Below are 126859 nucleotides of genomic sequence, written 5' to 3'. Positions count from 1 at the left end.
CATAGCCTTTAACTTTGTTCCATCTGCCATAGAACCAAATACCACAGTGAATCGACTCTTTTCAAGGTCGGTAGTTTTAACTAAAACTGTTTTTGCTCCAATCTTGTCCACAGTTCTGTTCCCTGGCATATCAAAGTTCATTGGTTGTTCATCCATATCACCAATACATGAGGGTTTGTACCCGTTTTTCACCCAACTTCTGATTACAAAGCAATGGAGCTCAATAAACTTATCATTAAGTTCTGTTGGGCAATCTTGGTTTTCTGTCTAAGCAGTAAATCATACCTTTTCATACACCTACTGCACCATCCAACACTGGCTTTGAAATCACTGAATCCATCTTTTTTTGCTTTGATTTTGGTGCGTATTTCTATACATTGTCAAGTCACAATGTTTCTGTTCTGACAATACTGAATTAGCTGAAAATGTGTTGCCGGTTAAAGCACAGCAGGTTAGGCAGCATCCAAGGAACAGGAAATTCGACGTTTCGGGCCAGAGCCCTTCATCAGGAATGAGGAGAGTGTGCCAGGCAGGCTAAGATAAAAGGTAGGGAGGAGGGACTTGGGGGAGGGGCGATGGAGATGTGATAGGTGAAAGGAGGTCAAGGTGAGGGTGATAGGCCGGAGTGGGGTGGGGGCGGAGAGGTCAGGAAGAAGATTGCAGGTTAGGAGGGCGGTGCTGAGTTGAGGGAACCGACTGAGACAAGGTCGGGGGAGGGGAAATGAGGAAACTGGAGAAATCTGAGTTCATTCCTTGTGGTTGGAGGGTTCCCAGCGGAAGATGAGGCGCTGTTCCTCCGACCGTCGTGTTGTTATGTTCTGCCGATGGAGGAGTCCAAGGACCTGCATGTCCTCGGTGGAGTGGGAGGGAGAGTTAAAGTGTTGAGCCACAGGGTGGTTGGGTTGGTTGGTCCGGGCGTCCCAGAGGTGTTCCCTGAAGCGTTCCGCAAGTAGGCGGCCCGTCTCCCCAATATAGAGGAGGCCACATCGGGTGCAGCGGATGCAATAGATGATGTGTGTGGAGTTGCAGGTGAATTTGTGGCGGATATGGAAGGATCCCTTGGGGCCTTGGAGAGAAGTAAGGAAGGAGGTGTGGGCACAAGTTTTACATTTCCTGCGGTTGCAGGGGAAGGTGCCGGGAGTGGAGGTTGGGTTGGTGGGGGGTGTGGACCTGACGAGGGAGTCACGAAGGGAGTGGTCTTTGCGGAACGCTGATAAGGGAGGGGAGGGAAATATATCCCTGGTGGTGGGGTCCGTTTGGAGGTGGCGGAAATTACGGCAGATGATACGCTGTATACGGAGGTTGGTGGGGTGGTAGGTGAGAACCAGTGGGGTTCTGTCTGTTGGAGGAGCAGGGCTCAAGGGCAGAGGAGCGGGAAGTGGAGGAGATGCGGTGGAGGGCATCGTTGATCACGTCTGGGGGGAGTCTGCGGTCCTTGAAGAAGGAGGCCATCTGGGCTGTACGGTATTGGAACTGGTCCTCCTGGGAGCAGATGCGGCGGAGACGAAGGAATTGGGAATATGGAATGGCGTTTTTACAGGGGGCAGGGTGGGAGGAGGTGTAGTCCAGGTAGCTGTGGGAGTCAGTCGGTTTATAGTAGATGTCTGTGTTGAGTCGGTCGCCCGAGATAGAAATGGAAAGGTCTAGGAAGGGGAGGGAGGAGTCTGAAACAGTCCAGGTGAATTTGAGGTCGGGATGGAAGGTGTTGGTAAAGTGGATGAACTGTTCAACCTCCTCGTGGGAGCACGAGGCAGCGCCGATACAGTCATCGATGTAGCGGAGGAAAAGGTGGGGGGTGGTGCCAGTGTAGTTGTGGAAAATGGACTGTTCCACATATCCTACGAAGAGGCAGGCATAGCTAGGGCCCATGCGGGTGCCCATGGCAACACCTTTAGTTTGGAAGAAGTGGGAGGATTGGAAAGAGAAGTTATTCAGGATGAGGACCAGTTCAGTCAGTCGAAGGAGGGTGTCAGTGGAAGGGTACTGGTTGGTGCGGCGGGAAAGGAAGAAGTGGAGGGCTTTGAGTCCTTCGTGATGGGGGATGGAGGTGTACAGGGACTGGATGTCCATCGTGAAGATAAGGCGTTAGGGACCGGGGAAGCGAAAATCATGGAGGAGGTGGAGGGCGTGGGTGGTGTCCCGAACATAGGTGGGGAGTTCTTGGACTAAAGGGGACAGAACCATGTCGAGGTATGCGGAGATGAGTTCGGTGGGGCAGGAGCAGGCTGAGACAATGGGTCGGCCGGGGCAGTCAGGTTTGTGGATTTTGGGCAGGAGGTAGAAACGGGCGGTGCGGGGTTGTGGGACTATGAGGTTGGAGGCGGTGGATGGGAGAACCCCTGAGGTGATGAGGTTATGGATGGTCTGGGAGATGATGGTTTGGTGGTGGGAGGTGGGGTCATGGTCAAGGGGGCAGTAGGAGGAGGTGTCCGCGAGCTGGCGTTTGGCCTCAGCGGTATAAAGGTTGGTGAATTACCCAATCAGCAATCTTTTCTTCTAGTTGTGGGCACTTGTTCAATTTTCGTCGGTTGGCATACTTCTGTTTTGGCATAGCCTTTGCGGCTTTTTCCTTACCAATCTTGGACAAGTTTGTCAGAAACACAGAACTCCCTTGCAGCTACGTCATTGTTGTTCTTCTCTGCAACTTCAATAACTTTTAGTTTAAACTGTGCTGTATACTCGTTTCTTCGTGATGCCATTTTGTCAGAAATATTTGGGGCATTTTTCCAATAAGTTCAGAGAACAACTGTATACAACACCTACTTCTAAGAAACTGAGGCAACAGCAGGAAGACAAGGTCGAAGGCTGCCTTAAGATATCGTAGATATTTGCATGCACAGGTCAAATATACGTATGTAAATATTACATAAATAAATATATTGGGCAGCGTGGTGTCTCAGTGGTTAGCACTGCTGCCTCACAAGGTCAGGGACCTGGGTTCAATTCCAGCCTCAGGCTACCTGTCTGTGTGGAGTTTGCACATTCTCCCCATGTCTGCGTAGGTTTCCTCTGGGTGATCTGGTTTCCTCCCACATTCCAAAAGATGTGCAGGTCAGATGAATTAGCCAAAGGTAAACTGCCCATAGTGTTAGGTGCATTAGTCAGGGATAAAAATAGGAAAATGAGTCTGGGTGGGCTACTCTTCAGAAGGTCGGTGTGGACTTATTGGGCTGAAGAGCCTGTCTCCACAGTTTAGGGAATCTGATCTCTCGCTCTCTATCTCTATAGTATATATAGAGTCACCAACATTCAATTTAACGATTTGAAAACTGGACTGCTGATGTGCGTAACATTTAATGACTTAAGTATTGCATCAAAAATGTGTATTTAAATCAAAAATGTGCAAATCATGCCCTTTAAGGCTGCATATATAGTCAGGAAGAGACCCCTGAAAAACTAGAGCCAACTTATACACAAGGTATATGGAAAATACCAGATGTTTTGGCCAAAATAAGACCTATACACATGGTTGACCTATACACGTGTATATACGGTAGTTAATCGCCAAGCCATTGAGAAACCATTTGGATTCTCTTCAAAAACATGTTCCTATTGTGATGGCAAGCTGAATTTTGATATACTGATCACCTCCTGTCATTCAACACAAAGCAAACTGGTAGATTTATTTGAGCTACATTCAATTTCTCCTCCTCAGTGCTGCATCCAAAAGTAGTACCTTGGCTCATTAGCTACTGATGCTTCATTCAGAGATATTCTTCTTGGCAGGTTTTTGTCAGTAGTGGTTTTCGTACCTTCCACTCTCAGGGGTCAAGAAAGGAGGCAGGCCTCAAATCTATCCCAACCAGAACAGATGTCAAACTGGTGTTATTGGCATTATTCTAAACTATATAACTTCCATCTAGACAACTAGGCTAACCAACCTGATCCAGATTACTCAAGATGAAAAAGGAAAATGCTGGAAATACTCAGGTCTTGCAGCATTTTGGAGAGAATATCCTTCTGATTGAATGGTGTTTAGTCTGAACCAAATGGTCTTACTTAATTCTCTTTCCATAGATGCTACCAGATATGCTGAATATCCCCAGCAATTTCTCTTTCTATTTCCATTCTCTAGTAGTGTGCTTGCATTGTAACCAGCACGAGAGGCTCTGTGGCACGTAAATGTCATACCAGACCCACAATAAGGCAGCTGAGTGTTAAATTCCACTCTCAAGGAAACTGCTATGTTTTATTAAAATTGTTCCAAAACATAATTATATTCCACATGGATTACAGCCAAGTGAACAGACTCATGCCAATTTCTCAATTAAGATTATGCATTTCACACTGATCTTAAAAGTGATGCTCACATCAAATTAACAATTATGATTTTTTCAAAAATGCTGGATTTGATTATCAATTGCCAGAGTGGGATAACTTGCTAATCTGAGGGACACTGAGATGCTAATATGATTAGATTACTTACAGTGTGGAAACAGGCCCTTCGGCCCAACAAGTCCACGCTGACCCACCGAAGCGCAACCCACCCATTCCCCTACACCTAACACTAGGGGCAATTTAGCATGGCCAATTCAGCTGACCCGCACATCTTTGGACTGTGTGAGGAAACCAGAGCACCTGGAGGAAACCCACACAGACACAGGGAGAATGTGCAAACTCCACACAGTCAGTCGCCTGAGTCGGGAATTGAACCCGGTCTCTGGCGCTGTGAGGCAGCAGTGCTAACCACTGTGCCACCGTGCCACTTTCTTCTGTTGTAAAAGGCAGGGTACTTTTGGAGAAAAGTTCATTCCAGACTTTTTTTCTTGATTTAAATACTGAAAAGTATGCTACTTTAACTGGACATTAGGAACAACTTTTCAAGACATTTGATTTTTGACTCTAAGGAATGAGCATGCCAAACCACCACAGTAACCTCCATGTTTAATCTTAGTTCTGTGACTCATAAAATCATTCTTCTTATATCATCAAGTAGAATCCATTAAATATTGTAATGTTACCCAGAACTGCCTTTTGATGAGCTCCATTTATGCCATTCAAATAAAAGAAAAAAGGAATTTCTTGTACTGGAATAAAAGCAAAATACCGTGGATACTGGAAATCTGATACAAAACACAAAATGCTGGAGAAATGCAGCAGGTCTGGCAGCATCTTCTCTCTCCACAGTTGCTGCCAGAACTGCTGAGTTTCTCCAGCATTTTCTGTTTCTCGTACTGGTAGAAAGGTTAATAGCTTAAAAAGGGTCAAGACAAAGAATGTTGCTGAACCAGTTTCGGATATGGCATCTGCACTAGTGGCATTCCTAAAAATAGATCCACCCCCTGCTTGAAAAAGTAAGATGATGTTGTCTTCTTCAAGTTGACAAAGGTATAGAATTACAAGCAACTTATTCTTCTGACTTGGCTGAAGAAAGAGTTGAAGTCAATGAGCAACCCTAAGCATCTTAGCCATTTGATAGACCTGACAGCAACTGAACTCAGCATTTTTCAGGTACAACATTGTGTATTTTTGTGGCTCTATTCCCACACTCTACTTTCATGGTTGACTGAAAAACATCATTAAGCATCAAAACTGAAATTTGAGGACATTGTGTGTGTGTGTGTTTGTGTGTGCGTGTATATATTATATATATATATATGGAGGTCACACAATTATGTGTTACTCTACAGGACTCTGTTGTTTTGCTGATTTGCAGTGATGTAGGATGTACAAAGAGGAAGTAAAGCTGTGTTCCACAAATAAATAAACTGTACTTATTTTAGCTAAATCTTATTCCATCCATCATTTAATTTCAGAGCAAATAAATACTTCGCTGCAATTTATATGGACCAGACAGTCACTGCTTTACGTTACGGTGACTCCACAGACAGTCAAGGTATAGTCCTGATATTTATATGGTTTGTCAAAGGGGATTGTGTTTTTAATGTTACTTTAGCTATTGTTTAAGCAACTAACATAAAACTGTTCACTGTTGTTGTAATATCTATATATTATGCTAAAATCAATATAATGTAAATAATATTTCATGGGTAATTTTGAAACTTCAATATTTATATACGCATTTATGCTTTCTTCAATTATTTTGATACTTAGGGTATCCTTGCACAGATATTTGATACTGTAAATTAAGAATGTTACGTATTAATTATGTTTTGTATTAGGAGGGAAATAAATATGTCGTTAACCTGATATAGCATCTGTAAAATAAAAATCTGATTTTTGTAAGTTTTGAATTTTCAAAACATTTTATTTTCTGAAGGGGTTGATATACTTGCTAGGTTACAAATGTGAATGCATTATTAATTCCCAGTACTTCACCAGAACAAACTGAGTTCAGGCAAATTGACCGTCGAGCTGATCCTATTTTTTGCCTGGTAACCATGCTTATTGGATTACAATCAGGAGTGGGAACTTGCTGATTACCTTTATTCTCTTCCCCAATTTATTTTGAATCACTGCAAATGCTGTTCGTGCTAAGTTACTAAATGGAGAAGATGATAAGGATTCAAGTTTGGAGCATCTCAAATTAATGGTTTAATCCTACATTTGAAAATGCTCATGTGCAGATTAAGTCATTGAATTATGGCCCAATGAATACAGATCCCCAGACAAAAATGTAATCATACTTAATTTCAGCAGAAAATAGTATATTTCGTGTTATTATTAATGCAGTGTATAATTATTCCAACAGCCTACTCATGCATTACTGTATTTTAATGGATTATGGGAGAGCGCTGTACAGGGGCATGTGGAAGGAACCTGAATATTCTTGGTGCACAGGACTCCAAGGATTCTTAATTTGGCTCAAAAAATACTCTTAACAACTGATGAAAGGAGGAGCTTGGTTTATTCTGGCAATTCTTTCACACCCTGCTTAGGTGAAAATAGCCACATTGTTCCTTCAAAATATATAGACACATTATGGTATTGTAAAATTTATGGAATGAAATTTGGCAGAAAACAAAACATTTAACTGTAAATGTACACCACTTATTGTAGCACACCCTGAGAACTCACTGCGTAAAGCTAAACAGAACTGGGGAGAAAAATGGAGAGGCTAGGAATGAGCACAAAATGTATATCAAGCAGAGGGTTTTGCAAAGTTCTAGAAGGAAGTTCAAGAGGTGATAAGACAGATCAGGGCTGGATGTAAAATCGTAAATGGCATCAGCGTAATAGCTGAACAAAATTCAGTCCTGGAATTTTGATGCTTCACTTGTGATAACTTATGATTTAATATGATAAGTTATTAAATTATAAAATGTAGCACTGTAGTTTTGCATTTAAATATTTTAATATGCAGGGATTTTTTTCAAAAAGTATCCAACGGTTGAACATAAATGAGATTACTTCCATACTACATCCTATGATAATAGTTTGCCTTTATGTTTCTTTTCAAACCAACAAATCTTACTTGTGTCCCACCCAGCTCCCCCACTGTCAGTTGCTAAGAGTCAGCCTTTAAATTTCTCCCTTTTTTCTCCTTTCCAGCCAAAATAGCACGGGAAATAATTAGGGGAAGCAATATCTCCATACCTGAGAACTCTGTTAAAGCCATGATTAATATAATTTATACTTAATAAAACCTTTTCCAGTAAAACATCTTGACTGTTGACACTCTGCCAGTTAAGAACACTATTTTGTTTCTCTCACGAAAGAACAAAAGGGAACAGTGTAACACCCATTGGTTCCTTGTAACTGACAATGGCAGCTTTAATCTAGTCATTTATTTCAACTGCCCTAGTCAATTATGTTTGTATCTTTCCACAACAGATAAATCAATCCAGACACCAATACCTATAAGAATCAATGGTACCCCAACATATTAAAGCTTATAATAAGCCCAATGAATGAGCAACTGTGGTTATGTCTATCTCATAAGAGAATGATATTTGTCATTTTAATTTTCAGAGTAAATCATTTAACTTTGACATTTTCAAACTCTGAACTATTTATGATGTAATTCTTTTAATGTTCAGCATGAAATGGATAACAATAACTTGCATTAACATCGCAAATTGAGATAGAAAATTGCTCATCCCCAATCCGTAAAGGAAATACTAAACAGAAAGAACATCCATGATCTTGTACAGTTCCTTTCATATGCCAAAGTGTTTTACAACTAATGAATTGTACCTTAGGTGTAATCATCATAATTTTACAGGGCAACACAGCAACCAATTTGTGCAACGAAGTACCATTAGCAGCAAATAAGGTAAATTATTAGATAATTTGTTTTGGTGATATTGGACATCTCAGAAGAACAATTTCTTCCTCTTCTTTGAATAGTTTTATGAGATCTTTCATGTCCTTCGAAACAGACTGACAAGGATGTCATATAACATCCAAGAGGTGGTACCTTCAAGATCACAATATTTCTAGAATTAAGTTTTAGCCTTTTAGTTATTTGTTCAACATTCTTAAGCATATACTATGATCAAGTTGGTCAGGCAATTACTCAAAATGCTAAGTTGAGAGTGAAAAGATTGACTGCAATTAATGGTCCTTTTCCTCCCTTCAACCTGAGTATTAATATTAACTATGTTACATTGTGTTTTATACTCTACACTCTTTACTTCTTAAAGTTTCAATTTATTTAGCTTTTTTCATTTGTCTTTCCTGTTATCCTTTTCCGCAACAGATGTATCACTCTGTACTATAGGTCTTCACCTCTCAATAAAAGTAAACAAGCACAGTAATATGGATCAAAAAATTATTTTTAGTTGTAACTAATTGGATAGATCAGGTAGGGTTTTTTTAAGAAATAGGTTCAGAAGGGAGACAACTGAGTATCAAAATTGTGTCAAACATGTTTAACATATTTGCAAATTAGCCTTCACAAATGACTATATTAAGTTACCAGATACAGTCATATTTGCTCAAAAATCTGTTACAATTAAACTAATAAAAGATTTAAGAAGAAATTGATACATGAAATGTCCACAAATGACAAATATGTCTATTTCAGTATTCACAAGAAAATAGGGAGGAAACAAAGACTGCTGAAGCACTAAGAACAATAGAGCTGTGCTGAAAGTCTAGAATATAGTGAATGTCACCTTGGTATTCAAGAAGTAAGAAAGTCATAAAACTGCTTGATTTGTGTAGCATAATAATAAGACCATAAAGCAAAGCCTGATTGCATTTAAAAGGATATGTGAAGCCTCACAATATTTAAAAGTTCCTAACACAGAATCAATAGGCTGGATTACCTCCTTCTGTGGTGTAACACTTATGTTTCTATGACAGCTATCCAGGAAATGTAATTTATTTCAGGTTTTCTGAAGGTTTTCATAACAATTCCATAAAGTATTAGAAAGGGCATGATACTAAGATGCAAATTAGCTCATTAAATTGGAAACTCTATTGGTAATAGCAAATGGATAAAACTCAGTCTACTACTGTGTGAACTCAGCTATTTGGTTATGACAACTGCATCAGTGGTTGAAAAGAATACTTACAATAATGTGCCATTTATTAGTAATTCTAAACTATGGAAATAAAGGAAATAAGCAGCAACAAAATTATATTGTCCTTCAGAATTCATTTTCAATATACAAGTCTAATCTTGATTTAAGTATTATCAAAGGTTATTAATAATGGGAAAGTCTTTCAGTATCATGAAATCCTGCAGATTACATATCTAAAGTCTCTTCTCTTTGGAATACACTTGGTTCCTCCCATGAAACACCTAGAAACTATTTTTGTCACTTGAGATCATTCATTATAAAGTGACATGACACAAGCACACAGACAGGATCAGTTCCACATAAGAGCCACCTATGTTACAGTTGCGATGACACGGTTCACAATTGCTTCATGATGCCAAGTTTCTCCACATAGAATATCTCCTTAAAAAGGAGATAAAGGATTTAAGGATCTCCTTAAAAAAACTGCACTGGAAGGAAGTCTGCTCATAATATAAATTGATGTGGTGAAGAAAGGAAAATTGTTTGTCGCTTTTTACAGAACTGATCGACAAGGTAAACAATCTTAAAATAACATATTGTTTGATCACTTACTTTAAGAGCAAGTCCCATGACAAGGCACAGAAATTTTCAATACCTAGTGACATTTGCTGACAAGTCCCCTTTGAGATGTTCCTACTTTGCTTCTGCAGTATACTACCATTGTTCACAGATAATTCATATTTTTCAAAACTATAGTCAATTTTCTAAATTGAAGAAGTAGTAAGTCTGTATTTGTTGCTACAAATGAATTCTAAACAGTTTCCAAGAAATACAAATAGACTCTAAATTAATTTCACTGTCATCTGTTTAAAGAATTTCCTTGTCACCATATTTACATAAGTTTCTCACTTTGTTTCTAAAATAGCTGGTGCAGAAACGTAGCTTTGTGCAAGATGACAGTCAGTACAATCTCATCAAGAATTTAAAATAAGTAAATTTGACTTCTTGTGTTGGGCAACTGCAGGTGCGGCAAATTGCTTTTTGAGCAACTTTTTTGGAGGGAAATAACTTAAGAATAAAATCTTGGCCAGGGTTCATCATGGGAACAGTAATTCTTGAACAGAAGCATGAAAGTTAATTAACCATTGTTGATTGACTAGATGCTCTTGGAATTTAGGTCCACAAGGTTCACAAGCCCTGAGCTTCATATCATCAAGGCTACGCTCTGCATCCAAGGACAATAAATCCTTGTAACCACAAAGATTCACTGAAGATACTTCCTCCAATATCTAAATTAAATTGGGCAAAGACAGTTCCACGAATGAACATATTTAACTTCGACCAGCAATATTTCCAGTGCTAAATTAGAATGACAGTTGACTCAAGATATGGTGAAACAATTCAAGTGCAGATAATTTCACATTTTAGTTTTGAAAAGTATGAATTTTCTGTGAACGAGGGTAGTATATTATTGAAACACTGTAGGAATAGTTCAAAAGGGGCTTTTTCAGCAATTGTCACTAAGGTGTTGAAAATTTATGTGGCTTCTAATAAGAATTTGCTTTTAAGTCTTTGGATTGGATGTTAATGATTTTTTGTCTGTTAAATTGTTGGCTAGTATAAACAGGTAACTGTCTCTTTTGATTATACAACCCAATGCCATATCTAGAAAATTCAGTTGCCCTTTTAACTCTGTTATATCTACAAAATTTAAGAACTTAACTTGTTCCTTTCGAGCATACCTCTATCCATATGAGCATTTGTGATCCTATCAACTTGCGGATTATTAAGGGGAGGGCGGGGTGAGTCAGGGAGACTGCAATTGTTGAAATACTCCGTAAGGAGGCAAGGTAGGCTAAGGTTAATATCGTCAGAACCGACAGAAGGTCATCCACCTGACATATGAACTGTGCTTCTTTCGTCAAAGGCGCTGACTGGCCTGCTGAACATTTCCAGCAGTTTCTGTTTCTGTCTCAGCATTTTGCTTTTGATTTGGGTTAATATTTGGCTGGAAGCTTCAGAATTTTTAACAACGTGATTTCTATCCCTAAATGAATTTCCATTGTTGATATGTTTTACTTCAGTCAGTAGTTTGAGTAAACATCTGTCGATGGTGCGGTTACCCTGCGTATGGTTTGGCAATGAGCGATAGCTACAGACCTGAGACAATCTCCCCTGATCCAGAGCAGGCTGCTCTGTGTTTGCATTACAAATAAAACAGCAACTTATAGTAATTATATAAAAACCCGCAGAAAAGTCTACCCTTTTGATGAAATCGTCCAAGGAGGTTCAAGACCGCAGCGGTAAAGTGTTCGTTTATGTAAATATATCTGTGGCATTTGAACGGGTACTAAAAACACATTCAGACGTTTACCAAATACAGAAAGTTTCTAAGTGTATTAAGTCAAAGAATTAGAAAAAAAAAGTTATTTCCTGTTATGTTTCTGTAACTCAATGTCAGACATTTTTCACAGTTTTGTGCCTTTTTGTTTTAATCAGTAACTACCTTTTAGCTGTCCAGCCTCGGAGTGAATTGGGTCGATAATTTTTTGTCGAAATTGTGCTTGGGGGTTTTATGGGTCGGGGGGGGGGAAAGAAAAGAATTTTCTCCGGAAGAACAGTCCTCCAGAACCGACAAGACAAATTAATTTTAAAGCATTCGTCATGAGGTTGGAGACGTCCACGTGTTCGTTTTGTTTGGAAGGTACAGGGGATTTCCCCCACCCCCCAAACTCAATGTGTGACTTTTGTCAACGGGGATTTTACCCAAAAAAAGACCATGAGTAAAACAGTAAAGTAGAATTTTAAATTAAACTGAAATTGCGGCGTGCTGCACAAGTGTTTAACTGAGGGCACATTAATTCTAGGATTCACCGTGTCTTGGGGACTTCACAAGTATTGGCGGGTTTTGGAATTTTCCTCATATTAGGTGCTCTCTCGGGGATGTGGTAGACATTTCATATTCTTTTCTCTCTGGTGTTCATTGTATTAAAAGCAGTTTATCCGGAAGAGCTGCATTGTCTTTTTTTAAAAAAAACTCCTGGATAGAGGAGATGGCTGTTCAAATGATTCGACGTTTTAAACCAAAAATTACTGCCTGTCAACTGGAGAGGGAGAAGGGGCGATGCAGTTTAGTGAGTCAGCGCTTACTTGAGTAGGTTATGCAGTCCAGCAAAGTCTAAGTAACTTTTTTTAATGCAAGTCTAGACTGGAAGAGTCCGAGCTGCAAATCCTTTTGAGAGTGTGTGCAGTGAAGGGGATGCTCCGCGTTTATAACCAAAGATCATTGTGTTTCAGTGTCCAGTCACCTGTTCGCTGAACAGGAGAGTCTTGAAGCGACCGAAATGCCGACAGCAGAAAATGTCAACCACAACTACTTTGTGGCGCGTTCGGTTTACTCCGAGAATAGTTTCCTGGAGGAGACAGAAAAAAAGGAAAAGGTTCCCAAGACTATACGCGACCGACTGGCCAAGAGGTGCAGGTGAGTGGAGGTTTTCCGCCTCTCCACATGCCCAGCAAGTCATCCTAAAACCTCCATTGAAACCTCTCACGCTATTCTCGAATCTAACGCAACGTCGGTTTCTGTTCCCCTTCAGTTCAGGAGTAGCAGCATTTAGTAAAACGTCATCAACATTTGCCAGCCACTAAATTTAAACCTTTTTTCCCCGAACGGAAGGTATAACAATGTCATTTTTTAAAAAAGATCCGAAGAAATAATTGATTTGGCTGGGCAGTTTTCAAACAACCCAGCAGTGCAAAGTAGTGAATGTAAAGCCATCTAAGAGACAGATTTGAGCACTGGCATTTTATTGTGACATTATGAAGAGGAAAAGCTAATTGGGGTTGGCAGAATTGGGCTGAGTTTTAAGATTTTATTTTGTTTGGCTAAGTGAGATTTGGTTTTGGAGAGATACTTGCTGCAAGGACTAGTGAGATTTTTCATCGTTTCTTACCAAATGTGTGTTGTCAACCACCTATTCCTCCACCTATGGTATCTGAGACATTTGATTCTATTCCCATATTCCAATATACATTTCCAGAACGATTCATCACTCACAGATTGGTCACCAAAAGATTATCTCGCGCCATCTTTAAAAGCCCATTGTGCACCCAAATAAACACTGCCAGTCTGGAGCTGCCCTGCACAGTTCCTAACGTGTCCAGGCATGGCAGACAGGGGGAATTGGCACCTCACTTTGCAGGTAGAGGTGGCCCTGCTGGATGGGACGATGCAGACAGGGGACACCCTCTTCTCTCAGGACCAGCAGTGGAGGCCAGAACACCAAACCATGCCTGCTGTGTCTGAGATTACCACCAGGTCAGTGCAGTCTCAGCCACCTGGAAGAATGGGAAAAGGAAGCTAGTGACTGTCACACACACTCTCTCTGCTACTGCATCTACCTTCTGCCAAGCGTCATGTTCTACCACTCACTGTCCATGCCCTCTACTGCCTGCTCTTTCTCACGCGAGAGATCTCCCCACCTACATGAAAAGTAACAGCAATGCCACCTACTCTCCTCTCCTAAATACCTGCCACATTCCAGGAGGAAAATGCTACAGAATAGGGCAGAAAGACTCTGCGTGAGTGATGTGCTGCCTAATATTCAGCTTCCCACCTCTCTTATGGAGATCATCCTGATTTTGACTAACCTGAGCAACTGACTGGCATGTCCAAGCTTTGGTCTGGAATCAGTGCCTGCCCTTAACTTAGTTGCTGGGACCCCCAGTTGAAGGTTAGGCCATTTGTTTTGACTGGAGACAATAGACAACCATGAAAAGCTTTGTGGCTGAACTTAATGACAAGGCAAAACTGTAGTAATATGAGCTTAGTGTATCTGGCTGAAGGGTAAAAGTGCAAAATGGCAATGCATGACAGGGATGCTGTCAGCATCCAACTAGCGAGTGAGTGAACACTATGAAGCAAATGTAGAGTCTGGACATGCCCTGGCCCAATCCATGAGCTGGATACATGATGCTGAGCAGCAGCATTACAATGTTAGTTGCCAATGCAGCTCAAAGTTTGGAAGCATCCTGTACGTGGATTGGAGATGTGATGAGCATTGCTATGGGCTGGTACATGTTAGATGCCAATGTCCTTGGACATGAAGCACGTGTGGAAGGTATTCATGGAGCATGCTCTGAGATGTTGCCCAGTGTCTAACATTGAGGTCCTTTGGAGCAAGCAATGAGTTGAAGGTGTGTCAGGTACCTGCATTTATGTCCATGTCAAGCTTCATGATGGCTAGTTTGTTTGAGGCATTTGGTAAGATTGGAAGCTGAATAGTAATGAGGCATTTAAAAAGCAGCACTCTCCATTAATTGGCAACTTGTCACTGTCTAGCAAGAACTTTGCCTCATTGTTTGTCAAATGCATATCCAATATGTCGACTCGCCTCCTCTATGGATGTTGCCTGACCTACTGTGCTTTTCCAGTGCCACATTTTTTGACTCTGACTGCCCAGCATCTGCAGTCCTCACTTTCTCCTAAATGCACAAAAGATGCAGTGAGATGCTCTCATGTCAAGATAGGTCTTGATGGACTAATTGTTTGATTCTGCCACAAATTTTGCAGTAGTTTACGTTGCTCAGACCCTAATAAGATTCTATCAAATTGGCATCTCTGCTACTTCCTATCTGGTTAGAATGCAGGATAAGTACTGGAGAAGCAATGAGGAGTGAGAGTTGTTGGGATTGTACAGTAGGCCAGGCCTTGGTGTACATATCCAGAGTAAGGAAATTAATATTTCATTTAGGGTGGTGGTCAAGGTACAGGAGATTGAAAATATCACAGATGGACATGCAGGTTAGTATTCCATGTAAATAATTTCTTGTGATATTAGCAGCATTTCATTTTGTAGTTCAGCCATGTCCTCTGTTTCCACAAGATATCTTCTAGTCCTTCATTTACTTATCCATTGACTACTTTAATTCTATTTATATTGGTAAAGTTAGTACCTTACTAATCTATTTTTGTAATATTTGTGGGGCCTTTTTTGTTGTTTCCTTTTTTCAGTTCTCTCTCCTATGAACCTATCGGTTATAGTAAGCCTCTGATTTTTTGATTCATTTGAATCTAGGATTTCAGTTATCTAGAGAACTCTAGTTTTGCGTACAAGTTGACTCCTATGTGTCACATTGCTGATTTAAAGTTTTAGTAAGCAATCTTTGATTCCAGTTTACTGAACAATATAGCTGTTCTCCCTTTTTAGAGATTACTGACAGTAGTGGTTTAATGAGGGAAGGGATTGAGAAGGAGGGACTTGCATGACAACCCCAGCCAGTTGCGGGAATTAAATCTGAGCTGTTCACCTCGGTCTGCATTGCACATTAGGATGGTTTTGGTTAGCTTTCTTGGCTGGATGGCTGGTTTATGATGCAGAGTGATGCCAACAGTGTGGGTTCAGTTCTCAAACTGACTGAAGTTACTGTGGTCCATGGCAACTTTACCCTTAACTTGGATTTAAACAAATGGCAAATTAGGTTATCAAATGTAGCTTCCACCATACTGAAAATCAAAACCTGTTCAGGTAATGTTAAATTTACATGCCTGATGGTAGCTTATAAACAAGTTCATCCTCTGTGGCAGACTCAATAACTTGGTAGCTCTGGAGTTTAGTTACACCTGACTAGCTATTGTGACTCACTCATCAGAGAATGTGGATGGGTACAGCTGTCACTAACAACAAGAATTCTTCTTATTTAGCTCCAGATAATCCTGCATACCAAAATTTGAAAGGTAAGCAGTCCTAACCAAACAAAGAGCAGAAAATGGCTCTGGTAAATTGTGCAGCTCTATCTGTTAACTCCAGGTGTACTGGAAGGGGTGGGGGTAGTGTGGAGGAAGAGCTATCTTTAATTAATTCCCTTCTAACCTGCATCTGAACTTTCTGGCTTTGTGTAAGTGGGTTCTTACCCCAAGGGGAGAATCTGAGTGACTCATGGGATGTTGAATTTCATAGAGTGAAAAGGGATCTTTTAAATAGGTTGGCTGCTAAACAATCTACTTTTGAATACGGTTAAGAATAAATGGATGTTTTCAAGAAAGTATAAAGGAATAAGACTATAAGAAACATTTTGATATTTCTTTAAAGTTAATGATTGAGCATTGGAAAATAGTTAATCATTTATGCACTGTATGCATTGCAAAACAGAAAATATTGAGTTTTCAGATAAGGTTATTAGAAATAGAAGCAGGAATAGATCATTGAGCCCACTGAACATGTTCCACCAATCAGTAAGGCAATGATGGATTTTCTACCTCAATTCTACTTTCTCACCCAATCCTGATTTTCCTTTGCAGCCACAAATCTATCAGATTTTTAACATTTACTCAACAGTTTGAGCCTCTACAATCTTCTGGGATAGAAAATTTCAAAGATTCGTGGCCTTTTTAGTGATGAAACTTACCCCTGTCTCAGTCCTAAATGTCTGATCCTCCTATCCTGAGACTGTGGGCCACTTTATTCTGGACTCCCTAGCTCGAGAAATCATTACTTTATCTGTTGCCATGTGTTTTCCAATCTATTTTAACTGAATTGCCCTTCATACCTACATAATTTGTTGTGTTTGCATTTAAGACCCTAGTTTTGGACTAAATCACTCCAGTTGAATATAACATGTTTATATTAAACTAGGTGCGAAAACAGTACGAACAAAACACTAATGTAGGTGTGAGGGCACCTTATCTAATAAGTGACAAACAAAAATATGTTTGTCAAGTATTTTAAATCATTGCATAAGCAAAATACTAACTTACAAACATATAAATTAGAAGGATGCTATTGGCCCTTTCAGGCTTCTCTGCCATTCCTTAAGGTCATGGCAAGTTAGTGTCCTGAATTCCTGTTTATTCCTGATATCCACTGATTCTTCTTAAGCATGAAATCAATCTACCTTCACCAATTAAACATTTTCAACATTCTACCTTCTAAGACAGTGTTCATAAGTTGCACAGCCTCTGAAAGAAAAAAAGCCTCTCGTCTCAGTCTTAAACAGGTGACCCAAATTTTAAGTTGTACCGTTTATTTCTGATCTCACCCACAAGAGGATCGAGAAGCCCACATCTGGAGAAGACATCCAGGATCTCATAAACTTCAAGAAATACACTTCTCACTCTTCTAAGCTCTGGTGAAAACAAGCCGAATCACTCATTTTTCACCTACGACGACCTGTTTATTCCAGGTAGCAATCAAGAAAGCGTCCTCTGAACCACCTCCAATGCATTTATATCCATCCTTAAAGAGACCAAAGCTGCACACGGTATTTAAGGTGGGGTCTTGCCTGTGTAACTGTACTGCAGATGCTTGGAACCTGAGATAAATAAACAAGAAATGCTTTGAATAGAAGATCCACAACCTGAAACAGTATCACTCATCTATAAAGATGCTGCATGTCCTTATGAGTACTCCCAGCATTTTCTGTTTCTCATGTTCAACTATATATTGTTCAACTGAAGGTGCAAATATGGTATATGAACATAAATCTATATAAGAAGAAATTTAGTTTTGTATTGCCATGGAGGGATAAGAATGGATCCTCTGGGTCTCATCATGGTCATTTAACTTTCTGAAGGATATTGTTTATCTGTTAAACAATCCAATTAAAAGGTTAAAATTCTTTTTATTGGATGCAAGGTGATTTTTGAGAGCAAAGAACATCTTGTTTTTAAGTAATAAAGACACAAAGGAACCCATCATGCGGATATGCGAAGTATTTTGCACAAGTGAGGCTCATTAATTAATAACTAAATAATTATAGTTAATAACAAAACCTAAATTTGTGGTGTAGATTGCTTGCTGGTTCACTTGTGCCATTGAAAATTAAGGTTGATCAATTTCTGCTATAACAATGTGTGGAAATAAGTTTTTAAAGAAGGGTATTAAATGGAAAAATATTCATGTTGCACTGAAACTAGATTTTTCCATTACTTTTTAATATCGCTTTCAATTAAAACAAACCCGAGAGGTAAACTTATTACTTACATTGATTTTATTTCTTTGCAGTTGCTCAGCTAAGAGGGTTCTAGGCATAATTAAAGGCTTTCTGCCCATACTGAATTGGTTGCCTAAGTACAGATTGAAGGAATGGTTGCCTGGTGATCTAATTTCTGGAGTGAGCACTGGTTTGGTGGCAACATTACAAGGTAAATGTCTTTCCAGGGTACTACATATATTCATTTAACTTGTAAAAAATATTTATTTTTACCTTGGATTATTATTTCAAAAGATTCTAATCAATCTGCTCTATGCAGTTATAGTTCCAGCAATCATTGGGGTTTACCCTATTTGACTGAAGGAGGTGAAGAATTTTGGTTCTCACTGAATAAGACGCACTAATAATTTTTAAACTAGTGAAGTAAACCACATTTCTGTTGAGTATTTTCTATATTTGAACTTGGATTTTGTTCCATTCTGGACAGGGTTAAATGCACCAAATAGTGTTATTATTCTTGATCTATTATTGAAAATGGAATGAAATTCATTTTTCTCCCCTAATAATGACATTACCGGTCTATAATTTGCAACTAATCAAGAAATCTGACATAAGATGTCTTTAGTTATGATGAATGGAATGCTTGTTTTTGTTTTGGCCAACAGCTTGTCAGGGTACACTGAGCTAATAGAACTAAGATGGCCATCTTACTTTTAAGTTACTGTGGCCCCAAAAAAGTAGCATCAAGTCCATTCTCATCAACCTGCTAGTACATTGTGCTTTTTTTCTTTACTTAATGGCTTGAGGGTAATAGCCAGACCTTGGTTTTCAATTTAAAACTGTCCTGACAGTACATTGATTGTGGTCTCAATGATGGATTTGAATTAATTTATTGTAATCACATGTACCTCAGTACTGAATTGTTTTGCTAGCAATGCAAGCAGATCATAGTAAGCAAGGACAAACAGATCATAGGGTGCTTAAACAGAGTGAGGCATACACATTACACTACACAGGAGGTGAACAAAGCAAGATCAATATTATTTGAAGTTAAACGTACATTCATCCGTCTACTAAAGTCAGGGAAGAACCTGTTCTTGAGCCTGTTGGTGCATGTGTTCAAGCTGCTTTATCTTCTGCCTGATTTGAAGAGGTTGGAGGAGAGCACTACTGTGGTGGGAGAGGTCTTTGATGTTGATGGCCATTCTGTGCAGTGAGAATTGTAAATGGAGTCCGTGGATGGAAGGTCGTATCACACTGTTAAGCACCCAGATAGTATGCTTTCTATGGTGCATCTATAAAAGTTGGTGAGGGTCACATGCATTACATAGAATTATAGAAATCCTGCATGTGGAAACAGACCCTTCAACCCAACTGACCCTCCGAAGAGTATCCCACCCAAACTCATCTCCCATTACAGAGGAACCTCGATTATCCAAATATCAGATTATCCGAAGGAGATCTCGAGGTCCTGATAGAAACATTACACCAGAGGTGTTTCCAATACTGATCATGTCTTTTGTTTACAGTGATTTAAAAATTAACTCTGCTGACTGAAAGTCTACTGAGAACAGTCCTGGACATTGATGGGAGCCAAATGACTGATCGTGCGCTTGTGCGCGCTCGCTCTCACTCTCACTCTCTTTTTCCCCCCACCCCCCCCCCCCCCCCCCCCCCCCCCCAACACTTTCCCTGGAGTTCTACACTGGCATGTGCCATGACCCCCCCCCCCCCCCCCCCCCCCCCCTTCCAGAATTTCCTCATTGAATTCAAGACCAATAAATGACTGAAATGGGTTCACATTCAGGGACGTTATTTTGTGTCAGAATAGGTTATTGTACAATATTATGATTGAAATAGCCTTTACCTATGAAATGTCTGGTCCAATAAAGTTACACAATTTTAATGTAGGTTAGTTTTTACTCCGTAGAGGGTACTCCTGAGCAACCATCTGTTAAGCTAGCTAACTACATTTGCAAAACCTTGATCTGATCTGTTCTGTGAATTCTCTGAAAGTGAATGATATTTGTAGTCCTAAGAGAAGTCCAATGAAACCAGTAACATTTGAGAAATAGCCCAATGGTATCTTTCCCCTTCACTTTTTTTCTGATCCTGTCCTTCCTTTCAATCTCACCTTTTACGTTTCAATATATCTTCGAATGTTCTTTTTTTGACTTCTGACCCTCCCTAACCCCACCCTAATGATGATTCCCAGTAAAGGCCTCAACCTTGACCCCTTACACCCACCTCAGTAAAATTTTGAGCTTGACGCAGTGCAAAACTTCTTCCTTCCTCTAAGATTTAACTTCATTCGCTGGAAGTCTGTTCACCACCATTGCCATTCCTCCTCCCTGCAGAAATTGTGTCCCATTTGGACCCCATTCCCTGCCCTCATGTCTTCTCTCAATCACATCATTTGAAGTTGCTGTACTGGCATACCCACTGTGTCAGCTTGTTCTTGCCCAGGGAACTTGTCTTTCTAATTAAACACTTTTTGTCCCCTCTATCCATATCTCAACATCTGTGAATTGTACAATGCCCTTGTCACTTTTAACCTGTGGCTTTCTGTTTCCTGACCTAACTACCTTTTCAACATGGACATCCAGTACCTGTTCTCAATCTCCAATCAGGAAAATTTGCAGGCCTTCTGTTCTTTAACAGAAGTCTAACCACAATCTATCCACTTTGAACAGCTTCCCCTTTTGACTCTTTATCTCATTTTTTCTGAATAAATGTTGCTATGGAAAATTTTATGGGTCCTCGCTTTACTTTCAATTACATGGAGTATTCTTTATTCCATTTCTAGAATGATCTTTTTTTTGATTACTTTTCCAGTACATCAGTAAAGTTTCCTGCTTTTACCCTGAACTGGCCATTCTTCACAAATTTCTCTCCCACTTTCCAACCCTTCCTTACCTTCATGTTGTTCACTTCTCAATCTTCATCTCTGTTTCAATTCTCCTGTGTCACTTTCCTCATTCCTCCCCTTTCTCTGGTACTGGTTTAAAATCTATTGCATCTCTAACTGTTGCCAGTGTACCAAAGAAGGTCATCAATCTGTAATGTTCACTCTGTTCCTCTTTCCACAGCTGCTACATGACTGAGTCATCCAGCAGTTTTGCTTTCATTAAATAGTGGCAAATGGTAAAACTAGATGTGCATACTATAATATTACTACTTGTGCAGAAGGCTTTTGGTTCCAAGATATATTGGGTAAAGACAAAATACATAGTTTCAGGTGGATTCAGCTGGCATGGTAACTTTGCAAAAACTGGCCTATTAGCATGGGAATCAGATTGGCCATTTCTGTGATCCTTGGTCATAAACAATTCACTTCGGTTTTTTTTGTTGGTTGTACCAGCAACTATAATTTCTTGAGGGAATGAGTTATAAGACCAATGCTGAACCTCTGCTGTGAAATAGCCATAAAAACAAATGAGACATCTGTATTGGCTTAAATTTTGCCTGTTTTACCAATTTTGGGAGTGAGATTTTGTTGTAAGAAATCTTTATCGTTCTCATGACAAACTTGATAACTGATCCAGTCTGAAGTGTGGTGAAATTGGAGTGGACCTCAAATAACATATCAAAGAAATGAATCTTAGATCAAATTATTATGCTTTTTGCAATGAGATTATAATAGCTTTGCATATTTAAGATGATGAAAGCTAGAATTATACCAAGTATTTCTATTTTAGGTCTGGCATTTGCTCTGTTGGCCGAAGTCCCGGTGGGTTATGGTCTCTACTCAGCATTTTTCCCCATTCTGCCATATTTTTTCTTGGGAACTTCAAAACATTTAGCTGTTGGTGAGGACATTTTGTTTGAATCTTTGAATTGTGGTTTTATTTTTGATTGATGGGTTTAGAATTATTAAAGTGTAAATAAAAATGTGTTTCCTACATTTGCTGATTTGATGTTATTAATCAAAGCTCTGTTAATGAGTGTATGTGATGTAAAGCTGGTATTTTATAGGTGTTGTCGATGCCTTCAATTTTAACTGTACTTTGAGATAAAACTTCAACTAAACAACTGCTAAATTAGCAGAGGCTTTTTGATTTTATGGGATCAGATAAAACTCGGGTCAGTTTTAAACTCAAACATGGATAGGTCTACCTCTAGAATAAATCTTGGGGAGACAGTAGCCTATTAGGATTATTGCTAGGCTATTAATCAAGGGACCTGGTCATCTTCTGGGAAATGGGTTCAAATCATGCCATGAATTCAGTAGAAAAATCTGTAATTTAATGGAACGACCATGGTACCATAGCTGATTTTGGTTTGGGGGAGGGGGGTTGGGGAGGGAGTTGGGTGGGTTGGGGTGGGGGGGGGGGGGGGGGGGGGGGGGGTGGGAGGATGGGGAGGGAGGGAATACATCTGGTTCGTTAGTGCCTTTAGGGAAGGAAATTGCCGTCCTCACCTGGTCTGGCCTATAAATAATTCTAAACCACAACAATGTGGTTGACTCTTAACTGCCCTCTGGGCAATTAGATTAGGCAATAAATGTTGGTCTAGCCAGCCACATCACATCCTGTCAATGAATAAACAACACCTATATTTATATTACTTATATCAGTGGTAGTGAAAGCACATATGACAAATATTATTGATTAGATCAACACATTTCCTTTTACAAGGATTCAAAACTGTAATGTTAACATTATGATGGCACTCCATTAAGAAGGCCCAAATACTTAGTCTAGGTTCGTACATGACGAGCAATCATGTGGATATGCTATAAGTTGGGACCAGGCATGCATGAAATCTTGTTCCAAAATTAGTTTGCAGCTTCAGCAGGAAGAAGAGGAGATTTTTTTATATAGGGAAGAGAGTTGTAAATTATAGGTATATTACTGTTTGAAAGTTTCCATTGTATTATAATGTATAATGAATGAGTTCTATTGCTTTCTTAGATATATTTATTTGCTTGACTTTGCATAGGACCTTTTCCAATTACCAGTTTGATGATAGGGTCTTTGATTCTATCAATGACCCCTGATAAAAATTTCCTGATTTCAAGTAACATGACAGATGCCAATGCTACAGTTGTGGACACGGTTGCCAGAGATGACCAGAGAGTTATAATTGCATCTTCAGTCACTGTTCTTGCTGGCATTATTCAGGTAATATATATACATATATTTTAATTGTCCTAATGTTTCTCCTCCAGTCAAAATCCAAAGGGGTCTGGCCAGAGAAGATGGGAAAATTGATTCCTATTGGCAGAAGAATTGAGAACCAGAGAATACTGATTTTGAGGTGATGGACAAAATGTTTTCCACACAGTGTGTAGTTAGGAATGGGAACACCACCTGAGAGTGTAGGAAAGAGTAATTCAATCACCGCTTTCAAAAGGGTATTAGCCGATGAGAGTTTGTGTACCTGTATGTTAGTCTGACTAGCTGAGTTTCTTTTCAGAGAGCTGGCATTGACACCATGGGCTGAATGACCACCAGTTATGCTTTATTCATCTACCATTTTAAATAATGTTGTAACAGCTGTTTCCTTCACGTTTTAGCTTGTGCTTGGAATTCTGCAAGTTGGTTTCATTGTTCGATACCTGTCTGTTCCATTGGTGGGAGGATTTACGACAGCTGCTGCATTTCACGTTTTTGTATCTCAACTGAAAATATGTTTAAGCGTCCCAACAGACAGTTACATTGGCGTTCTTTCTGTCATATATGTAAGTGTTATCTTGTGCTTGTTCAAGAACAAATAATGTTTGAAACAACTTCACTTAAAGTAATTAAGAATAAATAACAATTGAAATTGTGGCTAAATTTAGTTCTAGTATGTAGGAATTGAAAGATAAAAATAGCACTTTTTATTTAAACTGCTCAAATTTAAATCATAATCCTTATCTGTAACAGGTTTTGAATAAAAACAAATCAATGTTAGATTTAGGTAATTGGATATAATTAGCTGTCAAATAATTGTCATTCCATAAAAAGACATACAAAGCTTTAATGAGACATTACTAAATGAGGGTGAAATCACTCCACAGAGGCTGTTATCCCATCGCCAAGTTAACCTTCATCTACACATGCATTGCTCTTGACACTGATCCAGCTCCTTCAAAGCCAGCTCGGAGTGAACAGTACCTCTGACATTCCTGTTTGCCTGTCAGCCAGGGCTCCCTGATTGATTGGACCAGGTTAACAGTCCCAATTAGGGAACCCCTGTTCTGTGTTTTGGTTGTGATGGCCCTATTTGTTTCCCCTATCATCAACATTTGTTTTAGTTTTGCCAGGACCGAATCGTTTTGCACCCACTGTCTGATATTGTCAGTGCTGACCAGAGGGTGTCCAGAAAATTTAAAACTAAAACTGACTCTTCCAGTGGCAGTACCATGGGTGGTGTATCTGCTCGTCGGAGGCAATTCGAGGCATTCACATTTGCTACTTGGCCTTCTGGATGGTGTGAGCTGGATTGGGTGTCCCGCATGGTGTACTGCATGCCTGGTGCCAGGGTGCAGGACCTCTCTGACTGACTTGAAAGGATATTGGACCTGGAGCAAGAGAATCCAGTTGTTGTGGTCCACATTGTTTCTGCCAATGTAGGTAAGGCTAGGAAAGAGGACCTATTTGGGGAGTATCAAGCGCTGGGAAGGAAATTGAAGAACAGGTCCTCCAGGGTCATAATCTCTGGATTACTGCCTGAGCCACGTGCTAATTGGTATGGGGTAAGAAAATTAGGGAAGTAAACATATGGCTAAGAGATTGGTGTGGGAAAGAGGGATTCCATTTCATGGGAAATTGGCATCAGTTTTGGAAGTGGGGCGATCTGTACTGCTGGGACAGTCTCCACCTGAACCAAGCTGGAGCGAGTGTTCTGGGAAAAAGGATAAATAGGGTGGTCAGGAAGACTTTAAACTTGAGTCAGGGAAAGGGAAAGCAACAGGGAGTATGGAATCAAGTAGAAAAATAAGCAGCAGGTTAGAATTTGTGCAGGGTTTAAGTTCAAGGCAGACTAGAAATGAAGCAAAAAGGAAGGATAACTTATGATTTCCATCACCTCTAGTAATAGATCCTGAGGATAAGAAAATTAGCATTTAAGGTGCTTTACCTGAATGCTCGTAGTATTCCTAACAAAGTAGATGAATTAATAGCACAAATCATCGTGAATGATGATATGGTAGGCATCACAGAGGCATGGTTGCAGAGGGTTCAGAACCGGCAGTGACACATCCAAGGATTTACAACTTACTGAAAAGACCGGGAGGTGGGCAGAGGGGGCGGGGTTGTCTTGTTAGTTAAGAATGAAATTTATTCTATGGCACTGAATGACATAGGGTCAGATGATGTGGAATCTGTGTGGATGGAGTTGAGGAACCACAAAGGCAAAAACAAAAAACCACAATGGGAGTTATGTACAGTCCTCCTAACAGTGGTCAGGACCAGGAAATAGGGCATGTCAGAAAGGTAAGGTCATGGTGGATTTGACTACGTGAATAATGTTGCTGGTGGATCCAAAGAAAGGGAATTTATGGAATGCTTACAGAATGGCTTTTTGGAACAGCATGTGATAGAGCCCATAAGGGAGCAGGCTATTCTGGATTTAGTGCTAGTTAACGAGCAGACTTTATAAAAGTCCTTAAAGTAAGGGAACACTAGGAGTCAGCGATCATAACATGGTTGAAAGAGAGAAGGCAAAATCGGATATAAAGATGTTACAGTTAAATAAGGGTAATTACAGATGCATGAGACAGGAACTGATGAAAATCTGCTGGAAGCAGAGCCTAGTGGGGAAGACAGTAGAGCCACAGTGGCAGGAGTTTCTGGGTGTAATTGAGGACACAATACAGCGGTTCATCCCAAAGAAAAGAAAGATTATCTGGGGGCTCGGTGGCAAAGAAGTCAGGAAATGTATAATAGAAAAAGAGAGAGTGTATAAAGTGGCCAAGAGCACTGGGAAATCAGAAGATTGGGAAGACTACAAAAATGAACAGAGGATAACAAAGAGAGAAATAAGGAAGGAGAAGATCAAATATGAAGGTTAGCCAGTCAGTAATATTAGAAATGACAGTAATAGTTTCTTTCAATACATAAGAAACAAACGAGAAGCAAAAGTAGAAATTGAGCCACTCCAAATTGATGCAGGAAGGCTAGTGATGGGAGATAAAGAAATAGCTGAAGAACTTAATAAATACCTTATTCTTTACAGTGGAAGACTTGTGGGCAGCATAGTGGCACAGTGGTTAGCACTGCTGCCTCACAGCGCCAGAGACCTGGTTTCAATTCCCACCACATTCTCCCCGTGTCTGCGTGGGTTTCCTCCGGGTGCTCCTGTTTCCTCCCACAGTCCAAAAACGTGCAGGCTAGGTGATTCGGCCATGCTAAATTCCACCTAGTGTTAGGTGAAGGGGTAAATGTAGGGGAATGGGTCTGGGTGGATTGCTCTTTGGAGGGTCGGTGTGGACTTGTTGGGCTGAAGGGCCTGTTTCCACACTGTAAGTAATCTAATCTAAGGAGTAATATCCCAACAATTAAGGAGAGTCAAGGGGCAGAGTTGAGTATGGTAGCCATTATAAAAGAGGAAGTGCTTGAAAAGTTAAAAGGTCTAAAAATTGATAAATCTAGGATGGGCTACATCCTAGAGTTCTGAGGGAGGTGGCTGAAGTAGAGGAGGTGTTGGTTGTAATCTTTCAAAAATCATCAGTCAGGGAAAGTCCCAGATGATTGGAAAATCACTGTTGTAACCCACTTGATCAAGACAAAAGATGGAAAATTAGAGGCTGATTAGCCTAATCTCAGTTGTAGGTACAATTCTAGAATCCATCGTTAAGGATGAAATTCCTAAATTCTTGGAAGTGCAGGGTCGGATTAGAACAAGTCAGCATGGATTTAATAAGGGGATTTACGTGTGGTAAACCTGTTAGAATTCTTTGAAGAGATAACAAGTAGGTTTGACCAGCAAAACCCAGTGGATGTTGTCTACCTTGACTTGCAGAAAGCCTTTGGTATGGCTGCTGAGTAAGGTAAGGGCCCATGGTGTTCGAGGTGAGCTACTGGCATGGATTGAGGATTGGCTGTCTGACAGAAGGCAGAGAGTTGGGGAAAAAAAGGTTCTTTTTCAGATTGGAAGCTGGTGATGAGTGGTGTCCCGCAGGGTTCACTTTATATGTTAATGAGCTGGATGAAGGAACGGGGGACATTCTGGTGAAGTTTGCCGATGATATGAAGTTAGGCAGACAGGCAGGTGGTTCTGAGGAGGTGGAGAGGCTTTGGAAAGATTTAAACAGTTTAGGAGAGTGGTCCAAGAAATGGCGGCTGAAATTCCATGTGAGCAAATGTGAGGTGTTGCACTTTAATAAAAAAGAACACAGGTATGGCCTATTTTCTAAACGGTGAGAAAATTGGTGAAGCCAAAGTACAAAGGGATTTGGGAGTGCTTGTCCAGGATTCTCTCAAGGTTGACTTGCAGGTTGAATCTGTGGTTAACAAAGTAAATGTAATGTTGTCCTTTACCTCAAGAGGGTTGGAATGTAAAAGCAGTGATGTGCTGTTGAGACTTAATAAAGCTCTGGTTAGACCCCATTTTAAAATACTGTGTCCTGCTTTGGGCCCCACACCTCAGGAAGAACATACTGGCACTGGAGCATGTCCAGTAGAGATTCTCACGGATGAATCCTATAATGGTAGGCCTAATATACGATGAATGGCTGAGGATCCTGGGATTGTATTCATTAGAGTTTAGAAACTTGAGGGGAGATCTAATAGAAACTTACAAAATAATGCATGAAAGTGTGGACACTGGGAAAATGTTCCTGTTAAGCAGGGATACTAGGACCCATGGGCACAGCCTTGGAATTAGAGGGGGTCAATTTAGAACGGAACTGAGACATTTCTTCAGCCAGAGAGTGGTGGGCTTGTGGAATCCATTGCCATGGAGTGCAATGGAGGCCAGGACATTAAATGTCTTCAAGGCAGAGATTGATAAGTTCTTAATCTCGCAAGGAATTAAGGGATACTGGGAGAGTGCAGGTAAATGCAATTGAAATGCCCATCAGCTATGATTGAATGGCGGAGTGGACTCAGTGGACCGAATGGCCCAACTTCTTCTCCTATTTCTTATGGTCTTATGCTGTTCCAACTTGTAATTGTATGCATTTAAAGTGAGAACCCACTGTTGAATTTGACCCAAATTTCATGGTTTTGTCCTCTTCAGGTAGCCCTAGCAGGAATTTGTTACTATTACAAGTTTACACCTGTAAATGTATTGGTCGAACTTCCTCACACCAAAGATGACTGCCAAGCCTTCCTTCTCTATCTGGGTGTTTTCGCACTCTGTATCAACCAAAGTGTGGGAAGCACACTCCATTGGGCCATCTGTGAGCCAACACTACCCTGCTATCATGTGGGGAGACATCAGTTGTCAGCACTAGATCTCGCTTGAGATCATAATGTGCCAACACCTTAGCTGCTCTTTCACTTCCCTAAAGGCTATGTCTAGGTTATGAGACCATTTCTAAATCTGACCCTTTCTCAATAGCAAATGTAAGTTTGACAGGATGGAGGCCAGGTTACATGTGAACCTCTAATAATTCATCAGCCCAGGAAAGTTCCAGTACAGACGTGAGAGATGGGCCATCTTTGACCCTCATTTTATCTTCCAATGGATATAACCTGTTCTTGTTGACTCTGTGTAGCTCAAGTAGATCATTGGGGTGCCTGGAACACACATGTTTCCCTTCTAAGGTGTATAACCACCTTGGAGAAACATCAAAGGTCTATGTCCAAGCTCTCTAAGTGCTCTTTATTGGTTTTCCCTATTATTAGCAAATCATCCAGTTAAGTGGCAATTGGGTAGACCTTGTAAAATATTTCCATCATCTGCTGAAAAATAGCACAGGCTGATGATACCCCAAATGGCAATCTTGTTTATTGGTACAAACCCACGTGAGTATTAATTATAGCATAACTTGGGGAATCCTCATCTATGCACTGAGTACCTGCACTTAGACACACACACACACACACACACACACACACACACACCTAACAAGGCTGCGGTAGTGCTGAAAATAAGCTTAACTGTTGTATAGTGGGGGAGGGGAGAAGAGTCCCCACAAAGGTGGGCTGACTCATCATGTGTCACATTTTGGTACGATTGGTGCTGCCCATTCCACAAAGCATTCAGGCAGGAGGATAGAGAACTGCACTGGCTTGATGATTCCTATGCTTTCCAGCCTTCTGACTTCTGCCTGGTCAGGCCTTGGAGAATCGTGGACTGCTTCCTGGTCAACATGCAAGGTGGTCTTGGCTCCTTCCTGAACCCCCCACCCACTGAGTGTTTAATTTGGGTTTCACTCAGGCAACCATTTTCGAACAAAAATGTTGAGCCAATCTAGGTGAATCTTTCTCAGCCAATTTTGCTCCATCAGGCCTGAGCAAGAACCTTCTTACGACAATCAGTGGTAATTGAACTAACTACTTCTCGTGAGACCAGAACCAAAATGTACCCTTAACCTGTATAGGTTCCCCAGTATAGGTTCTGAGTCCAGCCAAGCTCAAGTACAGAGCGAATTCTGCTAAAGATGGATTCTGCAATCACTGATGCAGCCTGGGCCAGTTTCAACCTCTATTAGAACCAGGTGACCATTTAATCAGAGGTTTTATTTAATTGGTTCTGTTTTGGATGTTGCTAAGCAATTTAACTTTTCAAGCCAGATATAGGTGGGCTTTCCAGACAGTATGCTCACCTGGATACCAGCCTATGAGTTCTCTTACTCAATTCTGGCCTAGTGGGACTCTCTTGCTGTCTCGAATTAGCATATTAGCAGCAATTACAATGGTTTGCCAGCCCAGATCCTGAAAATGATGTCAACTGTTTGGCCGAAGGTTGGCTTTGTTTTGGGGCTTAGCTATGAGCTGACTTAGAGTCCCTCTGTTCATATATCCTGAGTGAGACTCTGCAATTTGTTCACTCGAGTTGTGTTGCCCCCAAGCTCAGCTGGACTGGTGAAGGTGAACTCTTCCAATGGCATACATTAGAACTGATATGCTCCAATTGCTGAATTTTCTAATGACAAAGTCAGTTGTCATGCCTGTTGGAAATCTAGTCGGGCTTCAGCTAGTTAGCGAGTTTGCATGGTTATATCATTAATCCCACGTACCAAATGGTCTCTCAGCATCTCATTTAAGTGTTTGCTAAAGTCTCTTGTCTTTGCCAGTCATCTTAACATCAAAGATCCCAACATGGATTTCCTGGGTCCTTGAACAGCCAAGTGAAACTGATAGCATCTCAGAATTGGAGGAAGCTTGAGGTCGTAATTCTCCTTGACTAAATCTGTCAACTCTTGAAAGGTTTTAGTGTCCGGTGCCTCAGGAAATGTTAAGCTCCCAATAACCAAAGAAGTTGCAGGTCCACAAGCAGTCAGGAAAATTTACTTGTTGCCTTTCATTTGCCCCAGTGGGGAAAAAAATGGATTATTTCCATATACTGGGCCCAGTCTTCAATAGGATCAACTGACTCCAGCTTCCCAAATAACAGCAAGATGCCAGAAATGTTTACCAAACTCAAAGACAACTGTTGCAAGTGAATTTCTTCAGAAGTGTATTTTATCTCTCGCTAGCCCTGAAATAATTCCACAGAGGTCAGTATCCTGTCACCAAGTCACCCTTTATTTACACATTTGTAGTACTTTACACGAGTCCTGTTTCCTCAGAGCCAACTCTGAACAAACAGAACCTCTGACACTCCTGTTTATCTGTCAGCCAAGGCTCACTGGGGCTATTAACCTGGTACAATCAGAGAACTCCTATTCTATGAAGGCCACCTGGCTGACCTCATTGCAATCATTACAGAGGCAAAGGCAAATTTTTAAGGCACAACAACCATAAAACCAGCAGTTGTTTGGAGGGATATGGTTCGGGTGCTGGCAGGTGGGACTAGATTGGGTTGGGATATCTGGTCGGCATGGACGGGTTGGACCGAAGGGTCTGTTTCCATGCTGTACATCTCTATGACTTGTGCTATAAAGAAGCTTCCAATAAACCATTTTCTTCATATGAATGTCAAAAAGACTATAGCTTTTATGTATGGAAAACTGGTCCAGAGCAGCAAATTGAATTATTTTTCAGCACGGAGATAATACTGGTCATGGGTAGACAAGAATGCATTGCATTTATTTCGTACAATGAAAATTGATAGCATAATTTCACTGTTTAATTTTTGTGCATTGAAAAAGCATGGTTGGTAGGAGGTGATAGTACCAGAGCAATAATGTCACAGGACTTGTAATCTAAGATAATGTTCAAGGGACATCCGTAAAAATCCTGTTATGACAAATGGTAAAATCTAACTTTGCTTAGTAAATCTGAAATTCAAGTCTTGTTCTACAATTTAATTCAATTTTGTTCTGTCTAACCATTTCCAGGCATTAACTCCATCATGATAAAGTTCAATGGTTAGTAGTTACTCACTGATACCAACCTCGCATTAATAATGCATTATTATTAATGCTGACTACAAGCCAGGCTGTCTGACTGACTGGGGAGAACTTCATATCCAAACCTGATCTGTCATTACCTGGTCCCCATTTATCAAGCAAATTGCATATCTTCTCTAATTTATGACTCATTAACTATTTGGAAGTACAGACATTATAGACATATCTGGTGTCAATTTGGGCTCAAAAGATTTCCCAAATAGAAGATAAATAATCAGATTACTTGAAAGGCTCACATGACATTTGTTATGGGTGGAAACTGGTTCAGGGCAGGGATAGTGATTAATCATCTTGGTCCAAATATTGTGGTGTGAGCTTGATCGAGTAGCTGCACTTATTCTGCCTGATATACGAATGCGTGAGTATGTTTTTCGTCAAAATGTTTAGGAATATTCCTGTACTTCAGACTTTACCAAAGTGCAATGGAATCTTGTATGACTTGCTGAGCAAGTAATTAGGGTGTAGGTTGAACATCTAAAAGAGAACACTTCCAATATGCAGGGCATCCTCATTACTGCAGTAATTATACATATTCAAGTCTGTGACATGGTCAGAATCCATGACTTTCTGTTTGAGAAAGAGAGAACGTTGCCAGCTGAATTAGCAAGCATATTTATGAAAACCTAATTCATATCCCTTTCTCTAACTCTGCTAAAAGTATCAAACTGCTTTTCTGGCCAAGATTCTGCATATGTTATAATTTCTGCTTTTAAATTTATTTTGTAGACGCTTATTGACATATTCCGGAATATTCGACAAACCAATATTGCAGATTTCATTGCTGGCTTGATTACCTTTGTCGTGGTTGTAATTGTAAAAGAAATCAACACTCGTTACAAAGAGAAGATTAAAGTGCCTATTCCTATTGAAGTGATTGTGGTAAGTAAATTAAATCAATCGTGAAAGCAAAGAGGTAGTTTCAATCAACCCCTTAGGTAAAGGTGGGCTATCTGCATTTTTCTGGCTTTTGATCTTTTTATACACACTGATACCAGATTTCATAGCAACAGACAGCTGTTGGTACTCCACCAATGTGCCTGTTATTTGCAGAAGTGTCAACACTGCCCAATAATAGAAAGGTTAATCTGATCACCTAATACTGTTGTCACATGATGTTCACCCTGGGGCAGTTGGAATGAGTGTCCTATTTTTTTACTCCCTCTAATCCTAGGGACCGTCACATCTATTCTGTTCCCCACCTGCTGCTCTAATAAATTCATTAAGACCTTATGATTCAATTTGGCTTGTGAAATGTTTTTGGCTTGTTACCTCACAGTGCCAGGAGAAGTTAGTGTCTATTTTCTGAACAATTTTGAATTCAATTACTTATGACTACACAGTTCACTGGTGTTCTGACCAACCCTATTTTTTTTGTTCATAACCAGATTCCGCTGTACAGCTAAGTAGGAAACATTCATAAAGTTGCATTTTATTTTTTAAACTTTTTTTGGCAAAAACATCGTTCCCAGTGGTTATGCAAGGTTTACACAGCCAGAAATGATTTGCTTATCCAAGCTGGGGAAAAAATAAAGCAGTCATTTGCATGGATGCAGAACCTATCATAGAACCTATGATGGCTAGATAATTTGGTTATTTATTGGGAAAGTAATATTGAATAGGAGGGAGAGTATCCCTATTCTTCAAATAGGTACTAGAGCCTCTTTCATGAAGAGCCAAGATGACCAAACGGTATTCAACATCATCATCACAGTCTACAGAAAGAAAGGTCCCCTGGGAATATGCCACAATTCACTACATGGCAGAATGTAGTTCCAGTGCCAAAATAAATACTTGCAAGGTCACAAAATAATCCTCTGTAAGCTTACTAGTTAAATTACAATTAACTAACTGTCTATCTCTGGTCAGTAGCCAGCTGTACTGTTGTCGTTCCTGCCTGTGATAATATTCTAGGTCAGTGAGAATACATTGAGCTCTCCTCCCGATGCCGTCCACCATGTCACTTTATCATCCTCCTGATTCCCATCCTGTCTCAAGGTGACTGGTAAAGTACAACCCTAGGAATTGAGATCTTGATATAGAATAGGTTAAAGTTAGAACATGATTGGGGAACATACTGGGAGAAGTCACAACATATAAACCTGGTTGATTTTTGAACATGTATGTTTGCTTGTTCCAGACTATTATAGCTACAGGCATCTCCTATGGTGCTAACTTGAAACAGAAGTACAATGCTGGAATTATTAACAACATTCCAACAGGGTAAGAAGGTTACATTTCAACATTGGATCCTTTTTTAAAATGTTGTAATTTTTGGTTTGCAATTTAAATTTGCTGTTTGTATTCTATGTTGCTAATGAGAAAGCTTTTGTCAGATTGAGTGCAGAAATGTTTGAATATTTTTTTCATTTTGCTCTTGTGAACAGATTTTTACCGCCAGTGACCCCAGATGTGAGCATCTTTGGTGAAGTGGGTGCATCAGCTTTTTCCATTGCTATAGTAGGATATGCTGTGGCTGTTTCAGTTGCTAAAGTATTTGGCACCAAACATGACTATCCCATTGATGGGAACCAGGTAAGAGAAAATTGGATGTAGTGTCACTTTGCTTTTGGTGCCTCAGTTATTATTAGGGAGACTCTGTGGTGCAGTGGGTAATATCCCTGCCTCTGAGCCAGCAGCTGTGGGTTTGATAATACTCCATATCTAACCATGGAATGTGCATTCACAGTATGGCCATAAAACATGATTATTCACCTGTGAATCCTCCCAATATACCTATTGAAGGTAGTGAGAGTGGGACGCAATCCTGCCTCGTCATCCATGGTGTGGCATGGTGCTGCTAACACTATGGCCTCTGCTGACCTGTTCCAGGAAGGATTAGTCATGGAAACAGCAAACAAAGTGTGGTGTCACAAGATACAAGGAAAGCTCTGAGTTATATTTGAGGTTAAAATAGCTGTAGCTTGCATTGCTAACATGTGATCTGTCGTTAGTAAGCAAGATTCTGCTGTTTTTTGTATTTGGATGCTTGTTCTTAAAGCTTGAGCTTCACCGACTTATCCATCTTTCTCTTTTTATTTTTGAGTAAAGTTTAGTAATCAAAATTTGATTTCTATTGTAATTGTTGTTAATTCTTACATTACTGGAGTTGGATGGAATATGAAACAATGTCCTGCCTGACAAAGTTTGGAAGTCAACATTGTTCCATTCAGTAGTTTGAGAGCTACCAATCACATGTCACTCCTGCTATATTGAGAGATTCAGTGAAATTTAGCAAGAACTTGAAACAAGGCCAACTGTTAGGGATGTTGTTTATTCTGTCTGTTTACATTTAGGTTGTGGAACAGGTAACATATCGACGTGTTCAGTTTCCTCATGATGTTCTAGCCATTTATATTTTCAAAATGTCACTCAAGCCTATGTTTTCACTCATAAATTCCATTTAGAGGACAGTGTTAGTTTTGAGATGAAATTATACATTTTGGTTTTGCAATAACCCAGCAGAAACTTAGTGAAAATTTCACAGGTATATTAATTGTTTTAGCTGAGAAATATTGATCTGTTAACATAAATTACAGTCATATTTTAAGGAGTTATTTTGGGATTGTTCAAGTTAACATAATTTTTGGAGCCAGTTGTGCGTTTGAGACTAGGATGGAGGTGGCCCAAGAGCACTCCCAGTTCGCACTGTCTTTTGCTGAGACAATGATATTCAATTTTCCGGGCTCGGATCATGAGCAATACCTGGTTGTCACCTGGCAAGATCTTGTCATTTCACTTGTTATTCCAGGACAAGAGAAGCCTGGATCCACCCTCCTTGGTGCCAGCGTTATTGTCTTGCAATTGCTTGCTGCAGCAACCACCTGGGGGGAGGTACAAGTTAAACTACTTGTGTTCATTTGTTTTGGGTCCCTTGCAGATTTTGCAAACCATAAGATGTCGGAGTGGAAGTTAGGCCACTCGGGCTGTCGGGTCTGCTCTGCCATTCAGTGTTTCGTGACTAATCTGATAATCCTCAGTTCCACTTTATCCTCACAATCCTTTATTCTCTGACAGATTTCCAACCTGCCATCTCGGCTTGAATTTAGTCAATGATCTAGCCTCAATAGCTATGTCTTTTTTTTTTATTTTTAAAGAAAAGAATTTGGATTGACTACCTTTCGGGAGGTGGAAAAAGATCCTCCCCTATCTTAAATGGATGACTCATTTTAATCTGAGATTAATCCCTCTGGTTCTAGACATTTTCACAAAGAGAAGCAACCTCTCTGCATTTACTTATCAAGCCCCTAAGAATCTTGTATTTCAATAAGGTATCCTTTCATTATTCTAAACTCCAGTGAGTACAAGTCGAACCTACTCGGCCTCTCCACAAAAGAAAATCCCTCCATACCCAGAATTAACCTTGTAAGCCTTGTTTGGATTGTCTCCAGTGCCAGTATATCTCCCCTTTAGATAAGGGGACCAAAACAGATCACAGTATTCAGTCATCTGACTAGGATTTTATATCGATTTAACAAGATCTTGTATTTCTGTCCTCCATTCCTTTGGAAATAAAGGCCAAGAGTCATGGTGTCAAAGATCATGGAAACAGATCCTTCGGTCCAACTCATTCGCACTAATCAGATGTCCTAAACTGATATAGTCCCATTTGACCCATATCCCTCTAAATGCCTTCCTATTTGTGTACCCATCCAGATCCTTCTGAATGTCATAATTGTACCTGCCTCCTCCATCACTCCTGGCAGCTCATTCTATACACGCACCACCCTCTGTGTGAAAAGGTTGCCCCTCCTGGTCCCTTTTTAAATCTTTCCCCTCTCACTTCAAAGCTGTGCTGTGTAGTTTTAGACTCCCCTACCCGAGGACAAGGAATATAGCCATTCTCTCTATCCAAGCCCCCCTCATGATTTTATAAATCTCTATAAGGTCACCCCTCAGCCTTCAGGGGGATGCTTCAGGGGGAAACAGCCCCGGCCTATTCAGCCATAGCTCAGCATTTATTGCCCAGCTTTAGCTGGTCTTCAGAAGGTGGTGGTGAGGTGCTTTCTTAAACTGCTGCTATCATTTTGGTGTAGATACAGCCACAATACCATTAGGAAAGGAATTCCAGTTCATTGGCCTTCTCTATTACCTACTGAATTTGGACATTTTAGTTTTTTGTGATTCATGAACAAGGATTCTCAATCCCTTTATGCTGCAGTTTTTTGCTGAATTATTATTTTAAATAATATTCAGCTCTTCTATTCTTACTGCCAAAGCGCATATCTTCATGTTTTCCCATGTTATGTTCCGTTGCTGAATTTTTACCCATTTATTTAACTTGGCTGTAATCCTCTGCAGACTGTGTCATCATCATTACTTGCTTTCCCTTGTCGCGTGCTAATTTGGCAATAATACATTTACTTCTGTCATACAAGTCATTAATATATGTTATAAATAGTTTTCACCCACCACTAGGCACTTCCTAGTTACAGGCAGATATCCTGCCTCCTTTTATGCCAATTCTGTTTTCTAATAGTTATCTAGTTAAGGGAGGCAATGGCCCAGTGGTATTATCACTATACTGTTGACCTAGGTAATATTCTGGGGACCCAGGTTCGAATCCTGCCACAGCAGATGGTGTACCTTGACCTCAGTAAAATCTGGAAGTGAGAGTCTAATGATGACTGTGAATCTATTTCCAATTATCAGAAAAACCCACCTGGTTCACTAATGTCCTTTTAGGGAAGGAATCTGCCATCCTTGCCCAGCCTGGCATGCGTGTGACTCTGGACCCACAGTAATGTGGTTGATTCTTAACTGCCCTCTAGGCATTAAATGCTGGTGTGGCCCTTATCCTGTGGATAATTTTTTTTAAAAAATCTAATCCTCTCTCCATACCCAAGACCATGGGCTATTATCTTGTGAAGTAGCATTACAGATGGCACTTTTTTTTTATTATACTCGTTTTGGAAATCCAAATTTATTACTTACGAACCTCGATTATCCGGAAGATCACAACGTCCCAATGCTTGGCTGGACTGTGTTACCCAGCATTTGATTGCGACAAAATACTCCCCACCCATCTCATTCGATAATCAAGACTCCTCTGTATATCTGCTATTTCTTCTTTGTCCATTCTGCTTATTACCTCCTCAACTCTCCAGTCTCTGGAGCATCTTGGCAGAGATTTGACCTGCAGTATTGTTGAGTACACCTCCAATTTTGGAAACTTTTTTTATTGACAGTATCTTCCAAGTAAAGCAGTTCATCTTATTTATGCAGTTATCTTTTTCTTTCTTCCTGTTGGTCCAAAACGTATATGTTTTCTCATGGATCTCATGTAATGGAAAGGATATACCAGGTATAACAACAGAGATTAGAATCTGTCCATAGCTCCTTGAGTGCTACAGATGTGAAGGTGACTGAGTTAAAGAATTATTTTTAAATATACCAAATTGAATATAACTGAACAATTGTTTACAGTGTAAATTGACAATCTACATTCATAGGAGAAAAGTCTGCTTAATCGTATTCAAAATGTCACTGAGTTGTATCAAAGTATCAAGTTATATGATAGTTCACTTGCTGTGAACAATCATTTGCATGGGTATTTATACAATTGTGCCATCTTCCAGGAATTCATTGCTCTCGGAATTTCGAATATTTTTGGTGGCTGTTTCTCAAGCTTTTTGGCAGGAACTGCTCTGTCCCGTACAGCAGTACAGGAAAGCACTGGCGGCAAAACTCAGGTAAAGAATGAACAAAGATTACATGTGTGTTTAAGCTCAGTCACCAAATCTCATGGCCATGTTGTGTCGCTCTTGCAACTCCGTGACTTGTTAGGCCAGTTCACCACATAATGGAATAAATAAAGAACAAACGTAGTAAGCACAAGAAGTTTTACAGAAGCCGTTTGATAATAACCCACATTCTACACCTGTTATTTCTACACCTTCGTCATTTCCGCCACCTCCAAACGGACCCCACCACCAGGGATATATTTCCCTCCCCCCCCCTATCAGCATTCTGAAAAGACCACTCCCTCCGTGACTCCCTTGTCAGGTCCACACCCCCCACCAACTCAACCTCCACTCCCGGCACCTTCCCCTGCAACTGCAAGAAATGCAAAACTTACACCCACGCCTCCCCTCTTGCTTCCCTCCAAGGCTCCAAGGGATCCTTCCATATCCACCACAAATTCACCTGCACCTCTACACACATCATTTACTGCATCCACTGCACCGGTTGTGGCCACCTTTATATTGGGGAGACAGGCCGCCTACTTGCGGAAAGTTTCAGAGAATACCTCTGGGATACCCGGACCAACCAAACCAACCACCCCGTGGCTCAACACTTCAACTCCCCCTCCCACTCCACAAAGGACATGCAGGTCCTTGGACTCCTCCATCGCCAGACCATAGGAACACGACGGCTGGAGGAAGAGCGCCTCATCTTCTGCCTAGGAACCCTCCAACCACAAGGGAGGAACTCGGATTTCTCCAGTTTCCTCATTTTCCCCTCCCCCCACCTTGTCTCAGTCCCAACCCTCGAACTCAGCACCACCTTCCTAGCCTGCAATCTTCTTTCTGACCTCTCCGCCCCTATCCTGACTCCGGCCTATCAGCCTCACCTTAACCTCCTTCCACCTATCGCATTTCCAACACCCCTCCCACTCCTTCCTCCTCCCTACCTTTTATCTTAGCCTCCTTGGCGCACACTCCTTATTCCTGAAGAAGGGCTCTTGCCCAAAACATTGATTCTCCTGTTCCTTGGATGCTGCCTGACCTGCTGCGCTTTTCCAGCAACACATTTTCAGCTCTACACCTGTTAGCAAAATTGAATGGCATGAAATTAAAGGAGTATTGGGAGCATGGGTATGAAATTGGTTGAGGAAGTTGTGTAAAGAGGAGTGGCAGTTGCTTGGATGTAAACGATATACATAGTGATGTAATAAATAAAATACTGTATTCAAAGCCTATAGACTCCCACAGCTACCTTGACTACATTTCTTCAGACACTGCCTACTGAAAAAGACTCCATTCCCTTCTTCCAGGTTCTCGATCTGTTCTGGCGATGCCTTCCAAATTAGCACTTTGTTTCCTTGATCCTGGATTCCCAACCACTACGGATGACATAGCCTCCATTGTGCCTGATCTGATTTTTGCACACGTCTGCTCTGATCCTTCCCCTTTCTCCCTGGATAGCTTTCCCTTTGTCCAAACTTCTACCCCCAACAGCTGTTCAAATTGATGAAACAGCATCCACTGTTTTGCCAGCTCCAGCATGAAACCTCTTCCTCCAGCCCTTCCTTTCAGCATTCCTATAGGCTGTTCCTTCTATGATACCCTGAGTCACTCTTAATGGTCCATGCCTTCCCTGTGACATTTTTCTGTGCAAATGCTGGAAGCTTAGCACTTACCTTTTTGCCTCTTCTTTTCCCACCATCCAAGGCCCCAAAAACTACATCCAGGTGATTTATTTGTACTGCTTCAATTGTGTGTGTGCATGACGTGGTGGCCTCTGCATTGAAGAGGCCAAATGTAGTTTCAGTGACTGCTTTGTGGCACTCAGTCTGTGCACAGGCAAGAGGAAGTGGGAGACATCATTTTAATTCTGCACCTTTCACCCACTCTGACCTTTCTATCTATGTCTACAACAGTGTTCCACAAGCTCAAAGCACACCACCTCATCTTTGGTCTTGGCAATAGACCCAATTCAACAACCCCTACCTGCATCTTGTTCTTTTTTTTTCTTTATCCCATCATTTTGATTCAGATGATTGCTTTTCAGCCTTGCAGAACCCATCTTTGTTTATTTGCTATATCTGTTGCTACACTTTTTTTAGCTTTTGTGTCATGAAATATTTAGCTGATCTCTCCCATCTTTTATCGTATCAAAGACCTATTTTATTACTTCTTGACTTTCCTCCCCGCCTTTCTACTGGCCTAGAACTCTGGCATGCCCATCTTCCTCCTTCAGTCTTGATGAAAGGTCAACTATGCAATGTTAACTATGTTTCTGTCCAGCTTAGCCTGCTGAGTGCTTCCAGCATCTGTTGTTTTCCAGCATTTACAGTATCTTTCTTTTTGCGTTAGATATTGTGCTAAGTTTTTTTTAAATAAAACACTGGTTAGAACCCAGCTGGAATATTGTTCCAATTCTAGACACTGTGTACTTGGAGAAGGATAACATGGCCTTGGAGCAGGAAAGGAAACTTATCAGTAAGGTATCTGAAATGTGGGCTTTCATTTACATGAAAGGAGAAGAGAGGTACAATGGCTCAGGGTCCTGGGTTTGATTCCACTCTCGCCAACTGTCTATGTGGAGTTTGCATTTTCTCCCCAAGTCTAAGTTTCCTCTGGGTACTCTGGTTTCCTCCCACAGTCCAAAGATGTTCAAGTTAAGTGGATTGTCCATGCTAAATTGCCCATACTGTTCAGGGATGTGCTGGCTAGGTGGGTTTGCAATGGGAAATGTGGGGTTTACAGGGATAGGGTAAGTGGGGTGGGTCTGGGTGGGATGATCAGTGCAGACTTGATGGGCTGAATGGTTTCATTCCATACTGTAGGGATTCTGTGATTCTAAGAAGCTGAGGTAGCTCTCCATTGGGGCATTGATAGATACATTCAAAAACATGAAAGATATCGATAGAGAAGGTAAGAGAAAACTATTTCCACTGGAAGAACACTTCGTAACCAGAGGTCAACAGTAGTTCGTAGAAGAGCCAGAGGAAAAGAGAGAAGAAATTATTTTCTGCAGTGAGTATAATGCATTGGCTGAAAAGATGCTGGAAGCAAATAACTTAACATTCAAAAGAGAAGTGGCTAAGGTGCTTGAAGCAGAAAGTCTTTGCAGGATTATGGGGAACAGCAGGAGAATGGGATTGCCTGTCAAAGTCATCTTTGACTGCTGTCTGCTGAACAGTTGTGTGTGTGTTATATCATGCAGATTCAGTGAAAGGGCTCAATAACTTTCCTGACTGTTCCCGTCAAATCCCTTGTGATTTTTAATTGACTACGCAATGAACCTTGGAAAAATTCTTAAATGTAGCATTACATCACAAACCTTTTTTTAATAACTATTGCACTGTAATAGAAATTTTTTGTTAGCATTGATAACTTTGCTTATATTTTCGCAGATTGCTGGACTTTTGACGGCAGTAATTGTGATGATTGCCATCCTGATTGTTGGAAAACTACTTGAACCTCTGCAGAAGGTAATGTTATTATTTCAAAGCATGCCATGTATCGAACCATCAGGCTAATTCAGCAAAGGGGATATTACTATATTTTGGGTGTGTATCTCTGAATTGGACAGATGGCCTAATTTCAGAAGCTATAAATTCAGCATTGTTCAGGTTTAGTCTGATTTCCAAATACACCTTGTGAGAGACCGAAAGCATATTTAGTGACATTTCTTAATTCAATCCTCATATTCCCACCCCACCCATTTTCTCAAATCCCTCCTGATTCCGATTCCTGTTGTTCCTACAGTGTAGCCTATAGTGGTTCACTATTGGTATTGCATTCATTTGAATGACTTCGAATCGTAGAATCCCTACAGTGCCGAAGCAGGCCATTTGGCGTAGAGTCCACACAGATCCTCCAAAGAGCATCCCACTGAGACCTAGCCCCCTACTCTATCCTTGTAGCCTTGCATTTTCCATGGCTGATCCACCTAGCCTCGACATCTCGTGACCAAAATTGGCCATGCTAAATTGTCCCATCTACCTAACCTGCACACCTTTGGACCATGGGAAGAAACTAATGCAACCAGAGGAAACCAACAGTGGAAATCAAATCCGGGTCCCTGGTGCTACAAGGCAGCAGTGGTAACCACTGAGCCACTTTGTCGCCCTCTGGTCACTAATATTTGCTTTTCTTTTGGCTTTTTGCCCAAGCTGCAGACAAAGTCCACCACAAGCACTGCTCTGTTGCAATTATGAAGATGACCACAGCATTGAATGTCTGTGTGATCCTTTCATAACACCGTTGGAATGTTTTGCCAAAGTGCTCTGCTGCATTGCACATTTGGCAGAAGCTTTGTTTACCTGGGAGCAGGTCTTATTATTCATTCTTTTAAACTTTAAAACACAGCTTCTGAGACCACAGCGTTAACTGATAGTTAGCACTAAATAAATTCCTGGCATTTGGCCTTTACCTCAAGAGAGTGAGAATACAAAGAGGTTGAAGTTATGTTCCAGTTGTCCCGAGCTCTGCTTGGACTACATTCTGGATATTGCACTTCAAGGATACGTTAGCCATGGAAAGGGTGTAGCAAATATACCCAAGAATGATACTGGTTTTACAAGGACTGAATTATGAGGAACAGGTTACATAGACTAGATGTGCATTTTGTTGCTGAATGGTGAAAAACAGTTAAGGACTGAATGGTTTACTCTTGTTCCTGTATTATCGGAAAGCAATGGCCCTGACATGATAAGCTCATCATTGCGCACACACAACTTTATTCCATATGTGGAGAGGAAAGTGTTCAGTTCTGTTACTGCCAGATGAGCTTTGACCACAAGATCTGAATCATGACAGTGAATATCTAACAACCAGGACTTGTCTACAGTTTGATGTGATGGACTAGAGCACCATTTGAGCAGGCAGATTCAACAAGTGGTCTCTGGGGGACAAGAAGACAGCCCACATTAAATACTCTCTTGACAAACTGGAACAGACCAAAGGTTTGTGTCTTGAACAGCATGCTGAAGGAGTATACCACTAGTATGCTTAAGCAACTATTCCACTACTTGGACAGATTGGACATCCATGAGCTGTAACTAGCCAACATGCCCAAAATCATTACACAGCTACTGCTTGTTTCAGAAATGTCATCAGCGAGATATCATCAAGAGGGATAGAATTGAGCAGAAGAAAGGAATGGTTGAATGCGTTTTGTAATCGGGAAAGCTTGACAATTAACCTAAAATTTCTCCTGCATCCCTGCATGTATGCTCCTAACATGGAGTATCATTTTATTGCCTAGCAACATGCTTTGTATTACAAACTACCCTACATGATCTGACACTGAATATGTCCTTCTCAACTATTTGATATTAGTGAAAGAAAGTACAAAAATGTTTGTTCCCTGCTTTGTGTTTTCTTAGTATTTTGCATTAGTAATTATTATGTAAGAGCATCTTTTTCTTAGTGATGTCTTAGTGGGATGAGTAAATGAGGTGGCGATTCTCTATGACTCAGGCCCTATATTTCTCATCCAGTTCTCTGCCTTTATGAAATGGGGTGGGCAGGGTTTGGCATTGCACTCACTCAATGTTTTTCAGTCCATATATCTTTCGCTATGATCTGGCTAGCATGAATCCTTCAGAATGAGTAGGGAAAAAAAACCATTCACATTGAAAGATGTGAAGCTGCTATGGCATTTCTCACAACCTGATGATTTAGACTCCAGTGTGGAATGGAAAACTCTCCATTGAAGTCTCGCCCCTTAACATTTGCAATCACAGCTTTAGATCTCTGACTTCTGATAAAATCTGAGGCTGGGAAACTTGCTCTCTTTTCTGTAGAAGAATGTAACTTTCTACATTCTTTATCGAATTGTACACCCGCAGATTCTACAACACACCATCGAGAATATTCTGAAAGGACATAGGATTGAACAAAATGCTTTTGGTCTTGCACAGACTCTCTTCCATAGATCAAGCAGCAACCGAGGAGCAGGAGAATTGATGTTTCGGGATCCTGATGATCCAGGTTTATGCCTGAAACGACAATTCTCCTGTTCCTCAGATGTTGCCTGACCTGCTGTGCTTTTCCAGCACCATACTTTTTGACTCTGACTCTCCAGTATCTGCAGTCCTCACTTTCTCATCTCTTCCATTGATGGTTCATGTCAAATATAAAATCCTGACCCTCCATGGATTTGTGTGGTGGTGAGAGAGAGAGGAAAGATGGGGCAGGATTCCAGTCAGTAGGGAACTGCTCCTTTGCTGTGAGTTCCATTTGCTGCTCTTCCCTCTTCCCCTGTGCTGTATCCTTCATGAGGTAATTCCCTCAACCACCTCACACCAGTGAGCTGCATGGTTTATTTCCAGATGTTTCATTACCCTACTAGGTAACATCTTCAGTGGGCCTCAGGCAAAGCGATGGTAAACATTCCTGCATTCTATTTATATGTTTGGGTTTCTTTGGGTTGGTGATGTAATTTCCTGCAGTGATGTTATTTCCTGTGGTGAAATCACTTCCTGTTTCTTTTCTCAGGGGGTGGTAGATGTGGTCTAACACGATGTGTTTGTTGATAGAGTTCCTGGTGGAATGCCATGCTTCTAGGAATTCTCGTGCATGTCTTTGTTTGGTGTGTCCTAGGATGGATGTGTTTTCCCAGTCAAAGTGGTGTCCTTCCTCATCCGTATGTGATGATACTAGTGAGAAAGGGTCATGTCTTTTTGTGGCTAGTTGATGTTCATGTATCCTGGTAGCTAGCTTTCTGCCTGTTTGTCCAATGTAGTGTTTGTCACAGTTCTTGTACGGTATTTTGTAAATGACATTAGTTTTGCTCATCTGTATAGGGTCTTTCAAGTTCATTAGCTGCTGTTTTAGTGTGTTGGTGGGTTTGTGGGCTACCATGATGCCAAGGGGCCTGAGTAGTCTGGCAGTCCTTTCTGAGATGTCTTTGATATAGGGGAGAGTGGCTAAGGTTTCTGGACGTGTTTTGTCTGCTTGTCTGGGTTAGTTGCTGAGAAATTGACAGACTGTGTTCATTGGGTACACAATTCTTTTTGAATACGCGGTATAGGTGATTTTTCTCTGCTCTGCATAGTTCGTGCTGCAGTGTGTATTGGCTAGTTGGAATAATGTTCTGATGCAGCTTCATTTGGGATGATTGCTTCTGTAGTTCAATATTTGGTCTGTATGTGTTGGTTTCCTCAGCGAGCAAACCTACATCCAAAACCTCAACCTGAGCTACAAATCTTCTTTTAAAAAAAAAATCCCTAACCTCATACCAATCTCCACAAGTGAAATGATCAGTACTTATCTGGTGATATGTAATGGCTGCTGCTAAGAACCAACTTTGCAATTGTGGTTTTTTTTTTGCGTTGAAAATGGATTCTTAAAAATGAACTGCAGGAATGGGTAGATTGCCTAATGAGGAAAGGTGAGACCAACTAGGCCTGTCTCTTTTGGAGTTTAGTAGAATCAGAGACATAAGGTCCTGAGGGATTTGACCAGGGGGCTGTGGAAAGGATGTTCCTTTTTGTGGGCGAATCTAGAGTGAGGGGTCAAAAGGTAGCAGATGCTTTTCTTTTCAAGGCAACAGTTGATATATTGTTTATTACCATGGGGATGAAAGATTATCAGGGGTATGTAGGAATATAGAGTTGAGGTTAAAATCTAATCAGCCAGGATCTTATTGAATGGTGGAGCAGGACCCAAGTGTAGAGTGGCTTGTTTATCCTTGTTTGTATGAACTTTCTCCTGAGAAAACCTGCCCCCTGCAAATCACAGTGCCTTTTGACTTTATTAGTGATTACACGTGGGATTTAGTCAAATTTAAATGGCAAACATAAGAGTGGACTCAAAGAGCCTGCTTTTGCATTCAGTAGGTTCATGGCTGATCCAATTGTGGTCTCTAATCCACTTTGCTGTCCATCCCACTTGAACTAAATTCTTGAACTCACCTTGCAGAATCTGAAGTCAGCCAGCCCCTTGTGCTGGTCTCTCAATTCTACCACCAGTTTAGGCAGGATTACTGAAATCAGCATTATATTTGTAACTGGATTGGTGAAAATTAATTAACACAAAAGAATGGATTGGATTTTCATATTGATAATTATTTATTTCCATTGTTATGGTACAGTACATCACCATACAGGAAGGGTGCTTCTAAATAAACAATTATCTTGGTTCAGCTGGATAGGTTAGTGTTGTGAAATGCTCAAGCAGAATACCTTTTTAATGCATTCTTTTCAACTAATTCCTCAGGCTGTTTTGGGAGCAATTGTCATTGCCAATCTGAAAGGAATGTTCTGGCAAACCTTTGATGTTCCAGTGTTGTGGAGACAAAACAAAGTTGATTGTGTAAGTGTTTAATGAATGATACTTTTCTTGTAAAATATACAACTTATTTAAAAAAAACACACAAGCATCATATTCATTTTAAAAATGTAATGGTTCTGATATGTCGGATGTATTTTACTTATCTTTTGACTGGAGCAGACCTTTGTAGAGATTCTCCTTGCCAGGATATCATGAATAAGGAATATTCTATTTTCCTTGATTTGTCCCATTTATTTCAATGAAGTTTCATGTGAATAGTGATTTTGTATGTGGTATTTTACTTGTGCAGATTGCATCCAAGCAATAAAAACTAGTAAATTTGCAATAATATTTTGAAATGCTATTCAGTGCAATATATTTCTTGGAAGTGTTGTGCAGTAGAATGGATCTTGTATATTATTTATGTTGAGCGTTATTGTAATTATAAAACGACTGCAAGATTTATGGTGTACTGTTGTCAAATAAAGTTTCAAAAACCAAGCCTGTACTTCAAGAAAAGGATGTTCTTCAACTCATTCTCTTGCTTTTCTGTAGCTGATCTGGGTTGTGACATGGATTGCATCCATCCTTCTCGGACTAGATTTGGGGCTTTTAGTTGGTGTGTGCTTTGAGCTTCTAACTGTTGTACTTCGAACTCAGTTGTAAGTATTTGTGTAGCATTTTATTAGAATGATGCACTACTTAGTTTATAATTTTTCTGTGTGTAATCTTCATCTATTTAATTTGATGTTCATTTTCTAGCCCTGTTAGTACTGCTTTGGGAAATGTACCAAGCACTGACATTTACAAGAACTTAAAGAAATATAAAAATGTAAGAACACTTTTTTTGAAAATTTGTTTTTAAGAAGATGTTCCAAAATCTACTGCATACTTTACAAAAACTAATGAAATATACATATTTTCTGCATATTCCATAGCTAGTTGAACCACCAGGAGTGAAGATCTTCAAATTTTCATCTCCTTTATATTTTGGAAGTGTTGATTTTTTTAAGGAGAAAGTGATTGGTGCTGTGAGTAAATCTACAATTCTGCATGTACAATAGTTACTAGATTGAAGGATCAATGTTTATTTAAAAAAATGGAGATTCAACGAATGCAATTGTTTCAGGTTGGATTTAATCCAGTTCGAGTGTTTAATAAACGCACCAAAGCATTGAAGAAGATTCAGAAACTTATAAAGAAGGGTCAGTTAAAAACGACAAAGGTAAATCACACTCTGTGCTGTAACTATGTAGCTATGAAACTGTTCCGTTAGCTAAAGCTCGTGTTCAGTGTAACTTTAAATATTGCTTTCCATCTCCCGCTTTCAGTGACATTGTTGGCCATGCCATCTCTCTTTATTGCCTCTGTTCTGTAAACGATTCCTGTGAGATTACTATCACTTTGATTTTATATTTCATTGCAATAATGTAGGCACTACCTTGCCACCAATAGCTTCTCATCTTTCCGATCACTATTTCAATATATGTTACTGTCACCTAGTATTAAATTTTTAATTGACAGTATATGCTGGACTTTCTGAGTCAGTCAAAGTTTTGTCGTGCTCAATATTACTAGAGCCAAAGCCATTCTGATTTGCTTGTCAATGGCAACAATGTATGTCTAGCTTGACTTCATTAACATGTAATTACACATGTCCGGCTATTTACAAAGTTCTCTTTCAATTCTACTCCCATTTCTTCCTACATCAAGTCTACCTCACCAAGCCCTCCCCTTTTTCCACCTCCATTTGTCCATGTCACCAAAATCTGATTTCCTCCAGGACGCTCCTTGCTAACCTGTCAAATTGAATAATCTAGATTTGTCAACATATTCAAAATGTTGCAAAATCTTCTCCACTGCATGATGTTTTACACTGCCTGTTTTCACTGACTCCCCAGAGTTATCATAAAGCCATAGACATGTACAGCATGGAAATAGACCCTTTGGTTCAACTCGTCCATGCCAACCAGATATCCTAACCAATCTAATCCCACCTGCCAGAACCTGGTCCCTATCCCTCCAAACCCTTCCTATTCATGTACCCATCCAGTTGCCTTTTTAAATGTTGCTATTGTACCAGCTTCCACCACATTCTGTGGCAGCTCATTCCACACACATACCACCCTCTGCATGAAAAGGTTGCCCCTTAAGTCTCTTTTATATCTTTCCCCTCTCACCCTAAACCTATGCCCTCTAATTCTGGATTCCCCCCACCCCAGGGAGAAGCCCTTGTCTATTTATCCTATCTATGCCCCTCATGATTCTATAAACCCCCTCAGCCTCTGATGCTCCAGGGAAAACCGCCCTAGCCTATTCAAACTCCTCCCTATAGCTGAAATCCTCCAACCCTGGCAACATCCTTGATAAACTTAGCTGAACCCTTTCAAGTTTCACAACATCCTTCTGAGACTAGAATTGCTTGCAATATTCCAAAAGTGGCCTAACCAATGGCCTGTACAGCCGCAACATGACCTCTCCACTCCTGTCCTCAAAACTCTAACCAATAAAGGAAAGCATATCAAATGCCACCTTCACTATCCTGTCTGTCTGCGACTCCATTTTCGAGGAGCTATAAACCTGCACTCCAATGCCTCTTTGTTCAGTAACACTCGCCAGGACTTTACCATTAAGTGTATAAAATATGCTAAGATTTGCTTTCCCAAAATGCAGCACCTCACATTTATCTAAATTTAAACTCCATCTTCCGCTCCTCAGCCCATTTGGACCATCTGGTCAAAATCCTGTTGTAATCTGAGGTAACCTTCCTCGCTGTCTGCAACTCCTCCAATTTTGGTGTTATCTACAAACTTACTAACTGCAGAGGAACCTCGATTATCTGAATATCAATTATCTGAATATTGGACTATCTGAAGGAAATCTGGAGGTCCCAATAGAAACTTTACATCAAAGAGCTGTTTCAACCCTGATAGTGTCTTTTGTTTACCATGATTAAAAATGATCTCAGCTCACTGAAATGCTGCCGAGAAAAGTCCTAGACATCGATGGGGGCCTAGGCACTGTCTCCAAATGACTGACCTCCAGTCCACTCTCCCACATACTTTCCCTGGACTTCTACATAGGTTGAACCCTAAACCCTCCCTTCTCCATATAATCTCTCCAACATTGTCCTGTACTGGGCAAAATGTGGAACCTGTCAAAAAAATTGCAGTAAGAAGTTGTGTGTGTGGCTGTGCTATTTTGGAGATTTACCCCACAAAGGCAGCAGCAGTCTTACCATTGGTGCCCACTCTGGCAGCCCCAGGGGAGAGGGGACATGGGAGCAGGGGTCGGACGGTAGGTGGGGGTGGATAAGGGTGGTGAGGGGTGGTGCTGGCTGGGGTTGGGGGAGTGAGCAGAGGGCAGTGTTGGTCGCGGTTTGAGGGGTGGGTGGGGTTGGATGGGGTTGAGAGGCAGGTAGGGGGACCAGTTGGATGGTTGAGGGTTGGGTGGAGCTGGACTGGGTTGAGGCATGGGTGGAAGGGCGGGGCTCGTGCACAGTGTGCTGCTGCCTCGTCTTCTGAACAGGGAGCAGACTTCACAGAAAACTCTGAGCTCCAGAGAGGCTATGAATCGATTAACCAAATAATCCAATTATGCGAACGAAATAGTGCCTGCCCATCTCGTTCAGATAATCGAGGTTCCTGTATATACCTTTTATGCTCAATTCCAAATGGTTTTCATAAATGATGAGAAGTAGTGGACCCAGCACTGATCCTTGTGGCATTCCACTGGTCACTGGTCACAGGCCACCAATCTGAAAAACAACCCTCCATTACCACCCTCTGTCTTCTACCTTCAAGCCAGTTCTGTATCCAAATGGGTAGTTCTCCCTGTATTCTGAGATCTAAACTTGCTAACCAGTCTCCCATGGACAACCTTGTTGAAGTCCATATAGATCAAGTCCACTGCTCCGCCCTCATCAATCCTCTTTGTTACTCATTCAAAAAAAACTCAATCGCGTTTGTGAGACATGATTTCCCACACACAGCCATGTTAACTATTCCTAATCAGTCATTGCCTTTCCAAGTACATGTACATCCTGTCCCTCAGGATTCCCTCCAACAACTTGCCAACCACTAATGTCAGGGTCATAAGTCTATAGTTCCCTGGCTTGTCCTTACCACCTTTCTTGATCAGTGGCACCACGTTAGCCAACCTCCAGTCTTCAGCACCTTACCTGTGACTATCGATGATACAAATATCTCAGCAAGAGACCCAGCAATCACTTCCCTAGCTTCCCACAGAGTTCTCTGGTACACCTGATCAGGTCCTGGGGATTTATCCACTTTTATGCATGTCAAAACATCCAGCACTTCCTTCTCTGTAATATGAACATTTTTCAAGATGTCAACATCTATTTTCATCCATTCTATATCTTCCATGTCCTTTTCCACAGTAAACACTGATGCAAAATAGTTGTTTAATATCTACCCAATCTCCTGCAGTTCCACACAAAAGCCACCTTGCTGATCTTTGAGGGGCCCTATTCTCTCCCTAGTTACCCTTTTGTCCTTAATGTATTTGTAAAAGCCCTTTGGATTCTGCTTGACCCTATTTGCCAAAGCTATCTCATGTCCACTTTTTGCCCTCCTGATTTCCCTTTTTAAGTATACTCCTACTGTCTTCTAAGCATTCACTTGATCTATCTTGTCTGTACCGTACATATGCTTCCTTTTTCTTAATCAAACCCTCAATTTCTCTCATCATATAGTATTCCATATGCCTACCAGCCTTTCCTTTCACCCTGACAGGAATATACTGTCTCTGAACTCTCATTGTCTCATTTCTGAAAGCTTCTCATTTTTTCAGCTGTCCCTTTACCTGCGAACATCTGCCCCCAGTGAGTTTTTGAAAGTTCTTGCCTCATACTGTCAAAATTGGCCTTTCTCCAATATAGAACGCCAGCTGTTAGCTCTGGTCTATTAAAAGCAAATTACTACGGATGCTGGATTCTGAAACCAAAAGAGAAAATGCTGGAAAATCTCAGCAGGTCTGGCAGCATCTGTAAGGAGAGAAAAGAGCTGATGTTTCGAGTCTAACTGACCCTTTGTCAAAGCTAATCAAAAGGGAGAAATAGGGAGGTATTTACATGAGGCTGAGAGAAGGTGAGTCATGGCTCCAGAAGCAAAGGTAGCAATAAAGAGATGATAATGACAGTGCATAGGGAGATTAGGAGCTGTGAATGGCCAAGGCTGAAGGCAGTGCTATGTAACAAAGTATGTGGGGGATGTTGGGGGGTGAAGCAGAGGCAAAATGGAAAACAGGGGGGAAGAGGAGAGAAAAAGGTGATGAGAGAGTGGGGAGTGAGAGAGAGAAAAAGAGAGACAATCAAGAAATAAGAGGTCCAGAACAGTGAAAAAAACATCTTTTAAAAAAATGAAATAAAATAAATAGGGCACTTTTACTTTTCAAACATACACTCCTTTGCTACCCTTCTCCCCTGATTTTCCATTTTGCCTCTGCTTCACCCCCCATATATTTTGTTACATAGCACTGCCTTCAGCCTTGGTCATTCACAGCTCCTAATCTCCCTATAATCTCTCTATGCACTGTCATTATCATCTCTTTATTGCTACCTTTGCTTCTGGAGCCATGACTCCCCTTCTCTCAGCCTCGTTAAATACCTCCCTATTTTCCCCCTTTTTTTTAGCTTTGACAAAGGGTCAGTTAGACTCGAAACGTCAGCTCTTTTCTCTCCTTACAGATGCTGCCAGACCTGCTGAGATTTTCCAGCATTTTCTCTTTTGAGCTCTGGTCTATTCTTTTCCATCACTATCTTTAAAACCAATAGAATTATGGTTGCTGGCCCCAAAGTGCTTCTACACTGACACCCCAGTCATCTGCCTTCCCTTATTTCCCAAGAATAGGTCAAGTTTTGCACCTTGGCTGAGAATGTGTTGCTGGAAAAGCGCAGCAGGTCAGGCAGCATCCAAGGAACAGGAAATTCGACGTTTCGGGCATAAGCCCTTCATCAGGAAGGGCTCATGCCCGAAACGTCAAATTTCCTGTTCCTTGGATGCTGCCTGACCTGCTGCGCTTTTCCAGCAATACATTCTCAGCTCTGATCTCCAGCATCTGCAGACCTTACTTTTTCCTCAAGTTTTGCACCTTCTCTAGTAAGTACACATCCATATACTGAATCAGAAAATTTTCTTGTACACACTTAAATTCCTCTCCATCTAAACCCTTAACACTATGGCAGTCCGAGTCTATGTTTGGAAAGTTAAAGTCCCCTATCATAACCACCCTATTATTCTTACAGATAGCTGAGATCTCTGAACAAATTTGTTTCTCAGTTTCCCTCTGACTCTTAGAGGGTCTATAATACAATCCCAATAAATGATAATCCCTTTCTTATTTCTCATTCCACCCAAATATCTTCCCTGGATGTATTTCCAGGAATATCCTCCCTCAGCTGTAATGCTATCTCTTATCAAAAACGCCACTTCCCCTCTTCTCTTGCCTCCCTTTCTTCATGAAGCATTTGTATCCTGGAACATTAAGCTGCCAGTCCTGTCCATCTCTGCTTTCCCAGAGTTAACCCATCTTTGACTTTTCTCCCTTCCTATTGCTGCCATCCATCACACCCTTTTGTTCTTGTATATTCCTCATTGCCATTAACTGTCTCTCCAACCGATCCATTTGATCTGATAGCATTCACAACCAATGGCATTTATTGCAGATGAAATCCTCAGTAACATGTAAACTCTTCCTAAACTCCCACATGCTCAGTTGTTAGCACTGCTGCCTCACAGCACCAGGGACCCAGGTTCGATTCCAGCCTTGGGCGATTGCCTGTGTGATGTTTGCACATTCTCCCTGCGTCGGTGTGAATTTCCTCCGGGTGCTCTGGTTTCCTCCCACAGTCCAAGGATGTGCAGGTCAGGTGAATTGGCCATGCTAAATTGCCCATAGTGTTAGGTACATTAGTCAGAGGAAAGGGGTCTGGGTGGGTTACTCTTTAGAGGGTCGGTGTGGACTTGTTGGGCCAAAGAGCCTTGTTTGCACACTGTAGGTAATCTAATCTAGGAGCATAACACTCTAAGGGCCATTTTTGCTTCTTTCAATCCACAGACCCAGAGAATAGCCTGAAAAGTTCTTCTTTGCTTGCTGATCTCTTCATGGCAACATACTGACCACCTGCTTTATGTACAACATGTCCCCTCCACTGTACAAATACTGGCCTTTCCACTTGTTTCATCTTCCTCTTTCCCTGAATAGGCAAATACTGGTTTGTACACAATAGCCGTTGCTGGCCTCATTTTTGATGGCCTTGTCAAACACATTGCTAACTGTTTTTCATTCACCAGTTCTTGTCCTACCCATATTGACAATATGATATATGCAAGAACTATCAGAGCAAGTGATAGACAGACTTTGATTCAGTCTGAAAAGGATGAGGAGTAGCAATGCCTAACCTCACACTGAAAATTCATAGTTTTGCTCACCCTGCTCTACACATGCAAAACTTGGGCTGTGCACCAATGTCCTATTAAGAAGCTTAACCACTTTCACTTAAGCTGTCTTCAGAAGACCAGAAGGCAAGACACAGATGCTCACCTGAGCTGGCATGCCCAGCATCTGCACCATATTGAGACAGTCACATACTCAGATTAGATTTTTTTTAGATTAGACTTACAGTGTGGAAACAGGCCCTTCGGCCCAACAAGTCCACACCGACCCGCCGAAGCGCAACCCACCCATACCCCTACATTTACCCCTTACCTAACACTACGGGCAATTTAGCTTGGCCAATTCACCTGACACGCACATCTTTGTGACTGTGGGAGGAAACCGGAGCACCCGGAGGAAACCCACGCAGACACGGGGAGAACGTGCAAACTCCACACAGTCAGTCGCCTGAGTCGGGAATTGAACCCGGGTCTACAGGCGCTGTGAGGCAGCAGTGCTAACCACTGTGCCACCGTGCCGCCCAGCTGGTCTTGCAGCCAGACTGTCTCTCACTCAATCACTAAAGTGAATATTTGATAGTGAGTTTGAATCACTATGGAAACAAACTAAACCTAAAAGGATAATCTAAAGGCTTCACCCAGGAGTTTTGACATCACCTTTCGAGCTCTGGGAGTAGCTCACTCAGGAACTTTGCGCAAGCACAACCAAATAAAGAAAAATGCGATGAAAAATCCTGCAGATACCGGAAATCTGAAGTAAGAATGAAAATAGCTAGAAAAGGCCAGCATGTCAGGCAAACAGTCAAATTTCACATTGATAACCTTCCATTTTGATGACATGTCATCGACTTGAAATGTCAACTGTCTTTCTCTTCACAAATTCTGTGTGACATCCTGAGACTTTCTAGTTTTTTTTCTTTTTTAAAAACTGTGTTAGTGCCTTTGAAACAGTTAGTATGTGACAAAAAATGTAGATAAAATACAGCAGAGGAAATTTGTTGAAAATTGTTTCTTGTCCTATTTGCACCAGAATCTTCCCCATGCTGATCAATAATCACACCCACCAGAAACCTACTTAACTCCACAAATGATGAACATCTTCACATTGAACAAGATCTTCTGCATTTTGTTTTTGCTTTGTTTGTGATCATGAGCATCTGTTTTAGATAGCCTGTATACAAGTGAGGAATGAGAGTTATGGCTGAATAAAAATGTGCCCATGTTGTTGATCTCGCAGTTTAAAATTGATTTTTTTTCCACTTTTTATAACTTGTTGAATTTAATTGGTTGTCCAGAAGTGTTTTAAAATTTGCTTATCTTTCTTTAGGATGGTGTTGTAACTGATGGAAGTGTTTCTAATGAAGCATTTGAAGATGATGAGGAATATCAAGAAGAATTACAACAGGATGTCCCTTCAAAAGAAGTGGAAATTAAAGTTGATTGGAATTCAGATCTCCCTGTCAAAATCCTGGTTCCCAAAGTTACCATTCACAGCCTTATTTTTGATTTTAGTGCAGTATCATTTATTGATCTTGTGGGAGTCAGAATCATGAAAATGGTGAGTAAATATTTGTTATTGATACAGAAGTGAAAACTGAAAATGCTTGGTTTTTCATAATACCCAGTAACTTAAAAAGTGCTTCCCAAAATATTTAAACTTTTCTCCCTCGGAATCTCACATTTCCAATGTATTTTAGTTTTGGTTCAGATTCGGTGTTTGACTTTTTTTTAAACTATGGTGTTCTATTATGGTTTTAGAAACGGCTGGTGAATTACATTATTGATGTATCACTGCATTTTCTAGTAGATTTATTGATTGCCTCCTGATCTCTTTCAAATATGGAGTTTTTAATGAAAGATATTTAAGGAATAATTTTTCAATATATGCTGTGTAAATGATGCTCACCTGGAAGGGTGGCCAGTTGGATGTTTATTCAGAGATCCAGTGTTCACATTGATGAGTCATTTAGAAAGAATTGTGGGTTAGAATTGGGCTACAGGGCTAAGCCTCAATTCAATGATTTGCATTCCTTTTGAGCATACCTTAACATTGATTTTTATCTTGTACCTTCTACTTCTGAAGCTGGGCACAACTACAATTGTAACAATGCTAATTGTTATCTTTTGAATGTTCTTTTGGATTTTTGAAAGTATTTTTGAATCTTAAGACCATGAATAAGCTATCTGGCTAATTGAGACTGTTCTTATATTGTTCACGGCAGGAGGCTGGAATATTTCTTATTAATCCTCTTCCTGAGAAAAGTGCACTCAAATTGATGCTTTTTCTATTTTTGAGGGTGAGGGTTGAGAAGGAGGGTCCTTCATGGTAACTTGAGCTGGAATCGAATGCATGGTGTTGACTTCGCTCTTCTTTTCAAACCAGCCATCCAGCTAACTGATTTTGTAGCTTAGTGCCATACATTTATACAATGATGCTTTCTTAGCTGAAATAAATTGCAAATCAAAATGAAGAAAGCTTAAAATCGCAGTATAGGTGCAGTATACGTTTCACAATTATTGTGCCTATACAGGTAAAATACTATGGAGTACAGTACAGCAGAAACCAAGTCCATAGAGATTCCTCACTAGTAGTACAGGTGCAAACACCAAAGAAATTTAAAATGCAAAGATTTTGTTTTTTTAAAAAAAAGTTTGCTTCAATACTTGATGAAAACTGTCTCTTATGGAAGAAAAAAATAGTCTTCGACTGAAGAGTGCAGTCACAAATATACCAACTCCACCAATTCAATCAGCGAGCCCTGCTGATGATGTGATATCACAGGAGGCACGATGGCTTGAAATGATGCCAGGAAGTAAGAGATGTTAAAATGGAAAATGAGAGCTAAAGGAAGAGAGAAGACACAAAACAACAGGAAATCACTTTGAAACAGAAAACTTTAAAAGGGGAGATTTAAACAAAGATTCCCTGTATATGCTTATTTCCCACACTTTTACACCCAATTAATCTTTAAGTTTATGTCTATTATGATTATCCACTTGATTAATCTGTACAACATGGAAATAGAAATAGGCCATTTGATCCTTTCTGTATCTGCTGTCCCATTCAATGTGATCATGGCTGTTCATTCAATTCAATACTTCTTTCTCCGCTTACGCTTTGATCCCTTTAACTCTAAAAGCTACATCTAACTCAGTATCTTGACCTCAACTGCTTTCTGTATCAGAGAATTTTACAGGCTCACTGGTTTGTTCTTTCTTGCAAGTTTCAACTCCATTTTCACTATTTGGCATCCCTCCTAGATTAATATAACCAGGTTAAGTGTAGTTTCCTTGAATTATTTCTCGTCAATGTATAAATGTTAATTACTATTAATTGTTTTGTTTACTTGTATTGAGGAACCAAGCTATGAACTCACCAATTTCATACAAATGTATTCCTTTGTTGAATGCATGGTTTTTACCTGAGCAATATTTAAAATCTAGATGGAGCACAGATTGACTGACTCCTGCTGACATGTTGCTGATTTTTCTTTCAGGTTGTCAAACAGTTTGAACGAATTGGTGTCAAAGTGTACATAACGGCCTATGACGGTAATTAGTTTTCATTTTTATTGACTCTTAATTTTTAAAATATTAACGTGAAACATCATTTGGAATAAAGTTTGTATTTAAAACAACAATTAATGAACTATTATCTCCTCTTCAAATCAGGCTGCTTTTATTCTTTCTAAACCAGTAACTAAAAAGAAAAGAAATTATGCTGATCTGAAGCCTGAAACGGAGAGGTTTCAGTCTGTGTTCTAAATGCAATGAGTGATCTCCGTACTCACTTAAAGTTGTAGCTCCCTTCCTGAAAAATATGACTTCAGTTAAACAACATGAGAATGAGAGATTCCAATGGGAATCTGTTAAAATGCACATATTCCTTCAGACATTAGTGTGCAAATTGCCAGACAGTAAATGTACAGCACTGTGTATTCCTAGCTGAAATAATGTGCAAAATGACAAATGACTAAACATAAAAGAAATGCTGCATAAATTGGATATCTATTCAGGCAGACCCTCTGGTTCAAGGATAGCCTGTTCTTGCTCCAGCTTGCAGGGTCTGATGTGGCTGATTGAACCAATGCACAAATGGTAGACTTTGCCACGTGTGGAGCAGGTGTTGCTTGAATGGTCTGTTCTATTCAGCGAGTTGTTTGGAGGTGTTTGCTCTTCTTCTGCCACCTTAACATCTCTGCACAGAATTGCTCTCATGTATTGTAGTGCCTTCTGACTGAGTTATCTCACAGTTTGGTTGTTTACTAGAGTCAGTAGAGACTTCAGAATGTTCAAGGATATGCCTAAAGATGCTTCAGTGGAAGTGGCTTTAAGTGATTAAAGTGCCTCTGTTTCTGTCTGTGTCTCTGTGTCTCGCGCTCTCGCTCGCTCGCTCTCGGTAAGTGTCTCTGTATTTCTTTCTGTCTGTCTGTCTCTCTCTCACTCCTCCCTTCCATCCCCTCACCCCAGGCATCAGAATAAAACCAGCTCACAGTCAGGAATTGTCTTTTTGTGTAATGGAGTGAGCAGTTCAGGATTCAACTTGTCTGCAAAATAAACCAGTTGGATTGCATTCTCTTTGATAATTTTGCTTTAGTTCTAAAATTACACTTGTCATTCCTTCAAGCTTGAATTAACACCTGTGGTTCAACTTCCTTCAAAATGGTGTCAATCAGATCATGGCACCTGATGTCACAGTGCACTGCTTTTCAGTTGTCATTTCACACAATGACAATGCACAATGAAGCGAAGTAACACACGATAGCACTAAATGGAAATTGAAGATGCAAATTGAGAATACCAGCCCTAAATGGAAAACCAATCCAGAAAGTGTCTATGTAGATACTGAGGTTTGTACTGTACACAACTGAGATCCTGCACAGTTGGATAGCCTGTTGAGGCTAACACATGAATACATTAAATGCAAAGCACACTCACCACCAATGGAAGCATAATTTCTGAGAGAATCAGGAACAGCAGGGAGTTTTTTTTTTATTATTCTATTTATGGGATGAGAGTGCAACTAGCAAGGCCAACATTTTCAAGCCCTTGAGCTATATTGTTGAAGAAGATAACTTTATCTCATTTGGCATGGGTTTGTGAAGGAGGAGTTTCCAGGATTTCGATCCACTGATCGTGAAATAGCAGCAATATCTCTCCAAGTCGGGCTGGCAAGTGAACTGGAGATAAACTTGCAGATGGTGATATTCCCAACTGTCTGTTGCTTTTGTTCAACAAGTTGGAGGTTGCAGGTTTGGAGGATACTGACCTTTTTTTTTCAGGAAGGGATATACTAACTTTTTTGAAGTGGAGAAGCAAATATGCTGAGGTTTGTTTCCATATGTCTGCATTTGATTTTGCCCTTCAGAGAGCTGACTACTTAGTAAGAGAATTGGAGGGGTGGAATATCGTTGCAATCAACTTTGTGTTTACAAAGTTAAAAATCACATCATCAGGTTATAGTCCAACAGGTTTATTTGGGAGCACTGCTTCTTCATCAGATGACTGTGGAGTATAAGATCGTAAGACAGAATTTATAGCAAAAGTCTACAGTGTGATGTAACTGAAATTATATATTGAAAAAGACCTGGATTGTTTGTTAAATCTTTCATCTTTTAGAATGAACATGTTGGTTTCAGTTCTTTCATGTGTAAATTGCAGAACATTTTTAAAGTTACATTCTCAAGTAATCTTTAAGATTTGGTGCCATGTTAGCCCAGATAATGCATTGAAGGTGTGAGGTGCCCTGTGTGAGACTGATTCTAACCTAAAAAAAACGGATTATGGTTCGGGGCCAAATCCACTGAGTACCACTAGAACTTACATTCAACCAACACATCTCGAATTTGGTCACTATGACTGGTATCATAAAACAATATGCAGCTTTATGGGGAAAAGACAGGAGATTGGCACAAAGTCAAAATACTTAGACACAGTTTGTCAGACAGCCTCCTTCTGCACCATAACAGTTGTGATTTTGTGGTCAACACCCGTTTTGTTTCCCTAATGTCATTTTATTTATAGGAGAGAATCAGCCACCTTCACCTGGTCTGGCCTGAGTGTGATTCCAGACCCACGGCTATGTGCTTTGAAATGGTCTAGCAAGTCCCTCAATATGTGGGTACTTGTGGATGGGCTACACAGCTGGCATTGCCAGCTTCACCCACATTCCACAAATGAATTGAACAACCACATTTGTCAGCTTCCTTAGAATTTAAAAAAAAAGTAGGATTTTTACTTTAAAGAGAAAGAGAGTCTGTCATTCAACTGGACCCTAACGCATAGAAGCAATTATACAGCGTTAAGACCTCGGCATCAACAGCAACCACAATTACCTGAAATTGGTTGAGTCAGGTAAGTATATTACTGTGCTCCAGAGCAGCAATCATCTCACAAGATTTGCTGGTAGTTTTTATGGTTAATACTCTCTATTTATGTCGCCCTCCCAAGTTGTAATATTAGTAATCCGTAGATAATTTTCTGATATTTGTACGGTTACCAGTAAGTTGTGTAATAAGATAATTCCTCAACTGAGAAAGTATTATGATTAAAATTGAATCTGTGATTTTAATATTTTTAAAATTATTCTAAATTTCAGACCACGTTGTGAAGAAAATGGAGAGTTGTGGATTTTTTGATGACCATGTTAAAAAGGACATCCTGTACCTCACAGTTCATGATGCTGTTGTTTACATACATACTCAGACTATGTATAAAGACATAGAAGATCCTATTTTTGAGAAGGTGGGAAAAAATTGCATCGTTAGTTGTTTTCTGGTCCAATTGATAGGAAATCTTGTAGGAAATCCATAGAAGGTGTCGGGGATCACAGACTGTTTACTTGCAAATTCTGTTTGGGTACTTCCTATAGATCAAACCCATCTCTTCATCCTCTTCTATAGTGTTGCAGCAGTTGATGCTGACTATTTTCACTTCATGAAGTAACACTCCCTTACTATTCAGTGAGTATCTATTTAAATGGAAGCAATGAAGAGTTCGTTTGTTAGAGGAGCAGAAATTGCATATTGAACTGGAATTTTGCAGTGTTTTTCTTGTTATGCTTTTTAGATTCACTATGTTTGGACCAAATTGTGCAAAGCGGAGACATTCAGATGCAAACTTTTAGATTATGGAGGAAAGAATGAAATGTAATGGAGAATGTCTGTTAGAACTGACAATTGTAAGATTCTCCCTATGACCTTCTGTAATAGTAGAATAGTGACAGATGGGACACTTATAAAGAAAGGAATGAATACTTTAAAAAAAAAACCCAAAAAGGTACTATGTAATGGCAATTTAATGAACAACAAATCAATTTTTGGGGCTAAAATACAACTGATTATGATTCAAAAGTATGTGTGCTAACTCGGGTGTATCAAACATGGAAATAAATAAACAAAATAATATTATTGGACAAATAATCAACAGTTTTATAGAAATTTCCTTGTACCATTTTATAATTCGTAACTTGTGTCACTTATGATTTTAACCAGGAGCCCCATCCAGAGCTCAAACTTCCTCAGCAAATGGAAAGAATTCCCTCCCCCACCCAACGCCTTGCATTTGGCTGAAACAGTTTGTAAGAATGTAATGGTGGTACTGGGAGGTACTTGAAACAGGCTTGCATTCTCTCTTGTCGCAGAAATGCTTAAATGATACTGTGCACGCCTAAAGTATAACAAAGTCTCAATAATACTGTAGATATAGATCTGACACTGAGTGCTGTCATTAATTGTAATCTATATGACCTTGTTAGTTGCTGAACATTCTATTCATTGTGCTTCAGAAAAATATCTTGGCTATGTTTAGTGTAGTTTAGGACAAAGATACAAAATACTAAATGTTGTGTTAAAATTAGACATCTCATTTTCTGTCAGATATAATAAACCATCTTTCTGCCTTTGGTATCTGCACTTACTACCCCTTTTCTGCTTCATAACAGTAACATTTACTAATCTGATTATTTAGATATCACTTATGCAAGAATCCAAAGAACCAATTCCATTGTCAGATCAGGAAGATGATGTGGAAGAATTGGAAGATCAAAATCAGGTAAATGCTTGGTTTTAAAATATCTTATTAATAGTAGCCTAAAACTGAGTTGCCTCTTCATTCCCTGGAGCACAATTTCCTTTGATAGAATGATTAGCCTTTCCTATCCCTCATTTTGCTGGCATCTAAGTTGCAAAAGTAAATGCATCAGTTTATTGAGAAACTGCAAACATAGTTGCTTATTATAAAGGGCAGCAATGATCACAAATTGTACAGAATATACTGGAAGTCATTTTGCAATATGTAGTCTAGCCTCTGTATGCAATAAGCTACATTTTGTTACTTTGTAACTAACTTGTATTGAACAAATAGATTAAAATATTGTGACCTACAAACAAATTTGGCCACAGGTCAGTTAAAGTGTAGTACACATAAGACAACATACACAGACATATATACATGTGATTGCAAGTTCAATTGGAATTCTAAAAACTGAGACTAATGTCTCTGGAGTTTGGTTGACTACATCAGTGAGGAAAACAGTGTAAACGTGGATAAATTAAAGTGGAAGTGCAGAGCAGCAATGATCTACTAAAATAATAGAACAATAGTCCGAGCAATTCCCTTTGCTATGGGAAAAATAAGCCAGATGCTGTTATCTGGATTATACATAGTGCATTGTAATTCTAAATGTGAGAAAGAGGTGGTATGAGACAACAATTTTAGACGCAGAAGGAAGATTTAAAACAGATTTAAAAGCCAATGAGTAGAAGAGAAAAAGAGATTGGAAACGAGGGGAGGAAAAGTGAAGGAATGAACGAAGAAGATCTTGCGGCATCTGTGGAGAAAGAAATAATGGCTTGGATGTTCCACTGGCGAGATGGTTTTTAATCCCTGGATGGGAGTTGCGCATGAGGATTCTGTCGAATCACCTTCATAGCAGACTCCAAAAGATTCCCACTATATGTGGAAGCCTTCAAAAGTCTCAGTTTTAAATCGGGGAATTTGGAGGTTTTTAATGAAATTAAGTAAAATAGTTGATCGGCAAAAGGTTAGACTATTAAGTACGCAGTGTAACTCATGTCGATTACACTGCTCCCATGCCTTCTACCAGTTCCCAAGACCTTGCCTCAACCCTTGCCTTTGGACCCAGTTCAAACATGTGGGTAGGCCACCACCACTAGCAACACCAACACCCCTGATTGGACCTTGGTTGACCAAACTGATGCCTTGCTACTATACTAGACCATTCCCATTGTTGGCCATGACCCCTCCCTTCTGGCCTGACCTGACCCAATTCAAATCAGCTGGACCCAACTTGATATTCCCATTTTCTGCCCTCACTCTCACTGAACTTAAGCAACTGGCACCCAGCCACCCTGGCTTAGCCTGAACACCGCATCATTTCTCTTATCACCTTACACCCAGCGCCCACCCCTTTTTATTACTTGGACTTATACCAACCTGGCCCCCTACTTACATGCCACACTGCCCCTTACATATCTGGCATTCTATCCCTGGCACATTATTCCCTCCTAGTTGGCACCCTACCTCTGACCAATCTGCTGTCCTACTCCTGGCATTTTACCCTTTCCCAGCTGGTGCCCTACTTACCTGGCACACTGACACGCTAATATTACACTTGACTTAGAGATTCTTAACAGAACTTCCCCTCAACTGCAGCTGTCAAAGTGTCAAGCAGGATTTTTTTTCCAAATTTCAGAATGTGGTGGCTGACTGCTGTGAGAACAGGATGTGGTTTGTCTTCCTCTTGACAGTTCTGTGCCACATTAGACTTGCAGAGCTCTTCTTTCTTTTTAAATACGAGTCTTTGTCCCTTGAGATTTCCATTCTTCAGAAAACCTGTTCCAGAGTTAATGTTTTGAGTCTAATGCGACTCTTTGATACTGAAGAGACGTAGAAATCTGATTTTTGTTTTTGCTACCAATAATTAAAAAAAAAAGTGGGGTTCAGGCATGTGAAACTGAAAGGTAACTCAGGGAATGGTAAGAATAGAAGGGCGATAGAGAGCTTTGGTGGCATAGAACAAGGGGAGTAAGAGTTCTGGTTCAAATCCAGGTGTTAATAACAGAATAAAGGTCAATTTTGACTGAAAGGAAGAGTGGGATTTTGGATTTAATTTTGTTCAGAGAAAGGCAAGAGGAGGAGAGAGAGCAGCAGGGAAACAAAAGGCCAACAGTAAGTTTTCAAGAAAACACTTGGGGAAAATAAACAGCAAAAATCATTATTGTGCTAGCTTTCACAATCTCTAGCATTGTAGTTGCGATGAGAATATTCATAATACCCATTACCCACTGTTTTAGAATTGTCAGGATAAATAGTGGTCACTTTCCAATTTTGTGTTCCTGTCAGAGAATGCAAGTTGGAAGTTAAGTCATGTGAAGCTTAATTTTCTGATAATTTAAAGTGATATATACAGGTATGCTGTACATGGCTATCCATTTTGTCTCTTGGCTGCAATGCTTCCGACTGGAATGCACTGTCAGAAAATTATGCCTGGTATCCTTTTTCTATTTCTTGAACTTGGAAAGGTTAGATTGACCTGACAGACACATTAAACCCATTTAGGCAAAACAATTTGAATCCAATTAAACATGTGTTTTGCAAGAACTGAGGATTACAACAGCCAATGTTTACACTGGCACTCACCCATAAAGTCAATTCATGGGCGGTTGAAGGCAGGAGCAGTATCTTTGTTATCATTTGGGTAAAGTATAAGAAAAACCATGCTTCATTTACTATCAGTTCTTAACCCAGATGGCTGTTTACGATGTTGTAGCTTCTCTTGGTGACTTCTCTTCCTGCATTTTGTTTCAAAAATCCATCATATGAACAGTGGTATACATTTTAAGTGCTGAAGATCCTATTTGTATTTGCCATACTGAGTTCTGAAAACTTTGCCGAGTTCTCTGTTCCTGAAAACCTCAGTTTATAATGACAAAATGTAACATCCACATAGAGGTTCCTTATTAGATTCTTTCAGCTATGATTTTCGTTTGCTGATCTCGGCAAAGGTGGCATTTCTTAACAATTAGCTTAAGAGGAGGAAAATCATTCCGGATTCCATATCCTTGTGTCTGACTCTAACTGTATGTAATTGGGAAAATACAGCCAGGTGTCATTGTCAACTGCATGGTTCCACCCATGAAGAATGGATGACCTAACCAGCTATAATGGGGCAAATGATGTTGAGAGAATGATAACCTGGTTTTGGTTCAACTGGTTGTTGAATAAGATGGGAGATCGCTTTTTGTTTTTTTTTAAGCACTTCAGATTATCAAAGAATCCTTGCCAACTTATGAACAAATACTGCAGATATAACGGAGTATCTTGAGCAGGATTCTAGTGTGCCTCAGCATCTGAGATCTGAAACCCCAACAGCTATAACTGAACAATAAACTGAGTCAAGATTTCTGCTTCATCAGCTTACCCAGTGCTACCTGGAGGGAAGGCAAATGTTGATTTCAAACTTCTGTGAGCTCCTCTACAGTCTGTTAACGTTCACTGTCTAAGATCACATTTGAAGAGCAGCTAACTTAGGAAGTGTTGCACTGTCTCTGAGAGAAATAAAATTGGTGAACTCACTAAATTCCTCAAATATTTTATAGTTAATACTGTAATGATCTTTAGCAAAAGCAGAGTTTTGTAGTTTAATAGACTTAGGTAGTCTTCCTTTTCAATGTTGTCAACCTTTGTTAACCAGAAATCACTGACTAGCTAGTTAATAGTAACCACAATGACAATTCATATGTACTAACCTTATTGGAAAATCCCTTCTACACAATGCAAGTAAATGGATTTGATGTGGGAGTTTACTTAAACATCTCCTATCGTTATTTCAAAAAGGCTTGCTTTCTGCAAAGCTTGGAATTCTGGTAAGAACTTGTCCAACAAAGCCTGTATGAATGCAGGTTCTAAACTCTTTAACAGTTACAAGTGGTACATTGACTTCTTCAGTAATGTACTGTGCATGTTGACTAGTACAGCAAGATCTGCATGACCTGTGTTCTCAGTTTATGAAGTTTCAAGCTACATGCCTTGTTCCATGAAATGCTTAGATAAAATTGCTTTAATTGGTTGGTCTTCCTCTTCCTGGCTTACAGCAGTTATTTTTGTAGGTAGAGCTGCTGTTGAAGTTCATTGTTTGCACTCCTTTTCCATGCTAGTTTAGCAGAACCAATGAGTAGTAACCAAGGAAATAGAGCACATTCAATGGTCAAAAATCATATTCATGCAAATTATTCTTAACAAAGGTCACAAAGTGCACAAAAGGATGAAGGTACTCAAGCTTACGCAGTGTCAGTATGACCCAAAATCACAATTGCTATGCCATGCCCCTTTTTTTTTAAAAAAGAACTAGAGTCACAATTAGCTACATTTTGCCTCGTGGCTTAAAGATAGGTGTTCTAGAAAATCTGTTTGTAGCCATTAATGGTTGTTGTGAATTACATTTAAAGTTTTAATTGTTATCCAATTTTAATGTTTGTCTTTTCTTTTGGCGGTTGCATTTCAATTTACTGTCCTGAGATAGAGTTGTAATACTCTATTCCAAATATTTCTTCACAGGGTCACCGTGGATTCAGCTATTAAAGAATATATATCCAGATGTCCCGAAACAGTGCAGATTTCCTGGCCATCCATACATGATTATTTAATACAGATTCAGTGCTGTCTTTCATACTATTATGCAATTAGAACATGAGTGATTTTTAGTAAAATCTATATTGTTCTCAGAATTTATTTTTATGTACATGTATGGAAAAAATGACTTATTCCTGTAATGGTGACGATAATTTTTATATTTGTCTGGGTATTAGCTATTCATGGTTTCTCGATATACTGGACATCATTTTGTATAGGTACTAAAGGTATGATATTATTAACAAACAAGAAATGATGCTGCACTGTAGGGTAGCCTAAAGAAAGCTGCTGTCATTGTCGTACAGGTCAAATTGGTGTGTAACATGCAGCAACAAATTCAGTTTCCTTCTGATTGCATGATTCATTCATTTTCGAAAGCGTTTTCAACATAATACTGCAAAAATAGATTTTCTGTGGTAGCCAAACACTTCCGTGTTTCCTACAGTATCGTGGGCACCTGCTATCATTACCTGGAGTAGCAGATCCTTTTAGGCTACACGTACCAAAGTCAACCCCTCCGGGAGCACTGAATCAACAAGAACCATATTACCCTTAAATGTGATAGTTAACCAGTGAATTCTCACTAGGCATAGAATGCTACCGTCTAAAAGCTTTATCATCTCTGTGTTACCAGCTTATGTTATATACACTAAGAATGTTCTAAGCCTTACAGAAATGGATTTGGCTCACTGGCGTGATTCTGGCTCACTGGCGTGATTCTGCCTCTAATGTCAATTGAAAGGTCTGATTGGCACTAACTGCAGTGGCTAAACACCTGGAGCCAGTTAAATACCACTGGGCAGCAAATTGGTGAAGCTGGCAGGATTTTCCCGACAGCAGTCAAGCCCCCGGTAGAGGTCAAAGAACTGGCTGGTGAATAGAAGTGGCCTCCTGACGAGGGGAGGGCTCAGTGTGGCCTCCTTTTATTTTCCCCTCTCCAACTCGCTATTGAGCCAGGTTCAAGAAGACAGTGCCTGACCTGTGGAAAGGCCACCTTTGACAATGATGGCCTGAAAAACGTGGCCACACTTTTATTGTTTTGCACTTTTTTTTCAATTATTCAGTTTCCTACCTGCATTGGTAGCACTCACTTATCTCAGTGGGCCTGCAAGCCAGAAATCACTGCAGGTCTTCTGATTTCACTTTGTTTCTTTAGTCATCCTGCTCTCCATAATTAGATGGAGCTTCTTAACTGACCATTTGCTGGAAGGTTGCAACTGTTGTCCCATCACAATTTCCAGGTTCCTGACTTACGGGAGATCCGGCAATCTCTCTAAAATCCAAGCACAGGATTTTGATTTTATACAAAGAATTCCAAAGCCAAATGCTTTTCTGTGCAGAATGTTCAGTGAATTGTTCACAATTCAGACTTTTTTAAAAATAGCTATCTGAACTGAATTCAAAGCACAGCATAGAACATTGCTGGGTATGATGAAAATGAATTATTGTATTGTAAAAACTTTATATTTGATAGCTTCTGATTGTTAGCTTCTGATAATATGCTTCATTATCCAATAATTTGATTGTTAGTGGTATTTTTAGTTACCTTTCAGTCTTAAATAGTATTTTAATCATACAGCAGGGAAAAATGCAATAAATGTCGAGGAAATATTTTGGTAACAATTGTTAATTTGGGAGTTTTTTGTTATCAGATTTTTGTTTGCAATAGTTATGGTAAGGTTTAAAGCATTAATGATGTGACTAGTTAAATGGGATCTGTTTGGTTTGGTTTTTATATCTAGTTTACCCATAAAATAGAATGCCATGGGTCTGATTTTTTTAGAAGCATCGAGATCCAACTGAACAATGTATTCTTAACTGAATTCTGATTGTTGTTTTATAGTCTAATTCTGGAGCCTAAGCCACCTAATTGGGTGCTATTTTTCCAAGAAGGCTTTGTAAAAGCAAAAAACAAATTGGCTATAAATAAAAACTATTGCAAGACAGCTAACAAGAACTATATCTCTTTCATGTAATTTTGAACTTCATAGCAATATAATCCACCTAAGCATGATAACCAATATGCATTTGTAATAAGTTATGTCTAGTTTTATATTTGATTTATTGCTCATGAGCTCCTTAGCTCATAACATTGAAAAGATAAGAATATGCCTTTTCAGTCACAATTTGAAAGGATTCAGTCAATCTGTGATGTTATCAATAGGTATGTTGATGCATGTAAAACAGTTTTAAACCTGTGTGACCTATTGTTAAGATGTATTTTACAACATTGTATACAATTCTGAGTGCACCAACTTCCAAATGACATTGGAGAGACTTCAAAGCACATAATTCAGTCTTATTCTAGGGCTTAAAGTCATAAAGTCTCTAATGAAAATTTTGAGCTGAATTTATTTTCATTCGAGATAAGAAAATCGCAAGCATAAATAACTTGAAGTCTTGAAATGATGGATAGAGAATGTGACTAGAAACAGGAATTCTGAAAAAATGAAGGTAGAAGTAAAACAAAGTTAAGTCTTGAATAAAACTAGAGATTAGAGTTTTCTTTGAATACTAAACAGACTGACTAAACTCCAGTAAAAGCAGTTTGTGCTCTGTTTTATTAAGTACACCGGAAAACAATAGTTCGCATGCTGATAGAAGCATGTGGGTCACCTTTGGAGAAGTTAAGTATGTGTTTTAAAATATGGATTAATATTTCACAGATATGTTTGTATCCCATTTGTGCTTGAGACAATTAAGAGTGTTAATCACTTGGAGGTTTCTCTGGTGAACTATTAGTTGGGTAAATCCCACATTGATGTATGTTGTACACAGCGAGATTGACAGCTGAAAATCATTTTACGACTTCATTTTCTGTGTTAAAAATTTGGGGAAGTGGTGTCAGATTTTTCACTTTTTAATGCAATTAAAATAAAAGGACAAGCTGGTTAAGTTCATTCCTTCCAGAGGCTTCAAGTTTGGTTCTACTCTGATTTTGTATTGAATTTACTGTCATGGATTATTTTTTAAATGTTCTAATTAAAGAATATTGACTTTTTGAGTTATGTGAAATTGATTTTTTTGGTTGTTTTAAATCATTCTGAAAACAGTGAGTTTATGAAGCTTAAGTTTTACTAATTTTAAACTTGCTAACAACTTTTTTCAGTTAAGTCAAAGTTAGCATATACTATAATCAATTTAGGATCCAGATCAAGTTTCATGATCAGCTGTTACTGAAATTTTCTTTGTAAAACGGTTCCAAATAATTTTCACATTTGGTAGAATGCATAAATTGATTATTCCTACAAATATTAGTTGATTAATACTCATTATAAATCAGTCCACTTGCTTGCTGGAAACATTTAATTGGTATTAAACCAGCTGGTTTTAAACCTATGTTAAAATAGTGGACAGTATAATGTTTTAGATGGTCTGTGTAATATTTTAATTTCTAGTTATCTACAATTAAGAGCTACAAAATCCACAGTACTAACAGGATGATTTTGTTTGTCCTGTTCTCCAATATGTGATATTTATGAAACCAGATGATGTGTTGTAAGCACAATATCTTGAATTTAACCTGCTGGTGGGAACATTCAGTGCCTTGCTCATCAGACACCCGAGATGACACATTGCTACTGCCAAGTGTTGTTTTCATTTTAGTCACTATGAATTCCAAAGCAGCTGTTTTCTAAAGTGTCTGTGGTGCTGGTCAATCTTATGGGGTGTTCATTGGTAAAGGCATTGGCTTACATGTGCAATAGGCAGCCACTAAGACTGAGCAAAGTACTAAAACATGGCATCAATTGATTTGGTAGCCAGCAGTGCAGTTTTGGAACTCAACATGCCAGCTGGTCATGCATTTGACATCTGCAGGAGAAATAAAACCCCACCAGTGCTATGCAAAGAGAAAATTAACTACATACATTCAATGAAATAAAACTTTTGAGGTGGCATTGGAGGACAACCTCTGAGCTCTGGGTATGGAAGATTTCACTGTTGATTTCATCTCAGCAAGTGTGAGAGCAGTCTGTACTGGTTGACAGTCAACAAGAAGGGCATCAACAGTGGCGGAAGTGAGTGGGTGAATGCACTGAAAATGTGCAAAGAGGCTAGAGATTGTAAACTGATAGCTCAACCACCATTGGTGGAACAATGAAAATCAAAAGGTACTCCAACAGTCTAGAATTAGATGAATGTGGGTATTGTCAGAGGGTTGTGGAACTGGAGGAGGCTTTAATGACTGGAGAAGAAAAGGCATACGGGGGTTCGCAACCAGGCAGAAAATTTTAAAATCTAGGTGTAACAAAATCAATGTAGGTCAACAAGCACTTGGATGTTAGAGGATGAGGATCTAGTCTAAGCTAAGACAAAAGCAGCAGCATTTTGGATGAACATAATTTTTATGAAAGATAGAGGGTTGGAAGACCAACCAGGATTGTGGTGGAATGGTGAGAGTTAGAGATAACAAAGTCATGGATACATTCAAATGAGCTGAGGCAGAATAAAGTTGAATGTTATGGAGGTGGATGTAAGCAACCAGAGTTGTGTAAATACATATCCAGAAATCCCCTCAAGGGCAAGTATGACAAGTTTGCAAACATGTTTGGGCTTTGATTGTGGTCATTGAGATGAATAGTATTTGTGAACACATTTGGGGTGAGAACTGAAGATGATGCTTCAATGTTTACTCAGAGTAAATTTCTACTCCTCCAGCATTGAATGTTTGAAGAGTGGTCTAATGATGTTAACCGTGGAGACGAAGGGAGAGGTTCTGTTGGCCAGAACTGGTTGACGGCAACATAAATACAATGCCTTTGAACAGAGAACATAGAATGTTATAGCGCAGTACAGGCCATTTGGCCCTCTAGTTTCACAGGTTGGCACAATTATCTGAAGCCATCAAGCCTACATTTATTCCATTATCATCCATATATTTATCCAATGATCATTTAAGTGCCCTTATAGTTAGTGAGTCACCTACTGTTGCAGGCAGGCATTCCACAGAATACTCTGAATAATGAACCTATCTCTGACATCTGACCTATATCTATCACACCTAGTTTTAAAGCTGTGTCCCCCCATACTAGCCATCACCATCCAAGGAAAAAGGTTCCATTACAGATGTTACCAAGGGGCAGTAATTATAATCAGAAATAAGAAGGGGCTAAGGATAGATCCTCAAGGAACAGTCGGGGTAATGGTAGAGGAGCAGGAAGAAAAGCCTTGCAAGTGACACCCTGGAAAGGAAGGTGAGAATAGAGTCTGTTCCAGCAAGATGACAATGGACAAGCATTGGAGGAGGATGGTGGGCAATGCAGGTAGGGGGACTGCCATTTTTGGTGCCAGCCAAGCTAGCATTTTATCAGGGCTGGAGAGGTAAGCAGGTTGGTTCCTGGTCATAAGAGATGAGGTGACCTGTTGACCCTCCACTTTAGCGAATGAACTGAATTAATTTTGAACCATCTCCTAAGAAGGGAATTTGACAGGTGGACTGCCATTTTGGTGCCTGCCAGTCATTTCATGTGACACCCCTCCTTCCACCCAACCACTTTGAAAATGTGCCAGTAGACGAGGTGTAAATTCCACCACATAGTTATTGAGAAAACAGCTGAGTCGTGTATCATTTAAAGTTGATTTATAGCTGGCAGAGCTCTCCTGATATTATACAAGAACTTACTGCTTAAGTATTTAACTTGCTATGGATCGTCCATGATGACTTTCATAGTAGTTGAGCACCGTTATAAAGGAGATTTGGAGATGATGGGGTCTGGAATGCAAAAAATGGAAGTGGCAGATCATAAATCATGTTCATTTTAGTATACTTTTAATGACTTTATTTAATACTGTTTTGGGAGGCAGAGTTATATTGTTGGTCTTGGGAGATAAGCAGTACTTGAGAGAAATCAGGAGGGCAAAAAGGGACATGAGATAGCTTTGGCAAATAGGGTTAAGGAGAATCCAAAGGGTTTTTACAAATACATTTAAGGACAAAAGGGTAACTGGGGAAAGAATAGGGCCCCTCAAAGATTAACAAGGCAGCCTTTGTGTGGAGCCGCAGGAGATGGGGGAGATACTAAACAAGTATTTTGCATCAGTATTTACTGTGGAAAAGGAGATGGAAGATATAGAATGTGGGGAAATAAATGGTGACACCTTGAAAAATGTCCATATTACAGAGGAGGAAGTGCTGGATTCTTGAAACACATAAAAGTGGATAAATCCCCAGGACCCATCAGGTGTATCTTAGAACTCTGTGGGAAGCTAGTGAAGTGATTGCTGGGCCTCTTACTGAGATATTTGTATCACCGATAATCACAGGTGAGGTGCCAGAAGACTAGAGGTTGGCTAACGTGTTGCTGCTGTTTAAGAAGGGTGGTAAGGACAAGCCAGGGAACTCTAGACCAGTGAGCCTGATGGTGGTGGACAAGTTGTTGGAGGGAATCCTGAGGGACAGGATGTACATGTATTTGGGCTGAAGAAGGGCTTATGCCCGAAACATCGATGCTCCTGCTCTTTGGATGCTGCCTGACCTGCTGCGCTTTTCCAGCAACACATTTTTCAGCATGTATTTGGAAAGGCAAGGACTGATTAGGGATAGTCAACATGGCTTTTTGCATGGGAAATCATGTCTCTCAAGCTTGTTTGAGGTTGTTTGAAGTAACAAAGAGGATTGATGAGGGCAGAGCAGTAGATGTGACCTATATGGACTTCAGTAAGGCGTTCAACAAGATTCCTCATGGGAGACTAGTTAGCAAGGTTACATCTCACGGAATACAGGGAGGACTGGCCAATTGGATACAGAACTGGCTCAAAGGTAGAAGACAGAGGGTGGTGGTGGAGGGTTGTTTTTCAGATTGGAAGCCTGTGACCAGTGGTGTTCCACAAGGATTGGTGCTGGGTTCACTACTTGTCATCATTCATATAAATGATTTGGATGTGAGCGTAAGAGGTATAGTTAGTAAGTTTGCAGATGACACCAAAATTGGAGGTGTAGTGGAAAGCAAAAAAAAGGTTATCTCCAATTACAATGGGATCTTGATTAGATGGGCTATGGGCTGAGAAGTGGCAGATGGAGTTTAATTCCGATAAATGTGAGGTGCTGCATTTTGGGAAAGGAAATCTTAGCAGGACTAATACACTTAATGGTAAGGTCTTAAGGAGTGTAGCTGAACAAAGAGACCTTGGAGTGCAGCTTCATAGGTCCTTGAAAGTGGAGTTGCAAGTAGATAGGATAGTGAAGAAGGTATTTGGTATGCTTTCCTTTATTGGTACGAGTATTGAGTAGAGGAACTGGGAGGTCATGTTGTGGCTGTATAGGATATTGGTTGGCCACTTTTGGAATATTGCATGCAATTCTGGTCTCCTTCCTATCGGAAAGATGGTATGAAACTTGAAAGGGTTCAGAGAAGATTTACAAGGATGTTGTCAGGTTTACAGGATTTGAGCTATAGGGAGAGCTTGAATAGGCTAGGGCTGTTTTCCCTGGAACATCGAAGGCTGCTGTAGAGGTTTATAAAATTGAGGCATGTCGATAGGATAAATAGAGAAAGTCTTTTCCCTGGGGTGGGGAAATCCACAACTAGAGGGCATAGGTTTAGGGTGAGAGGGGAAAGATAGAAGAGACCTCGGGGCAACTTTTTCACACAGAAAATGGTACATGTATGGAATGCGCTGCCATTTTGATTGACCCATCCAGATGCCTTTTAAATATTGCAATGAATAGGAAGGATTTGGAGGGATATGGACCGGGTGCTGGCAGGTGAGACTAGATGGTGTTGGGATATCTGGTCAGCATGGACGGGTTGGACCAAAGGATCTGTTTCTGTACTGTACATCTCTATGACTCTACATACTGAACCTAATCGATTCATACACTGAATCTGGGAGTAACTTTTATTTCCATAATCCATGTGTGTCTGTAAAGCACATGATTTCCTCATGGCTCCTAGTCAAAATTTTATTCTTTGTGATTGGATAGCACTGCTCAGGCCAGGATTTGTCGTCATTGCAGTCGGATATCTTTTATCTGAAAGTCTCAGGACCGACTGTTTATTTCAGATAAAGGATATTTTCTGTTTTTGAATACACCCTGATCGGTCAGGAGTGTCTCCATTCCAAATCTGTTTCTGCCGAGAGCTAAAGAGCTGTTTCCGTTCCCCTGCTTAAGTTGCAAATCGCAGCCTGGTTTCAAGTAGCATCAGTCCTACTAAAGTGATAGAACATCAATTGCTCTAAGCCCCTGACAGTCAAATGGCAATTGAGGAACAAATATGTAGAGAAATGGAATTTTAATTTTCCAAACATTGCCTGGGCCTGCCATAGTGTTAAAAACTTGGTGAGGAATTTGTTAAATATGGTCAAGAAAAGTTTCTTTATCTGTATGTAAATGTATCTATTAGAGAAGGAGCAAACTTGACCTCCTCGAGAAATAAGGCAAGGCAGGGCAGGGTGTTAGCAGGGGAACACTTTGGGACTAGTGATTATAATTCTATTAGTTTTAACATGGAAAAGGATAAGCCTTTCATAAAAGTTAATATTCTTAATGGGAATGAGATGAATTTTAGTGATGAGACTAGAACTTTCAAACGTTGATTAGAGTAGACTGTTTGCAGGTAAAGGGACAATTGACAAGTGGGAATCTTTCAAAAGTGTCATAACAAGAGTTCAGAATCATTTCAATCCTGTAAGAATGAAGGGTAAGGTTGGTAAGAGTAGGGTACAATGGATGAATAAAGATAGGTTCTAGTCAAGAATATGAAAGAATCATATATTAGATATAGACAAATGCATCTCTTGAAAAGTATAAAGAATATACGAGCATTTTTAAGAGAGAAACCAGGAGAGCAAAAATGGGATATGAGATAGCCATTGTAGATAAAGTTAAGGATAATCAAAAGAAATAAGTATTGATGTTTTGAAACAGTTCACATTACAGAAGAGGATGTGGTTTAAAGTGAGAGGGAAAAAAATTAAAAGGGAACTATGTGACAACTTTCTCACACAGACAGCAGTGTGTGTATGGAATGAACTGCCGGAGGCTGGTACAATTACAACACTTAAAAGGAATGTGGATGGTTTTATGAATAGGAACGGTTGGAGGGATATGGGCCAAATGCCAGCAGGTGAGACTAGATTAATTTAGGATGCCTGGTCAGCATGGACAAGTTGGACTGAAAGGTCTGTTTTTGTGCTGTGCATCTCTATGACTCTATGCTGGAGGTCTTAGAAAACATAAAGGTGGATAAAGGAGGCATGGTTAGTAAGTTTGTGGATTACAAAGATATCTTGATTAATTGGTTCAATGAGTTGAGAAGTGGCAGATAGAGTTAAATTTGGATAAATGCAAGGGTATTGCATTTTGGGAAAACAAACCCGGGCAGGACTTATACAGTTAATGGTAGGGCCTTGGGTAGTGTTACAGAACAGGGACCTAGAGGGTCAAGAACATAATTCTTTGAAATTTGCATCACAAGATGGTTAAGAAGGCATTTAGCGTGCTTACATTCATTGCTCAGACCTTTGAGTGTAGGAGTTGGGATGTCCTGTTGAGGTTGTACAGGATGTTGGTGAGACCTCTTCTGGAGTACTGTGCGCAGTTGGAGTCCCCCTGCTACAGAAAGGATATTATTAAATTGGAGAGGGTTTAGAAAGGATTTACCAGGACATTGCAGGGAGTGAAGGCTTTGAGTTCTAAAAATAGATTGGATAGGCTGGGACTTTTACTGGAGCATATAACATTGAGGGGTGACCTTATACAGGTTTATAAAATTATGAAGGATATAGATAAGGTGAATGACAGGAGTCTTTTCCCCAGGGTTGGAGTGTTCAAAATGAGGGGGCATATTTTTAAGGTGAGAAGAGAAAGTTTTAAAAAGAACATGAGGGACAAGTTTTTTTACACAGAGAATGGTTCATGTGTGGAATGAACTGCCAGAGGAAATGATGGATACAGGCAGAGCTACAACATTTAAAAGGAATTTAGATAAGTACACAAATAGGAAATCTTTGGTGGGATATGGGCCAAATACAGGCAAGTGGCATTAGTTTAGTTTAGGAACATGGTTGGCTTGGACTAATGGGACAGAAGGGTCTGTTTCCATGCTGTATGATTCTGACTTTATCAATTTGTAGATGTATTTGGCTCTTGGTCTACTTTAGGCAAATACTTCTTTCACTTGCAAAATCTGAAATGATGGAATTCTGAGTGGGTAACTAAACTACTCTTTTTCTAACTGTTGGGTTAAACGATGGAGAAAGCAATGTGCCGTTGAGGTGTAGAATCATTTTTTTTACAATATTGAAAATGTCAGCCCACACTAGATACATATTGAAATTCTACTGATGAAAACATATGGGTTTGCTCAGGCTTTTGGAAGAAGAAACTCACTTTTAGATCAGTTCAGGTCAAGCAAAGTTCTTCTCTCCCACTGCGCTCAAACTCAGCATGCCTTCAGCTCCATTCAGGTCTGCTTTCAAGTGACCTTCAGTTTTTAGGTCTTTTCGATTTTCAGATTTGGTAATGGATACCCAACTTTTGATTGCTAAAAAACGGTGTGAGGGTCCTCTGTTGAACTCAAGGGTTACAAACAGGATGGAGAGTAAAGGGATATCACTGGAGTATGTCAGCCCAATGCTTCATTCCATCTTATAAGATGATTAGGTGAAAATTGTGTTCTATCCACTTTGATTTGATAGTGAATTGCAACCCCCATAGCCAAAAAAAAGGACAGATTTTAATCCACCACATTCAATAAACTTATCTGTGGAGTTGTGTCTTGATACATGGTTCCCAAACAGAGCGTTAATATTGTTTGGTTCAATGGTAGACATAAATTTGACTTCCTCAGCAGTCCAGGGAGCCTGTGAGAGTGTCACATGTTGCTGAATTTAATCGGAGACTTCCTCTGTGTGTGGTTCTTATGAAGGCCCTTATCTAATGAGGCAGTACAACCTTTTATTAATCCATGACTATAGCTGAATAATAACATTTTATGTTTCACTTGGTAGGGCACCATTGGCTATGATATTGTGAGATTGATGTTTCTCTATACCACCTCAGTATTTTTCTGCTTGACACTTTTAATTGCTCTCATCAATGTTGAAAAACAAATGGCTTAGTGTAGCTTTCATTTCCAATGAAAGATCATGGTTAATACAGACTAGGCTTTGGTCTGGGATGCTGGAGGCTAACTTGGACAGCCTTTGAAACCTGAATGAGTATTGTGATATGTAATTAGCTCACCATCATTAACTGTCCACTTTCATTCTAACTTCTGCTTTGAATTATTTCAGTGTGAAGCCATGTTAAATTTGTAAATAAAAGCAAAAAGTGCTGGAGAAATCCAGTAGATCTGGCAGCATCTCTGGAGAGAGAAACAGAGTTTAATTGCAAGCCCAGTATGATGATTCTTCAGAATTGCGTTCCAAACTGGACTTAGCATTAACTCCATTTTTCACAGATGCTACCAGTATGTTGATTTATTTCAAATTTCCCAACATCTGCAACATTTTGCTTTTATCTAAGCTGGTTAGTAAATTGCTTGCTTGCTATTGAGTGCCAATGCCAAAATGGCCAGTAACACACAGGGATAAGGGAGGGTGATGTATTGTGGCTGCAGCAGGTGCTGGTTCAATGAACTCACATGAATATTCAAGGTCAGTAAATGCATCTTAAAATGCATGCTTCACACTGACATCTCACACTTTACACTCACTGCCAGCTATGAGTTTCTGCTCCTGATGAGCAAATGATTTAAATTAAAAGCTGATTAATTCTGCACATGGGAACCTTTTATTGCCATCTGTGTTTAAATGGTAAGGTCATTTTTAAAACATTAATCTTTGGTGGTTTCAGTAGCTCATTTCTCTTGTAGTCTGTGATCATATCAGCATGAAGTTGTTTTTCTTTAGCTCTTCCCAGCTGCCAGATATCTGTTGCACTGCCAAATGTTAGCATGGTATTAAAAGCAGAATATTTATGGTGATGACATCATGACACTGCATCAATGCACAAAGTCCTTTCCGTTACCCCTCTAATAGCCTCATGACATTAGTACGCTGCACGGAGCTGCTACCTGAAATACCACAATGTACTTCTCTCCCCCAAAAGCAGACATTAGCTGCATATTACAACCTAAATAAAGGCAGTAGCTGAGCTAGTGGGCTACAGGCTGTGATGTACATGCAGTTAAATATTTAAAAGTTTCAGAATGGAATTGATTGAACTCCAAATGGCTGCTATTTGATGAGGGGTAGCAAAATGAAATCATTGAAAAGCCACACAGTGCAGACCTTGTATGTGCTGGCGAGTCTCTGACATAGTAGTTAGTTTTGGAGGCATACTTCTCTTTACCTAATTTCTTCCCATCAGCAAAGTGCATCTGGCTTTTGACTACCCTGGCTACATTCCTCTGATCAGCAAGAACTAAATGCCAGTCCTTTGCTGTTTCAATAGACTCTGCAACATTAGATGGGACATTTTTGGGTATGATGGTTTGAATTGGAAGATCGGTTTCCAGTTCAAGACTTGAAAATGTTTCAAGGGTCAGGTTAACTAACCAAAGTAATGACTGCTTTTTGTTTTTGGAATTTATGATATGATGCCAATGAAAAGCTATTGAACTCAGTTCAAGTGATGGTCACTTAAGCCAACTGATGTTTCATTCTGTGACTTCGGGTTCTTTGGAGAGCTGTTTAAATGTTAACTACATTAAATTACATTAGTGACTTGTATACATGAATCGTACAAGGAAATGATGACAGATGGAATTGGAAGATTCTGAGTGTACATCAGAGGCAGAAGGTGAAACAGGAGAGAGTTGGGAATATTCTAATGGGATAAGCAACATCAAATCTATACTTACCTTCATTTCTGTCCACAGAACTCAGTGCCGGCCTGTACTTTTAAGCTGGGGAGCCTTTGGACAGGAATTAACATCTTCCTGAGATTTGGTTAGGGAAATGGATTAAAAAGGCTTTCTATAACTACAAAATGTTTCAGAATTTATTTTTGGTTGGTGGAAATAAAACTTGAACTAGAAAGTTCCTTGGAACTTGTCTACGCCTGGATATTTAACTTGGAGTGTATAAAACGCAAACACTTATAGTAAACATAGGAGAAAAAAAATCCTGCAGTGAAAATCAAAGAATTGATCAGGAGAGATTTTTGAGCAAGCTATGGTTGCAGTTTTTGATTCTTGAAGTACTACTGAGAATATGTAAGAGAGAAATGCATCAGAAAACTGCCCAGGTTGAGCTCACAACCATATCTCTTGTTTCAAAAGGTCAGACAAGCATAGAAAATAGGAAAGGGAGTAGCCCATATGGCCATTCGAGCCTGCTCCACCATTAAGTATGTTCATTCAGGCTATTCTTCCAAATCTGTATCTGTTTTCTCTCCATACCCTTTGATCCCTTTTAACATGAACAATTGTACCCAACTACTTGAAAACATTCAATGTTTTGGCCTCACATGCTGTCTCTGGCAGAGAATTCCACAAGTTCATCACTCTTTAAGTAAAGAAATTCACCTCATCTCCATCCTAATGGCCTACCCTCTATCCGTAGATTGTGACCCTAGTTCTGGGCACCCCAGTTATTTGGAGCATCTTTCCTGTATTTACCATGTCTAAACCTGTGAGAATTTTATTGTCTATACAGTAGCTCTGTAGTTAGACAGCCTCTGGCGAATGCCTGTTTGAAGTTTACAAATTCTCCCTATATTTACATGGGTTTCCTCCCACAATCCAAAGTTGTGTAAGAATTGGCCATGCTACATTGTCCATAGTGTTCAGCAATGTGTAGTCTAGGTGCAATAGTTAGGGGTAAATGTAGAGTAATAGGGTAGGGGAATGGGTCTGGGGGGTTACTCTTCGGAAGGTTGGTGTGGACTTGTTAGGCTGAACAAGTAGGGATTCTATAATTTAAAAAATCACCTCCCCTTATTCATCTAAACTCCAGGTGATTGTAGTCCTAACCTATTAAGTGTCCCCTCATATAGTAGTCCTGCCATGCCATCCCAGAAATCACTTCCGGTAAACCTTCATTGCACTCACCTTATAAGCTGAGTATCCATCCTGAGATCAGGAAGCCACACTGCATGCATTACTCCATTTGTGGTCTCACAAAACCCTTGCAGCTACTCCTGTACTTGGATCACTTTGTTATGAGACCAGTTGTTTTATTCATTGCCTTCAACATATTTCCCACTGCTCAAAAGCGATGGTTTTTCAAATGTTCTTCGTTTTGAGTTTCTGAAAAGGGCAGAGTTCTATATAATAATACAGGTAGTTCTCCTAGAACGTGGTAGTTGTGTTCCTGTGTGGCACCTTGTTATAGAAAATCGCGCAATATAAATAATGGAGCCTATGGGAAAAACAGGGTTGGGCATAAACTACCAAACATATCAGTAAAAATTGAAACAAAAGTAGTAGTTAGCCTAACACAAATGATAGCACAATCTAAGTAAATCTTTAAATCATATATTTTAATGAAATTGTACAGAAATTTAACACTAATGTCACTGACTACAACACTGTACCTTTCCGTGAAGCACTTCACCAGAAAGCACACAAGCCAACTGCCCACATGATGCCAATGTGGAACTCCAGCCCTGCCCATGACTCTCCCCCAGTTTGAAGTAAAGTTCTTTCTTAATGTAGACTATAATTACCATCTTCAGGCTCAGTTACAAGGCTTGCAGAGCTGCTTGCATTCCTGTTTTAACTAGACACACTGAACTTGCAGTTTGCAGACAGACGGTCCTGGATGGATCTGCATTTTGCTCGTCAGGTAAATGCCGAGAATGGAATCACATAACAGCAAACGGAAGTCTGTTTTTATATTAAAAAAACTCAGCAATTCACAAATCATGTTACAACCAAATCGTGTTTAATAAACATGCTTTATAGGAAAGCTACCTATAGTCTAACAAAGATTTGGGGGAACTGGGAATTTATCACTAATACTCCGCTAATTTTTAATCTCAATAAACAACCTTGAAGAGCAGTGAGTTAGCTGCTCAGTCTACATTCTCACATAAAAGTGGAGTTCTAATAAAAATGCTACTAACTTCTTTGATGCGACATTTGGCATTATTATTTAAAGGGCTACTTTATGAGTTGCATCTCTGATGATTGAGTGTAGATCTGCAGTGTTGGTACTCTGTTCACTGGTCTACTTTATACAACCCTGAGACCAAGCAAAACAAATGCACTTCTATCATAGCCTAGAAAACATTATTGTTACTCAGTTTTTGAAAGATTTGAGAAATGTGGATCCAGAAATTACTTTTTCTAATGGCAAGTTCTGTGATGTGGAAATGGAGCGCACATCCATTATATTGGGGCTCACAAGCCAAAATGCATCCTGGATTTCCTTTGATTTTCCACCCAGTTGTTCCTGGCCATGCACCTAATTCAAGCATACAGGCAGACCTGCCATAAGATTGAAAGAGGTATCCCTGGTCCTCCGGACTCTATTTTTCTGATTGTATAGCAGAGGTTGTTTGTTTCCATAGCAACCCAAAAAGCCAATGTATTGAGGGGGATCTTGCTGGGAATCTGACTCAGATTTGGGAGAGGCAAAAAAGGTAAACACCTCTTTATTTTTGCAGCTTCATTATCAGACCCTTAACTTGGGAGGCCTTTGAAGAATAAGAGGAGATCCCAGTATGGTGCATAAGATGCTAAAGAGATTGACAAAGTAGACATTGAGTGGATCTTTTCTCATGTTGGACTATCTAAAATGAGAGGTTGTAGTCTAAGGAGATTTAAAACAGAGGTAAGGAGAAATTACTTATCTCAAAGGGTCGTGAACCTGTAGAATTCACTACCCTCGAGTGCAGGAGATGCTGGGACCTTGTCTATCGCCTCCTTACATATACTCAGATTTCTAATTAGTAATGGGTTGAAGAATTATGGAGAGTGGGCAGGGAAGTGTTGAAGCCAAGATGAGATGAGCCATGATCCACCAAATGGTGGATTGCCTAATCCTGCTCCTAGTTCTTATTTTTTCATGGTGCTGTTCTCTAACAACAATAGCCAGGAAACTGAAGGCACATGGCTGATCCTGCAGCTGTAGACTTCTTAGACCTGCACTTGTAGTTCTGTCAAATTGCTCATTTCTCAATGTGATGCCCTACTGGGATGAAACTAGTGTGAGAAGAATCTCAGGACAACTCAGACTTAAGCTGGCAGCGTGCACCAGCTATGTTCCCCTGTACCAGGACAAGGAGGGAAAGATTGGTGAAATCATCATGGTAGCTGGATGTAGGCTTGCTCGCTGAACTGGAAGGTTCATTTTCAGAGGTTCCATCACTATACTGGTAACATCTTCAGTGAGTCTCCCGACAAAGCTTACCATGTGACGTTGGCACCAGGAACAGAATGACACCAATCCAGAAAGACAATGTGAAGTGACAGATTTTAGATATTACTCTAGAGAGTTGTGTTTGAGAATCCATGTTCAGATGTAAACTGAAATAAAGAAGTATTGTGTGTAAATTAGCAAAGTTAATTCGGCTACTGGTTAGGAAATTTCACCAAACAATCATGTAAACTTTATTGCATGTAGCAATCACAATAAGATCCCTCAAGTAAGCATGTGAAGCCTCGTAACTCAAACATGACCCAATTAATGGTGGAATTCAGCTACGATTTGAACCAATAATGTTCACCTCTCGATGTCTAGAGTTTGATCCTTGGCCGGCGGCACAGTGGTTAGCACTGCTGCCTCACAGTGCCAGAGATCTGGGTTCAATTCCCAACTTGGGCAACTGTTCATGTGAAGTTTGCACGTTCTCCCCGTGTCTGCATGGGTTTCCTCCGGGTGCTCTGGTTTCCTCCCACAGTCCAAAGATGTGCAGGTTAGGTGAATTGGCCATGGTAAATTGCCCGTAGTGTCAGGTGTAGGGGAATGGGTCTAGGTGGGTTGCACTTCGGAGGGTCAGTGTGGACTTGTTGGGCTGAAGGACCTGTTTCCACATTGTAAGTAATCTAATCTAATCAATGTTGTCCAGAGTTCTAATGCTGAAGAATCTCTAATTTGAATTCTTATAGGATTTTCTGATGTAACATTATTGATGATTCTTTAGATCTATTCATCTACAACATTGATTACACTTCTGGAATTATAAAATCTATATCTTGCTTTTTATCAGGAGCAGTTTCCTTATTCCTTGTGACATTCAGTATTATCTGTCTATTCAAAACACAACTTTCCTACACTTAACCCCTTTAGCTCAAGGCATTCCTTCTTCAGGCAATCTTATATTGCCCAATTGTCATGAGGTTGCAGGTTTTCAAGCAATGTTCCTCCTTTCTCCCAGGAAATTTATGCTGCCTGAACTACTTCTTCCCAGGGATGGAAAACTAGTATTAATTCTTTTTTTAACAGCTTCTCCCTGTCCCTTTCATCTCAGGAAATAGTTTATTCCAAAAAAAGTAATTGGTAATTCTTTCAAACCCTGAACTGTTATTAATGCCTTGAAGTTTACTGTGTTACAGTTCCTCTTTATTCATTATTTCTAATATGATGAACAGACCCCAGTACAATTAACTATTTTCCACCACATCAGTTCATATCCAAACTGAGTTGTTACCACATTTACAATTTAAGGAAAATGCAGTATAGATATGCATGAACCAATAATCAATAAATGAATTACAAAATAATGATCAGTAAAAACAGGATAATGAGCATGTCAACAATGACAATAAACTACTGCTGTGAAATGACACTATGCTATACCCATTGTGGTTTTAAGATTATCATGTCTTAAATAAGCTAATTCCATTTTCAGCTGCTGCCCGTGTTGTTCATGCCAATGCTAAACATAATAGTAATAAAAGCAAGATATATCCAAGTAAACAAACTAATAACAAGACGTGAAATAATACAAACCCAGGCAGCCATGTCTATGTTAAATCTCCAGTTCCAGATATAGTCCCACCAACTGTTCTTAATGTTTTTAATATTTGTCTCAATTTTCTGACTATTTTGCTGAACCTTAATGTATAACCTGTGGTGCCTTTCTCAAGATCCTTTTTATTTCTTCTAGATGTTCCCTTTCCAAAGCAATGTGAACTTTATATTCTTACCAATAAGACATTCTCTGTATTGATCTAATATCCAATTACCATGTATATTACACAAAGCTACATTCATTTGACATTGACCATTCTTTTCTGCTTGTATTAACTTGTTAATTGCACCTAGTTGTAATTCTAGGATGTTAATGGTATGAAATGCAGTGTCATTAGTAGTATGCTCTGCTTGAGTATCAAGATTATTATCATAATTCATTGTACCTAACATCCCCTTTACTCAGTAATTAATTGATTTAATTGATCACTTATAGCACCAATGTCTCGGCCATTAACTGCTCTAGAAATGTCTGTAGTAGCTCCTATTTTTCCTTGAAACTTTGTAATCCTCTTAATTAAGCAATGCCTTGATCTTCTGTATACTCTCCCCACCCTGTCTTTGGAAAAAATGGTCCTTCAGATTCATTTGTTTCAACTACAGCACAAACACGTAGCTCACCCTGATATAACAAACTGTCTGCTCAAAAGATTTTTTGTTTTTCTGCTGTAATATACAAGCCTTGTAATACAGATATCCATCAAGCTATTCTGTTCTGACTACGGTCAATAAATGAATTACAAAATAATGATCAGTAAATAAATCACAAAACAAAATAGGCTAATCAGCATCTTTAAGTCATCCATCCAGCAATACTGGTTAGAGATATGTGCTGTTAGAACAGTAAAAGAATTAGGGATGTTGTGGAAAGATCACTCAATTATCTGAGAGAATTACCAGTAGATGTAGAAAATTCTTCACAAAGTCAAACTTTTATTTGTAAACAAAAACTGTGGCAGTCAGAAAATGTCTTCTCTGTCTGACCACACATTCTTGGGGCCCCTTCTGTTTATACTTTTCTAATTCCCGTGCCTGTCTGATATAATTAGCATAACCAATCATACTAGCTTGCTTTGTCCGTCTAAACTAATCAACTTCTGTCACAATAGTCTGCTACTTACACTTAACCTATCACAGTACGCCACCATCGTCTTTAGTATTAGCTCATTTTTCACAGGATTTGATTAGCCTATTATAGTGTGCTTCCACTATCTTCAGCATGAGCTCATCTGTTACATGATCCAATGCTTGCATTGCTTCATTAAGTTAATCATATAACTGCCTTTTCCCTCTAACTCTATTTTGATTTCGTCCCTACCCTCCCCTTCACTGTTTGATCACACAGCATTGCCCTTTGATGTGAAGGGCACTGCTTGCCACTGGCCACTCAGGTGTTTTCCTATCTTCCTGGTGGTGGAAATTGAATAAAGATTCATGCACTTTGTGTGTCTCTCACTGTGTCTCACACCTGCACACACACACACCATGGGTGCTGGGGAAAAAATAAGCACTACTGCAGTCAGGCGGTAGTGTGGGGGTTTAAAAAGAAAAGAAAAAAAAGACAAAAAAAATCATGTAACTGCCAAAGTAACTGCCATATATTCAATAAGGACAGTTATGTATGCAACATTTTCTACTGCCCAGAAACAGCAAGCAATCAACCAATGATTTTTCACAAAATGAGAACTCTTGTCCTAATGGTGTTAATAGCCTAGAGGTATAAGAGACAGGACCTAAATGCTGATGTCCATTTTGGAATAGCACAGCTGGTAATATGGTGTCGGTGGCTGCTACTTCTAGCGCAAAAGGTAGCTCTGGGTCTGGAACCAGTAGTGCTAATATATGTTTCAACTCACTGAATCTTGTGTGTGCTGTTCCATCCATTCCTATGAAATACTCTTCTTCATTGGAATGACAATGATATGTCTCATGGCTAAGTTATCAATTTGATTTTTGCACTACTCCACTAATCATAGAATCCCTACAGTGTGTAAAGAGGCCATTCAATCCATCGAATCTGCACTCACCCTCAAAAAGCATTCCACCTTATTCCCATAACCCTATACAGTACTTCCCATGGCTAACCTACCTAGCCTGCACATCCCTAGACAGTATGGATGACTTAGCCTGGCCAATTCTCCTAACCTGCACATTTTTGGACTGTGGGAGGAAATCAGAGCATCTGGAGGAAACCCACGCAGACACAGAGAGAATATGCAAACTGCACACAGACAGTTCACGGTTGGAATGACACCCGAGTCCCTGGTGTTGTGAGGCTAACCACTGAGCTATAATGCCACCCAAACCCTAAGAATGATTTTAAGTTGCTCATGTCCTCAGGTAAAAGCAGATTACAGATAGCATCAATCAATTTGCTGTCTAACTTCAATTTACCAGGTGCCATCACTATACCCAAGTAAGAGACTTTCTACTTCATGATATGTGCTTCCTTAGGGTTAACTTTCAATCCTAGATCTGAGACAAGAGTTAAAAATTCAGCAGAACCGGGTTTTCGTGTTTGGTTTCCACCTGCAGCAACAAATCATCTACATACTGTACTAGGCAGTTAGGGTGAGAGAAAACTTTCTCATCCCTTTGCTAATCTTTAATGGAATATGGTTGGGCAGTTATGGAATCTTGATGGCAAACAAGTTCAAGCGAACTATTGTCCTTGAAAATTAACAGCAAGTTTATGCTGACATTTCTGCCTTAAAGGAATGGACCAAACTCTATTACTAATGTCCAGGACAGTGAAGTAGTTTGCCCGAGACGCCTATTTCATCATAGTCTCGGCACTCAAGGCTTCAGTGGGTGCTGTTCAAGGAGTGGTTTTAGTTAACACTCTATCATCAATTGTTAGCCTTCAGCAGCCACCTGGACTCTTAACTGGCTAAATAGTGGAATTGTTAGTAGAGGTTACTGGGCACAAAATTCCCTTATTAAGCAGACTATCAATTACTTTGATTACCTCCCCTTCTTCTTGTTTCAGAAATAAATATTGTCTCTACTTCACCTGTCACACGTCCACAATCACGTTTATGATAGCCAACACATTCTTTCGTTTTACAATAAGACTCTGAGCAGCTTGTTCATCAGTCAGCTCAAAGGGCCTGAACCCATCATTCTCCCACTGTTCAGATTCGGTGGCTGTATTCACCACAAGGGGTCTCTGTTCTCCTGACCAGGGCACTTGCTGGATGTAGCAGTTTGCTAGTTCAATCTGAGCCCAAGTATGTTCCACATCCTGGTCTAGTTACATCGCAAAACCAGTTATAAACTGGGCCCACAAATAGGAGGCAAACACCACTAGAGTTCCCCTTTCCTTTGTCTACATTTATTTAGTCCGTCTACCCAGTCCCTGTGATTGTATCCTATTGCTCTCAATATTGCCTTCTCAATATCTTCTAGCTATCCCCTGCACCCCAAACTTTTGCAGTTTGGGAAAGGCATCCTGTATTGAATTGTTTAAGCAACAAGCAATCATTGCGCCTCCTCATTTTCATTGGGACCATGTCACCTTCTGTGATGGTGAGTGGCAGCAAACAGCAATCCTGGTCAGACTGTCCAAAAGGGCTTCATCGGGTTTATCAAATGAGGCTGCTTTAGTGTTTCAGCTTACCCTCGGCTCCCGAAAACATTCTCGGGAACCTGGTCTTTCTTAACCCTGGTCCCAGAGGTTGAGATGCCTCTGGGAATTGAAGCATACGCACATTGGTTGGGGACATTGACTCAGACTGGTATAGGTGGATACAAAGAACCTTCATCCAAGTATGGCTTGAGTCAAGATTATAATTGTATTCCCTTAATAATATATGGTTTCATCCTCAACTGATCCCAATCAGAATCATCCCTTTCATCCTCTGATTTCTGTGGCAGTCCCAAAGCACAGAAAACCTCTCTCTGATGAGAAAATTGTGGCTTCAAGGCATCAATTTCTTGATGGCATTTAGAATGATCAGCATTCTGCACTTCTTGCTCAGTCTATGCTTGATATAGTACTTTACCTGATGGTCTACATCCCAGGGTACTGAAGGAGGTGGCTCGAGAAATCATGGATGCGTTGGTGTTTATTTTCCAGAGTTCGATAGATTCAGGATCATTTCCTGCGGAGTGGAGGGTGGCTAAAGTTGTGCCACTTTTTAAGAAAGGTGGGAGAGAGAAAGTAGGAAATTATAGACCAGTCAGTCTGACCTCAGTGGTGGGCAAGATGCTGGATATTATAAAGGATGAAATTACGACACATCTGGATAGTAATAACAGGATAGGTCAGAGTCAGCATGGATTTATGAAGGGGAAATCATGCTTGACTAATCTTATGGAATTTTTTGAGGATGTAACTCTGAAGATGGACGAAGGAGATCCAGTAGATGTAGTGTACCTGGACTTTCAGAAAGCTTTTGATAAAGTCCCACATAGGAGGTTAGTGAGCAAATTAAGGGCGCATGGTATTGGGGGCAAAGTACTAACTTGGATTGAAAGTTGGTTGGCTGATAGGAAACAAAAAGTAGTGATAAACGGCTCCATTTCAGAATGGCAGGCAGTGACCAGTGGGGTACCGCAGGGATCAGTGCTGGGACCGCAGCTTTTTACAATATATGTTAATGATATAGAAGATGGTATTAGTAATAACATTAGCAAATTTGCTGATGATACTAAGCTGGGTGGCAGGATGAAATGTTAGGAGGATGTTAGGAGATTACAGGGTGACCTGGGCAAGTTAGGTGAGTGGTCAGATGCATGGCAGATGCAGTTTAATGTGGATAAATATATGGTTATCCACTTTGGTGGCAAGAACAGGAAGGCGGATTACTACCTAAATGGAATCAATTTAGGTAAAAGGGTAGTACAGAGAGATCTGGGTGTTCTTGTACACCAGTCAATGAAGGTAAGCATGCAGGTACAGCAGGTAGTGAAGAAGGCTAATAGCATGCTGGCCTTCATAACAAGAAGGATTGAGTATAGAAGCAAAGAGGTTCTTCTGCAGCTGTATAGGGCCCTGGTGAGACCACACCTGGAGTATTGTGTGCAGTTCTGGTGTCCAAATTTGAGGAAAGACATTCTGGCTATTGAGAGAGTGCAGCGTAGGTTCACGAGGTCAATTCCTGGAATGGCGGGATTACCTTACACTGAAAGACTGGAGCGATTGGGCTTGTATACCCTTGAGTGGTGGCTGTGTGGAATGCTCTGCCCCAGAGGGCAGTGGAGGCCCAGTTTCTGGATTCATTTAAGAAAGAGTTGGATAGAGCTCTCAAGGATAGTGGAATCAATGGTTATGGAGATAAGGCAGGAACAGGACACTGATTAAGGATGATCAGCCATGATCATATTGAATGGTGGTGCAGGCTCGAAGGGCAGAATGGCCTACTCCTGCACCTATTGTCTATTGTCTATTGTCTACTTGCTGCCTGGAGACCTTTACATATGCTTTCCAGTTCCTGAATCTTAATCTCTGATTCCTGAACATGCCTCTGTGCCTGCTTGGCATTTCTGTTCGCTGTCTCAAATTGATTACTTGACAAGTAAACTATCCTCTCCTGATTGGCCATCTCTAGGCATTTAATGCCATGTTTTCCCTTTAATTCTGTGTTTTCCGATTAGAAAACTGCTCTTTCCTGATTGGCAAATTCTATGGCATCAAATTTTTATTTTAGCTCTGCACTTTCTAAATTCAACTCACCTGTTGGAAGAATTTGGCTGTTTTAACCCATGCTTCACATACCAAGTCTCCACCTAAAGACAACAAGATTTGTCTTGTGAAGTTTCTCATGTAATATTATTGATGATCCTTTAGATCTGTTCATCCACAAAGTTGATTACAATTCTGGAGTTATCAAGTCTGTATCTTGCCTTCTGATCAGGATTAGCTTCCTTGTTTCTTGTGACATGCAGTCTGTTCAAAACACAACTTTTCTGCAATTAACACAACATTCCTGAAGAAGGGCTTATGCCCGAAACGTCGAATCTCCTGTTCCTTGAATGCTGCCTGACCTGCTGCACTTTTCCAGCAACACATTTTCAGCTCTTTTCTGCAATTAACCACTTTAGCTCAGGATGTTCTTTCTGCAGACAATCTTGATTGCCCATTTGTCATGGGACAGCAGGTTATCATGCAGTGTTACCTCCTCTCTCCCAGGAAACATATTGTTTATGTTGTTTCAAATCCTTCCTAGGGAGAGTTAATTAGCTTGTTGCTTTTAATTCTTTTATCATGGTTTCTTCTCGACCCTTCCATCTCAGGAAACAGTTTATTCTTGAAAGAATTATTGCTGATTCTTTAAATCCTTGAACCGATATTAAAGTTTTGAAGGTTACAAAATAACAGTATTATCGTATGTAAGTAGTTGAAGAATCTTACTCAATGATAAGCAGAAAGTAGACTCAGAGCCTGTGTGTGTGGAGACTCCAAAATCTGAGCGACTCCAGGTTGCATTACCATTTAACAGTTTGCTAAAAGCACAAGATAAAGCAGGAAAACTGGGGCCACGGTCATTAACAGTCCTCTCACTTCCTACCCATATCAAAAATATAATTACTTGGTGTGGGAAGTAAGAAATGTAGTTTTCTGCAGGCGATATAGAAATGTAATTGTTGTAAGTGCTCGTGGAATGTAATTTCTGTAGATGGGGGAGGGGTTTAACATTATACAAACGGTCATGGAATTCTTGTAGCATGTAGGCTAAGACTTTAATGAATATAGGAGGTCTTTTAAAGAAGTAGTTTTAAAGAAAATAGTTTTAAGTTAGGAAATAACTATGGAGTGTTGTAGCTGACCACAAAAGAAGAAATAAGGACATTTTCACAATAAAGCATACAGTAACAGAACAAGGAATGCAGACATCCAAGCAAAGACAAAATCAAGTGAAGTAATTATCTTAAGGTTAGTCACAAGTAAAGTAAGGGAATGAGATGAAATAAATGATTATGATAGGGTAAGAATAGGGAAAGGGGATGTGAGCCTGCAACACACAAACTGTGTAAAAATGATTGCGTAACTGATATCTTTGCACTTTTTGCCAGGCTAGCGGGGTGCCCGGACTTGCAAGTTCGTAATAAATTGTCCTTGTTTCCATGGCTTTGTCTCCGGCTGATTTATAAGTGAGTTTTGTTTCTAACACTTGGTGTTACAGGTAATGATGGAAATAAATTACATAACTTCGCATTAGCTTTCAAAGTCAATAAGAAATATCTTATTATCTTAAATTTACACTTAGGATGTTTGTCATTTCATATTTGCATTCAAAGTAGTGGTAATCTTTTGGTAAGTGCAGTTTCTCCATTTCTGAAACATGTTTGGCTTCCATCCAATGTTCCAGAAGTTGCTTTGAGCTGTAACTGAATGACAGTGCATTACTGCTTCAGTGTGTTATGTTATGTAACACTTGATACAATCTCGTTCACATGAAACTGAACAAGTTTATTACATGTCAACCCGAATGAACAACTTTCTGCTCAAGATCATTTCAGATGTTCCAGGCAGATAATTAAGTTTTGTTTGTTTTCTTCAAGATGTGAAAGAAAGGTCATGAGTATGGCTTGCCTCTACAATGGTCGAAATTTCCTAATGAATGTTTTTAGTGAATGTTTTGCATACAATGGAGAATTATGTCAACCAATGTTATTCTTGAATGTTGTTGAACTGAAAATGAACGAAACGGAAAATAAATGAAACTGAAAAGTGGAATAATAAATAGAATGCAAATAGAGAGGCTATTGGTCCCTTATTAGATCGTTAATCCTGAAACCTAAATGCCTACATATATTTCATCGTGCCATTTAATAGGTTGATGTTCTTCATGATGTTGGTCCTCTATTTGTCCTTCATGAATTTACCATCTCCTTTGTCTGATCTTGCATTACTTTGAAACAATCTAAATATATGAATTTTACACTGTTTAACAATTTATTTGTTTTTCTAATACCTCTCTGGAGATATCTTTTAAAGCATACAATCCCAGTTTTTCCAATCCCTGTTATTTTATGATGTGTAGTTGCTGGTGTTGGACTGGGGTGGACGAAATTGAAAATCACACAACACCAGGCTATAGTCCAATAAGTTTATTTGGAAGTACAAGCTTTCAAAGTGCAGCTCCTTCGTCAGGCTGCTAGTGAGGCAGCATCATAGGACACAGAATTTATAGTAAAAGATCAAAGTGTCATAAAACTGATGCAATGTATTGAACAAACCTAGATTGCTGTCAAATCTTTAATCACTTAGACTGGAGATGCAGGTTTGGATTCATTAATATATAAGTCCCAGAACTTCTTTCAAATCATAGTCCTGAGATAACTTAAGGTATGGATGTAAGTTAGCTCGCTGAGCTAGAAGCTGAATTTGCAGATGCATTCTATTTTGTTCAAAGAGCACAAGCTTTAGGCAGTCAGTTCATGTAACATTTTGTAAATTCCTTGGGACTGCGACTTGCAAGAAGTTCTGGGATTTACATATTGATGAATCAAAAACTGCATCCCCATTCTAAGTGATTAAAGACTTGACAGCAATCTACGTTTGTTCAATACATTGTATCAATTTTATGACACTTTGATTTTTTACTTTAAATTCTGTGTCTTATGCTCCTGCCCCACTAGCTACCTGACGAAGGAGTAGTGCTCTGAAAGCTTATACTTCCAAATAAACCTGTTGGACTATAACCTGGTGTTAGTGAGCACTACAGATGCTGGAGATCAGAGTCGAGAGTGTGATGCTGGAAAAGCACAGCAGGTCAGGCAGCATCCCAGGAAGAGGAGATTCAATGTTTCAGGCATTCCTGATGAAGGGCTTATGCTTGAAATGTCAATTCTTCTGCTCCTCGGATGCTGCTTGACCTGCTGTGCTTTTCCAGCAACACACTCTCGACTATAACCTGATGTTGTGTGATTTTTAACTCTCGCCATTTTAGTCATTGTATTTATCCATTTTCAGGCTTTAGTTTAAATTTTCACAGCCCAATTTTACAGCAGTCATCAACAATGAGCTTTGCTAAAGAGCTTTCTGCAAGTACAAGCCCTGTATACTGGGACACTGTCATTTGGAAGTTTACTATCAATGCAGAGAGAAAACTCAATGAAAATATAGAAATACTTGGAAATGAACACACTGGCCATACTGGATTTTGAGATAGATTAGACATTTCTGAACATTATGTGTCATTTGCTGCTTTTACTGTAATTTCCTTCTGGGAAATCCAATTAGGCCAATCTAGCTTGGACATTTATTACCATTCTTTCATTTATTGAAATCCGATTATTCCCTATTTAACAGCTGTTATTAAGTGTCTTTCTCCTTGCCCCTTCCCTTTTGTTTGTTTTCTTTTAAAGTGCTGTTTATCTGTAAAATGTTCCAGTTCTGATGAAGGGTCCACACCTGAACGGATACATAATCACCTCAGTTGCCTGATTGGCGTCAAATGTTCCCAGTTTTTCTTTTCTTCTATCAAGTAACATAGTGAGGTTACAGTGACCTCTGTAGTCGAAAGGTGGTGTTGCTGAGCTTACTGATGAAGACATATAAACAAAATGTTGAAATACTGACTGGGAAACCTCACTGGAAAATGCAAATATTCTTGCAATCATAGAAACGTACAGCACAGAAGGAAGCCTGCTTCCACCTGCTTAGGGCAGCTAAAGCAGAGCCATTTAACCTAATCCTATTTTACAGTTCTTGGATGGTGTTCTTCAGCTTTTCATGTGCACATTCAAGTTCAGCTTAAATGTAGCAAGAGTTTCTGCCACATCCACTCTGTTGGGCAGTGATTTCCACACTCCCACCCACTCTGGGTGAAAAACACGTTTCTTTAATATAAGTGGAGTCCTGTTGTCCAACACCATTCAGGGAATATGTGGCTTTAGTGTCCCTGTTATCACTGCATCTGATATTGCTTTCTTTAACAGAGGGGTTTAGAATAATGTGCACAATGTGTCATAATGGCATTGGTGCACATGGCAAAGATAGTGTACCTGCAGAGTTATGAAAGAGCAGTTCAAGTGAAGGAGCCAGACTGAGGTATAAACAGACAGCATCCAGAAATGGTATTTTCTAAATGAGTCTGAAAAGATCAGTGGTATGTTTCTGAAATGGTTGGTTGGCAGCAACAGGTATGTATTGGTAAAGATTAAACACAGAGTTTGGGAGTGGAGAGATAAGAGATTTAGTTAGAGTGAGGGTCTGGATTAATGGGTCAAAAAAATGTTTCAAATGAATTTAAATTCACAGATTCAGGTTGAGACCAGCCAAAGTTATGTTCTGGATGAAAAGGTTGTTGATGAAATAGATTTTAAATTAAAACTTCTAAAATTTGCCATATGAAAGCATGCAAACATGCTTGGAATTATCATCCAGGATTTTAACTGGATCCAGTGGGTGTCACAAAAGCAAGAGTCATAGCAACTACAATGTGAAAAGGATATTCAAAGATGTGGCAAGAAAATGATGACATTCATGAAATTATCCATTCTAATGTATCACTTGGCATTCTACTGTAATATTGGGCAACAGGAGAATCAAGATTAAAAGCAATATTCCAGTCAATCAGGGCAGGCGAAAATGGAATTAGAACAGGAAGAGCAGATTAAAGGATTAGGCAAAAGAAGTTGAGAGATAGGAGTTGGGCAGAGGATGAAACTGAAATGTAGAAAGAGTGTGGGAGAAGAGAGAAGGGGACTTCATGGTTGGTTACAATCAGCTGTGACAGTCAGGTAGGGAATGAAATATATTCAAAGTGAAAGGATGCATTAGTCACCAAAACAAGAGTGAAAGAACTGCAGACGCTGTAAATCAGAGATGTAAACAAGACCAGTGTGGGAGGTGTGGTTTCCTGACTGAGAGACATACATCCAGGTTGGAATTATAATTTGGGTTAAATGGGGGAGGGATCCAATATAACTTGGGTGATGGTCATGATATTTCTACTCTGTAGCTCATGATTAAAAAGAAATCTGTGGGGTTTAATTGCAACACTTTTGCTTAGTTTGGGGGAAATAGAAATCATAAGTTAGTGATCTGGTCATTTTTCATTGGAAAGAGGGAAAAAGTTGAGGTTCATTGTGCATCAGCTCCATTAATTGGCAAATTCGTAAAGTGTAGGGAGTGTGTTTATAGTTGTATCAAAATCCTTTTGCTTATGGAAAGGAGATTCCAACCTGTAATTCTATTCAGGGATGAAGTCTCAATACTATCTATGATGACTTGGTCACTTTGAGCTGCACAGATGGCAATTTTATGTGGGTATCTGTTTATTTATGCAGTTTTCATGTTGGGACATACGAGTCTTTGTTTTACTGACAGACCTGATATCATGCTCTGTGGGGAAGGACATTATTCTCATGTTTGCTTGCAGTTACTTTGATGAATTGGATTGCAGCCCAGTGAGGTGTACCAAACTCAACAATGGTTCATGGACTATATGATCTTTCTTACTCAGGGTTAGCCGCTAGGATTCCACAGTTTGGTGCAAGGGGAATATTGATTGTGAGCTCTATGTCATAATTGCTGTTTATTGGTTGATTTAAAATAAGGGTTTGTGATCATTCGAGTCTGGGAGGAGTGTGCAGCAAGTCAGTGAAATAAGCTGGGAGAGCAGACCTGTGTGAGAAACAGAGTCCTTTCAACCAGTCTCTACCTGTTAGATCTGCAATGTGACATCACAAGGTTGCTGGGGATCTCCTCATGTCCTGAATTGATTGGCAAAGTGACTTAAGTCAGGGGTGCCATTACAGCTGGAGTACAGTTAGGAATATCACTTTTAAAATATTTAACATACAAGTTCATTAACTAAATTGAAGGAGATGGCTGGTTAGGTAATGTGTTACACATAGTATGTGGGTGCTGCTAGACACAGGTGTGATCCACTGTTATGCCATCTGCAACAAGTGTTGCCTACTCTGGGAACTTTGTCTCTGAGCTGTGGACACTGAAACCCATCAGAGAAAGGAGAGTCACTGTGACACTGTGTTTGAGGAGACTGTTACAACTGTCAAAGTAATTACATCAAATTTTGTCTGTGGTTAGGGGCAGAAGGGTGTGACTATGGGTGTGGCAGGTATTGGGATCCAGAATGTAGTTTTGGAAGAGCCTTATCAAATAGATACGAAGTTCCTGCAGTTGGTGTGGATGAGGGCACAGATGGCAGGGCAGTTAAAAAACTGACCAAAGTACCATGGAATAGGGCATCATTCTAGTGGAGGTTGGGGGGAGGGGGGTGGGAAGGAGAGAAAAGAGAAAGTTTGCCATAATAGCATATTTAGGAGAATAGATTGTGCTTGCTGCAACAAAGACAAAGAGTCCAGAAGGCTATGTTGCCGAACCGATGCCAAGGTTCTGGACTGGGCTGGAGAGGAACTTGAGAGTGGGAAGGGAAGAATCCAGTTGTCAAGGTCTATGTAGCTACCAGCAATATAGGTGGGACCAGGATAGACATTCTGCAAAGAGATATGAGCAACTTGGGACTAAACTTAAAAGCAAAAGCACAAAGTAATAATTGCAACTCTGAGCCATGTGCAAATTGCATGGAGTAGGTAAAGGGACGGCTGGAAAATGGGAAGCCTTCAGATATGAGATAATGAGAGTCCAGAGACTGTATATTCCTATTAGGGTGAAAGGAAAAGCTGGTAGATGTAGGGAATGCTGGATGATGAGAGAAATTGAGGGTTCAGTTGAGAAAAAGAAGGAAGCATATGTCAGGTACAGACAGGATAGATGGAGTGAATTCTTAGAAAAGTATAAAGGGAATATACTTGAGGGAAATCACGGAGGCAAAAAGGGGGACATGAGATAGCTTTGGCAAATAGAATTAAGGAGAATTCAAAGGGTTTTTACAAATACATTAAGGACAAAAGGGTAACTAGGGAGAGAATAAGGCCCCTCAAAGATCAGCAAGTTGGCTTTTGTGTGAAGCCACAGGAGATGGGAGGAGATACTAACTGAGTATTTTGAATCAGTATTTACAATGGAAAAGACAGGGAAGATATAGAATGTAGGGAAATAAATGGTGACATCTTGAAAAATGTCCATTTAACAGAGGAGGAAGTGCTTGAAGTCTTGAAATATATAAAAGTTGATAAATCCCCAGGACCTGATCAAGTGTACCCTGGAACTCATTGGGGAACTAGGGAAGTGATTGCTGGGCCTCTTGCTGAGATATTTATATCATCAATAGTCACAGGTGAGGTGCCGGAAGACTGGAGGTTGGCTAACGTAGTGCCACTATTTAAAGAAGTGGTAAAGACAAGCCAGGGAACTATAGACCCGTGAGCCTGACATCAGTGGTGGGCAAGTTGTTGGAGGAAATCCTGAGGGACAGGATGTACATGTATTCGGAAAGGCAAGGACTGATTAGGGATAGTCACATGGCTTTGTGTGTGAGAAATCATGTCTCACAAACTTGATTGAATTTTTGAACAAGTAACAAAGAGGACTGATAAGAGCAAAGCAGTAGACATGATCTATATGGACTTCAGTAAGGCTTTCGACAAGGTTCCCCATGGGAGACTGATTAGCAAGGTTACATCTAATGGAATACAGGGAGAACTAGCCATTTCGATACAGAACTGACTCAAAGGTAGAAGACAGAGGGTGGTGGTGGAGGGTTGTTTTTCAGACTGGAGGCCTGTGACCAGTGGAGTGCCACAATGATCAGTACTGGGTCCACTACATTTCATCATTTATATAAATGATTTGGATGTGAGCATAAGAGGTATAGTTAGTAAGTTTGCAGATGATACCAAAATTGGAGATGTAGTGGACAGTGAAGAAGGTTACCTCAGATTACAATGGGATGTTGATCAGATAGGCCAATGGGCTAAGGAATGGCAGATGGAGTTTAATTTAGATAAATGCAAGTTGTTGCATTTTGGGAAAGCAAATCTTAACTTAATGGTGAGGTCCTAGGGAGTGTTACTGAACAAAGAGACCTTGGAGTGCAGGTTATAGCTCCTTGAAAGTAGAGTCACAGGCAGATAGGATAGTGAAGATGGCATTTGGTATGATTTCCTTTATTGGTCAGATATTGAGTACAGGAGTTAGAAGGTCATGTTGCCACTGTACAGGACATTGGTTGGGCCACTGTTGGAATATTGCGAGCAAGTCTGGTCTCCTTCCTATTGGAAAGATGTTGTGAAACTTGAAAGGGTTCAGATAAGATTTATGAGGACATTGGAAGATTTGAGCTATAGGGAGAAATTGAATAGTCCACGACTGTTTTCCCTGGAGTGTTGGAGACTGAGGGGTGACCTGAAAGAGGTTTATAAAATCATTAGGAGCATGGATAGAGTAAATAAACAAAGTCTTTTCCCTGGGGTCGGGGGTGTCCAGAACTAGAGGGCATAGGTTTATGGTGAGAGGGGAAAGATATAAAAAAGACCCAAGAAAAACCTTTTCACGTAGAGGGTGGTGCATGTGTGAAATGGGCTGCCAGAGGAAGTGGTGGAGGCTAGTGCAATAGCAACATTTAAAAGGCATCTGGGTGAGTATATGAATAGGAAGAGTTTGGGGGGATATGGGCTGGGTGTTGGCAGGTGGGACTAGAGTGGGTTGGTATATCTGGTCAGCATGGACGAGTTGGACTGAAGGATCTGTTTCCATTCTGTACATCTCTATGACTCTATGACTAAATAAAATGAGAGAAGTAAATGCATGTCTCAGTGATTGGTGTGGAGAAATGAGCTGATCTGTTGGAATAGGCTTCGTTGAACCATGCTAACAACAGTGACTTGACAAATGGTATTTAGTATTGTTGTAGAGTTAATGTGAAAGGATATTTTAAAATCTCAATATGAAATAAGAGAGCAGAGGTGCAGGGTGGTAAAAAGGTAAAGGATAAAGTGTGACAGGAGGGGGCAGAAAATATAAGCACAATGCAGCAGAAATTACAATCAGACTAAATAATAATGGTAGCAATTCAAAGGTTAGTGCTATTTATTTGAGTGCATGCAGTGTTTGTAACAATATAGATGAGTTGATGACACAAATAGAAATGAATGAATGAGACTTGATTGCTATTATGGAGGCGTGCTTGCAGGATTGATAAGACTGGGAATTCAATATTCAAAGGTATTCAACATTCCAGAAAAATGGGCAAAAAAGGAAAAGGAGGCAGAGTAATGTTGGTGATGAAGAAAAGTATCAATGCAGTGGTGAGTAGTGACAGATTATAGTGTGGAATAGTGCGGCAGAAATAAGGATTAGCAAGGGGAAGAAGTCATGAGAGTCCCTGAAATGTTAGCTCACTGCAGGACCAAGTATAAATCAGGAAATAATAGTGGGGTATAAAGAGGGGACTATAATTGTCATGGATGATTTTAATCTGTGTATTGCCTGGACAATCATTGGGCAAGAGTAACACTGAATATCAACGATTGTTTCTTTGAGCATATGTTGCAGAACCTATCAGAAGGCATTCCCTCCTTGGCCACCTGGGGAGCCATTGCAGAAAAGTTCTCACGGTTGTGGTCCAACACTTTCTGGTTTGGTCTAACAAACCCACAGAGGTGTCCATATCTGGGGCTGGTGGGGGTGCAGAAGGTAACTTTACAGACATTTCCTTTGAGGCCACCTCAATGTGAACTTCCAGGAGTTGGGGACAAGGAAGCTGGGGGTGGGGGTGGGGGTGGCCAGGTGGAGGATGGGAGGGGAGCAGAGGCAGGCAGGTAGCCTGGAGCTGGAGGGCTCAGCCACCTCTGGAGTATCCTGAGATATGACAGGGAAGTTAAGAAACATATAAACTTAAAAGAGAAAAAGTATAACATAGCAAAGATAAGTGGGAAAACAGAGGACTGGGAAGCTTTTAAAGAACAACAGAGGATTACTAAGAAGGAAATACGCAGAGAAACAATGAGGTATGAAAGTAAACTGGCCAAAAATATAAAGGAGGATAGTAAAAGCTTTTTTAGGTATGTAAAAGGCAAAAAAATGGTTAAGACTAAATTTGGGACCTTGAAGACAGAAACAGGGGAATATATTACGGGGAACAAAGAAATGGCAGAAGAATTGAATTGGTACTTCAGATCTGTGTTCACTGGGGAAGACACAAGCAATCTCCCTGAGGTAACAGTGGCTGAAGGACCTGAACTTAAGGGAATTTATATTTGCCAGGAATTGGTGTTGGAGAGACTGGTAGGTCTGAAGGTTGATAAGTCCCTGGGGCCTGATGGTCTACATCCCAGGGTACTGAAGGAAGTGGCTCGATAAATCGTGGAGGCGTTGGTGATTATTTTCCAGAGTTCGATAGATTCTGGATCAGTTCCTGTAGATTGGAGGTAGCCAATGTTGTACCACTTTTTAAGAAAGGTGGGAGAGAGAAAGCAGGAAAGTATAGACCAGTTAATCTGACTTCAGTGGTGGGAAGGATGCTGGAGTCTATTATAAAGGATGAAATTATGACACATCTGGATAGTAGTAACAGGATAGGTCAGAGTCAACATGAATTTATGAAGGGGAAATCATGCTTGACTAATATTCTAGAATTTTTTGAGGATGTAAATCTGAAGATGGATGAGGGAGATCCAGTAGATGTAGTGTACCTGGACTTTCAGAAAGCTTTTGTTAAAGTCCCACGTAGGAGGTTAGTGAACAAAATTAGGGTGCATGGTATTGGGAGCAAAGTACTAACTTGGATTGAAAGTTGGTTGGCTGACAGGAAACAAAGAGTAGTGATAAACGGCTCCATTTCGGAATGGCAGGCAATGACCAGTGGGGTACTACGGGGATCAGTGCTGGGACCGCAGCTTTGTACAATATATGTTAACGATATAGAAGATGGTATTAGTAATAACATTAGCAAATTTGCTGATGATATTAAGCTGGTTGACAGGGTGAAATGTGAGGAAGATGTTAGGAGATTACAGGGTGACCTGGACAAGTTAGGTGAGTGGTTAGATGCATGGCAGATGCAGTTTAATGTGGATAAATGTATGGTTATCCACTTTGGTGGCAAGAACAGGAAGGCGGATTACTACCTAAATGGAATCAATTTAGGTAAAGGGGCAGTACAAAGAGATTTGGGTGTTCTTGTACACCAGTTAATGAAGGTAAGCATGCAGGTACAGCAGGTAGTGAAGAAGGCTAATAGCATGCTGACCTTCATAACAAGAGGGATTGAGTATAGAAGCAAAGAGGTTCTTCTGCAGCTATACAGGGCCCTGGTGAGACCACACCTGGAGTATTGTGTGCAGTTCTGGTCTCCAAATTTGAGGAAAGACATTCTGGCTATTGAGGGAGTGCAGCGTAGGTTCACGAGGTCAATTCCTTGAATGGTGGGTCTACCTTACGCTGAAAGACTGGAGCGACTGCGCTTGTGTACCCTTGAGTTTAGAAGACTGAGAAGGGATCTGATTGAGTCATATAAGATTATTAAAGGATTGGACACTTTGGAGGCAGGAAACATGTTTCCGCTGATGGGTGAGTGTCGAACCAGAGGATACAGCTTAAAAATACAGGGTAGACCATTTAGGACAGAGATGAGGAGAAACTTCTTCACCCAGAGAGTGGTGACTGTGTGGAATGCTCTGCCCCAGAGGGCAGTGGAGGCCCAGTATCTGGATTCATTTATCAAGGAGTTGGATAGAGCTCTCAAGGATAGTGGAATCAAGGGTTATGGAGATAAGGCAGGAACAGGATACTGATTAAGGATGATCAGCCATGATCATATTGAATGGTGGTGCCTGCTCGAAGGGCAGAATGGCCTACTCCTGCACCTATTGTCTATTGTCTATTGACATCTGTCCTCAGAGTTCCAGGAGGTGGCTTCTAGGGGAGCTGGGTGTTTCTCCACACTAGTTGTATCTGCAGAGAGAAGGTGTCATGGCCACTGTGTATTTAGTGAGACTGACAATTAGATTAATGTGAGAGTTGCAATGGAATGATGAGTGCTCCTTACTCTATTGACAGGACATGTACATCTCTGCAACCCCGTGGGAGTGATCCTTGGCTTCTCCTGAAAGGATCAGGATTCTGTCCTCATATGAAGTAACAAACATAATGTTGGGCACTCCCCTACTCATAAGGGCTCAGTCTGCCCAGTTGTGGGCTGTGTTCTTGTGTGATGAGTGAAGGGGATGGATTAAGTGACATGAAAGTGGATGGAACAACTGTTGGTCCTGGTGAGGTGTTCTGAGGAAGTGAGGAGGCAGCACAGAGGGCATGTTGGGTTAGTGATGTGAGGAGGGGGTCGGAGTGGGTGAAATCTGCATGAGGAACAATGTTGCAGACAATAGTAAAAGTGAGAAAGCATTGGTTGCTATGGGTGCAGTAGCAGAGATAGCCTGAGTGTGAGGCAATAAAAAGAAGAGATTGCCATTACCCTGGTACAATGGAGAAGGTTATTGACCTTCCTACAATGCTACGGCCATTCCCCTAGCCTGCCGAGTTGGCATTGACCCGAGTGCTGACCTCAGAGTAGGCTGCTAGGGCCTGATGGTATGTCCTCCAAGAAGAGGATGGCCATCCTCTGCATTAACCTCTCAACCAGGTCCTCCAAGTCCCTCTCGGAGAATTGTGGTGCCATCTTTTCCTTTTCTGTCATCTTCTAGACGTGTCCTGGATGGAGCATGGCATTTTAATGATTTGAAAGATAGAAGGGATGCAAGGGATTCTGATCTTTCAACAGATATCTGCTGAGTGCTGAGTTGTTCTTGGAACAGTACCTGAGAAAATGGGGCAAGACGTGAGAGACATCAAGGGAGCGGGGTAGGAACTTAATGCAGCAAATTTGGTAAGGTATGGCAAGAGGACTCATGAGGGATCCAACCAAAATATGTAAGATTCAGCCCTACATGTTAGTGACGCTACCAATCTCAGGCGAACCCTTAAATGCCTGGTTAAGTGACCAACGGAAGAATAGGGAAGAAGCTCAGGGAAATAAATTAACTGGCTGAGATAGCAGATTGGGGGAAAAAAAGGCTGTATCATGTCATTATGAGAGAACAATATCATCACCAAGAGAGGGACAAACAGAGAACAATCTGACAATCCATCTCACTGCCACCAAAATAGAGGATAAGAGTAGCAGTGGGAATAAATTGGAGGGAGATGTGGGTGAGACCCACATAGATCCCCTGTTAGTTAGCTGACACAGAAATGCTAGCAAATAGAGACTCCTTGTTTGCCCACCAAGTTGCAAAATTGCAGGCAGGTTTCATGGGGCTTCTCACTTCATTGAAGGGCTTATGGAGAGGTGCGTAGGCTGCATGAACCCCAGCTCCACGCAAGGTGGTTGCAGGAGAGGTCCTTCACATCAACTAACATCCCTATTGGCTAGGCCCAGAAAAACTAGCCCAGATTCAGGAGGAGATTAACTGCATACTGGAGCACCAACTAATGGAGCCCTGCAACAGAAGCTAGAGCTGCTCAATTGTTTTCATGCCTGACAGTTCCATAAGGCCCAGCAATAACTATCAACAAGTTGATTCAGTGATCAGAGCTGACTCCTATCCAATGCCTGGGCTGGGAGATTGCGCAGATCAGGCCGGTAGAGCGGCCTACATTACCAAAATAGATTCAATCAAGAAATGCTGGCAGGGGATCTAAGATGGCGGCGATCTGAGAAGATCACACTGCAGAGCTTCGCATCGCAGCAGGAGTAGGACGGTCCTTTAACCCACCCAACCCAGGTCATCAGGATTTCTTGGGGTGTTGAAAAGATTGTGGAGCCCCAAGAAACATTTAAAAATTGACTTACCTGTACTTTCAGCTGTCCAGAAATGCCTAAAAAGGGAGGAGGAGCATCCAAGGCTGGGTCTGCAGCTCAGCCTGCAGCAGACTCAGAGCAGATTACTCTCCAGGACCCGGTGAACCAGCTCTCGAAATCTCGAGAGATGTTGGGGAAACAGATTGAAGAGAAGCTGGCTCCAGTCTCTCTCATGCTGCAGAAGCATGAGCAGCAGCTGGGAGACCTGGAGAAGAGGACGGATGAGGTGGAGCGCAGGGTCACAGTGGTGGAAGCTGATGCCAGTTCATTCAAGGAAGAGATCCAAGCCCGGAAGACGCAGGTTCATAATTTGCGTGACCAAGTGGATGATCTTGAAAACAGGGGCAGGAGAAAAAAACATTCAGATCATCGGTCTGCCTGAGGGTAAGGAGGGTGAGCGGCCTGCGGACTTTGTTGAAGATTGGCTTCCGAAATTTCTTGACTTGGAGACTGGCATGAGAGGATTGAAGATAGAGAGGGCTCACCGGGTCGCAGCACGGAGGTCGGGTCGGGGTCAACGCCCTCGTCCTTTCCTGGTGTGGTTCCATCATTACCGGGATAAGGAGAGAGTCATGGAAGCTTCCAGACTCCAGGGGAAAGATCCAAAGGCCCTAATTTACGAGGGGTCTAAGATCATGTTTTTTTCAGGAGTTTTCAGCGGCGGTGATCCAGAAACGAAAGTCGTATGATGGTGTCAAGAGAAGATTGAAGGAGCTTGGGATTCAGTACTCCCTGAGATATCCGGCAGTGCTTTGGAACACCTTAAATGGATCCATGCATCTCTTTGTCACATCGGAGAAGACAAAAGCCTTTGTGGACAAACTAACCTAAGTTAAACAATTGTAGTATGTATAAATATTGTTGCTTGGGTATGCGTTTATCATTCTGTAAAAGAAATGGAGGAAATCCGGTTGGAGCTTTTTTTTCCGCTTTTTTTCCCTCTGTTGATAATAATTTGGTTCAAACTATGTCTGGCGGTGGTTAAGATGTACATTTTAAATTTCTAAGTTAGGATTTACCAAAGGATGGGTGGGGTATTTATTCCCCCTTTTTTTATAAAAGAATTTTTTTTTATTCATATTGATATTCTATGGGTGTTTATTCTTTTTAGCTTGTGCTTGCGATGCGGCTCTAGCTGGGAGAAGTGAAGGTGGTTGAGATGGTTAGATGCCTATTTATGGGCAGTTCGGGATGGGTAGTTGCCCCCGCCGGGCAGGAGGTGAGTTCCCCCACTCAGTGTTGTTGGCGCTTTATATGTTGGTTTGTTTTCTGGTTTTTGTTGTTTTTTATTTTTAATAATTTTGTATGTTTGTTAAATGTAGTGGTTTTAGTTTATGTAGTTTTTACATTTGGTGGATCATGCGACACGAAGGCTCAGCAATTTGTGGTTCGGGTTCCTCCTCTCTGGAATTTAAATGTAATTGCAGAAGATTATGGCTAATGATTTGTTTAAATGGTGTACCTGGAATATCAAGGGAAGTCACTCACCAATTAAGAGGAAGAAGGTACTCTTGAGTCTTAGAATGGAGAAGGTGGATATTGCTTTGTTACAGGAGACACATTTGGATGACAAGGAGCATCTGAAATTACAGCAGAATGGCTTTGACCGAGTTTATTTTTCATAATTTAATACCAGAAGTAGGGGAGTGGCTATATTGGTTTGGAAAAATCTCTCATTTAAATTGTTGGAATGTGTTAAAGACACATACAGGAGGTTTGTAATTCTTAAAGCCTTGATAAATGGGGAAGAATACGGCATTTTAAAAGTTTATTGTCCCCCAGCTCATGCTCTTAAATTCTTGGTAGATGCTTTTTCTAAACTGATAAGTCTCAAGTCTCGGCGCATCATTATAGGGGGAGATTTTAACTGCCTCATGGATGCCACAGTAGACAGGTTGCCTAAAGGTCCCTCTGCACAAACTAAACAGTTATTGGGTTTGTGTGGGGAATTAGGATTGGTGGACGTCTGGAGGTATCTCCACCCTACAGGTAGGGATTTCACGTTTTTCTCCAATCTGCACAGATGTCACATGAGGATTGATTTTTTTCTGACCCCTGCGGTAACCCTGGATCTGGCGGCATCCTGTATGATTGGTAATATTGCCATCTCTGATCATGCTCCAGTGTACCTCATAGTTAACATTAAGGATGTTACAGTGGATTCTAGGTACTGGCGAATGGACAGCACGTTTGTGGAATATTTCTCTAGGGAATTTCAGGCATTCCTAGACATCAACATAGGCTCAGTTGATAGCTCATCTGTTCTCTAGGAAACTGCCAAAGCTTATGCCAGAGGGTTAGTTATTTCATATTCCACCAGTAGGAAGCGGCAGAAGGGTGAGCAGCAACGTCTCCTTGAAGCACGGTTGAAGGCAGCTGAGAAGGCCTATTTTGACAGACCCTGATTGGTCAAAATACAGAGGATTACAGCACTGCGGTCTGCACTAAATTCTGTGCTCACGCAGACGGCAAAGAAGGAGCTGGCTTTTGCAAAGCAAAGGTTATACGAGCATGGTGACAAGCCAGGCAAATACTTACCTTGCCAGAAAGAGAAGTGCCCCACAAACCATTACAGTGATTAGGGAAGGGTCTGGAAACCTAACATGTGATTCTAAAAAGATTAATGTGGCGTTCCAGAGATTCTACTCTAAGTTATATCAGTCTGAGAATTGTGAGGAGGGGCAGGCCAAAATGGAATCCTTTTTTAGAGATCTGAAGCTCCCGGGTGTGACTCCCAAACAGCAGTCCTTTCTCAATGCCCCATTATCAGAGCAAGAAGTGCAGGAAGCTGTGAGGCAGCCTCAGAGTGGAAAGGTGCCCGGTCCTGATGGACTTCCCAGTGAATTCTATAAGGAATTTATAAGTATACTGTCAAGCCCGATGCTGAATATGTTTAATGGTTCATACAGTCATGTTTGTCTCCCACCATCTCTGAGAGAGGCTAATATTTCACTTATCCTTAAAAAAGGGAAGGATCCGGTAGACTGTGCTTCACATAGGCCCATCTTGCTCTTAAATGTGGACATTTTATATCCTTTCTAAGTCTCTTGTGTTAAGGCTGGAGACTGTGTTACCTTCTATTATTAAAGAGAATCAAACGGGCTTCATAAAGGGTCGCAGATCCTCCAATAACGTTAGGAGGCTGCTTAATGTAATTCAGGCATGCCAACAGGGACTGGTGATTTCTTTAGATGCAGAGAAAGCATTTGACCAAGTTGAGTGGCCGTACCTTTTCTATACTCTAGACTGGTTTGGTCTGGGCGAAGTTTTCGTAAGATGGGTAAAGGTTCTCTACAGTGTACCTCTCACTGTGGTCATTACCAACGGTGTACGACCAAGCAATTTTACTATTTCTAGGGGCAGCCGGCAGGGTTGTCCCCTTTCACTATTACTTTTTACGTTGGTGTTTGAACCGTTGGCAGAGACCATTCGTGGGGATCTCAATATTTCAGCTCCAGAAGTGGGGTCAAAATTACATAAGATCTCACTGTATGCAGATGATGTTCTAATTTTCTTGACAAATCCAGCAGTTTCGGTGCCTTGCCTGATACAATGCATTCACACATTTGGCGCTTTTTCAGGATATAAGATTAATTTTGCTAAATCAGAGGCTATGCCTATGGGTGGTCTTACGAAAGAGTTGGCTCTTGAGAGTGAATATAGATTCCCATTTAAGTGGTCACAGGGAGGGCTTTGTGTATATTCATTACTCCAGTTCTGGATTGGCTTTTCAAAGCCAATTTTACTCAATTATTTGAAAAAATTAAACAAGGTCTCCAAAGATGGGAGGCACTTCCATTCTCATGGTTGGGTCGGACAGCACTTATTAAGATGAATATTCTCCCTCGTTTGCTATACCCTATATGGATGCTCCCCCTGATTTTCAATAAACAAACATTCAGGAGACTGAACAGTTGGTTCAGCCCCTTTATCTGGCATTGTAAACGGCCCCTCATTAAATTAGGCAAACTGCAGTTGCTTCACAGATTGGGGGGGAGTAGACCTTCCGGACAATAAAAATTACCAATTAAGCTCGCTTTTGACCTACGTATGTGATTGGGCTTGTGGGGACCCTCTTTCAATATGGCCAGATATCGAATTCTCGCAGGCAAGGTGTCCCCTTACTAGTTTGCTGTTTTTGGACAAGGTGAGGACAGTTAAGGAATATTGCCATAACCCAATAGTCGCTGAAAATGTGTTGCTGGAAAAGCGCAGCAGGTCAGGCTGCATCCAAGGAGCAGGAGGATTCTCCTGCTCCTTGGATGCTGCCTGACCTGCTGCGCTTTTCCAGCAACACATTTTCAGCTCTGATCTCCAGCATTTGCAGTCCTCACTTTCTCCTAGAAGATTATAACCCAATAGTCATCAGTACTGTTAAAGCATGGAGGGCAATTCGGCAGAGGGAAGGTAATATTGGCAAAACATCTTTGTTTACACCTTTAGTGGGTATGCCGAGTTTTCAACCAGGTATGATAGATTCAGGATTTAAACATTGGGCAGCTAGGAGTATATCTTGCATGGGTGATTTATTTGAGAGAGATGTAATGATGTCCTTCAATCAGTTAGTACAGAAGTACGAGTTACCTAATAGAGACCTCTTTCGTTTTTTTCAAGTTAGCGATTTTATTCAAAAAAAGACCACACTTTTGACTGATCCCCACAAATCTGACATAGAAAGAGGGGTACTAAGGGCTAAGAGTACACTCTCTGTCAGTACTCTATATCACCAATTGGGGGGTGCCACCTCAGATGAGTCTGATCGACTCTGCAAGATGTGAGAAAGAGAGCTGGGTGTTGAAGTTTCTTCAGAGGCATGGGAGGATATTTGGGAGAATGCAAGGAAGATATCAATTTGCAATAGGACCCATGCTTTACAGTTGAAGATGCTCCACAGGGTCCACCTAGCTCGAGACTATTTGTCAAAATTTAAACCAGGGATATCTTTAGCATGCCCCAAGTGCAAGGTCTGTACGGGTACTCTTACCCATTGTCTTTGGTCTTGTGACAGGCTTCAAACATATTGAGCGCTGTGGTGGGTGCAATGGAGAGGATTTTCGGTGTAGGGTGGAGAAGGACCCTATTTCACTCCTTTTGGGCCTACCCATTGTATTTCCTGCAGACTCACATAAGGCAAAACCTTTCAATATTCTTCCATTCTGTGCAAGGAAGAATATCTTGCTAGGTTGGATATCAGAAAACCCCCCAGGCCTGTCGGGTTGGCGGAAGATTGTTATGGAGCATATTCCCCTGGATTTTCTCACAAATATGGTACACCACAAAACTGAGAATTTTTACAAGACATGGCAACCGTTTTTGAAATACCTGGACACAGATTTATCTGCCACACTAACAAGGGCTTTTTTTATAGCTGTAATGATTGTGTTTCATGAGTCCAATATCCAGGGAGGAGGAGCTGTGAATGTGTGAGTGTTTTGTTTGGTTGGGCTAAGTTATTACTATTTATTTGTATGTTGTTAGGTATTTATTTAGTTAGTTAAATAGCTAGTTTAGGTTTTTAAAAAATTTTATACTTCTCTATATATGTTTATACATTCGTGTAGGAAGGTGGGTTGGGGAATTTTTTTTATTATTTGGGTTTAGTTTTGTACTGTTTTGAATTGCATTGTTTTGTATTTGTTGTAATATTTAAAAATCTATTTTTTCTTAATAAAAATATATTATATCTAAAAGAAAATGCTGGCAGGTTCCCTTGGCTGCATTGCTGAAGTTAGATGAACATTTAGTGGAACTCACACATCCTCAAGAACTTCACAGTTTCCCATTTTGTGGTAAGAATGAAGAATTGTGCTTCTACTGTTCCAGCCATGGGCTGTAACAGTCCTTGGCCCAGTACATGTCCTAGATAGGTCACTTGGGCCTTAGCATATTTGATCTTTGTGAGATTGACCACTAGGTCAGATAAGATTGGATATTTCAGATCAGGTATTTTCAGGAAAAGGGTTTTCAGTTGCTTTTTTTCCGATGTAGCTATATACTAGGCTTACGACGGAAAAGAATCAGAGGTAGTATAGACTGAAAAATACCAAATTATTTCTGAAATTCTGAAGACCATTTCAATATGAGCCTGTACTTGCAGGTTCAAACTTTCAACAAGTATTGAAAGTAGCCATCGATGCGAGTTACATTGGAATAGGTTCTGTTCTCCTTCAGGAAGACAATTTCCAAAAAAAAATGAAACAAGCACCAGAGCCAGTACTCTGCAGCAGAGAAGAAAACTACTGGCTCTGAAAAACTTTCAGATATTTGTCCAAAATGGGTACGGAGAAACCATGGTTTATACTGACCACAGCCCAGTCACTTTGTAGAAGGTTTAAAGAGCCAAATTATTCCACTGGAGGCGTTCCTTCAACAATATCATTGAAAAATCGCCCACATTGCTTGGAAATCAACTATAAATGCAGCGGCCCTGTCCAGAACTTAATTAAATGCAGTTAGAACTGAAAAGATAGCCAATGTCAGTACTAAGGTAACGATTGTGTGTCTGTGTGTGTGTGTGTCTGATTTTGTGTGTATGTGTTGTTTTATTGAAATAATACTTTTGCACCTTTTGTAATGAAATCAGAATGGATGTAATTTTATTCATCCCGTAGGGTAAACGTCAGGACAACAGAAACCAAAAGTGCTGATGGATATTACACTTTTCATACCAACTTGTGTGTTGTTAAAGGAGGACTGCTCCAGCCAAAAAATGACTGTGGATGTAAATTCAGTCACTGATAGAAGACCAGAAGGGAACGCATTCCCTATATTAAAATACTGACCACTTCGTTATTTGAATGTAAATTGGTTAAAAACTTCAAAATACAATAAAATATATCTAATATTCATGACAACAGGAAAAAGTAATTTGAAAAAAATGTCTTGGGACATGGACATCCCTGATTAAGTCAGCATTTATTGCCAATCCCTAACTGCCCTTGAGAAATGTAGTGGGGAGACACTTCCTTGAAATGCTGCAGTCCATGTGATGTAGGTATATGATTAAATAACTGTTTATGGGCTTTTACACAATCTGAGATTGTGAAAAGCACTATGTACACAACTTCTTTCTTTGCTCTATCTTATTCTCCTTTATCTACACTCCATAAAGTTATAGAGGCAAATACTGGGTACTGTGATTTTATTTGGTTTAAAAATCTTCACTTGAGTTTTACAACCCAAAGCTTTGTGAATTGTATAAAACTTACGTTACCGAAACAGGCCATTCACTGGTCCCTCTTATGAGCTCTTTTCACTTTATTTACTTAATTTCTCCCTATTAAATAAATCGTACTTCCACATATTTACAGATAATTTATCTAATGCTAGAATTATGTGCTTCCAATGTGGCATAATGTCTGGACTCAAAATAGAGTCTAAATTGGTCACTGGACAGCTTTGTATTATCTGTCTGAACCAGTATGGTTTAGAAGAGAACTACTGAATGAACTTTGAGCGATCACTAGGTGCCACTGTTAAACACTAACAAGCAAGCTCACAAACTGAGAATACATTCACAAACTGATGATTTTATATGCACTGACTGGTCTCTAGTGACATAAAACAAAATGGTTACTATCCCCTTGGCAAATTCCTGCCTTTGAAAAGCCAAAGCCCTTGATAAACCCAGCTCCTTTTGTAAGCTAAACTCTTGATTCAACTATTCCATCAAATCTGGGCTCTTGGAAGCCATATGGCTTACAATATACTGTGCAAGGACTGTAACAAACACTACATTGAACAAACAGGCAGAAGACTAGCCACAAAAAGATATGACTCTCTCTCACTAGTATCCTTACATACGGATGAGGAAGGACACCACTTCGACTGGAACAACACATCCATCTTAAGGAGAAAGTGAGGACTGTAGATGCTGGAAATCAGAGCTTGAAAATGTGTTGAGGGAAAAGCGCAGCAGGTCAGGCAGCATCCAAGGAACAGGAGAATTGACGTTTCAGGCATAAGCCCTTCATCCATCTTAGGACAAGCCAAACAAAGGCATGCACAAGAATTCCTAGAAGCATGGTATTCCAACCAGAATTCTATCAATAAACACATTGAGTTAGACCCCATCTACCATCCCCTGAGAAAAGGAACAGGAAATGACTTCACACAAGAAATAACATCACCACAGGAAATGACATCACCAACTCAAAGAAACCCAAACATATAAATAGAAAGCCGGAATTATCGGCAGTACTTCACCTGAGGCCCACTGAAGACGTAGGGTGACGAAATGTCTGGAAATGAACCTTCCAGCTCAGCGAGCAAACCTACATCAAAAACCTACATCACAATCATCTGATGAAGGAGCGTCGCTCCAAAAGCTAGTGTGCTTCCAATTAAACCTGTTGGACTATAACCTGGTGTTGTGTGATTTTTAACTACATCAAAAACTTTAATCTGAGCTACAAATCTTCTCAAAACTTGCTAAGCCCTATAGCTTTGTAAAGTTCATGCTCTGACATAACCCCATCCACTGACAAAACACATATCTTTGAGTGGGTCAGTGGTTAGCACTGCTGCCTCACAGCACCAGGGTCCAAGGTTCGACTCCAGACTCAGATGACTGTCTGCATGGAGTTTGCACATTCTCCAGGTGCTCCGGTTTCCTCCCACAGTCCAAAGATGTGCAGGTCAGGTGAATTGGCCATGCTAAATTGCCCATGGTGTTAGGTGCATTAGTCAGAGGGAAATGGGTCTGAGTGGGTTACTCTTCGGAGGGTCAGTGTGGACTAGTTGGGCTGAAGGGCATGTTTCCACACTGTAGGGAATCCATTCTAAACTCATATCCTTGGAAAACCTGTACCCATGCTCAACACATAGTTTTAGAAGAACTAAGCTTGAACTAAGCCCTCACAACACCAACAATAATCTAGTGATGCTTCAAGCCTCTGAAAAATTAAGTTATTGAAAAACAAATGCCTGCAGAACACCATACAGTAGAACGCAAACCTCTCCATTTTGCACCCTGCTCATTCTTTTTTCCCATTAACTTCAGTAATCATTGGGGATCTGTGCAATGGCTGCCTGATCTGGTCATGGCAGCTTCCCACTGGATTGATTAGTTTAAAATTCCCCACTTTGGATTTTGGAAACAATAGATGTCCTAACACCAAGTCTTGTAATATCCTGTTTTCTATTTCTGAATCACCTAATATGATTCCACTGATAATATTTACTGTTTCATACAGTTCTGTCGAAGTGCCCAGGATTAACCTGAATTTCTTGTGCCTTGAATGTTTTAACTCATTACCTTTCCTGTGGAATATTGTCAAACACTATTTGAAAATTACAGCAATAAAAGCTTAGAATGACATCAGTTTGCGTTGTAGACTAGGAAACCTCCTGGCACACAAAGATGTAACATATAAGTTGTTTTGGAGCTACATTTGCAGTGACTATCTGCAAACCTTTAGAACTCAAAATCAATCATATGGACAGAGTTTACAGTAAAGGCTCCTTTAAAATTGCAAGCAGGATTGCATTCATTTATGGGATATGGTGCTACTAGCTGGGCCAGCTTTTAATGCCCATCCATAGTTGCCCTTAATAAGGCTGAGATGGATCATCCATTTGGTATTTATGGCTGAAAATTGTTGCTGTGTCTTTAACATTGATGTTCTGGCTCCTCGATCATTGAAGATGGGAATATTTGTGGAGCCTCCTCCTCCAGCAAGATATTTAATTGTCCACCACCATTCATAACTGGATGTGACAGGACTGGAGAGCTTAGATCTGATCTGTTGTTTGTGGAAACACTTCACGCTGTCTATCAGCAGGAAGCTTCCTTGTCCACATTTGACTGAAGTCAATGTCAAGGACCCACAACTCTATCCAACTGTGTTACTGCTTCTGCAGGGTCTGACCTGTTGGTGGGACAGGACATCCCCAGGAATTGGGGATGGTGTTGCCTAGACCATTGTCTGTACAGTACTATTCTATCAGTATGACTATGTTAGGCTGTTGCTTGACTACTCTTTGGGCTGAATCCTAGACTTTTTTTGGCAAGTTTGATCAGCTTCAAATCATTTGGAGGGATTTCTGCCGCAAGGTCAAGTGAAACTTTTCTCTGTATCTTACCAAACTCGCTCCATGACCTACCTACCTACCCTGCCCCTATAATATCCCTCATGTCTGATTCCCACCTCACCCTACCACATGCTGTACCCAAAACATCTTGCCACTCAGTCAATATCAGAATTCAGCAGCATCCGTTGCAACTGTGCCACTTTTAAATGTCCGTTGAGCATTTGAAAAGGTACTGTCAGTCTGGAGCTGACTGAGTACTGAGATTTGTCCCAGACATGTCAGGCAGGAGAAATCTTAGCCCTCCTCCCACCATTCTGTGGGCAGAGACTTGGAGGACATACTGGATAAGGTGTTGCAGACCCAGGACTTCCTCTTCCCTGGGCATGCCACCAGATCACGCCAGTCTGATCTGAGGTTACTTCCTGGGTCAGTGCTGTCTGAAGGAATGAATGACTGAAGATCAATGACCTTCTTCACTCTGCCAGCATAAGTATCACCACCTTCTCTCCAACACCTCATAACACTCTCTGTCTCTGCTAGTGCACCCAACTCCCATCAAGGCTCAGGCTCAACCACCCTCACTATTGCCTGTAATTTTAGCCCTCACTCACTGACAGCCCTTAATATCCGACAGTTCTACATGCCCTCTGAGCTGCAATTCATTTGGGACACCTGCACTACCTGCACCAAAAGTAACTGCTGTTCCACCATTAATGTCTCCCTTAATACCTGACTCTCTCTAATTCAGGAGGAAAACAGCCTCCAAAAGGGATGAAAGACTCAAGGTAAGTGATGGGCAACCCAACATTTGTCTCCTTCCCCTTTATGAGGAGCTGACCCTGACTGACTGACATGAGTGGACTCAGAAGTAACATGAGCCTGGTATCTCTGGCTGAGGAGGCAAAGTGCAAAAAGCCAAGGTGAGGCAAGGCATCTCTGCTGTTTGCATCCAAGATAGGCTCAGTAAGTGCATGCTACAACAATTAGCAAAGATTGTGGAGATGCAGCGTGGTCCAGTCCATGAGCTAGGTGCACACTGTCCCTGCAGCGGCATTGCAATGATAGTTGCCAATGCAGTCCAAGGTACAGCGTCCTGTATGTGTATCAGAGATGTGCCATAAGGATTCTTAGAGGCTAGCACATATCAGATGCCATTACCCATGGGGTAGTCTGCTTGTAGCCACTGCCCATTGAGTGTGCCCTGAAGTTTGGAGCCGCATAACCAACTTGAAGGTCCTGCGGAGAAAAAGGTAGCCTGAATTCTCTAGATACCTGTTTTGGTTTCCATGTCAAGATTTCTCAACATTAAGATTTTTTGGCAAGCTTGATGAGATGAGCTGAATATTAATGAGATGGGATCGACAAATAACAAGGAAGCAATGCTTCCCCTTAAATGACAATTGGCCGCTGCCTAATGGGAAATTCTCCATGCCACGTCGGAAGTAAAATGCCTGACGTCAAGCTGACCCTCAGTGGACGTCTCAACCGATTCTGCCACAAATCTCTTCAGTGCCCACATCTCTCTGACCCCTGTAAGATTTTACTTTTTGACACAGCTCTCCCAATTTTAGCACTATCCCCCAGGTTTCAGTAAAGAGAACTTTGGCAGTGACAACAGGCTATGACAGGATAGATCGAGTGAATCCTTAGAAGAGTATAAAGGCAGTAGGAGTATACTTAAGAGGGAAATCAGGAGGGCAAAAAGGGGACATGAGATAGCTTTGGAAAATAGAATTAAGGAGAATTCCAAGGGTTTTACAAATACGTTAAGGACAAAAAGGTAACTAGGGAGAGAATAGGGTCCCTCAAAGATCAGCAAGGTGGCTTTTGTGTGGAGCCGCAGAAAATGGGGGAGATACTAAATGAGTATTTTGCATCAGTATTTACTGTGGAAAAGGATATGGAAGATATAGACTGCAGGGAAACAAATGGTGACATCTTGCAAAATGTCCATATTACAGAGGATGAAGTGCTGGAAACGCATAAAGGTGGATAAATCCCCAGGACCTGAGCAGGTGTAACCTGGAACTCTGTAGGAAGCTAGAGAGGTGCTTGCTGGGCCTCTTGCTGAGATATTTGTATCATCGATAGTCACAGGTGAGATGCCGGAAGACTGGAGGTTGGCTAACGTGGTGCCACTGTTTAAGAAGGGTAGTAAGGAGAAGCCAGGGAACTATAGACCAGTGAGCCTGACATCAGTGATGGGCACGTTGTTGGAGGGAATGTTGAGGGACAGGATGTACAGATATTTGGAAAGGAGAGGACTGATTAAGGATAGTCAACATGGCTTTGTGCATGGGAAAACATGTCTCACAAACTTGATTAAGTTTTTTGAAGAAGTAACAAAGAGGATTGATGAGGGCAGAGCGGTAGATGTGAACTATATGGACTTCATTAAAGCATTTGACAAGCTTCCCCATGGGAGACTGATTAGCAAGGTTAGATATCATGGATTACAGAGAAAACTAGCCATTTGTATATAGAACTGGCTCAAAGATAGAAGACAGAATGTGGAGGATTGTTTTTCAGACTGAAGGCCTGTGGCCACAAGGATTGGTGCTGGGTCCTCTACTTTTTGTCATTTATATAAATGATTTGGATGTCAGCATCAGAGGTATAGTTAGTAAGTTTGCAGATGACACCAAAATTGGAGGTGAAGTGGACAGCGAAGAGGGTTACCTCAGATTACAACAGGATTTTGATCAGATGAGCTGAGAAGTGGCAGATGGAGTTTAATTCAGATAAATGCAAGGTGCTGCATTTTGGGAAAGGAAATCTTAGCAGGACTTATACAGTTAATGGTAATGTCCTAGGGAGTATTGCTGAACAAAGAGACCTTGAAGTGCAGGTTCATAGCTCCATGAAAGTGGAGTTGCAGGTAGATAGGATAGTGAAGAAGGCGTTTAGTATGCTTTCCTTTATTGGTCAGAGTATTGAGTACAGGAGTTGGGAGGTCATGTTGTAGCTATACAGGACATTGGTTAGGTCACTGTTGGAATATCGCATGCAATTCTGGTCTCCTTCCTATCAGAAAGATGTTGTGAAACTTGAAAGAGTTCAGAAAAGATTTACAAGGATGCTGCCAGGGTTGGAGGATTTGAACTATGGGGAGAGGCTGAATAGGCTATGGCTGTTTTCCTGGAGCGTCGGAGGGTGAGGGGTGACCTTATAGAGGTTTACAAATTATGAGGGGCATGGATAGGTTAAATAGGCAAAGTCTTTTTCCTGGGGTTTGGGAGTCCAGAACTAGAGGGCATAGGTTTAGGGTGAGAGGGAAAGATATAAAAGAGACCTAAGGGGCAAATTTTACACACAGAGGGTGGTACATGTATGGAATGAGCTGCCAGTGGAAGTGGTGAAGGCTGGTACATTTGCAACATTTAAAAGGCATTTGGATGGGTATATGAATAGGAAGGGTTTGAAGGGATATGGGGCGGGTGCTGACTGGTGGGACTAGATTGGGTTGGGATATCTGGTCAGCATGGACGGGTTGGACCAAAGGGTCTGTTTCCATGCTGCACATCTCTATGACTCTATGTATTAGCTGTTGTCATTTCCACTACTTGGGATGTTGGCAGATGATCTGTCTGGTTTCATTTCTTTTTACAATTGAGCAACCTGCTTTGCATTATAGAGAGCAGTTCACAGTCAAATGCATTGTTGTGGGTCTGGAGTCACGTCTAAGACAGACAATGTAAGGACAGGCAGGAGGCTGAAAGAGCACAGCAAGCCAGGCAGCATCAGGAGGTGCAGAGGTTGATGTTTTGAGTGTAATCCTTCATCAGGACTTTCCTCAGGGACATTGTGAACCAGATGGGTTTTTACATCCATGGTTTCATGATTATCTTTAGATTATTAATTCCAAATTTTAAAAAAAATTCCACCATCTGGTGTGGTAATTTATGCATTATCTTAGCAATACCACTAATTCCATTACCTCCTCTTCATGAATATTGATGAAGAAGAGACATGCTTTCGAAACTTTTCATGTTGTGCTCGGCAGAACAAAATTGAAAGAATTACCAAATCTCAAACAGAACAACAATTTATAGTTTCTTGTAATGAGGAGCATAGGTAGAGTTACCAGTAGCTGTCTTTTCCTGAGGATGGGGTATTTCAAGATAAGGATGCACATTTTTAAGGTGAGAGGAGAAAGATTTTTAAAAAGAAATGAGGGTCAAACTTTTTGCACAGAGGGTGGTTCGCGTGTGGAATGAACTTCCTGAGCAAGTGGTGGATGCGGGTACAATTACAATGTTTAAAAGACATTTGGATAAGTACATGAATAAGAAAGGTTTGGAAGGATATGGGCCAGGAGCGGGCAGGTGGGACTAATTTAGTTTGGGATTATGGTTGGCATGGACTGTTTGGACTGAAGGGCCTGTTTCCGTGCTGTATGACTCTAGGACTCAATCATTTCTGTAATGTCAAGATTTACCTGTAGGCTGTACAAAAACAAATCCATGTGTGGTCCTAGCTTATGTACTATATAGGTTTGACATTACTTCTTTGTTTTATAATTCTATTCGAACGCAAGTAAATGCTAATACTTTGTATATTTTATGATTTTATCACCTGCATTGCTGCATATAATGACTTGTGAAACTAATCTCAAGTCTAGATTGAGACTAGAGACTAGATTCACAAGTCTCTAGTCTCTAGAGACTTTTGCTTTTGCTTCTCTCATCCATTTAGACTTCTACTGGATATCAACTATATACCCCAATTTGGTATTGTCCATAAATTTTGATATTGCATTTCTATTTCCAAGGTCCAAATCATTTGTGTAAATGATGAACAGTGATGGTCCTAGAACTAATCTTTGTTGTACACCATTAACTGAAATTGTTGGATATTGCTGGTAACAAGAACACAATTTTAATTGAAATTAAAAGAGCATCACCATCTGCTTGTGATGTTTTATCTGTGAGTCCTCCAATCTTACTCACAAGATTAAATAATACTTATACCATTTAAAACTTAACACAATACTTAATTTGAATAATCATTTTGATTGATATATTATGAAGTAGCCCAATTTTGTAGCCCAAATTTCTCAATTTTGTGCTGAAACCTGTTCACAGCCTCCCTTGTGAATAAAAATGCCTGGAAGTTTCCCAAAGACAATTTGTAGAAAAATCAAGAAGCTTTTGACGTGTCTAATTCAGCTGCTGCTGAGTTTACACTGGATTGTTCAAAGGGAGGTTTGTGCAACAGTAATGTTTACACCTGCAATAAATTATCTGAGAACTGACATGATTATGTCATTAACAATACCTTTGTTACTCCAACTGTGAATTAATTAATTTTGATGCACTGAATAATTCCTGTGCTTCAAGATAGAATGATGTTAACACATCTTATGCTTTAATATTTAAATATGCCATTGTATGTAATTTTATAGAAACATCTGTAAACAGTTGAATTTCGGTTGAATAAAATCCCAAAATGCAAAGGAAATAACATGTACTTACACATCTAATTCCCTGAATTTGACTACTCTGATACAATACCATTGTGCAACATCCTGAGTTCACAAATCACAGTAAATATTCTCAAAAAAATTCTTTAACTCTGGAGAATTTTATAGTTAGTTTTATGAGTCACAATGCTGAATTAATATTAAAAACCTTCTACAATGGCAAGACATTTGTCAACAAGATGTAGAGGAAGAAAATATGCAGGATACAGGATATTTCATGATACCGCATCAGAACACCAGGAGCATCCTTGCTTCAAATGGCAAGGTCTCTAATATGACTCTATTTAATCATGGGTATTGTATAGTGTAGATGCTTGTGGTCCAAAGTGATAGAGTATATAAAGCAAATCTGTTTCAATTAGGAAATATTTCTTCCCATTAGTAAATGATTCAACTGTAACAGTTTTCAAAGTCGTGTAATTTTAGCCTAATGTTAAGGTGTGGAAGCCCAGTTACTGTGCATGTTCAAGACAAAAGTTAATAGATTTCTGAAGACTAATGATGTCAAAAGATGTGGCAATAGCATGAATAAGCGACATTATAAGGTAGTTAATCATCCATGATTTAATTGATGGAGCAGTCTCAAAAGGCTGGCCCACTCCTGTTCTCATTTTTCTAGAATAAACATATTTATTGGAGACCTATATATACAAAATAAACTGACCTCTTAACCACCACCACCCCCTTTTGATTTACCTCTATTCTTCCTGTGTTAAATTTAAATTAGTCTACCAATTTTTATTTAGAAAGATTCACAGCAAGGCATTTATCAAAGTTAACAGTGTATACTGCTATTTGTGCTCCTCCAGGAAACCATGGGCCAATAGTCTGAATTACAATGCCAATATTTCCCATTAAAGTTTTATATGTCAACTGTTACAAATGTGACAGAAGGCTGTGGTGCCCAGGTTATCGAGTATATCTAAAACAAAGACAGATAAGTTCTTGATTGCCAAGGGGATCAAAGGTTAGGGGGAGAAAGTGCAAAAATGGTGTTGAAAAACCTATCAGCCACAATTAAATGGCAGAGAAGACTCAAAGGGCTGAATGGCCTAATTTCTGCTCCTATGTCTTATGGTCTTATTATGGTCTAGCAGTAACCCAAAACACACCAATATGGCAGATGGCCCAGCTTCGATCAGATTTTCACTTTTTGCCCTACTTCTTGAAATAAAACATCATTAAATTTTATTCTCTTCTTAACTTTTGGCTGTTTCTTTTACCTGTTAATTGTAAGATGCAAGATTTTTAATACATTCTAGATACAGGTATTTATAATTTAAAAGAAGTTGTGCTCTACATTAAGCTAAATATCAAAGTTTGCATGATATCAACATTTAAGCTCTCAGCATATACTTCAAAATTTACTAAAGTACTTACAGTAAATTTTTATTCTTAATACATAAATAGTTGTACCCTGCAGTGTATTAATATCAAAAAATTTACAGTACATTCTGACGTAGAATTTTACAGCATAATCAACCTTACAGCTTAATTTAGTGTTTATGCTCTACATACTCATTTCTCCTCCTAATTTCATCTAACTCTATCAGCATCACTTTCAATTCCTTTTCCCACTTGTACTTAACTAGTTTCATCTTAAATGGCTTGTTTTTCACATCAATCATTCCATGCAGTGGCTAGTTCCATATTTTAAGTGAAGATATATTTCATTATCTTTTTTCCATTACTGTATAAAGACATGTGCATCAACACCTGAACATATGCATAATTGCACAACAATTTACGTTACAAAATGCACTAACTATATCAAAAGTTACACTATACATTTACAGATGATTATTTGCATTATATTGATCCTTTGCTGTTTTCATGTGTAAAGCAATAATTACACTGTTGAAATAATTACACAGTATGTGTTTATATATCCAGATTTGAGATAAATGTTTTTATTTATCAAGCTAGAAATGCTAAATGTATTGTACTTAGTATTTTGCAAGACCTGAGTTTCCATTATGGAAGAAATCTTAAATAACTATTTTCCACAATTAACTGGGTATTGCTTGAACAAAGATGTATGCCAAACTGATTTCCAACAGTCAGCGGATTATTGCCAGCAGTTAATGTGGAAATGTTTGGAGCTGCTATCAAAGCAGAATGGAAAATATTCAGGATTTTACATGTCACCATGTAAATGATCTGCATGCTTTTGTGTTTGTTGATGCTTCAAAGGATGTGAACATAGAATATGGTTAATTTGATGAGGACAGTAAAGAGGATTAGTTCTGTATGGCTGAAGCAGACAGATTGGTTTTACAGAATGAGAGGACAACAACAGGGAAGAGTGATATGAGCTGAAGTTTGTTTTAAGCTTCCTAAACTGTGCTACGTGGGAGGTAGACAGACAGCAAGCATAAAAGTGTGATTGGATTAGGCATGCCTGTAGCTCTGAAGTGGCTGTACAAGGCTCTCTCGAGCTGGTGCTGGATCTGTTGTGAACCTGCTGGGAGATGCTGGTCCACACATTTCTCCATCCTCAGCATGTCTTCTAGATTTTCACTATCAATGAAAACTCCCACTTCTTATAAGTAGCAGACTTTTAACCTGATCCCTGTGATAGCTGAGATTTTTCTTTACCATTTCTGTGCATGACATGTAGTTTAGCAAATGGTGCCCTTGCTAAGTGTAAGCTGAGCAACAGTAAAAACTATCTTTCCTTAAGAACTCTGTAATTGAAGTTCATAATCTAATTGCTGTTTAGTATAAAATATCATTTTGATACATTTTTTTCTTGTCCACTTTTGTTTTATTACCCTTAAAATGTTCAAAGTGGGTAGTATCAATGCCATTGTTCATCTGCTTGTAAAATGTGAATTAATCAAAGCAAGATCAAAATCATTTATTAGAATCAAGAATACCACATCAAAGGTCACAAAATAAACTCATAGTGCAGACAAATAACATATTAGCGTAGATCATGGATTGGTTGGCAAACAAGAAACAGAGAGTATGGATACTGGTCTTTTTTGGGTTTGCAAGCTATTACTAGTGGTGTTCCACAAGATTCAGTGGGCCCTCAACTATTTACAATCTATAGACTACTTGGATGAAGAGACTAAATGTACGTTTGCTAAATTTGCTGATGACAAAAGATAGATGGGCAAGTCGGTTGTCAAGAGAATACACATTGGCATTTTAATGGGTTAAGTGAATGGGCAAACCATTTGCAGATGGATTCTGCTGTGGAAAGCTATGAACTTGTTCACTTTGTCAGGAAGAAGAGAAGAGAAACAATATATTGTTTGAATGGACAGAGACTCTACCGTATGGAGGCATCAAGGTCTCCTGCTTTATGAATCACGAGAAGTATCCTTGTGGGGGAGTCATGGTTTAAAAATTATGGGTGTCCCATTTTAAGACAGAGAAAAGGATTTTTTTTCATTTCAACAGATAATTTCTGTGGAATCCCTTCCCCACAAATCAGTGGAATGTGGATCATATTCAAAGCTGAATTATATAGATTTTTGATCTGCAAAAGAGCCAAAAATTATATGGTAGGTAGAAAACTGCAATTGAGGCTACAGTCAAATTGGCCATGATCTTATCTAATAGCAATGTACGATTAATAAGCCAAATAGCTGGCCTTATCCTAATTCTTGTACTCTTCTCTGGAATCATTCCACAGAATTACCAAGGCAACATCAGAATGCTAAAGGTTTTTGTAAAAATGCCATTGCAGGGTGAGAACATTGAATGCAAAGGTTTGCAAGTTAGAACTGTGTCCATACCATATCTGTAACTGGGTGATACTTAGCATTTAGAGTGTAAGGCTGTTGCTTGTAAAAAGAAAGAAAATTCTCTGAGCTGAACTTTCCCATGAGCTTTGGTGCCCCAACAAATCAAGGTAACAAGATTGCACTTGCTGCTGTGAGACTGATGACACAATTTTCTAGGAGGTAATCCTCAGAAATGTCAGCCTCCATAGCACAATCCTGTTAAGGATGGTGGTAGTCTCCTGATGCTACTAGCTAAATCAGTGTGCCATTAACTGTACAGCATCAGCATTCTGACAGAGAGAGGGACATGCTGCTGGAATAAGTTGGAGTCTGTAAGGACACCTTGACAAGTAGTGCTTCACTACTAAGTAATTACTCCCTGCTTTAAGGGACATTGGGAAGCTCAATTGCACTGGAAAGAATTTACACTTATTTAGAACAAAGAAGAATGCAACATAGGAACAGGAACAGGCCCTTTAGCCCTCCAAGCCTGCGCCACCACATTTTGCCATTCCATACTAAAACTGTCTTCACTTACAGGATCCATATCCCTCTATTTCCTTCCCATCTTCTGCCCACCAATTGATCCTGCTATATCCTCTGACAATCCTCCTCACTTTCCACAACTCCACCAATCTTTATATCGTCCGCAAACTTACTAATAGACTAGTTAAGTTTTCTTGTAAACCATTTATGTGACAACAAACAGCAGTGATCCCAGCACTGATCCCTGTGGAACACCACTAGTCACAACCCTCCATTCTGAATAGCATCCTCCCACTGCTCCCCTCATCTCATATGAGTAAACCAGTTCTGTATCTACCTTGTCAACTCATCCCTGATACCATATGACTTCACATTTTGTACCGATCTGCCATGAGGGACCTTGTCAAAGGCTTTACTGAAGTCCACGTAGACATCAACTGCTTTTTCCTCATCAATCAGCTTCATCACCTCCTCAAAAACTTGATCAAGTTAATGAGACATGGCCTCCCCCACAAAAACCATGCTGCTTAACACGCATAAGTCCATTTGCTCCTAAATGTGTATAAATCTTGTCCCTAAGAATCTTTTCCAATAATTTCCCTACCACCAACATGAGGCTCACAGACTTGTAATTTCCTGGTTTATCCCTGCTACCTTTCTTACACAATGGGATTTTCCAGTCCTCTGGGACCTCACCTATGACCAAAGAGGATACAAAGATGTCTATCAGTGCTCCAGCAATTTGTTCTCTTGACTCCCTCAATATTCCGGGGTAGATCACATCAGGATTCGGGACTTATCTACCTTAATACTTTTTAAGATGCACAACACCTCTTCCGTTTTAATAGCAACTTGGCTTAGAAATTTGACAGTTCCTTACTCCGTCTGTATTAGGCCCAGTATCAATTGGTAAAATTTATCTCCTTTCCTCCCAGATCACCTGTAGCCTAAAGCAGCTTCTATTCCTGCTTCATGTGACTAAGACCCCCAAGGCAACCACATCATATCTAACAGTTACTATACTTTAAGAATGTTTATTTCACCGTGGGCTTGGTGAGGTTGTGAAAGATACTATATTAATGCAAGTCTTTATTTTTATATTTAGTAGATTCCTAGATCCCACACACAACCTTAAACTGAGGCAGGAACATAGGGGAGGGGGCCATGAGACAAATTAGGTCTGCTTAGGAATTTCTGTCATTGTTAGAAGAGACTGTGCCAAATTGAAAACCTGAGTTCCACCTCAAAGCAGTGCTGAACTTTGGGGTTAAGAAATCCAGATTATACATCCCTTCACTGGATGAGCTGAATCTAAACCACATTCTTGATGTACCTGGAACTAAATCAGATGTATAGAACCACTGAAAAATACTTAATACAGGCATTGTGCATATCAGCTTAATCTTAATTTGCTAACATCAAAGCACATTTTGATTCAGGTATAATTTCAAATCCATTCCAAAAAAGATAACTCAAATGCTAAGTTTTAATTTGGAACAACTTCAATTTTAGTGTTAATAAAACTTCAGCTTACTGTGCTGATAGGAGAGCAGCTGACAGATTGGTATTACAAAACAAGTCACATTCTGGCTTGTTAGTCTGAACAGAGTATTTGTACTGTCTCCAGACTAGAAATAGTGTGTCCTTGTTGCTTCATAAACTGCCCAGTTCCTGATAAGCCTAATTCCTGAGATAGCTACTGTGCTTTTAAGCTTGCTTCAAAATATGCGGCTTTCTTTTATGTGACTTGCCTGGCCAAGGACAGACTGACCATTCAGTTGGCTAGCTAATCAGTAATAGGTAGCGGTGCTGGATCTGACAGTGCTGTACAGCAGCTGAACTCTTCTCCACATACTTGCAAAATTGCAGAATAAGTAACTTGAAAGAAGAAACTGAAACCATAACTGCTCTCCTGTGTGCTGCATACATCTGTCAACTGTACACATTATGACTGAATTTTTATGACGCCAAATCTTATGTTTACTGTTGCTCCATAATGTCAAAATATTGTGATTATAAATCAGACATTTATTTTTTGTACATTATTCAAAAACATTTCTCTGTAATGGAAATGCAGATCCGTGAAAATCATTTTGTTTTGATGTATTGATATGATTTGATGTACTGATGCTAATCTCTTCCTCCTGAGTTATCTACCTGAAGATGGGTCAGACATCCTGCTATGATTTCTATCCATGGGAAGGTAAGAGGTCAGGTCCTGAATCCACTTCAGCTGGAATGAAGATTGAACCTTGCGCTGTTTGCACCAACCTGATCCACAGCCAACTGAGTCCTCCAAGGAGTCCGAGTTGCTATGGCAACATTTTTGTATGCACCTTGTATGGACAGTGTTACTTGACCGTCATCAATTTCTTTCCATCACATGACTGACCAGGAATCTCTCCAGCTTGTACCACCTGTCTTCAGCATATATAAAGATGATTTACAAGTTGATATTTAAATTTACGAGTTGATGCTTCTGGATAAGAGGCAGGGAAACTACCCACTCTATCACAGGACCTCCTTCCCATGTTATTATCATGATTCATTTCCTCAGTATCACTTTTCTCCAGTTTTGCACCAAGGTAATAAATCTGAAATACACTGCATTTTTCCAGGCCCAGGGTTACGGAGACATTGTGTTCTGGACTACTAATATGGCTTCTGAATGTCCAATATTGTAGACCTACTCACCAGAAAGCAGGGAAGACACTATAATAGCTGACAACTTGTTTTAGTCCAACACTGGAGGCCTTCTGGCTGCTGCCTTAATGCCCAAAGTTCATCCTAAAGGGTGACATTGGCCTTCCTC

General features: G+C 40.2%; 1 protein-coding gene across 4 annotated transcripts; it reads left to right on the top strand.

The window, feature by feature from the left end:
- The first annotated feature begins 5366 nt into the window (after positions 1 to 5366).
- slc26a4 (solute carrier family 26 member 4) lies at positions 5367 to 69767 on the top strand. 4 transcript variants are annotated; one of them, XM_060842889.1, is made up of 22 exons: positions 5367 to 5451; positions 5757 to 5836; positions 12669 to 12852; positions 18374 to 18513; positions 22001 to 22111; positions 23244 to 23425; positions 23821 to 23985; positions 32479 to 32631; positions 33890 to 33972; positions 34137 to 34284; positions 38328 to 38441; positions 41831 to 41908; positions 46644 to 46739; positions 47253 to 47359; positions 47460 to 47529; positions 47636 to 47728; positions 47827 to 47922; positions 55440 to 55670; positions 57610 to 57664; positions 60711 to 60856; positions 62081 to 62164; positions 66692 to 69767. In XM_060842889.1, the coding sequence occupies exons 2-22, from the start codon at positions 5785 to 5787 to the stop codon at positions 66713 to 66715; spliced, it is 2412 nt and encodes an 803-aa protein (XP_060698872.1). In that variant the 5' UTR covers positions 5367 to 5451; positions 5757 to 5784; the 3' UTR covers positions 66716 to 69767. The 4 variants fall into 4 exon arrangements, with proteins under 4 accessions (XP_060698872.1, XP_060698875.1, XP_060698874.1 ...); XM_060842892.1 differs by lacking the exons at positions 5367 to 5451; positions 5757 to 5836 and adding an exon at positions 9804 to 9944; XM_060842891.1 differs by lacking the exons at positions 5367 to 5451; positions 5757 to 5836 and adding an exon at positions 11451 to 11674.
- The last annotated feature ends 57092 nt before the right edge of the window (positions 69768 to 126859 follow it).

The sequence above is a fragment of the Hemiscyllium ocellatum genome, chromosome 23 (assembly GCF_020745735.1).
Source record: "Hemiscyllium ocellatum isolate sHemOce1 chromosome 23, sHemOce1.pat.X.cur, whole genome shotgun sequence".
NCBI lineage: Eukaryota > Metazoa > Chordata > Chondrichthyes > Orectolobiformes > Hemiscylliidae > Hemiscyllium > Hemiscyllium ocellatum.
Note: the sequence above shows the minus strand (reverse complement) of the source record. Positions and strands in the feature narration are given on the sequence as shown.

What these genes read in the sequence shown, in the direction of transcription:
- slc26a4 (XM_060842889.1), top strand. Translation starts at nt 5,785, where the DNA reads ATGGACCAGACAGTCACTGCTTTACGTTACGGTGACTCCACAGACAGT. An exon ending in TGACTCCACAGACAGTCAAG is followed by an intron (nt 5,837 to 12,668) that starts GTATAGTCCTGA and finishes ATTGTGTTTCAG; the next exon opens with TGTCCAGTCACCTGTTCGCT. An exon ending in GTACATAACGGCCTATGACG is followed by an intron (nt 57,665 to 60,710) that starts GTAATTAGTTTT and finishes TCTAAATTTCAG; the next exon opens with ACCACGTTGTGAAGAAAATG.